The following is a 144,179-nucleotide window of genomic DNA, read 5'->3' as shown; positions in this document are numbered from 1 at the left end:
TATCGATTTCCTTGTACCGTTCGGAAAAATTAATTGCTATTATTGAAATTTCTCTTTTTTGCAAATGGCATCACTGCTTCTTTGCGACTTTAAAATACCCGTTATATGAAATTGCGTTATTGGTAATTTTCAATAATTTATGAATACCTTTGAAAGATGGGTCGTGCGCAGCATTGATCAGTTGAGGAGCAGGGGGTTATAATAAAGCTTCGAAAACAAGAAAAATCGTACAAATTTATGGCTAAGTCACTTGGACGATGCAAGAATTTTTTTTCCGATTTTCTTAAGCCGAAAAACCCACAGAAGGACGTGGTGGCAAAAAGCAAAGCCATTTTCACTATTATTAGAATTTAATTGCGACTCTTGCCAAGCGAGATCTTTTTCAGTCAACAGCTGGAATCAATAACGTTGTATCAGCTTGAACTGTACGGCGTCAATTGTACACCATGACCCTTCCAGGCAGAATGGCTCATAAAGCACCTCTGTTGAAACAAGCAAATTTAAAGAAGAGGAAACGCGGAAAAAAGTTTCATTCAAGAGCACAAGTCATGGTATTGACCAGAGAAAATTATATAGTTTGGAGTGACGAAACAAAAATAAGTTTATTCAGAAATGCTACTGGGTAAAATGTCAGACGTCCTAAAAGACATAAGTTCTCATTGCGGTTCACAAAAAACAAACAGTCAAACACGGTGGCGGCAACATAATTATTTGGGGATGCTTCTCTTGATATGGAGTAGGACCTATTCACCTCATAACCAATAAAATGAACTAATTTATTTATCGTTCCCACGACATATCCGTCCATAAATTGTCACTTCAGCAGTATTCCTCGTATGAATAGGGAATGTTTATGCTGATTCAACAACAACAACTAATTTATTTAAAAAAAAAGACATTTGCCGTTTGAAGTCGGCTTAAAAGTGTAGGTCGCTCCATTTGTGAACCAACATCAAAACGCACACCACAAATAGGAGAAGTTCGGCCAAACATTTCACAAATAATGCGCGTCAATTATTTATTCATTTTAATTTATTTATAAGGACATACTTCAAGAAGTGATGCTACCATTTGCTGAGGGGAATATGCCACTTGCCACTTTTGTGGCTTTTTATGCAAGATAATGACTTAAAACACTCCTCAATGTTAATAAGTGAATGGTTTTTATAAAATAATGTTAAAATTATGGATTGACCAAGACAATCACCCGACCTAAACGCAATTGAAAACCTTTGGGGGGAATTAAAAAAAAGATACTCGAAAAGGAAACATTGCCAAATTAGAAGGATTTATGGATAACTATGGAATTCCAGTCCACACTTATCAATTCTATGTCAAATCGAATACAAAAAGTCATTGATTATTGATTAAATTTCTATAATTTAAACAGCATTTTTAATAAAATCACGAAGTTCTTCTTGTATCCTATATATTTCTATTTCTGACATACTTTAATGCTCATGTGAATAGTTCCTTTGTTCCTATTTTCACTATTTATATTTCGTATATTAAGGGGTTAGGGGTAGTCAGAACTTTTATAAAATTTAACTTTTTTTTGCATTTTCTTAAAAATATTGTGTGAAAATTTGAAGTGAATCCGAATACTTTTCGAGTTATTCAACAATTAACAAAGGGTGCTCGGGCAAAAACAAACAAAAACTTTAAATACGCTTTTCTCAAAACTATTTTTTTTTTTGATCTGGTGATCACTGTAACTTAAAAACCGCTTCGTAGATTTTAATAAAATTCATACTGCTTTTGAAAAACATAAAAAACTGATGCCTGATCGAAAGATTTTTTTCTTTCCAAAAATTACGATTTTTTTTAAACAACTAATTGTCGATTTTTTTTCGAAAATCGGAAAAACGTTTCTTGAGGCCGCCATATTGTTAATTTTGAAAACAAATTCACAAGATTATCTATTAATAAAATTAATTTCTCTTGCCCGATTGATTTTAGATGTACTTCCAAGGACTTGTGATGATCACCGCAAGGGACTTCTGGAAAAACGGGCTCTACACAAACAGCGATAACTTTTTCAATTACTAATTTTTTTTTTTTGAAATTTTGTATTAATGCTATGTTTTTATTTTTGTAAAATAAATCAATTGACTAGCAAACAAAATGATTGAAAATCATCATTTTTTCAATCATCTGACTACCCCTAACCCCTTAATCTATAAAAAAAAACTACATACAATTGAATATCTGATTAATTTAAAAAACTTGCATTTTCCATATTAGCTTGAGGTGGGATGCGCTAGGCAGAGCTAGTTCGGTTCATTTAATGATTGATATCAGTTTCTATGGCAACGTGGCTGCTACAAATCTTGTTCCGGTCACTGCTCGCTCGGTCAGTTTCATGCTAGACTCTAGGCATTTTATTACCAGGTATAGAAAACATTTAAGATTATTTTACTCTCGATGCAGCATGAAGTAAAAACTGGTGTTGACCATACGTACGTGGGTTGTCCTAAAACAGGCAACGTATTGTTAGCAGGCATCACAAACAAACAAATGCATAGAGCTCGAAGAGGAATTTAATCGAACCCACTTTAAAAGTCATTCGTAGTAGCGAATTAAAAGTTCATTTTGCAGGGCTGAGATGCTGGGGGTGGGGGTGTTGTCTGAGTGACACAGTCCAGACCCAATTAGCTCAAAATATACCATTTTGATACACCCCTTTTAGAACCATTACTTTTTATTAGCGAAACCTTTTTGATTTGGTTATGAATCTGCGCCTATGTCCTCTTTTCTTTTTGCAATTTCTTTCAAGTTAACTACCGAGAATTCCCCCAGCATTCTATGACGTAGAGCACCCAAATTTGGGCAAAATCTTCTTGATTGCAACTTCTACTTCTATCATTATACGACCACGCCATCTTCCTAGCCTGATGTCTGTTCTTGGCTTTCTTAACAGCTCGTCAGTTTGTCAGGGCTATCTCATTTCCTTCTATGTTCCTATGGCCAAGTACCCAGGGCTATATTTCAACAAATACTTTTGAAGCCCGTTATTTGGCATGCACTACAGATGACTCCATTTACTTGCCACTAATGAAATTCAAACAAATAGACCATAAATGTATAAGATTTTATTGGAACTTTTTCTGTTTATTTTTCACGCTCACCTCAAAATCAAGCGCATTTGCATATATACGCAGTGCAATATAAAGTGATTATTACATTAAATGTTCTAATAATAATAAAATAAAAGCTAAGAAAAGTAAGTACCTTCAACAACATAGTACTGACTTTGGCCGGTACTGCTGAAAGTGGTTCGTGTACCAAAAAAAATCACTTACTCTCATAAGCTAAATATTTCACATTAGCTGATGCTCCGGATCCTTTTTCAATGGACTCCCAATCCAAGTTGTGGGTTAAAATGGAAATAAAGTATCTTCAAATCGAGCACGCTCCAATCTGAAGCGCACAACAATAATTATGAAATGGTTGTATCTTCATGGCGTCCTTATATGGCAATCCTTGTATATTAGAAAATCTATAAAAAACAAGTGCACAAAATACTATAAATATTTAAAATATCATTTCATAATGCAAATATTTAAAAGCCTCCAGCCAACGTGTGTTGATGTATACAATTGTATGGGTAACATTTTGAATATTTTCTAGTTGAAACTCAATTTGAAAAGAAACAATGGTTAATGAAAGGAATATAACGATTCTTAATTAAAGTCAACCATATTTACCAGAATAGTCCAAGTCATTAAAGTATGATTCTGTCCATTCAAATGCGGAATGTTGTGTTGCGAGAAAACAAAGTTCTGAGTTATGAACGCTTCCTCGAGATATTGCCTTTAAATCCGGAGGTATAAAATGAAGCTATTTAATGTCCGGAAAATTACAAAGATGTTGGCCGAACGTTACGCTACTGTGATAAGACATCCAAAACGTATTGTGGTGTATCCACGTTTGGGGGGAAAATTTAAAGTAAGTTAATGTTCTAGTCCAGAATTTCTACTGCCCTTGAAAGAGCGCTTTAGAAGTTAGAAATTTAAATCCAGCAGTAGTATTTTACACATTCATTGCTTATGGGGATTTGAACGTCCCTGTCATCCGAAAAAATCTAGTTCCTCCCTCGTGGTTTCATCTTTTTTCCTTTCCTACTAATCCAAATGCTTCTGTCACACCCAGTCTATGTTTGATGTATTATTAAACAAATTAAAAAGTTTTCGTTATCAACCGAGTCCAACTTCGTATGGCTGCTCCAGCTGAATTGTGACAAATTTCCTGTGTTACAAACTACAATCTGGTATTTTACGAGTATCCCTGCCAGCCTAGTAAGTATTTGTATATCACGCATTGTCCTATCCATTTCAAGTAACATTCACTTTCGTCCGTATTTGTAGTAGATAACCTTTAAAAATCCTTTCTTAATATTTCCTGAAATCCATTTTTGTATCCAAAAATCCATATAATCCTGAATTCATCCATATGCTTAATACTCCCAAATTCCAATCCATTCCATCCAGTCCATTAAACGTGAATAGAGCGGAGAGAAAAAAATGTTATTTATTAGTACGATATATGTTTTATTTTCTTGTATAAAACTTAAGCGAAATTTACTTTTGTGGCGTTAGTGTATGTAAAATTAGAGGCATTTGCACCTGCTTTAAGTTTATTTCAAATTAAAGTAGATGCAAATGAAGATATCGTTAAACTGCAAAGAACTTTCCCAAATATTGGAATTGTTTAATTCTTTATAAAAATTTTTCTGTAAACCCAAAGCTTAAAAATAGTAAAGAATATCCCTAAATATTAAATATAGAATGTTTTGGATCAAGTCATGCTTGCCTTAAAATACGTTAAAATCCACAGTAAATTATATTTGGGCATGAAAAACTCTTATTGCCTTTTTCGGTGATGTACTCTACTCTACTTCATATGGGATTATCTTTGTTGCATAGTTTAAAAATTTGAACGGGAGCGAGATCTTGACCTGGAATATGAACGTCGAACAGGGGAATATGTAGGAGAACCACGACGACGTCCACGTGGTGAAAAGGAACGCGATCTAAAGAAATTACGAAAAATTGTTATTTATGAAACTTCAAAAAGTATAGGCTGATACATACCTCTCAGCGCGGTTTTCGCGGCCGCCACGATCGCCTTCTCCGGAATCTTCGCGCACTCGTATATATGAAACTTCTCCCTGAAAATAATCAATAATGATTTGTATAGCATCATTAAGTTATAAATACTTTACACACCTAATTAACTACATATACCAGCATAATACAATAAAATTGTTTCATTTCAATATCATACCTCATGTGACCTGAAGCGCGAGTCATCCAATTTCTTAATGGCATATTTCATATCCTCATTCCGCAAAAATTCAACAACGCCTGTACCGTCTTTGTACGCGTCAGCAAAGCACACATCACCAGCTTCTCGCATGTGATCCTTCAAATCTTGCCATGAGCCCGAAGATGGTAGTCCAGTAACTAAAACCCGGTATTGTGAGCGTTTAGTAGGTGGCCCACGTCCACCACCTCCGCCGCCACCGCGACCCCCATCATTACGGCTGCGGTCGTTTCGATTACCACGGAAGCTGCCTGGTCCACCTCCGCGTGGAAATTCCACCCGTAGTCTATAGCCATCATAGTCATATCCATCACGAGCCTTCACGGCATCTTCAGCATCGCGAGCATCCTCGAACTCCACAAATGCAAATGGCGGACCTCGCCTATTTTTCAAGTCGACAAATGAAACTTTACCAAATTTGTGAAACAAATCCTGAATATCCTTTGTGCGAATATCTGGTGGTAAATTTCCCACGTAAATGCGGCTTTCATTGCGAGACATTGGAAATTTGATTTTAAACTCGTTTTTAAATTACGAATGTGATAATTACTCGAAAATTGTATATTTTTCTTTAAACACGCGATAAAATCTCACTATGCTCAGAATGCTTTAAAGTAATGGCGGACTTTTTCTTTAATATGGTAACCGATACGAAACGGATAGCATTTGGGGAATAGAACGGGGTGTTGCTGATTACCATTTCTTAGCTTATGTATACCATGCGTTCACACGTAGCGAATTATGAGGCATTAATCCTTCAATATGGTATACAGACACTTATTTACAACGCTATCTTGAAAATTATGCTATTTATCACATTGTTCCCAGATTGTTTTGTTGCTGGCATTAAAATTTTGACAAACCATACATATAAGCAAATTACAAAGGCAGGGCTCAAGCATTTATGATGTAGAGAATACAAAACTTGAGTATAAAAGTTTTTGCACAAAGGTTTTGTGTGCATAATTATTTTCTTGTAAATAAACTAATGAATATTTTGATTTCGATGTTCATAAAAAAAGTAACGCATGTGAAATTGTGAAATCACGAAAGGTAATAAAGCCGCTAAATGCATTTTTTCGTTACTATCCTTTTGCTTTGCCTTTTTCATTTATATTGCTTCTGTGCTGACGTCATGGGCTCTTACATTCTATCATTATTGTTGAACGTTGCAGTAAATATAAGAAATATCTCTCAAGAGTAAGCAGATTGCCACATATTACTATTTCCACCCGATTTTTCAAATTCCTACAGAAGTTAACAAGATATTAGATATTCATTTTTCGTTGCCGATATTTTATGTGTGAGCGGTAAAGTTTCGCAAACCAACTGGCAATGATAATGAGCGAGTGAGATGCCAAGACAAAACACGAATTCGCCTTGAAGGCGGCAGCAGATAGCTAGACAGAGCACGCCGCTAGATGAGTTAGACGAAGACAACAGGTGATTACATCGCACAGATTGTGTTTAGTGAAATGCTACAACAACAACAGCAGAACTCCAGAAGATACGAGATGTCAGATCTGGAAATACGATAGTCATTAAGAAGATGTGTATGCGCATATGGTATAGAATTGTAATTTGAACTTGTAAGTGAATAAACGAGAAGTAATAGAGTAATTCAATCTCAAGGTGTACATGTAAAGTTATGTGTGAGGAGTTATTGTAATAATACGTTCACATATAAGTAGATAATCTACTTTTTCGTGCTTAACTACCAATCCGTAATTAAAAAGGGAGATTTGCCATACACAATTTTTCTCCCAAAATCTGAGATTATAGAATAATTTTATATAATGACCATACTTTTCCGAAGTATTCCACCAAAATAATATGACGAAAAACCTTTCACAAGTATTGACAGCAATTTTGCAGGTAATCTGCCATATGTGAACGGGAAGATTAATTTTGTGGACTTATTGGTAATTAATGCATTTATTTCAACTTTAACGTAAGAATATTTATAGAAATACTATCATGCTGCGAATTTAACATACGAAAATATATTTATATAAACACATTTTTTAAATCAATTCTACATATATGTCCTTAGAGATATTATTCCGATTGTAACTTTTATACTTTATAGTCGAAATGAACATCTATTACTTTTATTTAAGGATTTGTTATATCTTTCATGTTACCCTGTATTGTTTCAAAAATTAATATTGCAAACCGAAATTTTTTGTGTTACCAACTACATTCAATCATAGAAAAACATCCTCCATTATTGCAAAGTTGATTTTATAAGTGTGCAGTACGTATTTTACGTCTTATATCGCAGGTCAAAAACAATAGTTACATAGTCAATCAAAACTGCATTCCGTTTAATTTTTGCATTAAAATGTCGCGTAGTGAAAGTCGCATTTACGTTGGAAATTTACCACCAGATATTCGTACGAAAGATATCCAAGATCTATTTCACAAATTCGGTAAAGTGTCATTTGTCGACTTGAAAAATAGGCGTGGCCCCCCATTTGCATTTGTTGAGTTCGAGGATGCCCGCGATGCTGAGGACGCAGTCAAGGCCCGTGATGGCTATGATTATGATGGTTATAGGTTACGTGTAGAGTTTCCTCGCGGTGGAGGTCCAGGTAGTTTTCGAGGTAATCGAAATGATCGCAGCCGCAATGGTGGCGGTCGTGGTGGCGGCGGTGGTGGTGGTGGCGGCGGACGTGGTCCACCCACCAAACGCTCACAATACCGTGTTTTGGTTACCGGACTACCATCTTCGGGCTCATGGCAAGATTTGAAGGATCACATGCGAGAAGCTGGTGATGTGTGCTTTGCAGACTCATATAAAGATGGTACAGGTGTTGTTGAATTTTTACGTCATGAAGACATGAGATATGCCATTAAGAAATTGGACGACTCGCGTTTTAGATCCCATGAGGTAAGTATGCATATAATATATTATATTATTAGAGAACAACCGATCATCGGTTTTTAAGGCCGAAGCCAAACGGAATATTTTAATCGGTTGAAGTAAAAAACAATTATGATTTAAAAAACATCCAATAAAATACAGAAGAGGTACATAATCAATCGTATTACTTTCAACTCAGCATAGAATTGTTTATAAAAATTACAAAAACAAATTGCATGTAGTAATTGTTTCACACCGAAGGCCCTAGTAGCCAGTGTGCTAATTAAGTTACGGTTATATTGTATATATCCCCTATAAATAATAATAATATTTACAGTTCGATAACTTTATATTGTAATGCGAAACAGTAGTTTAGCGAGTAAAGAGAGCAGTTTAACGGCAGTTTTCAGCTTGCCAGCAGCTCTGTCTACATAAAGTTGGTTTGCAGCACTGCATTACGCTCATCGGAGGTGCAGAGAGATATTTCAATACTATTAAAGAAAATTGAATTTGATACCAGTATTCAAACAAAAACTGTTACAGAAACTAAAAGAAAACTTAGATAAATGATCGGCCAATGTTTTGTTCTTTTTTGACCGAAACTGAAACTAACTTTTGCGGTCTAACCCACACTTCGGTAGTTCTCTATATATTATAATTGTCTGAAAATAATCTTGAGAAACTGAAAAAGGCATTAAGAATTTGGGTAATAAACCAAATTTATTTTGTAAAAATAATTAACTCTTTATTTTTAGGGTGAGGTTTCTTACATACGTGTTCGTGAAGACGCTGGGGATGGTGAACGTGGCGGTCGCGAATTTCGCGATAGGTATGTGAAATTTTTCAAGAATACTCGTATGAATGTTCACTTAAGGTAAATTATGGTTTCTTCCAGATCACGCTCGTATTCACCACGTCCACGCCGCCGAGGCACTCCTACATATTCACCACTGCGGCGCTCATATTCCAGGTCAAGATCTCGTTCACGTTCAAACTTTTAAATTAAAAACTAATTTTTGAAATCATACAAACCCAACACGACAAAATAAAATGCAATGAAGTATCTGATCGGCAATTCAATGGATATATTATTGCAATCATGATTTCATTCATTCTGTGTGTGAAGTTGTATAACCTTTTCAATAACTTACTTTCAACTGGATTTTCCTAAAGATCACAGTACGATCAAGTCATCTATTGTTTTTAATTTTTATTTCATTCGAAAAAGTTAAAAAAATTAGTTCTTTTAAATTAACATTTTTAAGACATGTACTTTCAATAATACTCGAAGAAAATACGTATTATGATTTCATTTTTTAAAAAGTTGTCCAAACAAAAAAAAAAAAAATTACATAAGTTAAATTTCATGCACACAATACTAAAAAATATACTTCAACGCTTTGGTTAGAAATCTCTAAACAAAATAAAATATGGCATTTGAATTACATTACAATATAATAACAATAATATATATTTCTTTTTTCCGCTCTATTCACGTTTAATGGAATGGATGGAATGGAATGATGGATTATTGGGAGTAACTATAATAAGGATTTGGATAAAAGGATATTAAGGATTTGGACTGTTTTATGAGGACGGTTGTCATTCAAGGCGAGGGTTCTGAAATTTTGGAAATTGAAGGAAAAATCAAGGATGTGATGTGATTATGATTACTACGAGTACAGCAGACTCGGAGAGGTTTTCGCGCATTTTGCTTCCCCACCTAACGCACAACAATCGCGGGATTTCTTTCCTTCTTTCAAGTTAATTTATCATGAATGTTAGAAGCTGCTGCTATATTCCTTTGTTCTCTACTCTGGAAAGTGGGAAACCACTTTGTGTAGCAGCTTTCTCCGTTACGAATTTTTCTATTTAAAATTCTTTTGCTACGCCCAAATTTGCGTTATTCACTGGAGATGGATCATAAATTCGATACCACATATTGTATAGGAAATGATACGGGACTACGTGGGAGGAATAACAATCAAATTGAAATCCTCCCGGAATTATAGCATACTTTTCATTACCACCTACGCGTCGGATTATTTCGAGAATATTCAATCTGCGCCTCCTCAATGTAAGTTTGCATTTTATGTGCTCCAGATGTGGATTCACATTATCTGGGAGTTGATACGGAAACATTTTGGCATTCGAAAGTTTGGAGTTCATTAGAAAAACGTCAAACTAGGAAGATTTAGAATATCATTTTCAAAGCCCCCCATTTACAAGATAGCCGAACGTCTTTCTTTCATTTGGATTGACGTTTTATTTGGATTTCGCTAATATCTTCATCATCAATGTGCTCATCATTTTCAATAGCACAAATGAATTGGAAAGGAAAGTAAAGCCGGTATATAATACACCACTGGATGATCCAACTCACTTTTTGTTTAGCCATCAGGCTTCATATAACTTCCAACTCACAATATGAAAATAAAGGCACATAGAACTTTGGATTTGACTGGTAAATATAAGGACCAACTACTTAACAGATGTTTTCTTTCAGTGTTTACCATTCATACTAATACTTATTACTTAAATAAATACATTAAAATCTCTACACACCCCTCACGCTGACCGAATTATTCTAACCCTTCAATCTGAAAGCGTTTCCTTTAATATCGTTTTTGTAAATTGATTCTATAAAATATTAAGCATTAAGCTCTTTATTCCTATAGATAGTTTTATTTCTACATATCCAGTATTTACTTTTAATAATCAAATGTAGTATTTTGTATATTTTTTATTTTAAAACATCGAATTTGTGTAATGGAACGTATATTTTAAATTAATTAATTCGAGAAATTAAACATTCATGCACAATAAAGTACGCTTTTTACTGTTTCATAGACAATGGTTGGTATTAAAAGGCAAAAGACAAATGCATAGAAAAACATGCCAACGAGAACGTGAGCTCCTCGGCTAGTCGAAAAGGTTTCGCCTAAAAAGAAGCAAAAAATAAAAAATTATGAGAAATAGCTGTAAGTTTTCAGAGAAGTGTTGCACCTTTATCTGCCATTTAAGCGTTTTACCAAACTCATCGACCTTAAGCGTGGCTGACTACAAGTGACTGATTTCAGCAAGTTTATTGCAGGAATAGGCGCTGGGTGGAATCGCAAATTAAATATGTACGAGGGTCGGCTTTTAAGTGTGTAACCTTTAGTACTTTGTGATAGGCAACAACTCATTGCTGATAAGACTACTTGCAGCACTTGACAACAGCAAGATTCTCATCAAGTCAAAAAGCTTTATATTCACAATGCGCAAAATTAACCTCAATCAAACGAAACTACACCCAAATCTTACTCTAAATATTTTCTCGAAAACCATATTCACCAAAAGAAGTAATAATGAAATCTATATTATAATTCAATCAATAGGTACAAAATATTATAAAACTTAAAATTTAAATTAGGAAAAAAAATTAAGGCTGGACCAAAAATGCTATCAAAAACAGATATGTCCAGCCCATCCGTCGGGTTTTATTCAAATTATTATCTTTTGCGACTTTGGACGTGAATTTAACGTATTTCTATTATAGCTAACGACTTGAGCTTTCAGGTAGCTGCCAAAAATTTTATTTTTTATCGATTTGGGAATATAACCTTTTAAAAAGGATCCTCGAACAGGACGAAAAAAAGGCCAAACCCGGGTACCCAACCGAAGGTTTTAAAAAAGTTGTTCAATGGAGATCTAAGTACCATAGGTACCAATCGCATGATTTATTTTGGTTGTTGCGGCTTACAGTGTACAGCATAAGAGCAAACTATTAACTAAATGAATTTCCCAATACACAAATTATCAAATCAACATTCTTATTAGTCACCCTCGTACCTAAATATCTATATAAAGGGTGGTTAAATTTCAAGAGCCGATGTTAAATGTGAACCACACCTAGACGTCAACGACACCGCTGGACTTCTTTCTTTGGGGTTATTTGAAAAAAAAAAGGTGTACGTCGATAGGCCAGCACCAATTTAAGAGCTAAAGGATGAGATAATTCGGCACATTAATGGCATAGAACCTTAATTATACCTCAGCGTCATTGAAAATTTCGACCATCGGATGGAGGTGTGTCGCCGAGGCCGCGGCGGCCATTTGCCCGATATTTCGTCCCATACGTACACATGCCCCACAAAGTCTGCGTTCACCCGAATAGCCTTCTTAAATTTATTAAAAACAAAATAGAATATTATGATTAAATTGAAATCTTTACAATTTGTAGTGAATAAACATACCCAGCTTTTAAGGGCAAAAAAAAACAAGATTCGTCACTTAACTTTTTAGATAACGGGAAAATAATTTCAGCAGCATGTAAATGTGGCACCAAAAAGTCTGCGTTCAGCCTGTTTATTTTAATGATACCGTTAATTTTATAGTAAGATATTTTTCCTTGTTTATATTAATTTTTGATTGCGCATTACTTCGACTGAATGTGAACAAAGCTTGGTTGAACATTTTATTTATAACAAAAGATAATTAAGGAACATGGAAGGAAAGGGAAAAGAAATAAGCGTTCCTGAGAGGAAAATAATTATAAAAATGTGGAAAGACGGAAAAAGTTTCCGAAATATTGGAAAATCTATTGGGAGATCGTATTCCTCTATTCAGCGAGTTGTAACAAATTTTCGGCAAACTGGAATTTTTACATCTAAGCCCAGGTCAGGGCGTCCGAAAAAATTATCGACCCGGGAAGAGCGTTCTATAATCAACTTGGCAATTGTTAACCCCCGGATTACATCCTCAAAATTAGTTGAAAACATAAATCAAACATTTAAAAAAAGTATTTGCGCTTAAACTGCCAGAAAAGTTCTACGTCAAGCTGGATACCATGGTAGAGTCGCCCGAAGAAAGCCTTTGTGAACAGAAGTAAATGCATTCAGTTTGCTACATAAATAAGCCTCCCGAGTTCTGGAAAAAAGTAATATTTTCAGACGAAAGTAAATTTTGTATATTCGGAATAAAAGGCCGTCAAATTGGCGAAAACCTGGAACTGCTCTTGAAATGCAAAATCTTGTTATGGTTTGGCAAATGGGGTGGGTCAGCTAGAATTTATTGATTCGACGATGGATAAAAGGGGATACTTGAATATACTAAAACGGAATTTAAAGCAAAGTGCAGAAAATCTCGGCTTATCAAGAACATTTTGGTTTCAACAAGATAACGACCCGAAGCACACAGTCGAGATAGTTAAGCTTTGGCTCTTGTACAACGCCCCAAAACAGCTTAAAACACCGCCACAGTCCCCAGATCTTAACCCCACCAAGCATCTGTGGGATCTATTGGAAAAAAGATTTCGTCAGCAAGTGATTACTAGTAAAGAGGTTTTGCGGAGTGTCATGCAGGCAGAATGGAGGAAGATAACAGCAGAGGAAACAGAGAAACTAGTAAGTTCACTGCCAAATAGGCTGAGAGAAGTCCTGAAGCAACGTGGATATCCAACTAAATATTAGATTTAATTTTTGCATATAGCATATCATGTTTTTGTATTCGACTTTAAGACTGAATGCAGACTTTATGGTCACTTTATTTACTTGTTACAGCCATTATTCACCGTTATCTAAAAACTTATGTGAGGAATCTTGAAATTTATTTTTGTTTTTGAAACTTAAACATATAAATTTATAAAAATTATAAAATCAGGTTGTGTGTTTCATTCACTAAAAAGTTATTGTAGGGTGAACGCAGACTTTGTGGGGCATGTGTAATTGAGCCATACCAATATTATTATAATAAAGAGAAATGACAATAATTTCCTAAAAAAATTGTATTTTATTCAAAATCAACACCGGCCCTTAAAACTTAACCACCCTTCATATAAATACGCATGCAAGTGCGATAAAATTGTGCTGTATACAACGAAATTGGAGAATTTTATGGCCCTTATAATTTAATGCATTTATTACCACATAAATTATTGACGTTCACCTTTAAGTTGGCATAAAATCGATATAAATTTTGTATTTGATGATGAAAACGAATTGTACAGTAACATGCGTATATTTGAAAGTTTCGTATTGTTTTAGCAACAGAAAAAGTCCACCATACATATTTAGAGAATGAAGCTAAAGTTTCAACGTTTGTCTGAATATAAATCCGGGTGGTTCTGGTAACGCAGACATATTCATTATTTTTCAAAGTAAATTTTCACAATTTGGAAGTGCGTTTCTGGTGTTAAACCATTCATGATGACTTGCCAAAGCTTACTGCATAGAATTCTGAAGCTACTATCACATATGCCTACATATGTTACATACTTTTTTTGGAAACCGGCATGCAAGAAAATCATTTGTTCACTTTAGAACTGTTCCTTAAGTATATAGATAGAATTTTGTTTATGTACTCAGAAAATCGGCTGCCACATCATCTGTCCAAAATTGTTTTAAAAGAAAGAAGTCTTATGGATTAGAGATTTAAAGAGCTTGTTTAGTAAAACCGATGTCATTTGGGGAATAGATAACATACAATCAGGAAGCTGAATAGAAGATGCAACATTGCTTTTAACAAACCATAACAAGGCAAGGGTGAATGTGCACATACAAAAAGCCTTAACTCCTAGTAGGATATATCAGGAATTAGATTGGTTGCTGTTGTTGTTTTAACAGTAATAGAAGCAAGCCCCGTCAGTGTAGGGTATAACACCGGTCTTCTTCGTCTGGCTCATCTAAAGGTAGGTTTTAGAGGGCATGTAAAGAGGTGGTTAGTGTCGTGAGGAGTATCTTCACATGCCGGACATATGTTTGGTATGTCGGTGTCAATTCTGGATAAGTAGGAGTTTAACCTGCTACAGTATCCAGAACGTAATTGTGCCAGTGTTACGCGTGTCTAACGGGGAAGCTGGAGCTCTTCATCTGCCCGATTACGGCATTCACAGGGCGGGAGCTTAAAAAGATGGAGACGGTCTCCCGGTGAATGTCGTTTATTGACTGTCTAAATACTGTCTGGTCCAGTAGATTTCTGTCAGTTTTGTTGTGGATCTCGTCGGCATAGTCTAAAAGGTGTCTCCTGCCGTGCCTAGGAGACGGCTCTGGTTCAAGCAGGTGTCTGCAAGGGTGAAACCTGCGGTAGCACCCCAGCAGGAACTGCTTGCTGAGCAGCTTATTGTGTTCCATTACAGGGAGCATTTTTGCCTCATTGTGAAGGTGTTGAATAGGGGACATCAGAAGGCAACCGGTCGCTGTCCAAATGGCCGTATTTTGGCATGTCTGTAGCTTTATCCACTGCGTGTCACTAGTTCCAGGCGAACAGCCAGGCGGAGCATAGTTTAGGACCGGCCGACCAATCGCCTTAAATGTCGATAGCAACAGTCCTTGTCTTTGCCCCAAGTGCTACCGGCAAGCGATTTGAGGACCTTGTTGCGATTTTGGACCTTAGTGGCAATTGCGGTTGTATGGGCTGAGAAGGAAAGCAATTTGTCAAAGGTCACACCAAAAATTTTGGGATTGTTTACCGTCGGAATTGGTGTGTCATCGGCTTTTACCTTGAGGGACAGTTTGACCACCTTTGTCCAGGTGGTAAAGAGGGTCGCCGTGGATTTAGCGGGGGAAAGTTGGAGATTCCTCGCAGCGAAAAAGCGAGAAAGGTCGGTGAGGTAGCTGTTCACTTGGGAGCACAGACCATCAATGTCATTGCCCGACGCCATTATCGTGCAGTCGTCAGCGTATGAGATCAGGGAGACTCTCTCTGGTGGTGGGGGGAGCTTCGAGATGTAGAAGTTAAACAGCGAGGGTGAAAAGAACTCACCGTGCGGTACGCTTTGCTTAATCTTCCTCTGCTTTGATATTTGGTCTGGAAAAATCACTGACGACCGCCCAGGTAGTTTGGGACCACCTCTTCAGCTCTGGCGGGAGTTTCGACTGATAAATATCATCTAGTAGCGTGGAATGGCTGACTGTATCGAAAGCTTTCTTCAGGTCCAACGCTGGTTAAGCCCGCGGTTTATCTGGGTGTTTATGGCGGTGAGTGCAGTGGTGGTGCTATGCACTCGTCAGAAACCGTGCTGATGTGGGGCTGGAGCCAGGTGTTTAGTGAAGAGTGGGAGTAGGATGGCTTCAAGTGTCTTCACTACTGGGGAAAGGAGAGTTATCGGACGATAAGATTCCCCTTGGTTGGCGGGTGCTCAGGTTTCAGTAGTGGGGCCACTCTCTCTGCGTTCCACTTGTCAGGGATGATGAGAGTGGCCAAGGACAAACTGAAAACCTTTGTGAGAAATCCTACTCCCAATGGTCCCAGGTGCTTCAACATCAGCGCGTTCAGTCCGTCAGGGCCAATGACTTTTGAGGATTTTGATTTGTTGATGGCCCCCTGAACCTCATCATAGGAGAAAGTAAGTGGCGCACTGTCGTTCGCTGGTTTATGCAGCCTTCTGGAGGCAGGACGCTTGGCCCTGGCGACCGGAGGATACAGTACAAAAAGTCGGCTAAAATAGCTCGCGCATCGCTTCGGGTACGACGAAGTACAACCGTTGAAGGTGATAGCCACCTTGTCGTTGTGCTTCGTCGGGTTCGACAGGGAGCTAACGTTGGACCAGAGCTTACTCACACCAGTGGTGAGGCTGCAGGTCTTCAGGTGCTCAATCCATTTAGTCCGCTTATGTTGATCTACCAGTTGCCGGATCTCCAAATTGAGATCCCTTATGCGGGGATCGACCTGGCATAGGTGGTCACGCTCGTTTGCCAAGCTGGCTGCTTTGGCAAGGAAATTAAGAAATTGAGCCTTCCAGCTGGGATGAAGCGAGCCGCAGCAGCTGTGAGCACCTTGCGGATGGGAAGAGCGGCGAAGGTGTCTTCCGTGATTTGCACGAAGCCGGCCCAATTAGTTTTTGTTAAAGTTAAAATAGAGCCGGTGATTCGCGGAAACGAAGTCGGCAGGTCTCTCAATCGAGACGATAATGGGCAAGTGGTCTGATACAAGCGATAGCATAGGTCGCCACGTTATGCTATTTATCAGACCCGCGTTAGTTATTGTTATGTCAGGCGAGCTGCTGCAATTACCCACTACCCTGGTGGGGGCGTCGTCGTTTACAGTGCTGAATGTCGAATCGTCTATCTGATCTGCCAATAGCTGTCCCCTACGATCATTTGACAGGCTTGAATGCCCAAGATCGTGATGCGCATTGAAGTCATCTACAACCAATCGGGTTTCGCCTCTGATGAGCACACCTATATCAGTGTGATATCCTGCCGGGTAGCAGGTGACAGGGGATATGTATACCTACATTATAAATTTCGAGCTCGGCATCACCTGTCCGGACAGCTATACCTTGACATTCTAAGGTGCCGTCCCTGCGGTCGATGCCTTCATCAATAAGACGATACTGCACTTTGTGGTAGACTATAAACGCTAGGCCACCACCATTGTCTCGCTCGTGATCGTGTCTGTGTACGTTATAGCCATCCCTGGTGATCAGAGAGGACCTGGCGTGCAGCTTGGTTTTCTGCACCACAGCTACTGGGATACTGTGTTGGCTCATAAAGTAAACTACCTCGTCGACCTTACGCGGGAGTCCGTTGCAGTTATATTGAAGAAGCTTAAAGCTTATTGGTAAGGTAGTAGTAACTCGGGGGTGAGGGAAGCGTGGGGTTGCCTACGTTGGACCTGCTGAGCATTCCGCTGTAGTTATTGCGGCCTGATGGTGCAGAGCTCTGCAGCAGCGGGCAACGTAGTCAGCTGTCCACTCCCAGGTGGTGCGCAGGCCGGAACATCTCCGAAAAGGGAACCAGCCATGGCATGAATTGCACTTAACCGATGCCAGGTTCCGAGGTATTCCGGTTTGGCATACGGAGCAGACTGTGCGGGGGACCAAGAGCTGCTGGTTTGTCCCCGCACTGGGGTTGGAGCAGGAGGGAAGGGGGGCTAAGTCGGGGGAGTTTTGTTGCTCCGATAGTCTCCTTATCGTGGAGGTATGGGCTCTGGCGGCGGTTGGTGGTGCCGGCCTATTAGAGGGAGTAGTAGCCGTTAGGCAGCAGACGCCTGCTGACGGGAGCAACACGACGCCACATACCGTGTGGACCACTCCCTATGAGTCTTAAGGCCCACTGCACTTATTGCACCTAACCGAGGTGGAGTTCGGGTGGAGCCGTTTATGGCATGCGCAGCAATAGAATACCTCTGGCCCAGGGTTTTATTCAATACCAGCCCTGAGGAGAAGTAGTTGGAGCAAAGTTGTTGCGAGGAGTTGCTCCTGTGACGTAAGGGGTGGTTAAAAAATATGATATAGATACAAGCATGTGAATTATGAGGGCTAGAAGTGACATGGTAATTTTAAATAACAACAGATTTGGCAGGTATGGGCAACCTAAATAAAACTTGTTCAATGTGTAATTGGGATAAACTTTTCCGTTTTATTAAATATGCCTCTAGATACAGAGATTACTTAATAAAAGAGTTTAAGTGGTTTTAAAAACCGTAAACCGAATAATTGCTTGGCACGAAAAATAAATAGACAGACGGCTCATGCCGTTGCCGTTAAATTATTGTAAATATTTTTTTTCTTAATATTACAATAAGTAAATTTCAAATTTTGTATATTTTACTTTGATTTGCAATAAATACTACTACTACTACTATATATATACAATTGGCGCGTACACCCTTTTTGGGTGTTTGGCCGAGCTCCTCCTCCTATTTGTGTTGTGCGTCTTGATGGTGTTCCACAAATGGAGAGACGTACAGTTTCAAGCCGACTTCGAACGGCAGATATTTTTTATGAGGAGCTTTTTCATGGCAGAAATACACTCGGAGGTTTGACATTGCCTGCCAAGGGGGGACCGCTATTAGAAAAAACTTTTTCTTAATTTTTGGTACTTCACCGAGATTCGAACCTACGTTCTCTCCGTGAATTCCGAATAGTAGTCGCGCCCCAACCCATTCGGCTACGGCGGCCGCGTCTACTACTACTGCACAGAAATGTCAACACAGCTTGCTATTCAATTTGTCAATAGACCAGAAAAGGTCAGGAGGATTGCTCAACCTCTCAAGAGAGAGCATCTCGAAGGTCGTAGCCTGTGTCACCGCTCATTGGTAGGCACTCTTCTAGGCTAATAGTGTTTTCTCATGAATACTGAAGAAGTTGTAGAAACGAGGGAGACGAAGAAACAGTAGAACACTTCCTCTATAATAGTTCAGCCTTAGCTAGGAGTAGGGCAAAGTAATTAGGAAAATACTATTTTGACTCTCTGATGGAACTATCCAGTGTTGGCATAAAACCTAAATTACGCCTCATAAGAGCGTCTAAATGGTTGCATGATAAATAAATACGGAGGTTCCCGTGTTACACAGTGGTACCACAATGGACCTACATAGTCTAATTGAGTTGGCTATTTTTAAAACCGACTGCTGCTATAACCTTACATAACTTTGTCATTCGAATGGCATATCTGTCGGGATCATGGTCATACTGATTTTCATGACAATCGGTTGAGCGGGGCAGAAGTTGCTACTCTGCAGTGCCACCTGGTGGCGAGTGGCATCAATAAGCATATTCTACAAACCTTCTCCGTGGAAAAATACATATATATACACATTTTTTTAATAATCGGTCCAGTAATCCGGCAATCAAACATTCATTTTTATATATAAGAAGAAGAAGAGAAGAAAATGCATTTTTTTTTTTAATTCTCACTACTCCCAACCCCTTAATAGAAAGTCGAAAAAGTCCTTATAAAGTCTGTGATGGGATGAGCGTCGAACGAAAGATGAATAAAAGAACGAAAACTTTAATCGCGTTTCTTTCGCGCTGTGAAATATAACTCAGAAAGTAATCAGATTTTAACTTAAAACTTTACAGGGATATTTTTTAGCTTATAGGCTTTGCATATACCTCACATTTCTTATTAATTATACTATAAATATTGTTTTAAAAACTGTAATTTTTTTCTTTTTCACTTGAAATTTCCATTTTTCATTAAAAATATTTTAATGAAACGTTTTTTTTTTGGTTGATTTCAGTCGATTACAGAGGCTGTACATTCCACGGGGCAAATTAAAGAATCCACGTTTGGACAGCTGTAGCGCCGCCATTTTTTGTTTTTTTTTAAGATTTTTGTATGCTCACTTAAGCACGAACATTAATATGTAATTTATTTTAAAATAATATAATACAATAAATACTCTGTCTTTCGCAAAAAATATTCAAAAACTCGTTGTCTGGAGGAGCGGCCCCTTAATTTAATATGAGGGAGCTCCACTGCAAAATTCTTCAATATTTGTGGTTTCTCCCGCCAACAATTTAATCAGCTCTTCGTAATACTTATAAATTGTTACTGGTTTTGCGTTCGCGCACTTTTTCTCTTTGAGAACGAGTTCCAGGAAATTAAGTTACTGGATAATTTTTACATGAACAAACCTATTGATATGAGATATGTATTTTGACCTTCATCTTTTGGCTATACTGAGCCAGAGTTGTTGTTGTTGTTGCGGTAGCAGCATAAACATTCCCCATACACTTACGAGGAGTGCTGCTAGCATGACAGTCCTTTGTTTCCGTGTCCGTGTCGTTCCCGTAACGTAGAACCAACTGCCGTGGATCTTTTCCCCTTCTTCTCGAGATGTCGCATTCGAGGAGCAAATGGCTTCGCAATCTTTAAGAGTCGTAACTTCATTAACACTCTGTGGCAACAGTTTTTTCATATAAAGTTCCCAAATTCATCGCCCCAAAATATAAACAATTTGTAGAGATGTACGTATGTATATTGAAAAATATTTTTATTATGAAACTTATTTCAATGAACCGATTACGACATAGCTTTAGGGTACTCAGACATAAAAGATCCATCTTAAGGAAAGTATATTATTGCGGTAGGTAAAAATATTTGACACCACATGTTTCTGATAGTTTCCGAAATAATAATGGTATACTTTAAAGTGATGTATTTTTTTTTTTTTTTGGTACTTAATCTTTATACGTAAACTTACAGAAATTAATATTTTGGAAATATAATAAGTTATATGTTATTGGTACATAATTGCTTAATGTTTCTCATACTTTTACAAACTATTTTGGTTTGATCTTTTACATGATATTTATGCCATTGCATATTTGCATAATAGTTTTAAGCGCACAGGATTATTATTAATCGCTCGTTTCCTTAGCTTAATTATTCACAAATGTCAATAAAAATATGCGCGTACTCTTATATAATTAAATATAATATACAAAAATTTGTATACGCCGTTTACAATTTTTATAAAATTTCAAATTTTCGCCGTTCGCCTAACTGTACAAAGGTGTGCAAAATTGCTGCGTTAAGGAAATATGGTATACAAAAAATCTTTCTCTCTTTGACTTAAATGTATATATCACTAATATAATATATATTTACATTTTTATTACATTTCACTTTTTCCTTATATATATAGTGCCCACTTCAGTGGCATATGACATAGTACTATTTGGACTTAGAGCTAGAGTAGGTGCTATTATACAAGTAGGTTATTAAATTTGGTTCGATCTCCAATTTTTGCTTCAATATCGAACTCATCACAAACTCTGTCGAAACAATGGGACACTTCGGATTGCCCTGGCGCGTCAAATCCACACATAAATGCATATCATTGGGGCAAGTAACAATTATATATGACTCCGGTGCTTGTGTATGTGCCTCAGCGATGACTTGCGCGGTACGCCGTTTTCCCTCCACTTTGCCGCCAGACGACTCAATCATACGCACGATTTCGGCACGAGAGGGGAAAACATCGGGTGTCACAAAGAAATGTTTGCCAGCAAAGAGACTATTACGTACGCTCGAACGCAGCACCGTGTCCAGGTGGAACTTTAGATTTTCGTCGACAGGTATGTATTGTATCTTGTAGGGTTCAGGCAGTAGGAAACGACCTGCTTTGGCGCTCTCCACCAACCAACTCGATTTGAGTACATAATCCACATGGCAAACGGCTTGAATCAGCTTGCATGTACGACTTTCGCGTGTCATGACCAAAAAAGTGGCATCCTCTGGATTTTCGACAACAATACCGCCAAGAGTGCTGCAAAAAATTTAATAAAGCTTTGTTAGTTATTACGAATAAACAGTAAAAATATTATAAATATATTTGAAAATCGGCAACAGAAATGGTAAATTGCTGGAATGCTTGAATATTCGTCGGGCATTTTACCTCGCGCTAACCTTCCGCTTTTAATAGTCAATAGTTTAGGAAAACAAAGTCGCATTATTTCATAATTTTTTGCACTTACATCACAGCTTTTTTCAGTGATTCCGGATCGGCTACCTGTGAAAATATAACCTTCGGCGGTTTGTCATTGTGTGGATATTCAACACAGACAATGTTCTCCGGAATTTCTTCCTGGTAGGGTGAGATCTTTTGTCGTTTGGTTTTTTGTTCGAAAAACGGATCAGCCAGTGAACGTTTAACGCGCTCATGTGCTTCTTGTGTAAGGTTAATAGGCGCCTTCCAAGCAGCTGTTGAGAAATATAATTGAAATTAAAAAAATACAGTAACTAGATTGGAAATAAATATTTAAATAACTATGTAATCACTTCACGCACCCATTAAATGTGGCACCAGAGGGTAGTCGATCCTAAAGGGTGCCGCCAGCGAGTATTGCTGATATTTTTGAATTTCATACTGTGACATGCCGCTCAGATTGCCAATACAAATGTCGGCCAACCAAATGGCATTAACAATCGGTATATTCCATTCTTTGGCCGCAATGTATTTATCGCCTTCTGGCTTCTTGCAAATCAATACGGTATTGTGCTTTGACAAGTACGATGTGTATATGGCGCCACACTCCTCTACCATCTGTTTAATGCGGAAGCTTTCCTCGCCCTCGAATCCATACGTTGAAATAATATGCCTTTCCAGCGGTTTTTGGTAACCGAATTGGCTGGGAAATGGTAGATGCAGTGCCTGCCATGGTGGCTGTAGTTGCTTTTTAAAGCAGATATCGCTTAACCAGTAAGCGGTTATGCAACGCTTTGAGTCCCGCAATGCCTGCATTACCACGCCATGACGTTGCGTACGACAGAGTACGTGTGTAACTCGTTGACAGTAGACGCGTTCAATATCGCCGCCGAATTGACGTATGGTCTCCATCCAAATGGGCAGCTCATCAGAGTCCGTTTCGTCGTATTCAACTATGTAGAAGGTACACCCTACGAGGAAGAGATCAGGCGGCAATTTTAGGTTGGGATTGTGTCCGTAGAATTGTGGGCGCGGCGGTAGCGGCATATTGGGGCGGCCTTGTATGAAGCCAGTCGGTGTCATAACTCCTTGAGCCGACTGCGGCGGTTGGGTTTGGGGGGCCTGAGCTGTCACAATTTGCTGCTGCACACCGGCCGCAATATTCATCTGTTGGTGCTGCTGAGGACCGGCAACAACGATTTGTTGTTGGCCGGTGCTCGCAGTAACAACATGACCACCCGATGATAGCTGCGTTTGCAATACAGCATTCGATCGACGTAATTGCAACTGTTGCTGCTGTTGTTGCTGAAGCATTATGAGTTCTTGTGGTGTGCGTGGTGGTGCAGTACCAACAACGCCCTGCAACAGCTGTGTACCCGGCGGTACTTGTGGCGGTGCGCCGGGCTGCTGCAACGCTGCATTATGTTGTTGTGTCATTAAGCGCAACCGGCCCGCAGCAGTGTCCTGCTGTTCCAGCACAACACCACCTGGGCCGATTTGTTGTTGCTGCTGTTGCGGCTGTTGTTGCTGCTGCAGTATAACGCCCGACTGAGGTGTGCTGCCAGCGACTACCACCTGATGCTGTATTATTTGCTGAGGATGTTGTTGTTGTTGCTGTTGTAACGACTGATCCGTTGATGGCGTACCGCTCGCTGTTACCACCATTGCCTGTTGCTGTTGTATCTGGATTGCTCCGCCATTGTTGTTGCCTAAGCGACTGTTCAACATGTTGGCCAGTGCCGTTTTTGTTTTCATATTCATCTGTTGCTGTTGAGTCTGCTGCAAAACCTGCTGTTGCTGTTGCTGAGGGTTTGCAATCTGCTGCTGCTGCTGTGTCTCAGCAGAGCCCACAACCATGGTTCTTGGTGTTAGTGTGCTCATTATGTTGCTGCCGTGAGTTGGTGTACCAGGTGTTGTCGGCTGCTGTTCGGTGCTCATAGCAGACGAGCTAGCGGTAACCATTTGCAGTCCGGGCTGCTGCTGTGGTGATGGTTTTTGTGGCGTCAATTGCTGCTGCTGCAACTGTACTTGCTGAACGCGCAGTTGACGCTGCAGAAGTAGTTGCTGATTGGGATCATTTGGATTGAATTGTGTGGCAGTTGTTGTCGGCCCCTGCTGCTGTGTCTGTTGGCCACCTGCAACAACTGGTTGCTGATGCTGCGTGATCGGGCTTAAGCCAGGTGCAGCACCAGCACGCACAACAACTTGTCGCGCACCTTGTTGTTGCAGCCATTGGATTTGTTGTTGCTGCGTTAGGCCCGCAGGCATTTGACTTTGAACAATAATATGTGGAGTGCCGGGTGTAGGTGCGCCCCCAGGTCGTTGCACCGTCGAGCCTAACGCAGTAGCGACGACATTTGGAGCGCCTGGACGCGGCTGATAAGGAACTTGCTGTCTTATCATCAGACGTTTTTGGTTTTGTTGCTGCAACTTGGCTATATATTCCATTTTTTTCACCGGATCTAACGTCATAAGGTGTGCATGCGTCTTATCATCGACTTGTATGACTTGGCGCTGGGGTTGGCCTTGAAGTGCGGCCGTGCCAGCAGCCATACCTGGCTGTTGCCATTGTCCGGGGCGTATGGCGCGAATGAATTGTTGTGGCGCTTGCAAGCTTCCAAGTGAAGAATTCGCTGCAATAACTTGTGTGCCACTCACTACCACCGGAGTGCCGGGCTGCGGTGGTTGTTGTTGCAATGCCGCTGGGCTCTGTTGCGGTGACCAGTGTGGTGGTTGTTGTTGTTGTGGTGAGCTCTGCTGGATAATCAATTGCTGTTGCTGCGCTTGTTGCTGATGCTGAGGCGATTGACCCGCTGTAATTATTTGTTGTTGTTGTTGCGGCAATTGCTGCTGCTGAATAACAACGGTTTGTTGTAGAGGTTGTTGCTGTAATATGATTTGTTGCTGTTGCTGCTGTTGGGGCTGTTGTCCATCAACTGAATGCTGCTGCTGCAGTGTCGGCTTTTGTTGCTGTAATATTATTTGATTCGATATATTTCCGCCTGGTGGTATTGTCATCATTTGCTGCTGTTGAGCCTGATGTGGGTGTTGCTGTTGTTGTGTTGGTTGTGACGGCACAGCTTGCTGTTGTATTATAATTTGTTGTTGTTGCGTTGATTGTTGCAGTTGCTGTTGCCCGACAATTATTGAATTTTGTGGCGGCTTACGTTGCTGTAGTTGCAGCTGTTGTTGTTGTTGTATATATTGTAAGCGTTGGGGGTTATTGATGACTTGTTGGTTTATAACAATTTGTTGTGGTTGTTGCGGCATGTTACCCTGTTGTTGCTGCTGTTGCAGTTGAATACGTTGTTGCTGCTGTTGCTGTTGTGGGTTCAGAATAACTTGAGTTTGTGTTATCATTTGCGGTGACTGTTGTGCATGTTGCATTTGTTGTTGTGGTTGCTGCAACATCCCGTTAGTTCCGTCCGTTAACTCAAGCGATTGTTGACGCTGCGTATACATTGGAGGCGGTTGCTGCGGATGCTTAAGCACTTGCGTCGGGCTTTGCGGTATTTGCTGCAACTGTTGCTGTTGAGGAGACTGTTGCATTTGAAGTTGTTGTTGCTGCTGCTGTTGTTGTGGCGATTGCTGCATAGGATGTTGTATTATTTGTTGGACGATTTGGGGCTGCGCTTGCTGTTGTGGCTGCTGCTGGTGTTGTTGCTGAGGAGTTACATTTGTCTGATTAACTATTACAAGATTCTGATTTTGTTGATTCTGTTGTAATATCTGCTGCTGTTGTTGCACGCTCAGCTGCTGAAATTGCTGTTGGCTTATAATTATTTTCGATTTATTCGAAACCGTTATTTGCGTCGGCCCTCCACCAATGCCAATTTGTTGTTGTTGTTGTTGCTGCTGCTGCTGTTGAACTGCTTGTTGCGGAATTTGAATTTGTTGACTAATTATTTGGGGCTGTTGGTGTTGTTGCTGCTGCGGCTGTTGTATGCTAGGACTAACGATTTGCTGTTGATAATTATTTGAAATACTTTGCACTTGCTGCTGTTGAATAATCTGCTGTGGCTGTGGTTGTTGCTGTTGCTGTTGTGGATGAAGTGTCTGTTGGATGATACAGACTTGGCCGCCTGACATGTTCATTTGTTGCGGCTGACTGAACTGCATTGTCGCAGATTGTTGTTGAGGTTGCTGATGCAGTTGTGGCTGCTGCTGCTGGGGAGTCCCACCGATCACCATACCGGCTGGTTTTTGCTGCTGCTGCTGCACAATCAATTGCTGCTGCTGCTGTATTGTCATTAACTGTTGTTGCTTCTGCTGAGTTTGTTGCTGCTGCTGTTGTTGTTGTTGTTGTTGTTGCTGCTGCTGCTGCTGTATACTCATCATATGACTTTGTATTAACTGTTGTCCCTGCACCGTCGACGTGTTAATGACATGCCGTTGAGCAATGATTTGTTGTTGTTGATTGGTCGGGTTGATAACAATTTGTTGCTGGACTTGAGGTTGTTGCAAAGAAGTTTGTCTACTTACTTGAGACTGCTGTTGCTGCTGTTGTTGTTGCTGCAATGCCTGTTGTTGCTGCAACGCCTGCTGCTGCTGTTGTTGTTGCAAAGCTTGTTGCTGCTGCTTCAAATGCTGTTGCCGCATTATAAGTGATTCGTGATTTGGGCTTGGCGCTGAACGGCTGAGCACCTGGGCAACCTGTACGGGGTCAGTGGGGTCAATTGGTTTCATCTGTTGCAACATCTGTTGTTTGCTCTGCGTCGGTGTTGTGGCCTGCTGCATTTGGGGCGACTGTGGTGCCGAACTGTGTTGTGGGCTCTGTTGTTGCTGCTGCAGCGAGACACGGTGTGGTTGTTGGAAGGGTTGCAAAGTTTGTTGTTGCTGCTGCGGTGACATCAATGGTTGATGCTGTGGCGATCCAATAGCGCCACCTAAACCTCCTTGTTGTTGTTGGCGTTGCTGTTGCTGGCGATTTTGTAGTTGTTGGCGCAATTGTTGCTGTTGGGCCAACTGTTGCTGTTGTTGCTGGGGTTGTGGTGAATGTGGTGGAGGTGTCATTTGCAATGCGGGAGACTGGCGTGGCGATTGTGGTGGCATCATGCTTCCACCTCCAGGACCGTGTTGCTGTTGTTGCTGCTGCAACGATGGGGATGGCGTTTGCGGATTCTGATGCATACGTGGTGACTGCTGCATTTGATGCTGCTGCTGTTGTTGTTGTTGCTGCTGCTGCTGCAGTTGCTGTTGAAGTTTTTGTTGTTGTTGTACCAATTGTTGTTGCTGATGCTGTATTTGGCGCTGCAAAGCTTGCTGTTGTGGCGTTAAACTTTGTCCATTTTGTATATGCTGCTGAAGTTGCAGTTGTTGCTGCTGCAGAATATTTTGTTGATGTAATATGTGCTGATGTAACATTTGCGGTGACATTTGCACAGTTTGCTGCTGATGGGGATGTTGCTGTTGTGTATGTGGCTGCGTTTGTGGTGACATCGCGATCGTGGCCACATGCTGTGGGGACTGATTTTGTGCTTGTGGTGTTGTAGAAGGCGTACGAGCAGATGGTGTCTGTCGTCCGCTGGTTGTTTGTGGAGTACGTGGTTGAGTTATATTTCCACCACCAACATTAGTTGTAGGAGTGGGGGTACGAGGATCTGGTAGAGGCGATGGGCCACTAGATGTTGGCGTTGATGGGGCAGTTCGAGGTTGAGGTGGAAGGTTTGGGTGTGTTGGCGGTTGTGGCTGGGGTGTACGTGGGGTTTGCGGCAGTTGTTGATGTTGTATGATTTGAATGTGATGTTGTGGACTCTTGAGGTTACGTTGCTGTTGCAAAATATTGGCTGCGGGCGTTTTCACTTGTTGTTGCTGCTGCATTTGAATTTGTTGGACATTTGGTACAATTTTTTGCTGTACAATAATTTGTTGCGGTGGAAGTGAAGATTGCAATGCTTGCCCAATTTGCTGTTGATGTGCTCCACCGACTATTACCTGCTGCTGAATTTGTTGTTGCTGCTGCTGAATGTTACGTGGTCGAACAAATACAATTTGCTGTTGGGGTTGCGTTGGAGGCTGCTGATGTTGTTGCGTCTGTGTTGTTAGCTGCTGATTTTGTTGTGGTTGTGAAGGTAGTATCCCGACACTGCTTGTCACTACTTCGGAAGTCTGATTGTTGTCGCCACATACCTGATTTGTTGTGGGTTGTGTAGTAATATTACACTGGTCAGTTACATTTGCGCTTGGTGTAGTGGGTGTAGGAAGCGCAGATGGTAATGGTGGTAATGATGCTTGCAATTGAGATTTGATGTTTGCAATGCTCTGGGCGGCATCAGCATCATCGACCCCAGCTCGAAGATTGTTATCGATGCTGCTTACAATACCGCCCATATCATCATCATCAAACCCTAAAATTGTGGATAGGGTTTGTTCTACCGAGTCTACAACATTGCAAGAAACGGCGTTTGAACTTGGAGCTGCGGTTGGTACTGAAACCGAATTTAAGGATTGTGCTCCAATACTTGTTGAAGGCGTTTGACTGATTGTTGTGGAAATGCTGCTTAATTTTGGTACAGCCTTTGGCCTTTCGACGGGCTTAAGCAAACGTGGATGGTAACCTTCGCAGTTTAAAAGTTTTCCTTGTTTCAAACAATCGATAATCCAGTCAGGGCTGACCATGGTCACCGAGCTCCTTGCGGCACGATTATAAGTACTACCACCTACACTACCGCATACAAAGTGCGTTATATTCGGCTCAAATGTGGTAGTAACTTGAGATCCATGAAATGTGAGTATTGCATATAAACGTTTGAAATCTGCATTGGATAAATTTGTAATAGCGAATTTCAGCGACTTAAAAAGTCGTTGAGCGCTGGGGTCGAATGCTTTTGTAGATGCCAAACGTCCCAGCTTGGCGCTATGTGTTATCCATTGATCTGTTACTGGTATGACATTGTAGAGATCTAAACTCATTGCCAGCTGTTCTTCCGTATAATTGGGAGCACACACCAAATGTGTGACAACATCCGAAATGAAGAGTTTCGATTGTGCTCCACCATTTTTAAGTAATTTTTCAACCTGAAATATAATTCTCTCGTTAACTTTCATATACACATTACGTGAAATTTAATTAATTATTAGCGCCATAAAGTTTTATAACTTCTTATCTTTTTGTGCACCCTGTGTCAAGTTGGCGCTCCAAAAACGAAACGTACACCTCAATGTTCATCAGACAACAATGCGGTTATATAGCTTCACATACGTTTTCTTACCTCTTCGTCCAAATTTCCATCCACGAAATAACGTATATTCGCAAATAAATTTTCACTTAATTTCAAATTTTCCATGTCTTCATACGCATTTCATAAGTTATCACTTTTGCCCTTCTTTTGTTTTCTACTTTACCCTACGTCGTGCACCGCTGTCGAATTCCAAATGCGACCAGCTCATTCACAATTTCACCGATACATACTCCTCAACAAGGAACTCTTCTTTCGTGCTTTTTACAACAAACTTGTAAAGTTAAAGCTAAACTTATGTCTGAATGCAACAAAATAGAAAAATTGATTCGAGTTAATTTTAATTTTTCACCATGAAAACACACGTAAATGAAAAAAAAGAACGCCACTTGACCGACTGGAGAGAAAAACTACGAGATTTCACATGAAGTTAGATGGCGTTCAAATCATTTACTGACGAGGTTGCCAGAAAATGTTTATCTCTTTATTCATTTAAAGAAAAAAATTATTATTATTATTAATTGTTGTACGTCAAGTGGAAAGAACTGAAAACAATATTAGCGCCTGTAAAAAATCTACGATGTACAGATTGAAAGGTGGCAGCCGCGATGTATAGAATCCAACCTGTCAAAACTGTCTTATTGAGGTGTTATAATGGGTCCTTTGTGGTCGATGCGACAACGCATTTGACTGACGTGACGTATAAAACATACCGTGGTGCCATAATGAAAGTATTAGCGCATATAAATAAAAAATCAAAAAGGTTTTTGTTGGCTTCTTCGCTGAAAAATGTTCTAAAAAATGGATTCTTATTGAAGCTAATAGAATTTGTGGTATAGTCCGGGAGCTAGGGGTCGATTTTGGACTTGTTATTTAGCTTTCATGAATAACGAAAGTGAACGTCAGCTGGCGCACCCGTGGTGGGTGTGATTGTGGGAGGGTACGAAACGTGTCGAAAAAAAATTTCTACCAACTCAATTTTATACCGGCTGCAATTTTTTTCATTTATTGTTGACGAACTTGTAAAATAAATTAAAAAGTGAAACTACTTTATGCCGATTGAAATTTTTTACATAATTTTGGACACATATGAAAATATAATAAAGATGGTCAGCTGCGTTTATAGCGGTGGGAAGACCGTCAGCCGAAGCAAGAATGTATCATTGCGTTCAGCTGACGTTTTTTCCCCTCTACGGCGCAGCTGACTATTTTTTTTATTCCACTAAATGTCAACAATACACAAAAAAAATTTCAGCCGGTTGTTAAAAATTATTTTTCCACACGTTTCGCAGCATTCCACGCACGTACCCACCGCTACTGGAGCAGGTGACAGTTGGTTTCGTCATCCATTGGAAGGCGTCTGCCTTCAGTATTAAAACCAGTCGGCATGAAGCGATGAGGTCAAAATGACCCCTGACTCCCGGACTAGTAGTCGTAGACGGTCATTTCTCAGGACAACTTGGTTAGGCCTAGCCTTTTCTCTGCTCTTTCAAGCCTTTATCAAAGATATGGGTGCATTTGAATTCACAGTAAATTCCATTTATGAATTTAATTTAATATAATAAAAAATTGTTCTTTATACAGTTGTCATTTTCGCCGCATTTTCCGTATGACAAAAATATTTAGAAAGTTGCCATTTTTGTGCATTCCAGCATGGAGTACGGCACGTACATATGTGGCGCCTTCTACTCAAATACACATAATCTAATATTTTGTTGTTAGTTACAATCGTTGCTGCGACGGACGGAATTGACTCATAGTGACGAGCCTATTACCGCATTTTTTGTCGAATAAATTTTATAAAAGACCTGCCTCGAAGTAAGTTGATGACATTGCATTATAAAATCATTTTTTTATCAGTCTCTTTTGTATTTGATTAGTCTCCGGTTACGTTAACTGTCCCTCTCTGTTGGATGAAATTAATTTTAATGTGCCTTGTAAAGTTCTGTGGCTTTTTTTATCTGCTTCACGTTGTATGTTAGCTTTAATGCCCCTATCAACAGAACACTCTCCGAGTCGAATAAGCTCTTTGTTTCAGTGGTCTCTCGGTTGCTAAATTTAGGTTTCAGTTAAAATCAGTTGAGGAATGGGTCAAGTATGGAGTTTCTTGAATACACATTAAACAGGCAGCAGTAGTAGGGCTACAATTTCCATTTTTCTTTATATATTTATTTTTTAAATTATCAAATTTGATTTAAATTACTTTAAACTGCAGCTCTTTGCTTGTTGATTTTGATATTCTATTGATCAAACACAATAACAAAATACATTGCAATATGTTTTTTTTCTTTGACAGCTGTAACATGGATACGAATGAACATAATCCTGTTTTTTATTATATTTCTGGCAACATTTCCATTGATTTTCGAATTTCCCCTTTTCGAAATGTCAAATTCATGATGAACGAGGCAACAACAAAAGTTTTCTAAAAAGTTTGGCGTCTTTAGTCAAATAGCAAAAAGTTGCTGTCTTTTTTTATATACACTTATAAAAATAAAAATAATGAATTGATAACTAAAATTATAAAATAAATATGAAGTGTTTTATTATTATATGAAAATTGAGTAAATTATCCAAATGCATTCATTAAGTTTTATGTAGGCAACTATGTGTTGTCAATTGAAAGTAAACTCTTATTTGTGTATATAAATTGTGTTATATTATTTAACTGCTTGCAAATATTAAATCTCTAACTGAAATATGAAGTTTAAAAATATGCACTGCTCTAACAGCACACAAATTGTACTATAGAGGAAAAACGCAATTAACCACCATTGCAGACAATTGTTTTTTAAAAAACAACGAGTGGCAAAAGATGGCAAATTATCGTAGCGTAAGCTTCCATGATTTGTGTCGTGTCTGCACGGCACATGCAGAACAACGTATCTATATATTTTCCGCCGATGGGAAGAGCAGAAATCTCTGCTCTAAAATCGCCGATTGTCTGTCATTGCTGGTGAGTGGTACAAAAATAAGAACTGAAGTGAAACAAGTTTAAATATAATTTTTCAGGTGGACGAGAAAGACCGCCTTCCAAAGGTTGTTTGTACAACATGCATTGACCAGCTGGAGGAGATATATAAATTTCGAAATACTTGCAAGAACTCACAAAATATGCTAAACGATTGCTTAAAGCAGGCTACCCAGCACAATGGTGGTAAAGTTTACATTAAAGATGCTATAGCCGTAAAAAGTGGCAAGAGTCTCAGTGTTATAGACAACGTTAATGTAGCAAATGCTCGCCGAAATGGTCACAATCAATCCGTATTGGATAAAAAAATACCACAATTTCCTGTGGCGACTTGTCAGGCGTTGCCTCAGCAAAATAGTTCTAACAAAGCCACAATTTCGAATAACAGTAATGATATACTCAACACAATTATGCAGTCGATTGGCATACAGGTAAGGTTAATTAATTTTTGTAAACATTTCTTTGTTTAAAACTGAATTTTACCGTTTTTAGCAAGTTGTGGATTCTAGTCAAGCTGAAAAGCCCCTAATGCAGGAGTACACTATAACTATGGATAGCAAGGGGGCATTGAAAGCTGAACAATTACAGTACAAATCCGAAAATTTACCAGTTTCCCAAAGTTTGCTGAATGTTCAGACTCAGCAACAAAAACAAGGCTCTTCCGTTGATTCAGACCACAAGTAAGTAGAGTATTACAGAGTGTGTTCACTTTCATATATTAAGAGACACTACTATCCATCTACTCTCATCAAGCAATAATTGTGGCTCAAACGGGAACTTCCAAAATATCGTTTGCTTCTAATGTCAAAAATTAAGTATTTTCTTTCTAATTACTTGTAGGACACTTGCTGAATTTCTTAAATTGAAACCGAACATTAAAGTTACTCCCATTGGCAAGAATAACGCAAAGAAAATAGAAGAACTACAACCACACCAGCAAGATCAACAATTACAGGTGCTGCAGCAGTCACAACAGCTGCAATTCCAACCGTCACAAATCCAGCAGATCATACAGCAACAAGAGCAGCATGTTCAGGTGCAACAGCAGAACCAACTCGTAACTCAGCCCGCAACTTCTGCTGCTACCATACAGTTGCAGCAATTGCAGCAACAGCTGCAACAATTTCAATTCCAGCAGCAGCTACAGCAACAACTACAACAAATAACATCCCAATTACAGCCACATCAGACAATCACATTTAGTGCGCCATCTACTCCTGGCGATGAAAACTGTCCAAGCAAAAATAAAAAGCCTAAACTGAATTTTGTACTCACGTCACCCACTTCACAGACACTCACTGCGTCATTGCCGCAACTAGCCATGACAGCTAGTGGACAGCAACCACAAATTCAACTACAATTACAAACACCGCCAGCTCAGCCTCAGGCGGCTGCAGCTACGCTTTTATCAAATTTGGCGCCACTTTTACAGCAACAGCAACAACCGCAACCAGCTAACAACTCGGCCAATATTCTGCAAACTCCAACAGCAGCAACCACGCTTATGTCATCGCCGAATAAATGCTATCTACCCATTACAATTAAAGATGAAAACTCGGATCAGCAAATTGTGGCACATATAGATGCTAAAAATTTTATGCTGCCTACAACCTATCAATTGCAAATGAAGCTACAACCCCAAATCGCAACTGTGGATGGGCAGCCTATCATGCAATTGACGCCCACTTCTATACCTGCAACTCTACAGTTAGCCACATCGGGGCTAAATAATCAAGCATTCCAAGCGATAGCGGGTAGTAATGTGCTGCAATCGCTGCCGGCGGCAATGCAGTCACAACAACAGCAACAGGTACAACAAGCTACGTTGCTGCAACAAACGGCAATGAAACCAATGGCACAGGTTACTTCGCAACAAATAATTCGTACTGGAGCAAATAATTCCTGCACCAATGACGCAGCAACTTCCACAAATGATCAAACAGAAGACTTTGTCCCGAATAATTTGGATAGCGGCACACAGTTGTCCAAACAGTTGGATCAAAAGATAATAAAGCAACAAAAATACAGGTTAACGCAGCAGGTTGGTACTGGGGCAATTGAAATAACGCCAACAACGAATTTTACCCAGCAAATTATGCAGCAAGTGCAACAGCAGCACCAAAGACAACAACTGCACCAGCAGGAACAACAAAAACAACAGCAACAAATGCAGCAGAAACAACGTCAGCAACAGCTTCAACAACAAGCGCAGCAAAAACAACGTCAGCTGCAGCAGCAGCAGCAACAACAGGACCAACAGCTGGTACAACAAAAGCCACTCCAGGAAGTGGCAACATCATTAGCGGCACAACAGCACGGTGGCATAACGGTTCATCGGATAACAAACAAATCAACAATGAAGCCACAGCAACAACAGCAACAGCAACCGCCCATCCTGCAACAACAGCAACAACAACAACAACAATCAGTATCAAATGCATTGATGCAAACGAAGATACCGATGTTACAGAAAAAGGATGTGACCATCAGTCGCATAAGTAGTACAGCGCAGACACAAGAGCAACAACAGCAGCAGCAACAAGCACTACTAAAACTTTTGCCCACAACCACACTGGACGTGAAACCGAAAAAAGCTGCTGTCACGGCGATAGAAATACAGCAACAACTATCACAGTTGCAGGCACCTCAACAGGAGTCGCAATCACAAAATGCTACATCCTCTCAGAATATGACGCGAAAACCAGGCAAGCCATTGCCAACTACACCGCAGCAGCAACAACAACAACCTGAGCTCTTGAACACGTCTTGCGATATACCCACAATAACTGCGGCTTCTCAGCAACAACAACCCGTCATAAACACTATCGAAACAGATGATGCGAAATCGAAGCCTGATAACGTCGTTGCCTATGGCATTGGCCCAAACGGTCTTGAATGTAGTCAATGTGGTCGTGTCTTTAAGAAAAAAGAGCATCTAACCCAACACATAAAATTACATGCCGGTCTGCGACCCTTCAAGTGCAAGGAAGAGCAATGCGGCAAAGCATTCAGCCGAAAGGAGCATCTCATGCGCCATGAAATTTCACATTCGGGTCGAAAGCTATTCAGCTGCGATATTTGTCATAAACCATTTTCGCGCAAAGATAATCTCAATAAGCATAAAAAGTAAGGAAATTCGTAGAGTCGACGGCGTTATGTATTATGTATTATATATTTAAATATTAAACATTTATTTAATTTCTTCCCCCGCAGAATTCATACGCAGAATTCAAATGTCTATAACTGTGAGATATGCAACAAGCAATTCGTGGTGAGAGCGTATTATGAAGAGCATAAGCAATTGCATGAGGGTTCAGAGTCTGCGGGTATTGCTGATACAAATTTAAAAGTAAATTTAATTAATTATTAATTTATTAAATTTAATTTACAATTTTTTTGTAATTAAAACTAAAATTCATCTCTTAAAATAGGATGAAAAAACAACGAATACACAAAATACCACCAATGCATCTACTGATTTAGGAAATACACAAGAAGTTAGTGGGTTACAACAAGAAGCACAATTGGAACAGCAGCAACAGCAACCTCAACAGCAGCCATTATCACAGTCCACAATGGCCGTTATGCCGCCGTCTTTAATGTCAACAAATCAACCTCAAATACAAATTGTACAACATCAAGGGGGCAATCCACAATTTCAGCAGTCGCAACCACAGCAACAACATATAATGCAATTACAGCTGCCAACAGTTGTAAGTACACAAGATTTGGCGGGTAACACTATAACGATAACACAATCACATGATCCCACGCTGAAAGCGACAATCGGAGGACATGATGCGACGGTATTAAATCTTCCTTCAACTCTGGCCAATCTCATGCAGCTGAGTCACGCACAGTTTGTGAACCCGGCTACGGGTCAAATAATGGGTCATATAAAAATTGAGAAATGATTACAATTACAAGACTTTTAAACGATTATCCCACACACACACACACAAATACACCCATACACATACTTCATAATTTAGATGTATAGCTACATATAATTTAAATGAATTTTACTCTACTTACATCACATTCAAAATGATCGAACATAGTTACATAAGCGCATAAACAGTGTTTAAATGCGTACAAGCAATCGATTTAAGTTTAAGTAGATTTATTTAACCGAATTGTTGAAAACTTTTGTGGAATATTTACGTTAGCTAGTATTTATTTACTTTGCCCTTTTCATTTAATTTTCAATGAGATTGAATATAGATTTTTGAAATATTACGCAAAGTATTCTCATGCTTAATTTTTGTGTAGTTTCCACTAGTCATAGAAATACTATATTTTTATTTTCACATTAGATTGCAATGATCTCTCTTTCTTTGCAGAAAGATTTTCTAGTTTGAAATGCAGATACATTGTGAACACAAAAATACATATTTACCAGTAATGGGCGTTTGTATCTCAAAATTATTTAAATAGCGTCTTGTATATACCAACATATTCAAATCAAAATGCCATAAAAGATATTTAGAATGTAAGCACACTCATTTAATTAAATGAATTTTGTAAACACATAATATTTATGAATAAAAAATGCGTATATGTTTGTACATATATACAAATTTGAAAAAGTGATAATTTCAAGTTGATTTCATTTCAATATAAACATGTGTAGGGTTATAAGGCAGCAAAATGGTTACCCTTGCACCGTTAATGTACTAAAAATGTCTCCATTGCGGCAAAAACACACAAATGTGATAATACTTGATAGGAACAAAAGATGTTTGCGAACGTTCGTAAGAAAAAGAACCGGTGTAGGTTGTAGCCACGAGTGCGCTCGATATACCGTTAGACAAAGTGGTAGACCAACGGTCTCTGTTCCCACGACGTTTTACATAACCCGGATTTACAAGGTGAAGTCCAAAATAAACAAGACTGAGCTAAAATATAAACAACAGGAGCTTCGTTCTGATAACTTCGAATTTATTTATCGAAAATAGTCCCCTTTGGCTTCGATACACTGATTTGCGCGATCTAAAAGCTTTTCAAAATAGTGTTTCAGATCATTCACGGGAATGTCGGTACTAGTCTTTTGGATGGCCTCTACGGACGCAAAACGTTTTCCTTTCATAGCGATTTTCAGAATAGGTAGAAATCACAGGGAGCCATATCAAGCGAATGCGGTGAGTGATTGATGGTTAAAATGCGATTTCTAGTCAAAAATCAGCTTCCTTCTTCGCGGTATTCAGGGAGAATTCGACGAATGCGATGAAACAAACGCTTCAAAACGCTAAGATAGAAAATTGCTTTGGCGGTTTGGCCCATTGGCACGAATTTCTTGTGGACAATTCCCTTGGAATCGTAAAAACAAATGAGCATCGACTTGATTTTTGACTTCTCCAAACGCGATTTTTTGGGTGGTGGCTCGTTTGGGGTCTTCCATTCGGCACTTTGACGCTTAGTTTCAGGTTCGTGTTGGAAACACCACGTTTCATCACCAGTTACAATGTTGTAAAGGAAGTTCTCGTCGTTTCTCGAGTCTTTATTTAGGTCTTTCAAATGGTGAATTCTGAGCAATTTTTGGTCCTTAGTTAACTTGTGCGGAATGAAATGAGAACAGACCTTTCGTAAGCCCGAATGATCAGTTAAAATGCGATAAATCGATGTTTTGGAGATATTTAACTCCGATTCCACGAATTTCAACGATGATTTTGGTTCAATTTTGATAAATTTACGAACAATTTCGATGGAGTTTTCGGTGATTACTGATTTTGGGCGGCCCGTATGTTCATTGTCATTTATGTCCTCACAACCATCTCTGAAACGTGTAAACCACTCATGAACTCTGGCACGATTTTTCATCAATTCAAACAAAATTTGATAATAGCTCTTTGTTCGAAACTCATTTTTGTACCGATGACACAAACATTCTGACACTTTATACGCAATAACTTCGCTTCCACTGAACCGGATGTCACCAAGCTTTCATTAGAAGTCAGCTAGGGATGTAACTTTCAACGCATTAACTCATTAAAAAGAAGGCGGCCTTGTATATCCGGCCAAGGACTGTCGCTTCAGCAGCATTACCCGTATATGTATGGATATATGGTGCTACAACAACAACAACGTATGGTCTGCAGGTGATTGTTTTTCAGAGATTCATACATACACACACGGATAAAATTATTCACACAACAACTAATTTTGGATTCAAGAAGCTGTATTTTGAGAAAAAAGAATGTAATTAAAAATGCTATTCTGAGAAAAATACACAAATTTATTGTTTATTTTAAACTAACATAAACTTAACGAAACCTTGCTCCATAAATAAAATATTAACGAAAATCATACGATTCCTCATATTTTCAAGGGACAAAATTATTCACACAAAGTATGAATTTTAAATTTTAACTGATTTCATTTTTCTAACAAAGGAACCTATGCTTTCGAATAAGCCCCGCTACGAATACGGTCATTCGAAATTCAGCTTATTTGGTCATTTCAAGTCTTGCGTTATTAATACATCATGGGTCGGAAACAAGCAGACATAACTGAAGCTGAATGAAAGATAATTTTGCATCTGCATAATGCGGATAAATCACGTGAAGAAATCGGTCAAATGGTGAATCGAAGTCGTTTTACTATTAATAGCATAATAAAACGTTTTAAAGGAGAAACAAATCTTAAGAGTCGACCTCATTCTGGTAGACCTCGCAAATTGATCCTCAGTGGAGAACGTCTTATAATAAGAAAAATAAAAAATAACCCAAAAATTACATCAACGCAGGTGATAGCAGAAGTTCTTGAAGAGATTAATAAAGAAGTGCATCCGAAAACAGTTCTCAGGGAAATGTGCCGCGTATAGCTCGCGAATGGCTCAAGGAAACCACTCATCAGCAAAGTCAATAAAAATAAAAGGAATATAAAAATAAGCCATTTGATTTCTGGAGCAACGCCATTTTTAGCGACGAGAGTGAGTTCAACATTTTTCAATCGGACGGAAGATTCGAGTCTGGAGAAAATCCAATATCGAATTCGATAAAAGCAATACAGTAAGTACAGTGAACTTGGTGGTGGGATTGTAATGGTGTGGGGATGCATGTCAACGGCAGGCGTGGGTAATCTTGTATTTACATATTGATTGTATTATGGATAAATCACTTTGCCTTAATATTTTAAAAGAAAACTTTCATGAAAGTGAGCAAAAACTTTGTGCTGGAAATAACTTTTATTTTCAACAAGATAATGATCCCAAACATACTGTCCACGATGTGCATAGGATCGTACATCATGCGCCTCACATTCTTCCAACACCACCACAGTCTCCAGACTTGAATCCCATCGCACATTTGTGGGTTGAACTCGGTAGGCATGCCGTTAAAATTAACATAACTAGCTAAACCCAACTAAAGGTACTCCAACAGAATGGCGAAATTTGAGTCCAAATGAGACTAAAAACTAGTTAACTTTAGGCCAAATAAACTTGAATAAATGAAGTCATCAGGCAAAACAAGGATGTCTACTAAATATTAAAATTTCATTGAACTTGAACTGAATCAAAAGATGAAAAATTCTGTGTTTTTTTTTATTTTTCATTCATGGAGTAAAGTTTTGTTAAGTTTATGTCAGTTTTAAACAAACAATAAATTTGTGTATTTTTCCTAGAATAACATTTTTAATTACATTAATTTTTTTTTAAGATACAGCTTATCGAATGAAAAATTAGTGGTTGTGTGAATATTATTATTATTATTTTTTTATTTAAAATTGGAAAAGTAATTAATTACAATCACAATGATTTTAAAGCATTAGCGGCTAGGCCATCAGCTTTATGTATCATAAGTATTTATGTAATTATATTAATATTCGTGAATCATTTATATCATATTTCAAAGTACAAATTAATTTTGCAAATATAATGTATACAACTTTTAATGTTTTCTGCGTTTACTTCGGACAGGAGTTCTTCTATTGTGTGGCTTGATGTTGATTGCCTTATGGAATGCAATGCTTCACAATTTGTAATGATGTGTTTGATAGAAAGTATCTTTTCGTTGCAGAATTGACAAACGTGGTTTTGTTGATTGTTGTTTAGAAAGAGGTTACTGTGGGTCAGGCGTGTATGTCCAAGCCGAAAACGGGTATATATAGTATAATCGTGTTTCGCCTTGTGGTTGTTGCTGGGAAGATTGGAGGGATGAAGCTTGGATTAATGCATTTATAATAATGGTTTATGTTTTGCCATCGTTGTGACATTTGTTATTGATTTGCTTTGTTGGTTGCGTTTTTTAGGTCGACCTTGTTAAAGCTGTATGTTGTGTGTTATGGCGATTTGGTGGCACGTTTTGCTGCTGTGTCTGCTAGGGTGTTTCCCCGTATTCCAATATGGCTAGGGATCCAAAACAACTTTATTTTTTCGGGGTTTGATATTAGCGTATCTCTGATTTGAGATACCAATATGTCGTTGTTGTTTATGTTTTTTATTGAAGTCAAAGTTGAAAGGGAGTCACTGCAGATAAGCCATTTTCCTGCTATTTTACTGGCGTTATAGATGGCAGTTGCTTCGGCTGTGAAAACGGATGCATAATATGGTAATAAGGCGGTAGATAGTGTTGCATTTTGGTTAAGGGGGGAAGCTGGTCTAGAATTTTGAAAAAATCGAAAAATTTTTTTTTTGTCTTAAAAGGTGCTTTAGGGTCTTAGAAATAATATACCAAATGAGGGATGCCAGCAAAAATGTCTAAATGCCCAAATTTTTCATTCGACGGCAGTGCCTCGCAGGTATGCCCCGAACGCTACTTACAACTTTAAACGCGTTTTTCTCGAAATCACTTTTTTTAAACTGGCCGAAGACATAACTCGAACAAATCTTTACCGATTCTTACGAAATTTTGACAATACATTCGAAATACCTTTCTCCGGAGACGTATGTAGGATTTTTTATTTATATTACATAGTTTTTTTTTTAATCAACAATTTTATGTCGTTCTTTATAGTGAAAATTGTAACTTTTTGTTCAAACGTGCACCATTTGGCGAAAAAACAAAATATCGAAAAAATCCTACGTACGTCTTTTTCTGTTGTTATATAGAAACTAAAAAAATTTTATTTTTTGATCCAGGACAAAAATTAAGGAGTTTACGTCTTCGGCAATGGACCCACTAGAAAAAAAGGCGCCTTAGGAGAACTGCTGGACAGCGGCCATTTTGAAATTAATTCAGACGAAAAATTTTGTATTTGTACCATGAAAGCTATATTATTAAACCTATTTCACAGATTTTCGATTGATTCCTTTGTTGAGTCAAAATAAATTCATAAAATATGCCCATTTTTTGCGCTCTAGACCAGCTTCCCCCCTTAACAACGCTGAAGGCGAGTACATCTTCATATTTGGAACCGTCAATATAAAGTGTGGACCAATTATGGTAATTGTTGCGAATGCGTTGAAAGTTTTTCAAAAATAATAAAGATTGCCCAATCAATTTAAATTTTCGTTGTTTTATTTCCATTTAAAATCCGATACCACTAAATTGTTCATCCTTTATAATGAAAATGAACGATATGCTTACATTTTTTTGTAACAATCAAAGTTTTCGTACAACTATTTTCACGAATTTTTGTACACAAATAAACAAAAATTAACAACGCTTACCCTCACTTTTTCTAGAGGGTGGAAAATAACACACATTCACCTGGTGTGAGTACAACAGTTTAAGAATGAATATGCTGAGAAAAGATATAGAAAATCTGATGGCTCTAGCGCAGGGCGTAGTAAATGCGGCATTATTGTAACAAAAGAAAACTCTATAACTCCCTTGAAAATGTTTGCTTCGTTTTGTCTGGGTCTTAAAAATCGATGTTCGGTTTTTCTCCACTATCTACTGTTAATTAACGGGACTAAAGGTGCTGGCCCAACGCAAGTTGACTTTACTTGCTGTACTTCTTTTGCTTGGCTTTGAAAACTTGTATGGCCAATTTGACGCTTTGAACGCTGTCATAACAATCAGATGATTCGCAAAAGGAAAAGGAAACAGATAGTTAACATATATTTAATACTACATAAAACATTTTTGAATAATGATGTTAACTGGAAGATAAGCCATCAATTACGACAACCACGAAAGTTTTGAGTGCGCGAATTATATTTAGATCGACAAATGAAAGACAGGACTGTTCAATTCCTAATGTCAAAAGCGTTGCAAATAGAACATTGAGCTTTACCGTACTTTAAGCGCTTCAAGCAATGCCAGCCTGCATTGGGCCAGCACCTGTTGTAGACATAGTAAGCATGCACCAAACACTTTGTACAGATTTTAAATTTTGTACAATGACCAAACGCCAATGGCCGCCAGCTGTTAAGTGTGAAGTCTTCTCTTTCGAATGTAGTAGCTCACACTGCTTTAAAAAAACCCTTTTTACATCTTCAGCATCGGTATTTAATAGCCACACCTCGTAAACTACTAAACCCTATTCCACTCTGCCAATTAGCTACTCAGTAAAAAGCCAGCTGCCGTTCGGAGGCGGCATAAAACTTTAGGTCCCTGATTTGTGGGAAAGAATTTTCAAGGCACTCTCCATAAATAAGAGGAGGAGCCCAGTCATACGCCCAATAAATGGTATAAGCCTCAATTATACCTATACAGACATACATAAATGTATATATACATTTATATATTATAGTCCAATTTCGAAAGGTGTTAATTATGAACTAATATTTACACCTCAAGCGTCTCTAAGCGTACTTGCTTTTTACTACAATTCCTAAAGTGTAAAGCAAATTTTCAAAATTTCAAATACCTCTAATATATTCAACAAACACGTTAAAATTCCATTTGGCCAGCAATGTGTGTAATTCGGAAATAGTAGAAATCCCCTCTATAAATCATATTTTGCATTATTTTTAGTTAAATTGTTTTCTTTATAAGAATTTGGTTTGTTTGGTCGTTACATTAACAATTTTCAATTGGCCGTGAATATTTACCATATGTATATTATATCACAAGGGCATGTTTAGAATAGAATACACCTGAATTAATAAAAATGTTGTGACTCATTGCCGTTGGTACTAGCATTTCGATGCTTACCTATACTGATACATGTACATGTATATACAATTATATTTTGGTATGTACACGCGGATTTTCCAAACATTTCGTATGCAGAACCAAACGCTCTTTTATTATTTGAATGATGAAGAAATTCCAGTCGATAATTAAACGCTTTCAACTTTAATTTGAATTATTCTATTTGTATCTTAATTTTTGTTATAATTCTGTTGTGAGGTAGTTGACTATGACTGATCGTTCGATTTGCTATTACTTCATTATAGGTCTCTTTGTCATTAAAATTTATTTTATACTTTTTAGTTCGATTGGCAATAAAAGCGTGTTTTTTAGTTTTTTTAAACTATTTTTTATTTTCTACTTTTTAGTTCGATTAACAAAAAAGCGTGTTTTTTAGTTTTTTTTTTAACTATTTTTTATTATGAATGAAAATTATTGTTATCATTGCAGTCAGTGAATTAATGATTCGATATATTCGTGTTATATTTAATTCCTTTCTTATCGACTGTGAGTCTAAAGCTATGCAGTTATCGGCCGTGATAAAGAAGTAATCGGGATGAAGAAGTTATTTCGTGGAGGGAGCCTGAGAAACGGCTACCCCACTCCATTGGCCAGTTTTTTTCGATTTTCGTGGTGTGGTGCACTATGAATTCCTTCCACCTGGCCAAACTGTTAATAAGGAATATTATTTGAGCGTTATGGGCCAACAACTCTTGGTTTTTGCATTACGATAATGCACCGTCTCACAATGCGCTCGTTCTTCGTGACCATTTCGCCAAAAATTCCACGCATATCGTTCCGCAACCACCGTATTCGCCTGATTTGGCTCGGTGTGACTTCTGGCTATTCCCAAAACTCAAGAGACCACTCCGGGAAACGCGTTTCGAGTCGATTGAGGAGATAAAAGAATCGAAGAAGGTGCTGATGGCTATACCAGAAATGGACTATTTGGCATGTTTCGGGGATTGGAAAAATCGTTGGCATAAGTGTATTTCATCGAGAGGGGATTGTTTTGAAGGGGATGAAAAAGATTTTTCATTTTACAAAAAAAATTCACCTTACTCTCTAAGGATAATGGAAAACTTTTATCAAATTATTGCATTGTCATCGGTCCTTGATAGGTGTGCAAAATTCCAAGTCGATCAGATTTTTAGAAGCCAGTGAAAATTAAGCTCAAAGATTCCGTTACATACATACATACATACAACCCGACCTAATAAAAGTGTGTTAAAAAGAGTTTTTTCAATAACTCACATACATATCTTTGAGCATATCTACGAAGACGAACGAACCTCAGGATTTAAACTACTAAGGAGATCGACGGTGTTGCTCATCAAGGTGCGAAGTTCAGCTTCCCATTTTTCTTTTAAAACCGCCAACTGAACATTATCTTCGGGATCATCATTGTTTATCGCAACATTTAAAATACTGTTCCAGCACTTAGCTAATGTTTCTTCACCAACACGAAACCAAGCCGCATCCAAATCCATTAATTTTTTTCAACGACTCGAGCAAATCACACTTTGTCGCTGCTATTGAAGCTAGAAGGCTGTTTCTGTAATGCAACTTGGTGATTTTTATTGCATTCTGACCCATCGGTTTGTTGGCATAAACATTGCCGAAATTTGCCCATTCTCCGTTGTAAGTTGAGCTTCCTTTGGGTGAGAAAGAGCGTTGTCAATTAGGAGGAGAGCTTTAATTGGTAAAGATTTCTCCTTTAAAAACGATGTAACCTTAAAAAACAACCAGTTAACCTTAAAAATCGGACAAAACTTAAAAGGAATATTCACCTGTGGAACAAATGACTCATGAAACCATTGCTTGAAAATAGCCGACGTCATCCTGGCGGATTTCGAGCTCTTATAGTCGGTGGGACACTGAAAGTTTTTAAAGCAGCGTGGATTCTTCGCCTTTCCAATTGCCAAAAGCTTAAGCTTGTGGGATCCAGTGGCGTTTGAAAAGCATAAAAACGTGATTCGCTGCTTCTCGGACTTTACCTCTGGGGCTCTTTTCTCCTAACTTGACGCGTACGTTTTCTCTGGCAAAAGTCTCCAGAATAACCCCGACTCATCAGCATTATATAACTGATCGTTGCTCAACTCCAATTCGGCCATTTTAGCTTTAAGTTTTTCTTTAAACGGATCCACTAGCTGAGGTTGCGAAGACAGTTTTTCGCCTGATATTTTAAGAAGACGAATACCTCTTCTAGAATGCTTGTGCCATCCATCACTAGCGAAGAAGTTGGCTTCATTTTCTTTAAATTTTGCATGCAGTGTTTTTGCCTTTTCAACATTAGAGCACTTACTGGCCAGTTTTTATCTCGCATTCGGATAAACCAACGATAAAGAGCTCTCTCCATTGTGGGCAACTCTGAAGAACGCAGTGTTTTTCTTTTTCCAGGTACACAATAAGTGTTGTTTACGCATTTTAAAATAACTGACCTTTTCGCTTTAATGTTACAAATAGTTGATTTAGCAACACTATATTTCTTTGCTAAAATCGTGACAGATGAGCCTTTTTTAATAAGCCGAGAGTTTTAGCCTTTTGTTTTAATGTCAAGCACACGGGTTTTTTAGAACTCATTTCACTCATCACACCAGAAAACATAAGACGAAACATTCTTTGCAAAACCAAAACCGCGACTGAAATATTTTACTCCTTACATGCAATAACGAATAAAATGCCTATTTTATAATTAGGGGATTGCCCAATTTCAGAATTATTTGAGATCAATGTAACTACATTTTTGGGTTTGTTCACGCTTTAGAGTAGTCAATGCCAAAAATGTCTGTTCACGTTTTGGGGTGTTCACGCTTCAGAGCGTTCACGTTATCGAGCGTGCGCTGTACCACTATTTGTTTTTTTTTTAACTACCAACATTTCTAATTCATTTGTCTTCATTCATTTGAAGAGTGCTGCTTTATAAAAAGAAAATCTGTTATATCAGGCATTCATGGAATTTCGCAAGCACCAGCTTCGTTGGTGATTTATCGATCGCATTCGGTTGGTTGCAATAAATTCAGTAGAAACGTGTAAACATCATTAAATTTATTACAAACAATTAAAGATTTTAAACAGGCAATTTTCGTATTCAACAAACACACGCACTTATACATTAATGTATATTTGTTACAATTAAGCTTACATGTGTACATTTACTTATATATTCCCAAGTAATACATATCTCATAACCGCAGAGCGCGCCGTTCTTAAACGACATCTAAAGTACAGACTTTTCGTAAACATATTGTACATACTTGGATACTTACATAAAAAATGCAAAAAAAGCAAGACTAAAAAAAATCTGAAAATTTAAGGAAGAATAAAAGTTCTTGGTACAAATGCCACCCTGTTTGTTTGAGTTTTGCGCGTGCCATTTTGGAACTACGTCCGCTCAACGCGCTGTGATTTAGAATGCCGAACCCTTTGCCAATATTTTTATTTTATTTTTTTATTTTGAAGTCATTATTTTACAAGTGAATTTTATTTCTTACTAAAATAAAAAAGTAAGTGTGCCTGACTGAGTGATATCTTTGTGATATTTTCTCGAAACAAAAATTAATCATGTGAAATTACTGAAAATAAGTAAATTGCAATACGATAAAAATATTATATTAAGATTTTGTAGTTACCGAGAAAAGACGCTAAGTTTTCTTGCTTTTTTTAAGGCGAGCAACCAGGATTTTTTCTGGGTGAGTTTTGTATAAAATCTTCTACATATATAAGATGAGTAAATATTAATAGGTTTTATTGCAAAACTTTATTTATAAAAAGAGAAAAAATCAAGAAAATAGACATATAAGGAAATAATAAAAAATTGTTCAATGTTCTAAAATAAAGAATAATAAAAAAGTTTTTTAATAAAAAATTTAATCCAAATCACAATGGAACAAATGAAGACATTTATGTAAATATAAAAAATGGTTTTTCAAAAGTGACACCTTGATGCCAGCAATGACTAATTCCTTTGACATTTTGCCGTTCCAAGTAGACAGATGTATGTATCTATAATACAATTTTACTCATGGATACGACACGATAGAGCAACGCGTTAAAATTATTGAAATTTATTACGAAAATGGCCGATCTTTAAGAATAACATATCGCAAAATTCGTGTTTTTGTTTGTGGAAATAACCGTTCGAATTAGTCGACGATTCAAAGGGTGGTGACAAAATGTCAAGAAATGTTTCTGTCGCAGATAGGAAAAGGAGTGGCAGGCCAAAACTGAACGTTATTTTGGTGTTATCAATTGGAAAGCTTAAGACTAACTTTTGATAAATAGAATAGAGGGTGTTCAAAAAATATTTCTTAAGCAGGCATTACGTTCCCTAAGATTTAGGCTCCTGATCCATCTTTAATTCTCAGCTAAAGCTAAGGAATCTAGAATCTCCGGAAAAGTCCTTTCACTTTCATTTATTTTCAGTGTTGTTAATTGCATCTTTTACTGTCTTGTTCTACTTAAGCGGATGTTTACCCTTTTGATGGGGAAAATTTAATGCTAAATTTGCGAGTAATGCACCCATTTCTCGCGCACTTAGAGTATATAATTTACGAGCTTTAACCCGCGGCCCCGCTCGCGTAGGAGTAGTTTTAAGGGATTTAGGATATGTATATAAAAGAATTACAAACAACAATTTCATAGAAAATAATTTTTTATTAATAACCACAATATTACAATGCCCGGCATCCGCTGCTATGCCTCGTTGAATAAAATCAAAACAACCAATCAGAAAAATATCAAGCAAAATTATTTGTATTAATTTTCTATCTCAAAACGTTTTGGAACTTTGCTTTTGGGTCATAGTTGAACCGCTTATGCGGATTATGAAGTCTAGAGTGTGCTATAAATTCTGGGAAATAGGAAAAACTAAGATTTTTTAGATTAGATTTAAGCAAATATGCGATTATCAGTGACGAATGAGAGTGGAGGCGCGGCCTGCCTGTAACCTTCATTGGGTGAAAATATGAATGTATAAAAATTTTTACGTCATTTGGTGTTGTCGGTTCGTAGTGATGCGCGGACAACGTACAGACATTCACCTTTATACAAGGTGGCGCAAAAGTAACCTTGCGATGTTTTTTGGCTGTAATTAAAAAAAAAAAAATGAAAAACTTTGATTCTTCTTGTGGATTATTTTTATTTGGTCTTTTAATTTTTTTTACATCAAGTCGAGAATATGATGTCATGTATTTGGCCGCCGCCACAGTTGATTGCCATTTGAGCCCTTTTTATGGCATTTTCCATCACTTTGGCCAAAACTTCCGGCGATAGGTCCTCACATTCTTGACGGATATTGTCTTAAAGAGCTGCAAGAGTCTGAGGCTTGTTGACATAAACCCACGACTTCAAAAAGCCCCACAAAAAGAAGTCTGGAGCGGTCAAATCAGGCGATATTGCTGGCCAGTGCAAATCGCCAAAACGGGAGATTTGGCGCCCGGGAAATGCATCCTTCAGCATATCGGTTGTGGCACGTGCAGTGTGTGTCGTTGCACCGTCCTGTTGGAACCACATGCTTTCCAATGCCAATTCATCAAGTTGCGGCAAAAAGAACTCGTTGATCATTGCTCTGTAGCGCTCACCATTCACAGTAACCGTTGGGCCCGCGACGTCTTCGAAGAAAAAAGGTCCGATGACTCCTCCAGCGAAAACAGCACAACATACAGTGACTTTGAGCGGGTGTAATGGCTCTTCATGGGTTATACGCGGATTTTCAGTGCCCCAGAAGCGTAAATTTTGCTTATTTACTTACCCGTTAAGATGGAAATGGGCCTCATAACTCATGATTATTTTTGATGAAAAATCATGGCTTGATGGCTTGAGCGTATGTTAGACGCGATTGGTGGTCAGCAGCTAACAGCTGATGCACCGTCTAGACTTTGTACGGAAACATCTTCAAATCTTGTACCAAAATTCGCTGTAAAGACCGTCGACTGATACCCATTTGCGTGGCACGTCGTCTGTTCGATGTCGACGGCGCTTCTATGACATCCTCGTGCCAGTCTCTTCGAAGCGAGCGGCTAAACGTCGCAGTGTTTCACCAGTAGGCGTTGGACGGCGAGGAAATCTGCGAGGAAATTCACGTTGTGCCAAAGTCACCGACCGATTATTGGTCAAATAAATAGTCAGCAATATTCCGCGTTTTGGAGCAGTGTAGCGTAACATTGTTTATTAACGTGTATTTCGCATGTGTTTACTACACAAATGTCAAAACAGAACTGACATTAGGGGCCAATCGCAAAATTTATAGCATTTTCTGATAGGAGGATTACTTTAGCGCCACCTGTTAGTATAGATTATCCAATTCCAGCTTGCTTGATTTCGCTTTGTCTAAATCTAATTTTGTAATAATTTTAAATTTAGTTGCTCAATACGTATTTATATTAATTGTTAATATTTTATTTGCCAAATTGGTTTTGTTTTTAATTAAATTTTTGTCTAGTCTGTAAGGCAATTTGTACTGTGGATTATTAAATAAATAAATATTGCTGCTGTAGCGCAAAGTGTTGCTTAACAATCTTCAATATCGATATCTCGACGCTCTCAACGTTCATGAATCGACTGTAGACTAGCTAATGGTGGTAATCTAAATGATCTCATAATTGTTAAGAGCTGTATTTTGAATAAAAATAGTGAAACTTGAAAGAGTCTAAATTTTTACATATTTTATTTTAAAACAACCTCTGGGCACGTCTTTTGAAAGACCCTTTACAATTGGCGCTTACACCCTTTTATTGATGATTTCTGAAATAGTTTGGTGTTTCATGCTCAGTATTTCGAGCCTAAGCAACAACCTAGTTGGTGAGTTGAGTAAATTTTTCCAAAATTCTTTGCACAGTGGGTGTTAGGTCTCTATAAATATAAAGATGTGCTTTCCCATTCAGTCGCTTTTAACGTTGTATTTCTATGTTAAAATATGTTTTTAGTCGACGAAGTAATGAAAATGGTCTTTCATTCTAGGTGCTAGAATAGTTAATACATATATATTGTATGTATGTATGTAAGTTATAAAGTATATTTATATTCAGCAGTGTATCTTTAAGGCATAGTTCAATGGCTGTTTCGGCCTTTCCTCTAGCTTCATTTAAGGTTTTACTCTCTCTGAGTTTCCTCAAAATCTCCTTCTGAAAAGTATAATTTTTTTTAATTTAGAGTGAAAATGTGAATTAAAGCCAAAGAGTAAATCTTTATGTTTTAAAAATCTATTTTTTACATTGCGTCTGTGACTCCTCTACATATGTAGATATGTTGGTGGTACTTTCGCGGTTTATGTTTTTCTTCGTTGTCACTAAATGTATGCATTTTTTGGTTGCCCCAACTTTTGATTTATTGGCTTACAATTTGAGGCTACTTCATCATAAAATCTAATCAGACCTGAAAATGTTATTGAATAATAAGTAATAAAATGGTAATTTATACTCTTAGAATTTGCACCGCATCTTTTTCCAACTAGAAAAATAACTTTTATTGATGGGCAAAAGCTGTCGCAAAAAACCTGCACATCATTTTGAGCACCTATCATAAATCCTTGAGCAATGGTCGTCATTTCGCTCATGCACTCTACCAATTCTTCGTACAGTTTGCGATTTGTGTTGATTTCCTGCCTAACAATTTTGTAAATATGTGTTAGTAAACCTTTTTATCCCTGCACAATTTGAATTACATATTTTTAGTTATTGAAGCGTTTATTTATTTATTTGTGTTTATTACGATCAGTTTAATAACATTTATTAATATTTATACTTAAAAGATAGATACTATAGAGTACTCAGTGGTACAACCATTTCTAAATTCTTTTTATTTAGCAAATGTGATCTATTGTTGACTTCCTCTTCAATCTGTTAAAGAAAATGGGATTGGTGGTAATTTCTGTAATTAATGGGTTTGGGTGCGATTGAAGTCTTATGTTGTGAGATGAGGCATGCTTTTTGATTTCTTCAGCTAGCGTTTATTATTCTAGGATTCGAACGTAGGACGGATTTTCCAAGAAATGCCCATATACATGGTCCACAGTTTAAGAATGATAAATTACGCTTCCCAAATATCTGCCGCGTACATCCTTACAGATGCCAAAACTTGTGTTAAAATTTTCTATGACATTTAGGCATAATTGGGGCTATATCTCGAAAATTTTGTGCGGAATGTTATCTTTTAAAGCTTCAACTTTATTTTGTTTAATTACATGAACTGCATCTTTGAGATGTCACACAGTAAATAATTCAAAGGCGTTAAATCGGGTGATCTTGATTATCGATTATCGTGAAATTATTTCCAGGAATTTTGTTTCATTGATTACTCCGTTGGCTGTGTGGCATGGCGCACCATTTTGTTGAAACCTCAGCTGATGAAAAAACAGAAAAAAAAATGTTTAACATATCGCGACATCGCAATCCGTTTACGAATTTCCAGTTGCATTTTAGTACTTTAGTACAACTTCTTCATAGGTGCATTGGTGTTTTTATGTCTTGAGCTGAGCTAGTGGACTCGGCTGTTTTTTGTTCCGTGCTCACTTTTGGGACTATAAAGACCCAAAAGTATCCTAAATTTTGCGCAATACTGTCTTCAAAGATCCAACTTTTCGTTGTGTGTTTTAACTACAATTATACAATTTTCGAATTCGAACTAATTTTTGTATATTGTAGATTTTTTTCGTAACTTCTGCCAAAACAAACGCCAGCGAACTATGACAGCTGACAGTAGTGTCTATTTATAAAATTATAAGTCATTGCTTCGTCGGAGTTACCTATATAAATATTATTTTATATAAATTCTTTCTAAAAGTTATATAAAACATCGTTCCAGCACATGAACAATTTTTCTGTGATTTTACTAAACTTTTAATAAATGTAGCAGAAGTGTTTAATTCAAGTTTTTTCCCCAAGTTGGTCAGACCGCTTTTAGGCCAGATATTTATTATAATATAAAATTCCGTTTAAAGCTATGTCGATTATGAACGACGCTTAAAAGTTCTATATACTTACCAAAATACGTATTTATTTCATAGTTGCGCGTCGGATTAAAAGTTTTCAGAATTGGAGATATTCTCTAATATCAAGTTTCTTAAATCCGATGGAAATCCCATTTTGGTGTTATCGTTCTGGGCACATTTTTACGGTCAAAAGTGGCTGTTGTGTGGGAATTAAAGAGAGCAAACCTACATCCCGAAGTCTCCAATAAACGAATAGGATTATTACCTAACATTTGTGTACTATGGCGTACATCAAAGGAGAAAGGAAAGGGAGTACAAAGGAGATTTTCTGCGACTTTCATGATGTTTATATTTATTATATAGGAAAAAAATATATACTTATGGTCAAAATAATATATACACCAAATTTTTATAGTTATGACTACCTTCCCTTTTTTAACTGTCATTAATTTTTTATAATATTTATATATGTAATTTATATTTATATATAATTTTTATGTATAAAAATATAATTTATTCTACAACAAATATTATATAATACAAGGTGGTGCAAAATTAATCATTCAATTTTGTTTTTCAATAACTTTTTAATATATAATAAAGAAAAATGAATTTGAGTGATGGATATCTTGATTTCGTCTTTTTGTCTGTTTGTATACTACAGCGGTCTAGTTCACAAGTGTCACATATGATTGATGTACGACACCAAAATTGCAAAAAATATAAACAAACCGATAGGATGATTAATTTTGCACCAGCTTGCATAAACCGAAGCTTAAAACTTTCTTAAAAAATTTAATAGGAATTAAAAAAAAATTAGGTACGCAATTTCTATCCCATTCAATTTTATAAATAGTATAATGAAGTCCAAGTTCGAAGTGACTGAACATTGTCGTTGATTTTTGATATAAAGCAAATTTCGCACATTCGTTATGTGGAGAAAATGTGCAACGCCGTTGGAAAAATTTAAAATCAACGACAATTTTACTCTTGCACTTTATTATATTACAATTTAAAAACTACGTACCTAAAGTTTTTCTAAATTTTTGGTTAAAGAACTTTTATGAATCTTGTACAAAACTTTTAACTTTGATTTACCGCTATGTTTTGTAAAATGAACTAAGAACTACCCCTAATTCTCTTTTTACACGATTTTTTTTTACCCGAAAATAAAAAAAAAATATTTTTTACTCGAATTAATTTTTTTAATTTTTCATGAGTCTTTCTTAAATCTAAAAGAGCGAATAGATGAGATTTTTCGACGCATATACGAAGCGTTTAAATTGGTCTCAGGCAAAATCTCTGAGACTCGGTAGATTTTAATAATTTATTTTTTATAATATAATATTTAATGAATTAGAATGTGTAGGTAGGCACGACATAAATTCTTAAGTAAATTCTAAGATTTTTTTTTAAATAGTACTCACCTAATTCTCTTTTTACACGAATTTTTTGGGAACGTATCGAACCAGTACAATTGGCGAATTGCCACAAAAATATTTAGTTATAAGAAGTCTATGCTTTTTTAAGGGTATAAGCTTTTCAATAAAGATAAATATATAATATTTGAAATAACTTGTTTAGCTAATTCCCTTAAATTATACAACCTGTGTTTTGGATATTAAACGTTTTCGGGCTGCTTGATTAAAAACTGCAAGTTTTATGATAGGCAAGTAAAATTTATTTTTAGCTCAATTTTTTTCTTCACAATTTTTTTTTCGTAAAATAGTTATAACATAATACATACATATGTATAAAAAAGAGGCCAGGGAATAATTTTGATACACAAAAAATTATTTTGAGACTACTATAAATAGTACAATAAATGAGTTATGAAGTAAATAAATATTTTATGAAAAGTTATTAACAAAATTATTGAATTAAATGCGTTTTAATATTAATGCGCACTTTCGTCATCTGGATTATTTGACCCCAAACATTTGTGAGCAGGTATAAAAAATTAATATATAGGACTTAACTTACATTTTGTAATCGAAATTTAGATTTTCGCATAATTAATTTTTTTTTTCAAGTAGAATTATTAAATTTAAGCTTATACAGCGATTACAAGTACACATAAAAGGCAATATATAAAGAATATGACTGTTAGATTAACTTATGATTTTTTAATGATTATCAGAAACTCTTAGAAATTAGCGTTCGAGTACCCCAAAATTTGATTACCGGCGAGAGGAAATGGTAGTGCAAAGTGACATTCATGCAAGGCAAGCTGATTGTTTGCTATTGATTGAATTTTATTACTTTCTTGTAAATACGTTTGCGTTTATCTTTCTGGTATTTTATAGTACATTTCACAATTTTAATCGTGCCAGCTGTTCATGAAACTTGTCAGTGTCTGCACATTTTCCTTTCGTATAGTATTGAGAATACTAAATTAGTCTCTTTAAATAAAATTGATGGTAATACTCCGAGAAATTTTTGTTCGATTACACAGGTCGACAAAAAGCTTTTTTTCTGACTTGCTGTTTTAATTCATAAACATTTTAATTCATTCAACAAAAAGCTTTTTTTCTGACTTGCCGTTTTAATTCATAAACTCTGGTTTTGAAAACACTAAATTTTCCAGGTTTAGCTTTTGTCTATTTTACGTCCATAAGGGATTTAATACGAGAGAAGCCCTATAAACATAAGAAAATCATATTTTCAATATTCACTTTTGAAAATGGATTTTTTATTATTTTATATTTTCGAGCTTTTATTAATATTTTTTTAATTAAAGAGTGTGCTCGAGCTATAATAATTGCGACAGTGCTACTTTTTATGAGAACGCATCACAAAATTTCTGCAACATTGCCAACGTCACGCGGGCTGCCAGTAAAATGTTGCCAATCCGATGGTCACTACCAGCCATTGTACAGAAATACAAGTAAACCACACTTTTCGTCTTCTTACTTTTTTTTAGAGGCACCCTAGGTGTGGGTTTGACAGGCAAGCAAGTGTGGGATACTTGTGTGGGGTGGGTGTGAGTGCTTTGCCTTTTTCCTTGAGCGTATGGGAGGGGCTGCTATGCCAAATTAGAATTTTTATGGTAACATTCAAAACATTAGAATATATTGTAGAAAAATAAAATAAAATAATATCTTTGACTTGCAAAATTTACAATAACAAATAATTTTAATATATTTCTTTGCTATAATAATGCTTTTTATTGAAAAATATCTAAATTTTTTAAATTTAATATAGGTTTTTATTTAATAAATACTACTTTGAAATTCAATATTTTTTATTTATTGCTTTCCCCGCAAAATTAATTTTAAATAAAACGAGTTGCCAATAATGACATATTTTGAAACAATATAACAAGCGAAATAACTTCTGCAATATTGCGGCCAAGGCGAATCTATTAAAGATGGTATCGGTAAATCAGCTGATTGGTTTTTTTCTTTTGCCGTGTCCATGTGGCTGTCAGCCCAGATACATAGAAACAAGGCGAATTCATTCATTGTTTTCTACTTTGCCAATAATTTTCTTTGACAATCAAACGTACAAAACATTGTTGTTGGTCTAGTGCTACCATCTTTGATGAATGCACCTTGATTGCGGCAGCTAATCAGCTGACTATTAGCAATAGGCCATCAAAAGAGTAACAGAGTCACAATATTGCTGTAACTATTATAAAATTAAAGACGTAAAAGAAACCAAAATTTGAGATTCAGAAACCAGACCAAAAAATCGGGTCGACCGGTGTTATTATTACTGGAGTGATACTCGAACTTAGCTAGTAATAGACCGAACAATAATGGACTCTTAATTAAAAACTATTTATATCAAAAATACATTCCCATATTTTTTTATATATTTTTTGACATTTTTCTTCTTGTTATCAAAGGCAATTGTGTAAAATTTTAAATAATATACATTTTTATATTACCTGGGTATACACAATAAAATTTTGAGCTGTAATTGTTATATCTATAAGCTTAGTTTTATAACGGTTAAGACATTTATTTAAAAATGTTAATTATTTATTTTTATTGTTTTTCTAATTGTAGCACAAATTTTAACGTTTACAAGGTATCGTAGGTGGTCTAACAAAGTAGCGACTGATTTATTGTATTTTATTTCTTATTATTTTAGTTATAATTTTTTTTTACTTACTTACACTTGATCTTTGGTACATTAAACGTTATTCAATAATGAAATAGTTAGTTCAGTGAAGCGCAAAAAATAAAAAATTAAATACTTTTTGCTTATGCTTAGCGCTAACTTGAAAACAACTTAAACAGTAGCTTAGATTGTAGCGAGGCTTAAGGCGGGCGGGCATGCAAAAGTTAATTTATTCTCTCTCGAGTGGCAGGCATGCATTTGTATGTATGCATTTATGTGTAGCATGCAGCGCTGGGCTTTCAGTGCACCCGAGAACAGCGTCATTATGGCAGGAAATTAAACGTGTGAGTGGCCGGTGCTTGAGTACACAAACGATACATACAAGTACACGTATGTATGTGTGTGTGTGCGTTTTATGCAAATAACGCATGCTTAGAAACACAAACAAATTTCAATTCGATTTAACAAGGTAAGGGCAGGTGGGTGGGCGGCGTATTTATTCGACTTGCGACGGAAGATTTTGCTGTGCCGGGTATTGGTGCCGTACAACTTGTGAGCTGCGCCTAAGATTAAGGTAAATAAGTACCATTGTTTAATACTTTTCGGTTCATTATCACTATGTGATTTTGTTTTATCAAAATTAAAATTACTAAACTACATACAAAATTATTTAGCTACCAATGGAAAGTCGCAAATAAATAAGTTAAATGTGTGAAATATTAGAAAAACAAATTTAAAGCATAAATCATTTTAAAGTAATACTTGTTGGTGTGCATAAGTTCAAGCATAAACAAATTTTGAAATCATGCAAACCAATTGAAAACTACTCTTACTAACTTTTTCCGAACCGGTAGCCGATCGATTGTCCCATTGCAAGTGCTTTTTTGTCAAGCAACAATTCTTTGGATATGGCAACATTTTGATGCGAACTTTTGTGCTTTTTTTGAATCCCTTGTTAATGCGTTTAATTATAAGAGAATGATAGATGTGTAATTTTTTCCACATCGCCCCACACCTGTATCGATTCAATGTATTGAAAATCGCTTTCGGGTTGAAATTGTGTGATATAATTTCGGCCGTCTTCGCACACCAAGTACACATAGATGCCATCGTCTTGGAATGCGAATTCTAGGGCAAATTCCGGCCCTAAAAGAGAATACGAATTGGAATTTACAAATGCGTCAGTAGTGTTCATAACAGAGTTAGTGTTGAGAAAGCCCTTGCTTAAGATATCATTAGTATTTGCTTTATTAGCATGAGTTAAGTGAGTTTTAAACCGACCATCTAAGGTGTCGAATTGCGTTTCTTTGTCCTTCATCCATTCGTCATTTTCCTTGCAGGCCTCGTTTAGTACATTGTTAGCCAGATCCCATTTGAATTGGTAAGCGATGGATTGTGGATTCTCATTGACTTCATTTGCGAAATTTATGGAAAACCTAAAAATTGACCGAAAAAAAGTAATCCATTAAGCGGTAAATTTTTACATTGTTCTAAAATATACTGGCTACAAAAATCAATTAAACGTCAGTTGGATTTCAAATATATAGTTTAAATAAAAATATTTAATAGTGCTTCTTTTTCTCGAAAAAAATTTCACCTCATTATTTGTCGGTAGGTAAGTGAAAAGGCTGAATTATCACTCCACTGAAGTAACCCAAAGCGACGTTTTGATACCACTATGAGGTCACCCAACGGGCAAATATCTACAGCCAACCAGAGCTGTTGATGTAATGGAGAAGGTTGATGGGATCTAGGTTAGAGCGCTGCCTCCGGCTGTCGAAGAAAGTAGGACCCCGTGTTATGGACCCACTCTAGCAGCCAGAATTTTTTTTTTTTGGAACAAACTAGCAAGTACAGCACTCAGCCAACATTAAGTCCATGTACTGCACTCGGGTTCCCTTTTTTATTTTATCTTTAAATCTACCCGATCTCCGAGAAATCTGAGTAGATCATGTGGTGCTAAGGAACCAAGGTGGCCGCTTCTTAACATATCAGGATCTCAAGTCTGATTCGAGCGAAGGCCGGGCAAATGCACAAAAAGTGGTTCGCCAATCGTCTTCCTCTCCAGATGCTGGGCATAGTACACTCTCTGAGATGCCTACCTTTTCCATGTGCTTCACCCACAGAAAGTGTCCCGTCATCAGCCCAACCCCCTGCTGCCTGCTTAATGACAGGAGGATCTGCGACAGTCGGTCGGACATGACAGGTAACATCAGTTTTGCCTGTCTCAACCTGCCAAGCTCTCTTGTGGGTTGAAGCAACCCGTTTGCTAACCTTGGCTAGGAAAAGAGATAGAGGTCTCATTACCTGCTATACCCACGTGTCCTGGGACCCATGTTAGCATCAGGATGTTATGTCTACCGACATAGTTCAGCCTGGAGTTGGAGGACTGTCTAAGGCCTTGAGCGCTGCTTTGCTGTCCATCTGTTTTCCATAACAAATTTCATTGCTTCTTGAATAGCATACACCTCCTATTGAAACACAGATGCATACATTCCAAGAGCAAAGAGTAGTTTAGTCCTGCTGGATTAAACGTAGACATGAGAGCCGGAACCGTGCTCGGTTCTGGAGCCATCCGTGAAAATGCGAAAGCAGTGTTTGCCGGGCTCATTTTCAGATTTTGACTACAGAGAAAATGCTCAACAGTCTTCTTTTCTGAAAGGTCTCCGCAGCTTCTGCAATGGGGATTAAATAGTAAACCTAGCTTTCCTGTGGGTATACCGATCGTCCAATCACTGGTAAACACTGCTACGAGTTTGGAAATTGAATAGCAAGGAGTTCTCAGTACTTTCTGAGTACTGTGTCTATGGTACTGAGGACAAAGGGGTTTCGAGCTCCATCTGTTCTCCGCTTTTCTCAGAAATAAATTCTGCAACAGCCAAGGGGATGCCGATGATCGGGTAGGAGACCTCTGAAAGCAATTCAGTTGACACCTTCCTGGCAAGTTTAATTTCTCTTTATGTTCCTATGTCCTGGAACCTAAATAAGAAAGGTGTCACCTACAAACCCATCAGATTAGATCTTACAAGAGTGGACCAGTTTGGATCTGCACCATGGCGTCGTCAGTGCCTAGATCGCAGTTTTACCATCGGAAAAATTATTAATAACTCCTTCGCTCGCGCGCTCATCATTATTTGCCGACATTACAATATGATTGCCATATGCCAAGTGAAAATGTTTCGTATTTCATATAAGAGTAGAACAAAAAAAAAAATTCAACACTTTTACAAATTATTTATTTAATATAATTGAATATATAAGTTGGTGCAAAATTAATCATCCTTTTTTTTAAATAACTTGTTTTTTTTTTATTATCTAAAAAAAAATTATTTTTAGTGATGGAAAAAGTGTTTACTTTACGCCCAATTGGAGCAAGAAACAGGGGCGACCAACAAAGAGATGTGTTGATGACGTCGTAGCAGATTTGAAAGTGATGAACGTCACAGACTGTGAAGAAGTAGATGGAAATCCTTACGTATGTATGTTTGTATATCGTACTGTAGTTGTCTAGTTCCCAAGTGTCAAATATGACCGACGTACGACGCCATTTAAAAAGTTATAAACCTTCCAATAGAGTGATTAATTTTGCGCCACATTATATATATTGTATGTTAATGGAATATAAAGAAATTGAACAATTTACTGCGATTTTTTTGTAATAATCAGAGTCTTCGTACACCTATCTGGACGAACTTCAGTACATATACAGATAAACAAAAAAATAAGCTGAAAGCGTTTTCTTTTTGTAGAGGGTAAAAAACGACAAAAATTCGTTTGCGTTGATTCAGTAAAAAATCATGTATTTAAAAAAATCTTTCATGCATATTTAGTTATTCAAAACAAAAATTATTTTAGCTCTATTCTTATTGGAGCTCCGCCAATTTCAAAAGTTCCTACTTTGCAGTTAAAACTAGAGTTTATAAGCCAAGGTGCGACTTTTAACAGACCAGACAGTGGGTCTCCTTGTGACGCAGAATGAGCCAAATATTTATATACATATGTATGCATACATGTATATACATATGTAAGTATACTATATTTGTTTGCTCATTCATAAAACCTTTTGTTAACATTGAAATTGGCAACCAAAGTCCTAAGCCCCAAAATACCGTCTTACACATTCATTCACAGACATGTCAACATATTTTCTACATTTATTGTTGTAGTAATAAAATATGGACGCTACAGCATCACGAGCACGTGGTAGTCAAACTACTTAAGTAGAAACTCATACTGAATGGCTGCGAGGCTTGTACATACATATGCACAAGTGTATTGCGTGTAGGTGAGAAGTTAAATATGCGTGTATGTGCTTAAGTGCTTAGTTCGTGCTGATTTTAAATGAACAACGGCATTTGTTGACTAATCAATATGAAAGTTAAGGTTAAACTATTCGTTATTTATTGCATTTCAAGCAAAACGAGAGGAGAAATGTCGCTTCCACACACATCTCGGATCCGGATTTACAAATATCCGGCCAAATACTGTCACTCCAGCAACTATCTCAAAAAATGTGTGGTGAGTGTTTTATGCTGTTACAACAACAATAGAGAATGTATGTCAATGGATATTAAAGCGCTTGCCAATGGGCGCATACGTTTGTATGGATATATGTAGGTGTAGTTGATCTGCTCGTGTGGTATGGAATGTTGTTAACAGTAAGAAAAAAAATATCAGAATGATCCATTTATTGCAAATTATTTAAAGAAGCATTAACAATTAATGAGTTATCGAACTCAAATAAATATACATACATACATATATATCACTCATTTGCTGCAAGAGTGTCATTAGCCATTCATGGCGGTATCTATTCAAAGTATCTAATCAGATGAAAATGTGTACTTATTTTTACTTAGGGAAGCATATTAAATTGAAAACCTTGTATTTTTCTCTCTCTCGAATGAGTTATTTAAGCATTTTTTAGGCATGCAATTTATTTTTGCTAAATTTTCGTATTTTTTCATATGCAAAATTTTTTTGATCAATTTGTGATCAGACCCATCTTTTGCTTAGGAAATAAATACAGTCTGTCTAATAGAAGCGTGACCGGCAAAATACCAACTTATACAATATACATTTATACTCTTTATTGGGTGTTTGCCGAGCTCCTCCTCCAATTTATGGCATGCATCTTGATATTCATCCACAAATGGAGGGACCTGCAGTTCTAAGCCAACTCCGAACGGCAAATGGTTTTTAAGAGGAGCTTTTTCATGTCAGAAATATACTCGGAGGTTTATCATTGCCTGCCGAGGGGCGACCGCTATTAGAAAAAAACTTTTTCTATCATTTTGCGGTTTCATGCACGGAGATTCGAACCCATGCACTCTCGAATGGTAGTTTTGCCCCAACCCATGCGGCTACTACCTTCAGTGTTTGATATTTTCCACTTAAACTTAAACTTGTCAAGCAGCTGATTGTTATTTTGCTGACTACTGATCAAATTGTTAAGCTTACCACGGGCGCTTCGTTACTTGCTAGGCACTTTCCTCGTGTTTACAAAAACAAAATCCATATACGTAAAATTGTGAAGTAACAAAAGAACAAGCTCGGTGTGATGACCCCTATTGTTAATTGCCATATCCTAACCTATACTTTTTTTATTAAAGTTTTTTTCTTTAAAATAAATGGAAACGCCATTTAAAAATATTATTGTATTAAAGCTAATTTACTTTTACGCAGATGTATAGATTGTATATTTTTTTTACAATTAATATATTTTAGCAGTATGTTTTTAATCTCACAATCTCATATTTTTGTAATATATTTTTAATCTCTTAAACACCTTCCACTTGATACCTATATCGAAGTTATCATATATTCAAGTAAAATTTGTGATAAGTTGCTATTTTGGGTTTTTTTCCATGACTACCATGATAAATTTCCTCATAATGTTTAAGTGCGTGGACCGAAGTTAAAAATTATAACACCCAAATGTAGTCACTATACCAGCCTTTCGATTCATAGTCTTTTTTACAAATTATCATTAAGAATTAATAGCAATATTTAACGTTAAAAATACTTCTTTTTTGCATACGCTTGAAAAAATGTCCTATTACAGACGCTTAGTTTACTTAAATACAAACACAGAAAAGTAACAATATTCACTTAGAAACACTCTTTATTAATTCAAGATTTCAATTAAAGCTATTTTTACTCAATAATACTACGAATTTCATTAAAATTCTATTATTACAAATGTTCTTCTAAACGTTTGTAATACCGTGCAAAATAAATGTACGGGACGAACTGTCAAAGGAACGATAGTGAGAAAAGAATAAAGCGAAACCGAAAAAGCCCAGACAACCAACGATGAGGTTCGATAGAACTTTATGGTTTTTAAAATAGTTCAATTAACCTTTGGCTTCAAATAAAATTGTTTTTGGAATAGGCTTATGTCTATATTTTAATAAATTTATGATAAGTTGCTATTTTTAGAATTCAGGTGGCAACGGTATAGGTTTTCTTAAAAATATATGCCTTGGTACCCATGCTGTAATGCTTAGATCAATTTATTTTTGAGTACAAACAGATCAGCCTACTAATATGAGTACTGCACACAAACGAATTTTATTGAATTTTAGTACAACAGCAGAAACTAATTACTCAATCTGGAAAGCAACCAAAACGCTTCTAAACAAAACAATTCACCAATCGCCTATAAGGAAGGAAAACTGAAACTGGGGAAGAACGAATGAAGAAAAGATGGCAACACTAGCAGACAATTACGCAGAAATATTTTCAATCTCTACAATTCCCAATACCTTCCCGTTTGCATCAGAGCGAACTCATACTCAAGATTATGAATTAAGACCGGTGACTACACGAGAAATTAAAAAAATAATAAAGACTGATATACAACCAAAAAAATTACCTGGATTTGACCAAATCACAGGACTAATATTAAAACAACTACCATATCGCGCAGTAACCCACATACGCAACATATTTAATGCTATGTTTAGGTTTAAATATTTTCCGAAGGTTTGGAAAATAGCGGAAATAATTGCTATTCCCAAACCTAGCAAGGATCCAGCAATAGCTTCATCATATAGACTAATTAGCCTACTTCCTATTATGAGTAAAATATTCGAAAAGCTGCTCATTGTGAGAATAAGACCAATTATTGACCAACACAAAGTGATCCCGGACCATCAATTTGGTTTCAGACAAAAATACTCGACAATACAATAAATATACTGAGTATCACATAAAATATTAAGTGAGCTAGACGCAAAGAAATTCTGTGTTGGCATTTATTTGGACATAGAAAAAGCATTTGACAAGGTTTGGCACAAAGGACTGATCACTAAGTTAAAACTAGTACTTCCTAACAATATATGAAAACTACTGGAAACTTACATAACATATAGACATTTCTACGTTAAGTTTAACGACAATACCTCATCAATCCGAAAAATTACAGCGGAAATTCCACAGAGTAGCGTTCTCGGACCACTGCTTTACAATTTATACACTGCTGACATACCAGTGCCCACTAACGTAAATGCAATGTTGGCTACATTCGCAGATGGCACAGTATTACTTTACGGACATAGAACCTTAGCGAAAGCTACGAAGAAGATGCAACAAGTATTGAACAAAACCAAAGAATGGTTCGACTCGTGGAATATTAAAATAATATACTATATACACAACAAAAAGGAGCTTCATACCAAGAAACGTCGCCATGAATGGAGCTCCCATTCCCACATCCTTATCTGCGAAATACCTAGGTATACATTTGGACAGCACCACTACTTTCTAAGCATCACATTAAAAACAAGAAGGACCAAATCAAAAATAGACAACTCTACTGGCTGCTAAACAAAAACTCAACTTTGTCCTTGTACAATAAAGTTTTAATCTACAAACCAATTATAAAACCTATCTGGACTTACGGAATACAACTATGGGGAACAGCCAAAAAATCGAACACTAATATTATACAAAGACAGCAATCTAAAATTCTAAGAATAATAACTGGTGCGCCCCGATATATCTCAAATTACGACTTACACAGACAACTGGACATTACCACAATCAAAGAAGAAATAACAAAGAAGAAAGTACCAGGCAACGATAGAAACACACTACAATAACGAAGTAAATGTACCTCCTACACAAGAACTCATGCGAGCTCCAACGCAAACGACTGATCGACCTTATATAAATCACAATCTTAGAGATATCACGTAGCTGTTAAAAGAAACTGATCCAGTATCTACCTATGTATATTGTATTTTTAAAACGAATTTTATTGATAGTTGTATAAATAATATTAAATAACCAATAAATGCTCTTATAAAAAGTATTATTGTTAATTAAATGACAAATACGTTACTTTGGGGAAAAACAAAAAAAAACAAAAAAAGTTAAGTATAACAAAACATAAGTTTGAAGTCACTTAAAAATTCTCTTGACTTTTGACAATTTTTGTTTTGGCTGTCGGGCTTACGCGTTTTTGCCTTATAACGAATATAAAACTGGGTACTCGAAATTGTTCTAAAAATACTGAATAACAAGTTTGAAAATTTGTCGATTTTTTATTTAATTTTGCACAAAGTTTGAAATTTCGATTAATATTTAAATTTTGTGACAGAAGGATCTATATTTTCATATTAAAAATCAAAATGCATATTTTCTTATATAATTCTCATTATGCAAAACCTATAAATTTTAAAATAATATTTAGTTTATGCATTTATTAAGTACTTGAAGTGATTGGATTATGAGTGAATTTGCAATTTTTATATAAAAAAAAATGCCAAACTTCATAATAATTAGGCACGATTGGATTCATTTGCTAAGCGCCTCAAATTTATAAATGAGAAACTTTCGTGCCGCATTTTTATGCAATTCTGAGAAACTGCTCACAATCAAATCATTTTAGCCAGACATGGCTGTAATTTTTATTATTTTTTTTCTAACTAAACAACCCCTTTAAAGCACACTTATTTTTCTACGAAATTTCCAATATAAATGAAGGAGGAAATAATTGTACACATTTTCAAATTGAATGGCAACTGCAGCTTTCTTTATTCATCGTTTCATCGTTTCTTTATTCTCATTATGAAGCTATTAAGAAACTTGATGAATCTACCAAAATATTCGCTTTTTTATTTTTAATACTATTTATTTACTTTCGTTTCAACAGAAAGAAATATAAAAAATTAGCAAAGTGGAACAAAATCAAAGCACACCACGGGTAGAAAGCTTAAATGGTGTTTTACGCCCATGACATCATTCCCAAATTAAATCACCAAACACTCGAGCCGCCAATGATGTGATGATTATCAAATATGTTCCAACTCATTTTTACAATAAATTAAATCACAGCAGTAGCATCAGATTTTTTGAATCACGTAGGGCCAAAGTCTAGCTTGAAATCTTCGCGAGCTCGTTATAAATCTTTCATCGGCGGCACATGATTTGATGAGGAAAAGAAGCTTATGGGGCGTATGTACTCGTATGTGTAATAGCTTTAACAAATGACAAAGTATTTTGCCGATGGTCACTCATAATTTTTGGGCATTCCTCATAACAATGAAATACGTAATTTTTAACGTCTTCGCGCACGAATTTTTTAGTTTTTTTTGGACAGAATTCAAAGAATTTTTCTGAGAAAATTACTTACTAATGTGTGAGTTTTTAAATACAAACATTCTTAGAGTTGTTTCTGTTTTATTTATGTACAGACATATGCAATATGTACCAATTCTTGTAGGTACAAATGTGTGTGTGCACAGCAAGCAAATGGATTACTTATTTTTGTACTTTCTACACCTATTTTTATGACTTTGGAAGAGGAAATATGGCAGAAATAAAGGGTTTGAAGAGTTTTCAAAAAGACAAATTGCTGTTATAAGTGACTCTTTGCGTAACAGTATTAAAGTTCTGCTGATTTGATAGAAGTGATTTGCTGTTATTTTTTGCTGTTTCATTAACCCCAACTTCTAAGCCGGCGTACAGGTCGGTCTACACAAAGTACACCAACAATTTTGTTGTTTTTTGAATTCTAATAATTTTCCAGGCGTTGAAAAAAATAAAATTTTAGTCTTTGCTTTTGAAATTAGTGAAATAGTGTTCAAAGGAGTTAAAAAAATACCGACAAGTACTCAAACATTTTGAACATTGACCGCCTAAGAGCATCGAAAAATAGTTTCAATTAACTTAGAGATGTAATTCGGATGTGTAAAATTAAGTATTATAATGAAGTATAAATTTTGATTGATGGAAATTTCGACTCCCGTGCTCGAATATAATAAATAGCTGAAAAAATATTTTTTTTATTTTTTAAATTTTTACGCCCCAAACATTACAGACCGCATAGAGAGAGAAACCTGGTTTAATGAGTCTGAAATATGTTTTGCCGTCGTCTGAATATATTTTTGCTAATACCAATTACCCTCTGGAATGCCCTCTGTCATCAAACACCTTTACTTATTTAACCGCCCCTCGTATATTAGTCTGGAAATATCAAATAAAACTAATTAACTACATATTCGTGCTCAACACCTGAAAACTGTCTTTGACTGATTTTATTGTTAAGATCAGAGGAAAAATTACTGAATTACTAAAAATAAAATTCTTATTTCAGAAGATTTATTTACTCGTTTTTTCTATAAAAAGAAAATGAAAATGCGTGCAGCCAATTTTTTTATTATTATAATAAATTATTTTATTATTATAATAAATTATTTTATTCTCTTAATTGGCGCTATAACCGCTTACGCGATTTTGGCCGAGTTTAGCAAAGCGCGCCAGTCGTTTCTTTCTCGTGCTAACCGGCGCCAGTTGGACACACCAAGTGAAGCCAAGTCCTTCTCCACCTGATCTTTCCAACGCAGAGGAGGCCGCCCTCTTCCTCTGCTACCACCAGCTGGTACCGCATCGAATACTTTCAAAGCCGGAGCGTTTGTATCCATTCGGACGACATGACCCAGCCAACGTAGCCGCTGGATCTTTATTCGCTGCGCTATGTCTATGTCGTCGTAAAGCTCATACAGCTCCTCGTTCCATCGTCTGCGGTATTCGCCATTGCCAACGTGCAAAGGTCCAAAAATCTTACGGAGAATCTTTCTCTCCAACACCCCAAGCGTCGCTTCATCGGATGTTGTCATTGTCCACGCTTCTGCGCCATACGTTAGGACGGGCATGATGAGAGTCTTGTAGAGTGTTAGTTTTGTTCGTCGAGAGAGGACTTTACTGCTCAGTTGCCTACTTAGTCCAAAGTAGCACTTGTTGGCAAGAGAGATTCTACGTTGGATTTCAAGGCTGACATTGTTATCGGTGTTAATGCTGGTTCCTAAATAGACGAAGTCTTTTACAACCTCGAAATTATAACTGTCTACAGTGACGTGAGTGCCGATACGCGAGTGCGCCGACTGTTTGTTTGAAGACAGGAGGTACTTCGTTTTGTCCTCGTTCACCACCAGACCCATTCGCTTTGCCTCTTTATCCAGTTTGGAGAAGGCAGAACTAACAGCGCGGTTGTTAAGGCCGATGATGTCAATATCATCGGCATACGCCAACAATTGTACGCTCTTATAAAATATTGTGCCTGAGCGATTAAGTTTTGCGGCTCGTACGATGCTCTCCAACATCAGGTTAAAGAAGTCACACGACAGCGAGTCACCCTGTCTGAAACCTCGTTTGGTATCAAACGGCTCGGAGAGGTCCTTCCCAATTCTGACGGCGCTGCTGGTGTTGAGCAACGTCATCTTACATAGCCGTATTAGTTTTGCGGGGATACCAAATTCAGACATCGCGGCATACAGGTAACTCCTTTCCGTACTGTCGAATGCAGCTTTGAAGTCGACGAAAAGATGGTGTGTGTCGATTCTCCTTTCATGGGTCTTTTCCAAGATTTGGCGTATTGAGAATATTTGGTCGATGGTAGACTTTCCAGGTCTGAAGCCACACTGATAAGGTCCAATCAGTTGGTTGACGGTGGGCTTCAGCCTTTCACACAATGCGCTCGCTAGAACCTTATAGGCGATATTTAGAAGACTAATCCCGCGGTAATTGGCACAAATGGCAGGATCGCCCTTCTTATGGATTGGGCAGAGCACACTTAAATTCCAATCGGCAGGCATGCTTTCATCCGACCATATTTTGCATAGAAGCTGATGCATGCACCTTACCAGCTCCTCGCCGCCATCCGTCGGCAGTCCGTCGGCGCCCGCGGCTTTGTTGTTCTTTAGCCGCGTTATCGCTATTCTCACCTCGTCATGATCGGGTAGCGGAACGACAATTCCGTCGTCAACGATTGTGGTATCGGGATCTTCACTTTCTCGGTGACATGCGCAGCTGTCACTGTTTAATAAGTTCGAGAAGTGTTCCCTCCATAATTTAAGATTGCTGTGTACGTCAGTCACCAGTTCGCCGTCTTTGTTCTTACAGGAAAACGCCCCGGTCTTAAAACCTTCTGTAAGCCGTCGAACTTTCTGGTAGAATTTTCGGGCGTTGTTCCTGTTGGCCAGTATCTCAAGCTCTTCGCACTCACGTATTTCGGCCTCTCGTTTCTTCTTTCGGATAATACGTCTCTCTTCCTTTTTCAGCTCTCTGTAGCGATCCCACATGGCTCGCGTTGCGCCCGATCGCAGCGTGGCTCTATAGGCGGCATCCTTTTATTATTATAATAAATTATAAACTAACGAACAATTTGGATTTAATTTTGTATAATACAACTAAATTTAAAAATACTCTGCACTAGACTTACAGGGAAATGGGCTACTGCGTGAGTTGGTGCGGTTTTTTTTTTCGTTTCAGCCTTTCTTTTCATTTACCGGGGTCAATTAGGGCTGAGGCTTCGCTATTTACATGGTGGCGTAGTCTTTCCATATGAGACTTAGCGTTTATGTTGATTCAAGTGGTAACTGATTCGATGCCAAGGTCACGTTCGATATCGGTGTTGTGGACGTACCAAGGTGCATTAACAGCGAATCGTAGTATCTTATTTTGGAATCTTTGTATGGATTTTATGTTGGTTGAGCTTGACCATTCCCATAGCTGGATCCCATAGGTCCAAATTGGTTTAAGCACCTGCTTATATAAAAGAATTTTATTGTATAGGGATAAGGCTAATTGGTTGCCCATAAGCCAGTACATATTTTTAAATCTGATATCTAACTCTTCTTTTTTCTTTTTAACGTGAGCATTCCATCTAAGCTTGGTATAGTCGTATGTGGTGGCAGATATTTGATTTTCTTCTGTGTGAAGTCTAAATTAATCGATTTTGTTTCGCTTCGTTTAGTTTTAGTGAAAAATTGTGTAACATAGTGTGCGAGGAGCACAAATCAATTTAGAGGTAATGTTGAAATTGTTTTCATAAGAAATATTTTACAGTCAGCAAACGCTTATCAGACTTCTTATCAATAAAATTTTTGTTTATCATGAATAGACTCGCTTAACAACCGTATAAAAATGAGTAATTATACACTTTTCTACTTATACTCGTACATAACTACTTAAAGTGAAAAGTTTTAGAAGAAAGATAATTGCAATTCACCGCTTTTCCTAACAATGTCGTAAAATATGTGTTTTTTTCAGAATTGAATCATTTCTAACTATATTTTAATTTTAGATAAGAGTTTTATCGTTTTTCTCCATAATAGTCTATTACGTCAAAAAAACCCTCCACAGCACTTTGCAGTAAATTTGAGATTAAATATTTACAGATCGATATTATTTGAGTTGTACTTTTAATCTCCCTTCACAAAAGTCTACAAAATGATAGCACAAATACAAACAAAACGAGATAAATAGTTTTAGTTTTAATTTTGAGATACCTACATAAGGTCCCTATAAAAATAAATTAAATAATTTTTTCCTTTGTAATTTTTACGAAAAAGTGTATTTCTATAGTAATTTTCAAAGCGCTAGCGGCACTGGTAAATATAAAAAAACAAAATTACAAGCAGGTGTCCAATTTTTTTCGTCATCATCAAAATATATTTTTTTAGCTATTCTAATGCACTACTACATATGCGAGAATGGCATTGTACTGGAACCCGCAAGGGAGCAGAGGTTGCGGCCGACCAAAAAACACTTGGAGAAGGTCGATGCTGCGCGAACTAGCAGATGCAGACATCTTATGGGACGGTGCGAAAACAACAGCACAGAACCCTGTACGATGGAAGAGTCTTGACAAGGCCCTATTCTCCCGAGAGGAGTGAACAAGGAAAAAAATACTATGATACATGTGCATGATATGATTGTAGATGAAGGTAGTTCCGATCACGGCTTATTAAACAAAGTAAAATCAAAATCGAGCACGAAATCAACTTTAGATCTGTATCTCCCTGAACTCTTCTTGATCAGTATTGCCGTTATAATACTTCAGTTGCCGAAACAGATTAAATTTGCCCACCCTAATGTATATATATTTATTTCATATTTATAAAAATAATAATTCATTCAATCGAACTCAAAACTTTTCTCTGCTTCTGAATTTGGTCCACATATTAACAACTTAAGCCGTTGTGTTTAATTCACTAAACCACAACAAATTCGTTTACATACTTACAAACATAGCTGATGTAGTTTATCGTACACAAAGTAGGGTTAATGTAAACAAATATATGAATTGTTTAGCATTTAATTGTCAAATAAACGTAGGTCAGATATTGATTTCACTTTCTTTGATACTCTTTAGTTCAAATACTTGTTTTGATAGAAAAATTGTGTGTGAAAATATAAGAAAATTTAGTTTTATTGTGTGGAAGAATACAAGAAAATACAAAAAACGTTAAAGAGGCAAAATAAAGTCCAGTTCCAATATTTTTAACAACTATCTCTTGGGTTTTACAAGATTTGGAATTTTCTTTTATATAAATCACATATTCGGAAGTCTTTTCTAAATTTTTGTCAAACATCCACGCGTTTTTTTAGTTATTTAAAACTTTCACTTTATTATTATTTGTGAAAAATATTAAAATTGAATGGGCTACAAAACTTCATTCCCAGAACCTTACTAAAAATTATGATTGAAAAGTCGAAAATATTCATGATTATATTTTGGACCCAAATTCAATGTGCTATAAAACTGCTTCAGTACCATTCGGAAGTGCGCAGGTTCGAATTTCCGAGCATGAAAAACTAAATGATAGAAAAAGTTTTTTTCTAACAGCGGTCGCCCCGCGGCAGGCAACGGCGAACTTCCGAGTTCCATGAAAAATCTCTTCATAAAAAAACATCGACCGTTCGGAATCAGCTTAAAACTGGGACCATTTGTGGAACAACATTAAGATACACGCCGCAATTAGGAGGAAGAGCTCGGCCAAAAACTCAGAAAAAAAAGTGTAAGCGCCAATTATATACAAATAATCTGGTATCCTACCTAGAAATTTTCTAGACATTCTGGTTAAAAAGTTGAAAGTTTTGATGATAATTTTTTAGACTAATATTTAGTGGGCTATAAATGGACATTTCCAAAAGTTTACTAAAAATCCTGGTTAAAAAGTTGGAAATTTGGAAGATAATTTTTGAAATTTATTCATTTTTTCATGAACTTAGTATAAAGTTTGGAACCTTAATTTATAAGATTTTTGTTATAATTAAATATATTTTTTTAAAAAGTTAACGAAAAAAGTTAGCGTGAAAAATATTGCGAATATTGTAAAATTTGGAGTGCCTTTATTATGTGAGCACAAGTGTACCTTTTTCATAAAAATCTCAATCAACTTTTTAAACTTTTCTGGTTGAACCTAAATTACAATTCTTTTACTCCAAAATTTTTAATTACGAAAATAAAAAAAGTAAAAGCAAGGAAGTACACATTTTAAAGATGTATTCCAATTTATTGCTTAAATTTCGTATAAAAGTAATGTAGGCAAAAATATCTGTGTATATAAATATTTGAAAACGCCAATAAGTAACAATAATAACAATAACAAAAATTAATAACAAAAATTAATTGTTTTAAAATAAAATAACAAAAATAATGAGTGAATAAAGGCATTTTAAAGTCACCTGATTAAATTAGTAGTAAACAGGTATATGCAAATACTTTACATATATAAAGTATTTTGTATACACACAGACAAACATATGCATGCATGTGCATTAAAATATTTTAACCCCGCCACCAGTCCAAAAATCAGCTCATTTGTTCACTTTCGTGCCGTACTTAGGTAGTATATTTTAGTATTATCGCACTTCAGAATCTTGATATGATTTTCCGAGAAAATATTTCATGCATTCCATTCTGAGTTTGCGGCAGCCAAAGTAAAATGTAGCGTGCATTAGCGTTTGCGGCATTTGATTTTGGTAATGATTGCAAGCTTAGTTAAACGCCGTTGCATGTGCAATAATACAATTTAGTTGTAAAGCACGAAAAAGAAAATTACCATTATTTTTACACTGAGTAAGCAAGTACACCACTATTTAGTACACATAACGGTTGCTTGTAACAAAATCAAGATAAATATAAAGATATGTTTTCACTTATATCAAATGCTTGTTTTTTTCGATGATTCGAATAAATTAAAAGTTAAAAAAACCAGCTCTAAATATTTTTCAGAGTATAGAAAAGGTTAATAACCTCAGTAGATAATCAAGACAAGTTGCTCAATGTTGGTACTTACTATATAAGTGGTGTGCTTAGTAAATATAATTTTTTAAGGAATATTTTTAAAAATGAGCAGGCGTATAATGAAAAAGGCGTAGTCTTTTTAAATACTGTTGGATATCTCAAGAAGTCTTCATTACAAGCTCAAACAAATTTAGAAAACCCTTTAAAGAGTGCTCGTGTATGAACCCGCGTCTGGTAAAAGGCGGTTAACGATCAAAATCAACTTTTCGATATAAACGGATTTAAAGTATCTCAAATTAATATTTGAGATGGAAAAAAAGAGTTGAAATTGAAGTTTGAAAAGGTCGAGCCAAGGATCACCAGGAGGTTTGGTGGCTCCTAAAACACTCAGGTTAAAAAGCCCATTGTATTTAAAGCTCTGGAAAGAGCTGATACCGACCATCAACCGAACGTCTTTTCTTCCAAGTTTGAGTAGAAATTTTGACAGTTTTCTGTTCGGACTTGTCACAAAACACTTTGCAGTTCTGCAGCGTTCTAGACCGGACCATCGCTCTTTATGTAGATTTCCTACATAATCGCTGATCCAGTTCATGATTCCTGCGGAACTGATTCCGATTATTGGCTCTGGCCCTTGTGGGGGAACCGCTAATCCACGGTTGGCCAATTCATCGGCAATTTCGTTTCCTTGAACACCGGAGTGTCCTGGAACCCATATAAGTGCAAACCTGCGACAGAATAAGCTTCACATTCTTGAACAATCTTTGAGGTTTGCTTCGCGTTCTCCAGGGTCTTCAGTGCAGGCTGACTGTCACTGAAAACTCAAATCTGTTTCCCGCTCCATCTCATTCTTGGACCCATCGGTAAAGAAATATTCGTCAAACCTTCCTGTATGCATTCTGGATTACTCCATTGCTCACGCAATGAAAATCTGACTTCAAATTTCCTTCCAAATGAAACTGTGGGTATCAGATCGTCTTTAGGTGCCAAAAACAGTGGATACTCCTCAGATAGCATCTTAAAGATTTCTGTGTCCCAAAGTTCCGTCTTCGTGCCACAAACCATATTTATGGACTACACATTGCTTTTATTGCTTCCTGTTGTATCTTAAGATCGAGGGGGAGCAAATCAAGCATAGCATTTAGGGCATCACCAGAGGTTGTACTCATGGCACCCGTGATGCATAAACATACACTTCTTTGCAGCCTGTATAGTTCCCGGATTGTGGACTTAACCATGCTCCTTCGCCACCAGACCACTGAGGCGTAAGTGATGATTGGTCTGATAAGTGCTGTGTATACCCATAGGACCACAGCAGGTTTCAGATCCCAGGTTTTACCAAAGGCTCTGCGGCATTGCTGAAAAATCCTCAATGCGCGAGAGTCAGCTTCTTATCCAAGATTACTCCTAGATATTTAACTTCATCGGAAAGACCAAGTGTCACACCTTTCAGTGTTGGAAGACTGAGTCCATCCAATTTCCGTTTTCTCGTAAACAAGAAAAAAAAGAGTTACAGTCTGTGTCATGTTTTTTTTTCTTGTAAGTTCAAGATATATTTTGTGCCAGTGCTAACTCAGGTTAGTGTCGCTCGAAACTTCCCCGTAAACGCAAGCAAACAAAAATGAATGAGAAGTACGCGCAGCGTTGTGAGGCGGTATTTTTATGGACGCATTCGAAAGGGCCGAAATTATCTTACACGGCTACATAAGTGATTAAAAAATCAACCTTCTTAATTTTTCAAAAGTCATCCAAGTAAACATTTAAATAAGCACTTTAAAGCGATAAAAACGAAATTTCTGTTGGTCTAATAAGATAATTATTTTACTATATGATTTATATTGCCTTGTTGATTATGTGTTTCACTTATTTTATAACCTCATTTGTATATGAGTGAAATGGTTAATTTCTTAATGGTTTATTAATTGGTACATTCAATATATTTTCGAATGCCATTAAAATCAAAATTGTGACTTCATACCTTGGCTGGATAGAGAAGGAGAAATTGCATTCTTTTAAATTATTTATTTTTTATTTATTTAATGAGTTTTAAAAAGATTTTTTTTTTATTTACAAAGTGAAGCCCAAAATAAACAAGACTGGCGTCTTAAAAATGTTTTTGATGGCGCCATCTTTTTAATGAGTTAGTGCGTTCGAAGTTACATCCCTAGCTGACTTCCAGTGAAAGCTTGGTGACATCCGGTTCAGTGGAAGCGAAGTTATTGCGTTTAAAGTATGTCAGTATGTTTGTGTCATCGATACAAAAATGAGTGTCGAATAAAGGTCTAATATCAAATTTTGTTTTAAAATCCGCAAAACGTTTACCGAAACATTTGAATTGATGAAAAAAGTTTATGTGATTGTCTATCTCGTGCCAGAGTTCATGAGTGGTTTCCACGTTTCAGAGATGGTTGTGACATCGATTTATCGCATTTTAACTGATCATTTGAAAGGTCTGTGTACGTTTCATTCCGCACAAGTCAACTGAGGACCAAAAATTCCTGAGAATTCAACATTCGAAAGACCAAAGAGGCGAGAGAAGACGAGAACTTCCTTTACAACATTGTAACTGGTGATGAAACGAGGTGTTTCCAACATGAACCTGAAACTAAGCGTCAAAGCGCCGAATGGAAGGCCACATACGAGCCACCAAAATCAAGTCGATGCTCATATGCTTTTACGATCCCAAGGCAATTTTCCAGAAGGAGTTTGTGCCAACGGGCCAACCCATCAATGCAATTTTCTATCTTGGCGTTTTGAAGCGTTTGTTGCATCGCATTCGTCGAATTCTCGCTGAATACCTCGAGGGAGGAAGCTGGCGCTTATTGCTTGATAATGCACCATCTCATCGATCCACTCTTGTGACTGATTTTCTGACTAGAAATCGCATTTTAACCATCAATCACTCACCGTATTCGCCTGATATGGCTCCCTGTGACTTCTACCTATTCGGAAAATTGCATTTGGCCATGAGGGGAAAACGTTTTGTGTTCGTAGAGGCAATCCAAAAGGCTTGTACCGACATCCTGAAGGACATTTCGGTCATTCTAAAAGCTTTTAGATCACGCAAAACAGTGTATTGAGGCCAGAGGGGACTATTTTGAATAAATAAACTCGAAGTTATCAGAACAAAGCTCCTGTTGTTTCTATTTTAGCTCAGTCTTGTTTATTTTGGACTTCACCTTGTATGTATATATACGTAAAAGTGCATTATTTTCAATTAGTTATTTTTTTATTGAAAAGAGTAATAATTATAAATAAACATTCCACTCGTAAGGGCGAAAAAAGAACAAGCACTGGCTGCTAAGGCCTTCGTCTACAATATTTTAAATTAATTTGTTAATTTGAAATTTTTGAACAACAATTTGCTTTTACAAAATCTTTATGTATTAACTTTATATTATATTTGTGTGTAAGGACACTAGAAACAAACTTTTGACAAGTATTTAAAAAATTTAACCCAATATCTATCAACTTTCTGCCATAAAATAAAAATAAACAAAACAAAAATAAAAAATGATCCATTAAGAATCGCTTTAGTTTTTCTTGTAATATAAATTGGAATAGAGAAATCAGCCGTGGGAGTAGCGATTTTTTAACTCCTCGATAATTCAGTTCACATTCAAAGTCACTTTTAATAGAAAACATAACAACTCGAATAAGTCCCCAGACCGCAGCCTATTCAAGTGCTTCTAAATTAAATTCATTTATTTATTTGACCTAATAAATGCATTGGCATTCTACTTACTCTTTTGCGTCGTCAGATATTTTTCCACTGATTTGAACTTTATCACCCGGCTGTGTAGGCTGCGGCAGAATAGCAATGAATTTAGTTGAAGACATATCGATTTTGGTTTATTTTCTCTCCTGGTATATGAAATTGTTGTCTGCTTTATTTTCTCTGCTTTCTCTTTAAACTGAATTATTTTGAATAGGCGCTTGTTAATTATTATTCTTGCAATTTATCAACTGAATATCACGATAATTTGCACCTTTTCGCACTTTTTTCACAATTGACAATTCATTCATAAAATTAACAAATATTTTACTTTGTTGTGGCTCTTGGCGTTGCTAAGTACAATAATAACGATAATTAATGTTTGCCGTTTTGGCACACTTCACAAAATTGTAATATTTTTTACGCGCTCTGCTATCTGAGTTGAGAATTCCGGAGCACGAGCGCTGTCAGTAGAAATTGACTAACTATTCTCTTTGAGTTGCGAACAAACACTGGAAAACTTCGATACGGAAACCGGCTTTTAAAACACTGAAAAGTTTTCGTTTTGGCTAACGCTAAAAATAATAATCATTACGTCACAGTGGAGCAATTCGTTAAGTGACTGCGTTCGGTTTTACGGCGTCACTATGGTTGCCCGCCTCAGCGCTCACGTCTCGCGTTTCTCGTATCCGTCTTCGTCGCGTTTTTCCCAGAGCTCACACAATATTTCCGCCTAACAGCAGAATTTTACTTCGTTACCATTGCCGTGACATTAAACCCGACCGACACGTTCGAACTTCGTTAGGTACTGAAGAGTCAAATTTGGCTGCTGAATGCGCCAAGCGACGAGCCCCAATGTATGCGGTTTATTGAGAATTGTCTTTGATATTCTTTACACACACGTTTGCTCTCGAAGCTGTCAAAAACACACATAGATGGTTAAATAGAGCGAAGCCACTTTGCGCCAGCTGAGCCCCAATAACCTAAAATAGAGGGTAAAAGAGCGTAGAAATATTTTTTATAGTGCGCTCTTATTTTATAACAAATTAATTAACTGCTTAAAAATTAGATTTGCAACAAGTTTAATGCCTGACCTATGCTAAGAAACTTATCGCATACTAATGCCGCAAGTAGTATATGCATGTATGTACTTATACATTTTCCATCGATGAATATTTCAGTCATGAGTTGTATAATAATTTCTCGTGTTAATGTTTATCATGAAATTCTTTTGTAATTAAAAATGTTCAAGTATAGAACAAATAACTAAAAATATTGAACGTCCAGTCAATGGCTCTTTGTCATAGTTTAAAAAAAAACCTTAAGGCGAAAGCAAGATATTCGTGTTTTTTGCAGGAAGACTGAGAAGATCTTTAAAATTTAATTCAACTGTGTAAAGTTGTATTTATTTTATTATAAAATATAATTTACACGGAATGGGTAAAGTTGTTGTTATCTTATTATAGAATGTAATTTAATCAAACGGAATGTCTTGTATTTTTAACGCCGATTACCAAACGGAATGTGTTCTTTCCAAAAGCGCGCAGGCTTTTTATAGGCAAAATCAATCCTATTGAAAAATTAAAATTTAGAGTTTGAAAAAGACATCTAGTAGTCATTACAATTGCATTGCCATATAAGAAAACTTTAAATTAAATCTTAACAAGTTGAAGGTATTGTCATATAAAAATAAATACATTAATAAATTATAAAATATAAGTATGCTACAGTCTCCCCCTTTGGCGTGAGGAACTCGTCCCGAGAACAAACCAACATTTGCTGGTTACCGCTTTTCTTTGGTCGGCCACGCTTCTTCAAAGACTGGAGAGGATTAGGAGGTTCATCTTTGTTAGTGCCCTTATATAATGTGAGAGAGGACGCATGATATGTACCTAACGGCATGTTTAGGTTTTCCCGGGATGCAATCCCGTACGAGGTTGCACCAATCTTCCGTACAATAACGTAAGGACCATCTCTTTTGGGCACGAATTTCGCTGTTATGCCCCGTGCTGCTTGACTCAGAGTGTGCGTTGTCGGTACCAATATCGAAACTAGTTTGCGGACGTCTGTGTTTATTAGCGCAAGTTTCGTTTTCGTCTTGAAGACACTGCTCAATTTCTTTTGCTGACTTTAAATTCTCAGTTATGTTTCGAAGATAAGGCGAAATTACTGGAATCAAATTTTCGCTCTCTCCTATTGCCTGAATATCATGCTGCACATCGTCGAGAGCTCGCATTTCTCGTCCAAAAGTGAGATACCCTAGAGTAAAACTCGTACTTTGGCCTTTGGTGCTGTTCATTGCAAATCTAATGAAATAATTTCGTTCTACTTCGGATGAAAGTCGGCTCTTGTATTCGATGGGATGCTTATTATTCCCCTCCCCCTGGAGTCAAGCTACATCTAACGCATGTGCACTGGCGTCAATTTTGTGCTCTGCATATGGAGTCGGTTCGTCGATTTTCCCCAACGCTTCTGCGTGATTATGAAGTACGCTGCCGAGCTGTCTTTTCTGCTCTTGATTCAAATCCTTACCATCAGTTGATTTTAATATTTTGAAGTCTATGGAATAAAGCCTCGTAAAATCGTTGTCATCATAGTTTGCGATATTGTAAATTAGACCATTAAATAGTGATGGCTGCAACTTTATGTCTGGAGTTACAGCATAGGCTGACAAAGCATCTTTAAATATTGCTTGTATTGAGTGTGGTGAATAGTTATTATTTGGAATTGCTGGACCATAAGACTTGAACTCGGATATGTAAATTTTCGGTCTAACTATTACTCGCTCAGGCTCTTCTTCTGCCCTTCGTTTCGGTCGTGTGCTCGACACTTTTATAGTCTCTATCAGATTCAACTTAAGAGGCAATGGAGGCGCAAAAGCAAAATGCTTCATGGCATCGCTCTCGAAATACCAATACTTCTGGCCCATATTAAGAACTATACCAGCCTGTTCAAGAAAGTCCGTGCCAATCAAATTCCGATTACTGGTAGCATTAGGTAACACCATGAACTCAATATTGAGACATCGACCTCCAATAATTATTTTGCACACAGTGGACAAGCATTCTTGCGTAGAAGTACTACCCTCAGCTAACGTGAATTCACATTTCGGTATTTACAACCTTTAAAGTCCAGGATAGACTTTAGATTAGCGCTCGCTACGCTAGTACGTGCACCACAATCAAAAAATTCTTGACCTGGTACACCGAAACGTTATACGTTGACCATAGGTATGTCTCTTCCAATACCATTCGCAGTTATTGGATTAAAATTCACGAAACCTTCCCCGAGTTGATTTTTGTTCCGACATGTTGCACAATTTGCGCGATTAACGCCTGGGGTATTACAACCATAGCAAGCAAATTTAGGCTTAACAGTTACTGTCTGTGCAATTGCCACTGACTGAGCTTCCGCAGCATCGGCCTTTTGTTTTTTGAAACAGTTTACCGGAGTGACCTTTCTTTCGACACAAATTGCAACGCAATGCCACTTCACTGTTAACACTCTTTGCAGTTTGATCGGAGTTTCCACTCCTACGTTCACTTAGAAAAGTTCGGCTTCTTGAGCCTCGCTGAGCAAATCTTCATAAGATGATATCTTCCGTCGGCTTACTCTTTCCCATATTTGTGCGTGCACCATACCAAACAGCATATCTAGTTGTTCTGCTTCGGCAGGAACGACATCTAGCTGCGAAAATAACGCTCGCTTTTTCCGAACAAAGGTTTTCGTCGGGTCACTCTTCTGTTGCTTTAAATCAAAGACTTCGGCATAAATTCGCCAGGCCGGTTTTGAAGGTGAAAAACCTTCGCGCAGTCTACGTGTAACGTCTGCAAAATCAACGACTTGCTCCTTAACGCCACGCCACCATTCTGCGGCATCACCCCCAAGTATCATTGGCATTCCTTTAACCGCGTCCATATCCGCAATTTTCTCCACCGCTTTGAAAGTTGAAATTGCCGCAATGAACTCTGCCACTTTTGCTGGACTACGCTCACCATTGTAACGCGCACTGTGCGGTCATTGCTGGTGTGAACCAAACTTATCAACCGCTCGAATTGCTCCGTTGTGAAGGATACAGCCATGCCGCTTTGCAGTCTTGAGCTTCTTATTGAAAAATTGGGCAAATTGGGCACTTTGTTGGCCGCCAGTTGTAAAGTTGTATTTATTCTATTATAAAATATAGTTTATACGGAATGGGTAAAGTTGTTTTTATCTTATTATAGAATGTAATTTAATCAAACGGAATGTCTTGTATTTTAACAAACGGAATGTATTGTATTTTTAACGCCGATTACCAAACGGAATGTGTCCTTTCCAAAAGCGCGCAGGCTTTTTATAGGCAAAATCAATCCTATTGAAAAATTAAAATTTAGAGTTTGAAAAATACATCTAGTAGTCATTACAATTTTAGGGCATTGCCATATAAGAAAACTTTAAATTAAATCTTAACAAGTTGAAGGTACTGCCATATAAAAATAAATACATTAATAATTTATAAAATATAAGTATGCTACAACTGTTAATAACAATTTTGATTAGCGAGAAACTTTGTCAGTAAATTTAATCAGATGTAGTACCTTTTGTTCAGAATTGCATTTGAAATGTTTTCACACTAGATAATTATAACAACTGTTAGAAACTATTACCATTCGGGTTTTTTGCACAAAAAACTAACCTGAAAGAAAACAGTTGGTTGTAATTTACACAAATAAAATAAGGAGCATTTTATCATAAGACACCCCTAATTTTTCAAAGTATTTTAATTTATAGATTTCAGAGGAAAATAAAAATTTCACACATCGATTAAAGTAACAAAAGTTATCTGTTTCGTTACAGAATTTAGAACTCTTTTAATACATAAAGAAAAAATTTAGCAAAAACACAAAATAACCTTTTTTCCATCGATTCTGCTAACTTTTAAAGTAAATTTACATCTAGAGAAGCTCATTCTGCCTTAATTGCGACCTTAATCTCGTTGGTCTTGTCAAATTGGCGATTGTTGGCGTAAACTCTTTTGACTAATATACCCCAAATGTTTTCTATTGGGTTTAGATCCAGAGAACGCGCCGGAAATGGGGCAACATTAAAAATATTCCAAATATCTTACGGTGTCCCCGTTGGTGTCTAGGTGTTTTTCTGCAAACTGAAGACGCGCCAGCTTGTGCCGTGATAATTTTAAATGATGCGCTAAACTGTTGTTTTTGAAACCTTCTGCCTGTTTTTTTTTGCAATTAATGTGATTGACAAGCCTGAACCCTTGTAGGCCACAATTTTTCCATGCTCCTCTTGTGATAATATTGAATCCCTCGGCATTTTAGGTGAAATGACGCCAAATAAAAGCTACTCCGGAAAGTAAAAGCGAGTTAATGGTAGTTCAAAAATTGTATACTAAAGGTGTCTTATGATTATGAAACGCACCTTATAACCTCTAAAAATGTTGAGCTTGAAAAAAATTACTGTAACAAAATATTAAAGAACTAAATAATGAGTGGCTCTCTAAACATATAAATTACCATGCCCGATTCGCGCGTCATGGTTGGAAATTTGAACCCGACCGTTCTTGCGCATCTTGGACTTTATTATCACTTATAGCCTAGAAATAAAAGTAACCAATATTTTGCGTTAATGCGCTTAGGGAGCCAGTCATAATTTTTGTTAAAATCATTTAGTTAATTTTATTAGGAAAAACTCAATCCCATTTTTCTACATTTTATTAGGAATATTTTACACTTTTGAATACACAATACACAAATATCGGGTATTCATGAATCTTGCAAATTCAGAAATGCTCTGGTTATTGGTAAAGCTTACCAAAACTTGGCATATGTCGACTGGCTCATCAGTTCTTTCACAAGCGAAGTGTACCTACCCGGTCGATACTGGATAGATATCAGTAATTAGTTAGAAATGTTCAATCGGTTGGATTCTGTGCGGTGATGAGTCTCACTTCTGGTTCAATGAAAATGTCAATTAAAAAAACTTTCGCTTGCACCCCGAAAAGCGGACTGTTTTGTGCAATGTGAGGGACATAATCGAATATTACTTCAAAACCGAAGCTAACACTGTTTTTGTTGTTGTTGTAGCGGTTCATCAAGACCTGCCAGTCATCGTCTATCTCATCTAACGGAAGGCGCTGGACACATGCTGTTTCGACGAGTTTCGTTTCGTTCGTTTCAAGTCTAAAACATAATTTCTCTTTATGTAGGTATGTAAATAGGTGTTTAATATCGCGCGGGGTACCTTCACATGCCGGACTTTTGTTGAGTAAGTTAAGGTGGACTCTGAATGGTCCTGCCCATTAACCTACTACAAATCCTCAACATAATTGTGCTAAAGTGATGCAGGCCTCAGTAGGCATCTAAAGCTCTTCGGCTGTGATGGATGGTGATTGGGCTCCGACGACGGCATTCGGAGGTCGGAAGTTTACGAAGTTAATAGAGCAGTGCGGAAATGGCGACCGTTATAGAGTAGGCAAATGTTTCTTTGGTTCCAAAAGTTAACTCATTTTAATTTAAGGTGCACCCGAATAAACCAGCAGTTACAGCAAAAGCTTGGAAACTAATATCGAGCAAACCATTAAATTGTCTGAAAAAATAGTAAAAAATTTGAGTTCCAACAAATAACCTTCTGGAGATGAGCTTGAATTTGTTTTAAGAAAACGGCTATTTATAGAATCCAACCTTTTGTTCAAACTTTTCGGCGTGAGCTGGACCGGTAAATTGATTCAAATTTTATTTATTATATCTTTGCTTATTTTTGGCTTGGGCGAATGTTGGGGATTGTCTTAAACTGGTGCAATACAAATTGCTTCACTTACACAATTTTTTCCACTACATCTACAGTTTTTGGAATAAAGTATCGCAAGCCACACAAATAGTTTCTTTGCGTAGCACAATTATAAGCGAGTAAAGCTGTTGGAAACGGATAACCGCAATAATAATTCTAGAATTAATTTAATTAAAATTAAAAAACAAAATTCTCATTGAAACGACTACTGCCAATATTTCCGTTACATACGCTCTATTGTGAAAATTTGCAGCAACTGTGCCTGGCGCCCTCTATTGCAATTAGGGCAAGACCGAAATAATTTAACTCGCCAGCAGAGTGTACTAATTGGAATAAGTATTTAACGTACGAGGACATGAAATTAACACTTTGATTATTTGTTCAATGTACCCCTTTGAACCATTTTTCAATTGAAATGGAAAAATTGAATTTATTGATTGAAAAAACATAGCGCATTGTTCTATCGTGTAAAATTCTACATATGTCTATTTGACAAATTTGAAAGATGACATAAAAAAAGCTCTTGTCTAGAAATTATTCACTACTGACACTAGGCGTCACGTTTGAAAGGCCCTTTATTAGCGTGCAGAGAGTGCGACATCTGCTGAGATTTATTCTGAGCTTTTGTCCGAAATTTGTACGGGGTGATTTTGACATTTCACATATATTCTGTTTCGTTAGTTTTTTGCGGATCTGGCAACATTACTTCCTCTCTTAAACTATGAAATATTTAACATTAGAATGCTTTTACAATAGTTCTTTGCCAGTTTTAAAATAGTTCGTTATGATATTATGATGGATCTTATATATATTTTGCTTGAAGTTTTATTTATGAATTGTCTCAGCACAGGGCGCCATCTACCGATTGTATTTGGAGATTTTGTCCGAAATTATCATGGCCGCCAATTTGACATTTGTGGAAAATCTTGTGGATCTGGTAATACCGTCAACGCTAACCTTCCTTTTTACATTAATTTCTGTGCGGCGTACACGTGTTTTTCAAAATGGCACCCAGCGCAAATGCTAAAAAATCTGCCAAAACGGGCAAAAAGAACCATAAGCACCCGGTAAATAAATTACTCAGCGGGGGAATTCTGCGCTACTCCAAGAGCCAGGTAAAAATTATGGAAATATGTGGAAATGAAAGCACCTGAAAATGAACCTTTTCGGCAGCGTGGTGACAATATTGCCTTTGCCATTGGCAAGTGCGTCTTGTTTTTTAACACTTCTAATCAGAATTTGGAAGTTACATTTATTTGGAATTGGATATCGCGCATTCCATTCAGTTGTTATTTGTGTAAAATATTTCATTGTGATATGTGATTGTTTATAAAGTGTCGAAAGTGGTGCCCTTGGTGCTTTGTTATCCACATAACAAATAATTCATTTTACTTTTAATTTTATGGTATAGAACTGAAATAAGCCACATTTCTTATATTTTTTCATTTACAGATGTACAAGCGTCGTGCTCTGTACCGTTTGAAGAATGTGAAGCAACCCATTGTTCCAAAAGTCAAGATACCCATCAAGAAAGTGAAGAAGATCAATGGCCCCAAGAACGGCGGTGAACGTACTGTGTATTTGAAGAAACCCAAAGCCAACTACCCAACCAAACGTTTTGTCAAGAAGCGTCCTGCTAAATCTTACTTCAGCAACCACCAGCGCAACATTCGTCGCAATCTCGTCCCTGGACGTGTGCTAATTTTGTTGGCTGGTCGTCACCAAGGTAAACGTGTTGTACTGTTGAAGGTATTGAACTCTGGACTGTTGCTTGTTACCGGTCCATTTGCATTGAACTCCTGCCCATTGCGTCGCATTTCGCAACGTTTCGTCATTGGTACATCCTCAAAGGTGGATTTGGGCGATCTCAAAGTGCCAGAGCACTTAGACGATGCCTACTTCCGTCGTTTGAAAATCAAGAAGGATAAAAAATCCGGTGAGGGTGATATTTTCGCTGTCAAGAAGGAACGTTTCGTCCCCAATGAACAGCGCAAGAAGGACCAGAAGGAAGTTGATGCTGCAGTGCTTAAGGCTATCAAAGCGCATCCAGAAGGCAAATTCTTCAAGAAATATCTTCAAAATATGTTTGCTTTGCACTCATCGCAGTACCCCCATCGTTTGCGATTCTAAACTTTGCATTGACGTCAAAAATGTGAATGTAAACGTACATTCAGGTTGTCTAGGATTTTCTTATTTTTAATTTTTATGTCAACACAAAGTAAAAGAAAAAAATATACAATTTAAAAAAATTGGAATACAGTCTAATGATTAGTATGGAATTTGAGGGGCTTGCTGAGGCATTTTAGGAAACAGCTTAATTATTTGGAACGCAAAATTACCTGCTGGAAATATAAATAATGATAATACGGTGAATTTTAGGTAAGTTTAAATTATAATAATTTCAGTTCGTTCAAGTTTATTTATATTTCTTACATTTTGATTAACTTACTTAACATATAATAAATTAATTAAATTCTGTAAAATTTGATGATTTATTAAAGTTAAATGACGAATGCTGCTTCACAAGATTCTAAATACCTTTCCGAACAAAAACTTAACCTGCTTAGTATGAATTAGAGTTGCTTGTATCTGAATGATGTTGTTGTGCAGCATAAACATTCCCCATACATACACGGGAAATACTGCTGAGGTGACAGTCCCTGGCCGGATATAAAACTGATTCGTTTCGGTTACGTAGAACCGACGTTCGCGGGAACGATAGTTCTTCGTTTTTACGGTTCGTCTTACGAACGCTCTGCCACAAAAGATCAAAAACCTTGGAAGTACAGGGCACTTTAAAAATTAACTCCTACATTATTTCACCCACTAAGTAGCTAAAATGCACGTACACATACATCCATATATTTTCTTCTAGTGGGTCGTGTTCTCTTACTTCCCCTTTTTACAGCCTACTACTTCCCTTTGTAAAATAACTTATGGCTGTGTGCTTGATTATTATAAATAAATGAATAACTTGGTTAGCAATTCGACTGAACTTACCGAATAATGTAGCTTGTATGCTTCTACAGGAATTATGACCTCATCATTTGATGAAAAACGCTTGCCATGCATAAATTTGTTTTGGTCTGCAAACAGATGGAAGACGCAGAATCTGGTGAAGAAGGTGGCTGTTCCAATAATTCGAACTTTAATTCATGGATTTTAGGCATTGTAAAAATGCTCTTGAGCCTCGGTGCATTGTCGTGATGAAAATAATTTTTTTTTAATTGAAAACTGGACCTTTTTTCACGATTTTTGTCCTTCAGCTGGTCTAAAAGGTTACAATAATATTCAGATATTATTGTTTTGCCAGTTTGCATGTAAACCACCAGTAAATTCCTTTCGCATTCCAATCACTTGGCCGATTTCTAGACACGAACTCGTTTCGGAACCGAAGAACCAGGTTCACACCACTCTTTAACCTCTTGTTTTGATGTAGAATCATGGTAATAGACGCAAGTCCCCTTCATAGTGATAAATCGACGCGTATAATCCACTTTATATATTCAAAAACGCTCTAAATGTTGCTGCGAAAGTCGCATACGAATGCGTTTTTCTTTCATTGTTAGTGAATGTGGCACCTATTGTGCACACAGCTTTCTGAAACCCAATACTTCAGTCAAAATATTGTTTACACTGACTAATGAAATGCCTAGGGCTTCTACTAAATCTCTTTCGGTTCCTCGACGATTTTTCAATACAATTTCTTGTATTTTTTACATAATAATTTTCTAACTTTATAAGCCAAACAATAACTTGAATATTTTGCATGTTTTGTTTGACCTATAAAAAAAGGACCAGACCAAACTTTTATAAAGGAAAGAATTTCTCTTCTAACCACTAGCAGAACATATATCCCTAGAAGCATATCATAAAACACAATTGTATTTGCACAACGAATGGTTGTTGGAGATTCTTCATCACTTTATTTTTCACAGAAGAGATTACAATGCCGATTAAATAACAGGTAAGTATCTTTTTATAAATAGCAGCAATTAAAAAATATATCTACTTACAAAAATGAGTAAAACGATCAAATATAAATATTATAAAATATACTAAAATCAAAATTAATTTATGCAATGATTACTTAAGCTATTAGTCACTGTTAGTAAAATGGATTTTAGGTTAAATACACAATTTATAGAAATCACAATGTAAATTGTGTTTTACATAGGCATAATTAAGCACTAAATCAGCTTAGCGTCTTTATAGGGATTATATTGCACATTTGAAATTAATTTATTCCAAGCCCATTGAATATTTAAACTTGCGCCTTCCTTGTATGTACCACATAGTCTCGTGATAAGATCTTGGTAGTATCTGGTGTACAGTCTCATTTGATTTATATGTACTATAGAAGACGTTTGTAGTGACTTGACCACTGCCGCCACCACTTGTGTCCAATACATCAATAACTGTCATTATTTGCAGATAATTCAATTCGGTATACACCACATAGGAGGTTAGTTTTATAAACGAAGTAACCGGGACAGGCTTCTCGAAGCTAATGTCGCAAATATGCATCAATTTGGGACGTGTGCCGCAATACAGGAAAGCAGCTGTCCAGCTGCTTTCCAAACCTAAACGCATTAAAAATCCACCGAACACTGTATTGTGTGCATTGCGATGCTCCGGAAAGCATGGTATCGTTGTAACTGTACTCCATTCAGACATCCAACGCGCATTCGACGGTAACAAACGTTTATTCAGCTCCATAGTATTGGTATGTGTGGTACGCTTATAGATGTCATACATTAAGGATTGCTCAAAATCGTTTGGTTCTACTTTAAATATCGATTGTGCTTGTATCATTTGGCGTCGCTTTTTGCGCTCCTCACCACCGGAAAGTATCTGTTTCTCCTCCTCCGTGGCTGGTGCAATTGGATTAACCGGAGCCGGCCCGGTATTGGTAGCATTGCGTGCACCCATGAGAAATAGCGCACGAGTTATTTTCTTATAAACGTCATGATGCTTTTGCTCTAGCCACACAACGATTTCCATGGAACTCCGTCCTACCCAAGACATATGCCCAGAAATACGTATATCTTGCTTGACATCGGTTATTAGGTCGCTGAACGTCACTTTATCAACCAGTATTGTGACAAAAGTGTATGGCAAGTTGACATTGGCGGGAAGGGTGGGCACTTTAATATGCTGATGAGCAACCCAAACTACAAAGAGGAATTATTATAACTTTAAATCAGACAGTGGCATGCAATAAACAACAAATTGACTATTGTAATTAAATATAAAAGATAAATATAGGGTTAAGTTATAACGCGTATTGAAAAAAAAATATATTAAAAAAAAAATAATGGAAGAACGCGTAATCAAAAAAAAAAAAAAACAAAAAAAGAATAAACAAATATATAAATATCGGAAGACCTCGTATTCCAAATAAAAAATATTTGAAAAACACATATTCAAACAAAAAACCCGTCTTGTTGTGTCACTCTTTCATACATATTCATTCATAAACATTATGATGAATACAGAAGTAAACTTTACACAACATAAAATAAGGACTGGCTGTAATTTCTGCATATTTTGTATATACTCGTAACACTCATCTACAAAATGATCGATGTGAAACCACATGCGAAAATTGTTCTTCGTCTTATTAGAATTTATACTATCGAAATCTGTCAATCTAGAACAATAGGTCTGCCCATGAAGCAAATAATTTGAAATAATTTTTACAAATTATCAAGTTTCGGTGTTCATGTATCCAAAAAACTTGCAATGTAGGGGAAAGTGAGAGAGCAAATTACATTTTGAGGGTAAGTTGCTAGTTTTACTGGATACATTTTAACTTGTAAGAATTTGCAAGTAATCGCAAAGTAAAAATACACACAAATTAAAATTTGCGAATTGAGTCAAAATTCGAAATTTAAAAATAAAAATCGGGATTAAAATGAAGTATGTAAGTAACTATATTTAAGATAAAATTTACAAAGTTTGTTTGAAGTCAGGTATTAAATAGGAATCGGTCAATGACGTAGAGGTATGTAATTCTGAACGATAGCCTCCAGTCACCGTTGCTGCACTTTTCGAAATACAAATCGAAAGCATTGAAAGTTTTTTTTTTTAAACGAGGTAGCTCTAAAGATTTTTTTTTTAATTTTTGTAATTTTTTCCGCCAAACATTCATTCATTTGAAAAATTTGCAAATTGTTACTGGTTCTGCGTTCATGTGCTTTTTTTAATATTTTTCTCTTTGAGGAAATTAAGTTACTGGATAATGCACGAACAGACCTAATATTGCGCATGCCTGACATTGACAAGGACATGGTAAAAAATTTGCCTATCTACAATCTTACTTAAAATATGGTTGGGTAAATAAATTCACTTGTCGAAAAAGTAAAGTATCACCTTATTAAAAAGGTGATAGTAAATGAAAATAAATAATTTTTTAGTGAAAAATACATGTGAATATGTTACATGTGTGTTACTTATGTTTCGAACCAAAATTATTTATTTTTAACAAACATGTTTTTTTTGTCATAATAGAAGTACTGGGGACAAGGGTACGCAAATGGAGATATGTATATTGGGCAAATAACGACCATTGCGACAAAAAATAGTCTTATAAATAAAAATATTAGAATCAATGGACTGATTTCAGTAGATTTTAAAGAAAATCTAAAAAAAAAAACATTTCTGTTCTATGTTTTTAAATAGTTAATGGCTTGTTAGAAAGACAGTATTTTTTCTTTCAAGTCCACCACCCAAGAAAACCCTCTGGATCCAACCTGTCGAAAACAGCAAGTTTCCTATGCCTACCGTTAAATGAGCTAGACGAAGACGACCGGTAATCTATATTGCACTGACAGGGTTAAGTAAGCTGCTATAACAATAACAACCCATCGGAATCGTTCCCACGATCCGGCCAAGGATAGTCACTTCAGCAGCATTCTCCGTATATGTATGAGGAATTTTTATGCTGCTACAACAACAACCCATCAGAGTGACCCTATTCTACGATAATAATGCTATGATACATTTATACCGTAATAAAAGAAATGCCGACAGAATTAGTATCGTAGGCCTATGTAGCTAGTGTGATCTATTAATTTAAAAAAAATTCATATTGCTCCAATAAATAACAATAATCGACAGAATTTCAAAACATGTATATAGCTTAGACGTCGAAATCGTTTATAACGGCTAAACAAATAATAGCTTATGTGCAATTTATTTAATAGTGGTTTTGCACTTTTACCGCCGTTATATAAAACTATCTACTGAAAACTCATTTGCCAATTGCCATAAGACATGTGCAAGTACCTGCAAAAGCATCCATATCTTCCATTAGACGACCCATTCGTACGTTACCCAAATGTGAGACGTAATTGTCTTGTAGTTCCAAATCAGTACTAAGTGGGAGCAGCGCCGACGTGTAGGAATCCTGCATTGCACGTGCGGGTAAGTCCTCCGCTTTCGGGGTATACTTTAGTAAATGTTCCCGACTTTTTGGTATGGGACAGTAGCCCCTCTCCAGCCCCAAACGCTGCATGATTTCAGTTAGCACTGTAATAGTGATTCATAAGCACATTCATACATATGTACATATATAAATGAAAGTCCACTGGTCGTATAAATATTAAAATCATTTTAGTTTCACCTTCATTCATCGTATATATGGGTGGGGGTGCATCCTGCCCCTTTAAGGCCGTTGCGAAATTCGCGGAACTATAAAAATTTAATGATTGTCTGATGTTACTGTCCTTGAAATTATTATCTATACATATTCATTTGTATGACTTACAGCAAGGCTGGTCTCGCAGACAGTTGTTGACGTAACAAGACATGCGTGCCTTTTTGCAGTACTCTTATCATTTTTATTTTGCTATAACTTAAAAGTCTAATAAGAATATCGCCTTAATATACATGAAGTACCTACGCTTCACTTAGTAATGTCTGACTGGATTTTGTTTACGATTCACCTTATCTTCGAAAGAAGGGCTGCCAAGAGCTAAAGCATAACATTCAAAAATAAGCCAATAAAATTCCATGACATCACAGCAGAGAATTACAGACATGCATTTATATGCACTTAATTTTAAGGAGTATTTTATTGCAATATAAAAAAAAAAATTTTCTGACACAAACTAAAGATATGTCCATATTGTCCCTCCGATTCTATTGTAAATATTTGTTTGTTAGTAGTCAGGTAGAATGTTGAACACAGTATCACATTTCATCTACGAAATTCGCAAAAATGGTAGCATATAACTTCACATCTGTTCATTTCATTTCACGTGTATTCTTACGTTCTTCCAGTCGGTCGTTGTTCATGCGGCAACGAAACAACAAGGATGTTAATTTTTTCACCAATGCTATCTCAGTTTTTGAAGACGTTAGTTGAAGTCAGCTGTCATATCCATTATTACGTCAGCAAATCAGCTAATTCCTTCAAACGTGCTGACAGCCAATTAACGATTTGATGTTGGCCACACCTTTGCGTTCTGTACTTCTTTGTACAATACAACCCAAGGTGGATTTATTATAGGTGACAGCATTCACCCAGCTGAATTTTTCGCCGCAGATATGGCTTACGTCAAAATGATATGCTTTGTTTGTATGTATTGGTATGTTTACATTCGTATTGTATTGTATTTTGACTTGATGCTTGTACCAAAGGCAACAACAAATACATGTAGGGTTTTACTTATATGTGGTTGCTGTCACCTATAATAAATTCGCCTTGATACAACCGTGTTTCCGTCAATTGATTACAGTTTCGGGTGAAAGTTAAGCTGTGTAGACATGGTCATAATTGTATTCAAACCTGACATGGCATGATATCATTTTGTTCGTGTATAGTTTTGTGCTTTCCAAATTTCATGCTTGAGTAAAAGTGTGAAGAAAATTTAAAATTTAAATATTATTTGAGTGACCGGATATGTATGAAATCGTTGAATTTGGTTTGAGTAATAAGTACTAAAATTTTATTTGCGCAAGCTGTTAATTTGCAACTGATTTCAGCATGACCCTGTAAGCAACGTATTTTCTTCCTATTGTTGTGCGATTGTTGTCCCTGTCAGTGCGATTTTGATACCGGTCTTCTTCGTCTAGCTCATCTAACGGTAGGCCCAGAAAACGTGCTGTTTCAAAAGGTTTAGTCCAGAGGGAGGGGGTGTTAGGTGAGTAGATTTGATGGGGCTAGTGAAAGGTGGTTAGTGTCGTACGGTGTGCCTTCCATGCCGGACATATATTGGGTATGTCGGTGTCGATTCTTGATAAGTAAAAGTTCAACCTGCTACAATATCCAGAACGCAATTGTGCCAAAGTTACTCGAGTCTCCAATGACGGCATTAAGATATTGGTGCATTATGTGCTGCAACTCACTTTAAAAACTATCATTTCCCTTGATTTTAATTATTAGTTTCGTAACTTAGCTTTCTTGAAATTAATTGGGTATTTTATTGCTTCTGTTCTCATTCTTATAATGCCTTAATTTTATCTTTATGTGGTATATTTTTATCAATGAAATAAATTTTGTTTGTTTACAACGAATAAAAATATACATATATTCTCTAAAAAACCAGCACGCAACGTTTGATTTTTAGTCATAATTGCCTACTTTTACAGACAGAAACATTTTTTTTTTCGAGTATATTTGTCTTCGCTGGAAAATAACTGAGCAGACAGAAAAAGTTTTTCGAAACAAAATTAAACAGTTAAATGGTTAATGCTTTGTATTTTTTTCTTTGTTAAATGATCTTGTGGGCAATGACCCACAGTTGTGATATTGAACTCTTTTTTCAAGTTTTGTTCTTATTAAACAAATTACTTATTGACACACGACTAGTAAAATAATTTATGGAAGGTTAGGTTAGGTATTGCTGGCTGATCTGTAAAAATATCTCCCTTAGACCTCTAGGGCTCATTGTGTTTCCAGTGCTACGTATTTGAAGTCGAACTATTCATTTTATGTAACTCTTAACGTATGTCTTCGCGAGTTTTAACAAGCCCTTCTGCTTTCTGTCAGCAATATTCTTCAAGGATGGAAAATATGTTGATTCTAGCACATTTGTAGGTGTTCCAAAGTATCCCTAGCATTCGCTTCGTTGCAGTGTTACACGCAAAGCTTTGGCTGCGTAATGTGGGGTGAGACCGTGACACGTCAGTACTCCAACCAATATTTTGTAGTCTTTTCTAGAGTGTGATGAAATAAATAAACTAAAAATAAAGTTTGTAGTTTTCGTATTCCAGGTCCTTAGCATAATTTTGGCAGATTTGTACGAGATTGAGTGTTCCCATATTGATTACGTATCCAGAGATAGTTCCTCATTTAGTTCCGTTTTCAGAAAGGAGTATATTTATGACGTACTTAATCTCGGCAAGCGAACACCTGCCTTAGTGAGCTCATCGGTTCTCTCATTTCCTTCTATCTTTTTTTGTCCTGCTATCCAGTAAATAGTTACCCGCCCATTTCTGCCGAGTTCATTTATTTTGGATCTGCATTGTTGAACGCATTCCGAGTTAGTCCTAGGAGCCATACTTGCTTTAGTAGCCGCGTGGCTATCAATGGAAATGTTTGTTCGAGTATCAAGACTGGCTAATTCCGGAGCCAATTTAACTGCTTTTGTTGTGGCATAGATTTCAGCTTGAAATATAGGTACTACGAAGCAAATAGAGAAGCAAATATAAACAAAAAAACGTTAATTGAGAGCGGTGAAAGAATTGTGTTTGCCATATCTTCGATTTTATTATAATTCTTATGTATCACGCCTTCGAACCGCAGCTGATTTTATAATAAGCCTTTCCTAATACTTATCATCAAAAAACTTGGCCACATAAGTAGTTTTTCTGAAGCGATTTTATTTATTTAATACTAAGCCAAAAATGTACATTTGTAGTTATTATCACAATTAATACATACATTAAAATTCGATATAATTTTGTTATTTCTTCAATTAACAACTGCTACTTATCCTTAAGTAAATGATACTAATCATGTTTTTAATAAATGATATATGTTTTATTAATTATTCACAATAAGAAATGCACACTGATACGATTATTTATTTACTTGTTAAAGGATTTTCTAATGCAAAGTGCTTCAAAATTTTGCAAATTATTTATCCAAGAAATAGTTGTGAAATAAAATAAAGTCAAGTGAATTGTATTATTAAAACTTCAGATACGCTATTTAAATATTTCATATCGAACTCTTCGTTTAATAGCTAATGCGTTTTAAATAACCTTAATCTGTATATTATTTTTAATTCTAACATATTTTTTTATAAGTACACACTCGTTTTAAGTAACATTTATTTGAATAAAATTTTCTACTTACGTGTATTAACATTACAACAATTGTCTATTATTCGTTTTCATTTATACATACCTATTCCTGTTTTATATTAAATTTTGAGTAAGTTATAGATTTTTTTAGTTTTTAATTCCATAGATTAGTGTTAAAAGCATAAAGCACATTTCACATCTCATGCACAATTGAGCATACATACATACATATATATGTGTATATGTGAACATGTACAAGCATGTTTGCCATAGCAGCCTGTGTGTGATTAGAGATATTCATAAAATATGATCCAGTAAATACCGTTAAGACTGGCGAATAGCGCGGGAAAGAGCACCCTTGATGTGCGATCAATGTAAATGGCTCTCTTCAGGCGTTCTTGCTGTGGCGTAAGTTTTGGTTTGGGTAGCTCGGGTTCTGGCGGCGGTGGCGGTGGTGGTGGTGCAATGGTTGGTGTTAGTATGATGCGTGATTCTTGTCGTGGAATCCAAGGGCCATCGGCGTCTAGAGGAGGGCGTACGACACGACGTGTGTGCACTACCTGCAGGTAGGAAAGGAGAGAAGGGCAAGCAAATAAACTTTAAATTTAGAATTAATTTGAACCAATAACTTAATTAGGTTACAAGATCAATTTTATGTGATGGGTGTAACAAATTTTCCTAGCCTATCTCTCTTTTTGGTAGAACAGATTTCAGATTGCTTCAATTCCTAATAGTTTATATGTACATATGTATGTATATTAGTTTGGAGAAAAGGAAATCTCTTAATTGCTCGGTAGATGGCTATATATCAAACAATCCAAAGTAAATGCTCGTTGTCAAGGAGACATAATACACTAAAAAATTCTTTTACTGTTTTTTGTTTTTTCCATTCAGAAAGTGAGTTACAGGGTGTTAACAATGAAAATGGAAAGAGAAAATTAGAGACATTTGTCAGGTTTTCTTTGATTAGGGCGAAACTGCAAGCCAGACCGCTGAAATTGTGAATGGTGTTTATGGTGCCGATACTGTAAGAGCTAAGTAACAGCCTGCAATTTAGGTTTCGATTCCGTTCAGGTATTTTTGATGTTAAAGAAAATGTCGATAATGTTGATAAAATTAGCAGTCGTGGCATCGCCCTGGAGCTGAAGGTCGACCATAAACAATTTAAACCATTTGGGCAAAATAAAAATAATGAATTCTTTTTCCCAAACTAATATTTGTTTTTTTGCTTGAAATTCATTACTTGTTGGCAGCAAAAATTATAATTAATCGTTAGGTATTAATCGGCGGTATTCACGCACGGCCCGGACGTTGGATGAATGGTATGTGACGAGCTCCAATGAGTCCAGGCTACCGAATCAATGCAATGTATTTCTAGTGAAGGCAGCTGCTTTTAAAAAATCAATTTATTGACTGCTATTGGGGTGTATTCCAATAGCCAAACGGCAATTAGGGCCTTAGACTCGCTTATGGTGCACTCGAAACTAGTTGGGGAAGGTCAGATTTTCTTTTCGACCTCATCCGAATACTTTAAAATTAAGCTTTATGGCTAACTGGCAGAATAGCTGCTAGGCTGATGACTGACTGACCAGCTACCTATCAGCGGACCAGTGAGGTAGTTTGGAGTTCCCTTGACTACCTATGGAATTCGCGCCAACTCAGCGAGCGCTGGGAAAGTGCACAAATTTGCACTTTTGGTCATGCGTTAATTGAAGGTGTTCGAGGGAGTTTATAAGGTTAAAAAAAAAACAGCTGTCGAATATTGTGTATGCCTTAACTGGAAATTATTGTCTGTTAGTCATCCATGCGTTGAATATTGGCATTACTTCGAGTTTCTTTAATTTTAGGAATCTTGGCTATTACTGTCTTGTTACGCCTGTGGAAATATCAGTTTTATAGTAGATATCACCCGCCTGTTGAACTCATCACAATTGGCGCATTAAACTTGGCCAAAATCGCGTAAACGGTTACCGCACCAATCAATGCGCTACTCCCCCCCGACCCATCAAATATACCACATTAGCTCCGATATTAGTGAAAGATACCATATTTTTGCGGCCGTCGTAGTCGAATGGGTAAGTGAGTGACTACCATGCGGAAGTGCACAGGTTCGAAACCTCGGGCATGAAAGAGCAATGATAGAAAAAGTTTATTTTATGGAAGTCGCAGACAATGGCAAACCTCCGAGTGTACTTCTTCATAAAAAACCATATGCCGTTCGAGGGCGTGGTAAAACCACAGATCACTCCATTTGTGGAAAACATCAAGACGCACCCCTCAAATAGGAGGAGGAGTTCAGCCAAACACCCAACAATTGGTGCAAGCTCAAATTATAGCATCTGATAATAAGTAGTAGTTACTAATCATCCAATTTAACAGCGAAGCTATTTTAACAAATTTGACTCGAAAAAACTATGAATATAAAAAATAGCTCCTGTTCGATATGGACTCACCCTTTTATTTTTGGTCATCTCATCGAATATCTTTTCAATTTTCTCAATCTTTTCGTCTGGCACCACTTTGGCTGGTGTGGTTGCTGGCGCGGGTATTGGTGCGGTTGTAGGTGGCTTTTCTGGTTCTTTTTTCGCACCTTCCGGCACCGGCTTCGGCGGATAAGCTATGGGTTTCGGTATTGGCGTGTCACTTAATACAATATTTATTAAGCAATATTCCATTAAAGCCATGAAAACAAACACCGTGCAAACGGACATGAATGCGTCGACCGCCTTTAGATAGGAAACTGGCGGCAGAGATGATTGTGACTTCGCATGTTGCGTGGACAATGTCAGTAGCGAAGTGACGCCGAGTGTAACACGCGCTGGCGCTGCCTCCGGTTTGATCCAAAATGAGACCCAAGACATTATGACAATCATACAAGTCGGTATGTATGTATTGAAAACATAGTATACTAAACGGCGTTTGAGCGTGAAAACTACTTCGAGGCAGGTGAAATTGCCGGTCGAGTAGACTTGAGTGCAATCTGGAAATATTTGTTAAATTTAAATAACATTATTGTATTGAAGTATTTTGATGGTGATGGTAAATATGATGCTCACCCGCAGTTTCGTTACGTATCAGTGCCACCTGCGGTAGTTCAATATTTTCATCAACCACTAACGGGGTCGTTGGATCCCACTGAAAGATCATATCATCTGTGGTGTGTGATACTATTTGAAAATCGAGTGATGAGTAAATGATTTATGTAATGAAATTTATTTTATTAATGTATGCATATTTTTCTTTTCTTTTCAGCAACTTACAACTCTCCATCTGCATCTTGCATTCTTGCGTGTCATGCGGATAAATGGCAAAATTCATGGTGCACGACAATTTCAATGTCAATTTCACCATATAAAGTATGGTTTTATCCTTGTACAACCACATATAATGATTAGGAATTGTCATTGTTTGGAAAGTAACTGATTTGGCATTCTTGAAGAAAGAGTCGGGGCGCCACATATTCTTCAACCAATCTACCTCGAGCAATCTATACTCCTGTGTCATATTCTCTGGAAGTCGTAATCGGTGATCTTTCCATGTTTGCGCGAAAAAAACGTCCGCGACATATGTCATTGAGTTCTCGTCGATCGAATCGAGACCCATTACAGTGACGTGAAAGTAAACTATTGTTGGTTGTCCGTCCTTTTTGGGTGGACGCATTTTGTCATAGCGTTTTATATCCTCGGGTAATATATCTGTTATCGCTAAACTTTGCCTGGTTGGCGAGAGAAAAATTAATGTAGGTAAGTTGAAACATTTAAGCAGAGGGCAATCATAGTAGAAACTTACTGGTATTCGCCCGTTGTGAATTTCTCTAAACATATTGAAAATATTACCAACAGGAAGATTTGGTATTCCATTACTGTAAGAAAGGAAAACAGTCGATTTAAGTATGAGCAATTAAAAAAATGTATATGAAAATAACAAAATAGTGTGAAGAGACATAAAATTCATTCTTGGGTTACTAGTAGACCTTGGGGGCTCGAGATTGAAATGTCAGTAAAAACAAAAAAAAAATCGATGTTTTTTTCGATGCAGCGAATTAAAATATCGAAATTGTTTTTATTTACCTTTACATACATTCTGTCAAAAAAGTACCGGGAATTGTTCAAAAAAACGAAAGATAATTGCTTAATCATCAAAATTTATCCATTCCATTCCATTCCATTCGAAGCAATACACATATGTATACCAACCATTAGTTCAATCATCAAACCACCTTTGAAACGCATTTGAAGAGATCTTCTTCAGCTCCTACCGTGGAGTGGCAATTTGGGAAAGAGAAATGTCACAGGAGGCTAAATCCGGTGAATACGGTAGTTTTTCGATGATATTTGTTGAGTTTTTGGTTAAAAAAGTTTTCACAATATGAGCCTTGTGAGGTCGCGCGTTATAATGGGGTAAGATCCATAAGTTTTCTTTCCACAAATTGGGCCGTTTCCTACTCACATTCTCTCTCAAACGTGGCATAAATTCTAAATAATATTCTTTACTAGCTTTAACCCGCGGCCCCGCTCGCGTAGGAGTAGTTTTAAGGGATTCAGGATATGTAGGTATATAAAAGAATTACAAACAATAATTTCATAGAAAATAATTTTTTATTAATAACCATAATATTATTTACAATACCCGGCATCCGTTGCTATGCCTCGTTGAATAAAATCAAAACAACCAATCAAAAAAATACCAAACAAAATTATTTTTATTAATTTTCTTTCTCAAACTGTTTTTGAACTTTGCATTTGGGTCATAGTTGAATCGCTTATGCGGATTATGAAGTCTAGAGTGTCCTATAAATAGTGGGAAATAGGAAAAACTAAGATTTTTTAGATTAAATTTAAGCAAATATGCGATTATCAGTGGCGAATGAGAGTGGTGGCCGGGCCTGGGGGCTGTGGGAAGGGGGTTCCATCAGAAAAACATGCCTATAACCTTCATTGGGTGAAAATATGAATGTATACAAATTTTTACGTCATTTGGTGTTGTCGTTTCGTAGTGATGCGCGGACAACGTACAGACATTCACCTTTATATATATTCTTTATTTAGCGTAGAACCATTTGGAACGAATTCAGAGTGCGCAACACCATGATAATCAAAGAAAACGAGTAGCATAACTTTCACTTTTGACTGACTTTGACGTGTTTTTTTTTCGGTTTCGGCTCATGTGAATAGCGGCATTCAGCCGCTAGTTGACTGGTTTGCATATCAAACTCATATACCCATCATCCGTTATGATGCGCTGGAGAAACGTTGGGTCCGAATTCACTTGCTCAAGCATGTCTTCAGCCAACTTCTTCCGATGAATTTTTTTAAAGAAATTCCACTCTCTTGGAACGGGTCGAGCAGCCACGCGTCATGCCCAATTGATGGTGTAAAATGTTGCGAATTGATTGTTGAGACACGCTAAGGTAATGAGCTACCTCTCTTAAACTTAAGGGGTAACACCACTGTACACGCGTAAAATAAACACGATTTTTAAAGAATTTTTTTGTATAGAAGGAAAGGGAAAACAATCACTCTGATTTGGGAAGTTATTACTTATATACTAAAATACAAAACTACAAAGTTTGATCGAAAAATTTTACAAAATGGCGGCATTGGAGACATTTGAGTAATGTGGTTTCTCTTGAAGGAGCTCCGCGGCACGCAGCACAGAGGGTTCAAATTTTAATCTGGAACAAAGAAACATTTTTTTTTTAATCTAGATAAGAATAGCTAGAGAAACACGTAGGGGATTTAAAAAATATTTATTTTTGTGGAATTAGCAAGCGTTTGAAGGAAAAAACTCTATTTTGGACGAAAAAAGCGGCACTTAAATAATTATAACAATCGTTTAACTTAATCTATCGAAAATCCCCTACGCTCTTCTCTTAAGAAGGTTATTATACAGACGTAGTGAAAAACCTGATTAAAAATATTTAAAATTGTTTGAGTTATGCTGCGTGCCAATTTCAGAAAACGTGTTTTGAGAAAAACGCGTTTAAAATTTGGAAATTTGGAGAAGTCGTTAGGTAGCAGTCACTAACGCTTGGTTAAAAGTTTAAAATATTTATGAAATAAACTTCGGTAACGTATAAAACTTTTTGTTCTGTATTTTAAAAGGTTCAAAGAATTTTTTTAGCTTATAAAAAAAATCAATTTTTTGAAATTTCTACAGTGGTGTTACCCCTTAAATGATAGTTTTCCAGCAGCATTTCCTTGACTTTGTCGACGTTTTAATCCGTTGAAGACGTTGATGGGCGACCAGATCAGGGCAAATCTTCCACGACTTCTCGGCCCTCTGCAAAAATCGTATACCACTCGTAGACCCGTGTTTTTGATAAAGCACACTCGCCATAGGCTTTCTGCAATATTTTAAATGATTCGGCACACGAAATCCCATTCAAAACACAAAATTTAAGACAAACTCTTTGGCAAATGCCAAAAACAAGCTAATTAACTGGTCACGCTCAAACTCCGCGGCACTATAGAGGACAGTTGTACAAACATTTCAGTAAAAAAAAAATGTAGACATATCTATAACGCACGCTTTTTAAATGAAGAATTCCCGATATTCTTTGGCAAAATGTATGTTATTATAGTATACCAAAACTCAAATGCTACAAAAGTGTATACCCAAAACTTGTCCAAAAATTCTGACCAAAATTTTTGAAGCTTGAATTTATTTTAAATAATATTTATTTATTTACTTTTTTATGTAGTACAAAGTAAGTCTTTACTTTAACTTACAATATATAAATTTTCACATGATAAAATTTTAACCACAATTAAATTAAACGTAAATTACATTAAAATTGTAATATAGGGTTTTCCAATAACAGGTATTATTCGGTGCTATCGAGAGATGATTAACGATTTTTCATGACCGGAATCGGATGGTATTGTACTGAACAACGTTTATTTTCAACAAGACGGCGCTACGTGCCACACAAGCAACGAAACCATTGATCTTTTACGGGAAATGATTTAGTCGCATTTAAGTATAAATAATTTTTTTCTAGCACAAACAGAGATAGCAGACAGATCATAGTTCATTTTGAAACATAAATCCTCTGCGAGACCAATGAGGCTAGAGAAGTACGAGTACAATTATATGTCATCTACACACGCGTGAATATTCACACACTGACACACAGAAAAAGCATCACTAATAAAGGGATTAAATAAAGCGAACGGAAGGCGGATCCATGTCTAACACCGACGATTGATTTACTTGATTTGATGTTTTGCGTTCTATCCTCGAGATAGCTGGCTATAAGCTTCACCGAACAAGTTTTGAAACCAGGAGAGTATTTTAGCTTCATATAAAGCAGATTATGGTCCACTAAATGAAACGCCTTAGAGAAATCGAATAAGCAATTAAGTGTTAAGTCGCCATTGTTAAAATTAATTATCTAGGTTAGGTAAGATTAATTATCTTTGGGCTTGCCTACCGATTAGGCAATGCCTCGTTATAACTGAAATCAGTGTGTTAAGACTGTGCTTATCTCTTCTTAGTAGAAGTTCCGTGCGTTTAGCACTGAGAGTCGGCCAAAGTTGTCGGGTGATTTTGCAAGTGGCTCCATTACGCCATCTTTAATTCGCTACTCGTACAATTTCTTCGCGGTTAAGTAGTTTACATGTTTGTAAGGGTATCTCTATGTCATTGTCTATATACTCATCAGTTAATTTGGTACCGATTTTCGCTAGTTCCCCGGTTCTGCAGTTCCCTTCAATGTCACAATGGCTAGGGACCCATGTTATCATTAAATGAAGTGACTCAGCCATCTCGTTAAGAGACAAGCTTGGAGGTTGTCGACTGTTTTGTGAGGAATTTTATCGCCACCTGGCTATCAGTGAAAATGTAGATATCATCTCCAGGTATCGCATCACACAGTACCAGTGTCACGGCTTTCATTATTGTTTCAGTTCAGCCTGAAAGACACTACAGTAGTCGGGATGCCGAAAACTGAAGGAGATCCCCAAATGCTCGGAATACACACCTCCGCCCACCCTGCCCTCGAGCTTTGAGCCATCTGTGTATACATGGATGGATTTGCCCTGGCTTACCTCGTCCCGTTCCCACTCTTCCCTCGAGGGTAAGAGGGTCGTGAACTTTGTAATGACAAGTACAGGCGGGACTTTACAGTCCACCTGACCGGGAAGCCCCAACGTGCCATTCATAATTATACCTACATGATACAACAACGCGTTAAAGTTATTAAGGAGGAAATAATCGTCCGAATGGGTCGACAATTCAAAGGTTGGTTCAAAACTGGTTCTGTTGAGGATAGAAAAAGTACGTCCTGACAGACCAAAAAACGGGACGCTCTGTTGCCAATATTGCTGCTGTCGCGCAAAGTGTTGCTGAACAACCTTCAACATCGATATCTCGACGTTCTCAACAATTAGGCATTCATGAATCGAATGGTTGGCGGATTTTACCTGTAGACCTGGTGCTCATGGTGGACATTTAAATGATGTCATTTTTCACATACAATTGTTAAGAGTCCTATTTTGAATAAAAATAGTGAAACCTGAAAAATCTAAATTTTGCATGCTTTTTTAATACAATATCTAGGCGTATCTTTTGAAAGACCCTTTATTATCTTCTTTCAAAAAAGTTGAACACTTTCTCTTCCACTGCTCTGCTCTCGCTAGAACGCGGCCTTGTTGTCTAATATTATATTTCATCGTTTGTTAAAGACGCGAAGTGGATTCAGCTCATTGGTAGTGGGGGCCCTTCTAAACAATTTCGGAGAGTGGCAACCACCGTAGCCCAACTTATCTTAACGTAATCTAACTAGAAACTCAATAAGAGGGAAGGCAACATTTCGGAAAAGCTGTCTGTCTGCTTAAAGCAACTGTTAATTGGTTAAATGAAAATCCATTGGAAATTTAGGAAGGTCTCAAACAGCCATTTACAAAATTGTACCACAAAGCTTATGAATATTGTACTATAACAGCCAGTCCAGTAACTTCCGAGTGACTTTTTTCGAAAGCTTCACAAGTTTTAATCAGCAGCGCTTAAGACAAATTTAGCTCATGATAAAAGATATCCAAAAATAAATTCAAATTTTGTGGAAATATTTAAAACATGTATTGGGCGGTCATCGTAGTCGAATGGGTTGGCACGTGACTACCATTCAGAATTCAGAGAGAACGTAGGTTCGAATCCCGGTGAAACACCAAAAAGAAGATAGAGTTTTTTCTAATAGCAGTCGCCCCTCGGCAGACAATAGCAAACCTCCGAGTGTATTTTTGCTATGAAAAAGCTTCTCATAAAAAATATCTACCGTTCGGAGTCGGTTTGAAACTGTAGGTCCCTCCATTTGTGGAACAACAGCAAGACGCACGCCAGAAATAGGAGGAGGAGCCCGGCGAAACGTCCAAAAACGGTGTACATTCCAATTAAATACATATATTGAGCCTTCGATTATGTTTTATTTTCCTGTGGTATAGATACAAACACAACATATTTCGTTGATTTTTTATCATATCATTTTTTCTGTTAACGAATGCTCGAAATTAATTAAAGGGTTCAACATTTCAGTTGGGTATCCTAAAACAAATTTTTGTGCATTTTAAGTACCTATTTAATTGTTTTCGTTTTTTCTCTATACAGGATATACATACTAATGAACTTAATCAACTGAATTTTCAATACATTTTTGTTACAAAATCTTGTTTATTTTAGAATATATAGTGAAAAGAAAAAATCGTGCCGTATCCCCCGGGCCTATCCTATACTTTCAGGAGTATACAAAGGAAACAACAATAGCATCCAATTCCTCTGACTAAGTTCATAACCTCCGCTTAAACTGTACTCGAGTGAATATATAATCAAAGTTAGCCTTCAAATATTTATAATGTCACAAGCTCTAAGATACTTTGAGCCAAGTTCAGACTAATTTGTAAATAATATTTATGCAAAATAAAATGTATGTTGTTAAAAAATCTCACAACACTTAACTTTTTCATCGAAACGAAATTTGAATATCACAAATTCATTTGGCCTTCGACTAAGGTGTTACTGGCATTTTATTATTTGTGTTTTCGCACTGTCAAGGTGAAGTGTAAAATTAATAGGGGAAAAAAAAACAAATCAAAACCGTAGCCTTAAAGTATATCGGGCCAATACAACAATACTTAAACCGGCGCCAATAATTTCACAATCCCATCAACCAGTGTCACTGGCAATGACAATCGAAATGGCAACGGAAACAACAATATCCTCCAAGCCGGAAGAATACGCGAACAATACGGAATTACCTTGGCTGCTGAGTCGTTCAATGGATTGTTCTTTCATATTTCTAGAAATAGCATCAAAAGCAACGACGCTGCACACGCATACTTAGGTGCATATACAGGGTGATTCTAGGGTACTTAGCCTTTTTGAGTTATTTTGACAATGATGGCTTTTTCTGCAACAAATTTTGACCAAACGTAATAATAAATTTTAAAAAATATAGTAAACTTATTTATGTTAGTAAACTAAATTGCGGTATCTGGGAATTGAAAAACTTGTACATGATTGCCGAGAAGACAATGCATCCGCAGAGTGGGGCTGGCTTGTGCTGCTGGAAGCTCCATTCCGATTATTGGTTTGGGATATAAATTTAAGATTACCTATTGAAATTGTGATTGCCAGACCGGAGCAATTCGTGAAATGGAACCGAAAATTGTCCACAAATGTGTTAATTGAAAAGCAAACAAAAAATATTTTTATTAAAAAAAAAAAATAATAAAAAAAATAGTAAAATTAATATTTTATTTACTTAATAAAAAAATAGCAAAATTATATTTAATAAAATGAAAATATACCTCTATTTGAACCACCCGGTACAGATTGCATTCCTCCTATAAATGCATAAGCATGAAATATATGAAATATTATTGACAATAAGAAAGAATACGCAAAAAAAAAAAGGAAAATAGCATCACAAGTCAACCGCGCGTGTTTCCTCTATCGCTTCAGGCTGGTAGGCTGCAAGGTTTGAGGTTTGCACTAGACCTTCTTGCGCAGATGCGGCGGTCACAATAGCGACTTAATTCACAATTAAAACCACTCGACTGAAGTGGCCGCCACAAGTGCCTGTGTGCGCTTTTATGGCATATTGCCACATATTAGACGAGCGAATGAGGGGAACGAGGGGTGGCATCGTAGCATCGTTGTCTCGGAGGTCGGCTTGAGTATGTGTTGGGGTCGTTGTCTAACGTCAACGATGCTAGCAACACCGATTAGGTATTTAAGAAAAAAAAACGCAAAAACAATTGAAGGGAGAATCGACATTCAAAAACATAAACGAAAGGCAAGGGCATCGCAAACGAAAAATTATTGGAAAAGTAAGTTCGTAAGCGAACCGTAGGCGTATGCGTAACATTTAAGTGATTTATATCATACAAGCATGTACGTATGCATATGTATGTGAATGCACATACATATTGGCATTAAAATCAGTACGAAGGGGCGTATACAGAGCAAGTTACCTGAATAATGCATAGCGCCATAAAAAGTTCAGCTACGATCACTAAAATTTGTGTAAGAATTTTGTAGTGCATTTAAGGTGAAAATTCTTTACTTATTTTTTATTGTTATTTAAAACTAAAAGAATGCGTATATCGATTTAATCGATAAATAGATTCATGTATTTAGTTTCTCAGTTCAAATTTATTTTAAGTTTTATTTTTTTTTAATGTATTAAAAAACGCATGACATACATATTATATATTGGTTTAGGGAAAAGGAAATCCATTAATCATGGCTGAACTGATCGATATCTCGGCTAAATGATGAATGGTGAGCATGGGACCGATAATGCCAACAGCCAAACAGTCAATTACGTGCAATCTTGGTTTCGTCGATTCCGTTCATAAATGTTGATGGTATCGAAAATGTCGATAAAATCACAGAAATAATCGAGGTTGACCATTTGCGCAAAATAAAAAAAAATACCAGTCTAACGGTTAGACGCTATAGAAGTGAAACCTTCCGTAAAACAAACAGAGAGAATGAGACAAAAGCAGCATTAGGAGCGGGATAATTATAGGTTCATTATAATATTGCTATAAAGTTCATATTTTATTTTCTTCATTTTATTATTATTCATCCTCAATGTTTTCAATTTCAACAAAAGATATGAGTGGCTTATGATAGCTAAAATATGATACAAATGCTTTGGTTTCGATGTTGTCAACATATCTTTGAAATACCGCTTCAATTGTTGTTTTTGATCGTGTTGTCGATTCAGTGCGATTGTTACACATTTTTAAATTGAATGTTGTATTGAGAAAGTCAATTAAAGGAACCGCTGTGACCAATGCAAAATTTACGTTAAAATCGCCACTTAAAATCATTGGAACTTTATCGTAATCTTTTCTAAGTATCCGCGATACTTCTGGTGTATACTTTATTAAATTTTCGTGAATGAATTCCGTGATGCTATTTATTGATTGATTCGGTGAAATATAAATTGCCACAATTAAAACTGTTTTTCCATTGCTCAATCTGGTTTCGCATGCACATATTTCTCCCACTTTAGAGAGCTGAACAGACAGTGATTCTAGTTGCTGTGCATTCAGATCTATCTATGGAGTTACAATACGAGCACCGCCATTTTGATTGTGGTATATTGCAATACCGCCTGCAATTGCGGTAAATATTTAAAAATGAAAATATTTACGAATATAAAAATACGGACGCAATACAGCACACACGGTTGCTATTATGAGCGTCGTAACGCGTATATTACACAGACGTACTAACATACACACAAACATTCGTAGGACGCTTGGTCTAAGCAAGTATTAGGTAGTATAGTATTAGTATACATAATGCCTTCTCGCTCACCGTGGCTCCATAATACACAGGCGCGCACACATACACACATACTAGCATACATACAAACATACATACGTATGACGCTTGAACTAAGCACCAAAGCAAGTAATAGGCAGTGTAGTATACATACTACAATACTCACTATACTAGCTCAGCAGTACGCAGCCACACACATATACGTATATCAACATATAACGTTTCGTAGTGTCGCTTTTTCGTTTCATCGAGTCTCAAATCACTCCTAACGATTCTAAAGAAGTTTTCACTTCAATAATGAATTTCTTTTTCCCCAAACTTACATTTAAGGTGAGATTATTTGGGATGAGATTATTATAAACAGGGTCTTTCAAAAGACGCATCAAGATTTTGTTAAAAAAAAAAAAAAATTTAATTTAGATTTTTTCAGGTTTCACTATTTTTATTCAAAATAGGACTCTTAACAATTATATGTGAAAAATGACATCATTTAAATGTCCACCATGAGCACCAGGTCTACAGGTAAAATTCGCCAAACAGTCGTTTCATGAATGCCTAATTGTTGAGAACGCTGAGATGTTGAAGGTTGTTCAGCAACACTTTGCGCCACAGCAGCAATATTCTCAACAGAACGTCCTATTTTTGGTCTACCAGTCCTTTTTCTATCCTCGACATAACCTGTTTCTTGCAATTTGAGTTGTTGACCCATTCGGATGATTACTTCTACAAAAAAAATCACGAATTTTGCGATATGTTGTTTTAAAGATCGACCATTTTCATAATAAGTGTCAATAGTTTTAACGCGTTGTTCTATCGTGTAAAATTGTGCATCTGCCACTTAACAAATGTCAATGAGGACATAAAAAGAAGTACCGTTTAGAAACTATTTGCTTCTGACATCTAGGCGCCACTTTGGCAAAACCCTTTAGATGAATTAAAAAAAAAAAGTCTTTGAGTACAGATTTAAAGTGGCATAAGTCTAGATCTAAATAAAGTGCGAAAAAGCTCAAGTCCAATAAATCTCTATTGACAATAATGCAAAGAAAAACTAACTAACTAACTAACTAATCGAAATCGATTTATGTATATAAATCAAATTTCTCTTCACAAACGTCCAAATAATGATACCCCAATGATATCAATGATTTAGTAAAACAAAAAAATAAATAAGTTTTTTTATAGTGACCCTGGAATACTCCAAAAATAAAAAAAAAAACAAAAAATGATGGATTTTCGATATCTACAATAGTAAGTAAGTAATAGAGATTATTGGGTGAACAGTCAATGTCCGCTTGATTTAAGGCTGAAATCCGCTCCAGCCGCACCTAACATAGTAAACCGACGCTAAGCTTTAGAATGTTTTTCCACGAAGTTCTGATATTTAATTTCTCTTCTCCCACCCATATCTGAGAAACATTCGCTACCCGCGCCCTTTAGAGGTTACAGCTTTCCCCCGAAGTCTTCCCAAGGAATGAGAGTATATTAGTAAAAGCACCCAAAATATACACAGGCAGTGGGTACACCTCGAGAATCTTGAAAAGGTCGATGACATGGTCAGTGGATGGTCAGTGACAGATTAGTTAATCTGGAAACAAATCTTAATCAGTTAGTACAGAATAGTCATAGCAGAGCAGCAGGCCTAGAAGTAAATGCCAGAAAAACGAAAGTAATGTGCAGTGGCTACTGCTCCACGCCATCACCAACTCTTTTTAGGCCATGAAAGCATACAGAGCTTTATATATTTGGGAAGTGTTATGTCAGCCAAAAGCGGTGCTGCCGAAGACGTAGATAAAAGGAATAACAAAGCAAACTCCGTTTTTGGCATGCTGGGGAACGTCTACATCGGCGAGCCAGATCTCATGCAAAACAAAGCAGCGTATCTTTGTGTCCAATGTTAAATCAGTGCCATTTTATGGATGCGAAACATGGAAATGCTCCTCTCGCATCTTCGATTCGATTTATTAACAAATGTTTGCGGAGAACATTTGTTATAAAATGGCTGGAAAAAGTAAGGAAGGAAGATGTATGGCGCCATAGCCAACAACGAACTGTAACGATCTAGGTTGGTAGGCGTAAGTGGCGTTGGCACAATCCCGTGAACGATATTGTAAGGCAGGCGCTAAGATGGAATCTCCAGGGTTATAGACGAATTGGCGCTCGAGCAAACACTTGGTGCAGAACCATCAATAGTTAACTTGTCGCCGCAAATTACATCTGGAATGACATTTGCCGTGCAGCCTTACCTAAGTGAGCTGCTCCACGAGGAGATCCGGACAACAGTAAGTACGAAGTAACCTGAATTTATTTTTACGAACGTTATCTAACAAAATTAGCAATCAAAATTGTTTGGTTACGCAGCCATCGCGAACAGCGAAAGAAGCGCAAGCAGCGCAGTCAACGTTTGAACTCAGCGGCACCGCTCTCACCTGCATGCATGCATGTTGCTTACATGCATATTGTAACTTGCTCTGCGAGGCAAGGAGAAACAAAAACACAATTTAATGTACATCTATATGTAACATTTATTGTTATTGTACTTTACTTAAATGATTACACAAAGTTTATATTTGAAATTTAATTTCTTCCTCAATATATTAATTGTGCTTTGAGTTTTATTTTTATTTCTTAAGAATATTAATTGATTGCCTATGCATCAGCATTGTAGCATTAAATGATCTAGTCAGCCTCTGCATCAGAATTATGCCAGTTAATGAATTAGTTCATAATGGAGGAAAACAAAGAAAATTGTTGACTCAAATACCATTTACTTGTACATTTGTCTGGTGCACATTTCGCGCATCTTTATTGTTTGAAGAATTCCTATTTATAGGAATAGAAAAATATTTGTTTTGCATAAACCTCTAATTGTTCATTTTGCAACTGGTATAATTCTCGTACTAGTAAGTCTTTGCCGATCAAATACCAATTCCTGGACTGGATTGTTTTTGGTGTAGGTTGTCTTTTCACTGCAAGGCTAATACGAATCCAAATCCAAATCCAAATACAAATATAAATGAGGTATTAAAGAAACTTAAAATTAATAAGATTACATCGGCAATATGTTTCACATAAAGCCTCGTGAGTGCCAAGGCACATACGGCTTTCATCGTACAGCTCGCTAAAAGAACTATATTTATTTTTAATTTTCTTTATTTTTATTTTATAAAAAATATAGTTAAAAAATCATATAAATCAAAGTTTCAAAATTTAATTTCAAGTTCATAAAAATTCAATAATTTTTCACCAAAATTTTTAAAATTTTTTCAGAATTTTTAGAAAAAATTTGAGTATGCAGTTTTATAGCTTCTTAAATTTTAGTGTAAGTTTGATGTTGCTGGAAAATCCTTTTGCATTTTTGTTAATTTTTTTTTTTGCGTTGCTGCGCATCTTCTCCATATAAAAAATGCTCAGAGAAAAAAATTATAGAGAGTTTGTAGTAACTTCAAGCTTGCACTTTATTATCCTAAAATTTAATTATTCTTATAATTTTTTTTAAACTCTGATTAAACAATTTGAAATTTTGATGAATATTTTTCAAGTTCTTATAAAATTTGTACAAAGTTTGAAACTTTAATTTAGATGCTAAGTGGTTGTAGAATGAACTATAATACAATATATTATTATAAAAAATTTATGAAAATTAAAAAAAGTAGCCAAACTTGGTCAAAGTGTTGTGGTAGTATAGTTTTTCCGCGGGCTTTATTTTGCTTTCGGTCTAAGTTAGGTTGGGCCTTAAAATGGACAAAAGCCACTTCCAACTTCGTTATTACGCTAGTTTTCCAAGTGGTCAAAAGCGATATTAAAATAATAAATAAATACGATTTGATTAAATTTGACTTTTAGAAAGGAAATGCTCTTAAAAAACTTGATTAAAACAAATTAAAATGGCCGTGATGAAATTTCAGCTAAATCAGCCGACCAATTAAAAAATATGAATTTCTATTTCAAAAGTAAATTCTCACACTTCATTGACAAACTTTCAAGCGATGAAACTTTTCAAATCGTAAACTTATTTTAAAAAAGAAAAATAATAATCTAAATAAAATCAACGTAAACTATGGGAGGCAGGCCTTAGACAGCCCCCCAACCACATCAGTAGTTGAGTCCTGTAAATCGAGGCTGAACTATGTCGGTAGACATAATAGCGTGATGCTAATATGGGTCCTGGGACACGTGGGTTTCGTGGTAACGAGATATCTGACTCCTTAGCTAGGGCGGGCTCTGAGGCCAACTTCTTTGCCCAGATCCCGTTCTGCCACTCCCTTCTGCAGCCATCAAAGTCACGGTTAGCAAATGGGCTACTACAACCCACGGGCGAGCTTGGCAGGCTGAGAGAGGGTGCAGATGGACTAAACTGATGTAACCTGTCACAAATCTTTCTGTCATTAAGCAGAGGGCACTGCAGACATCTGGTTGGACTGATCACGAGCCGTGTGGCGAAGCACATGAAGAGGAGGATGAGACGACGGACCACTTCCTGTGCGTCTGCCCCGCCTTCGCTCAAATCAGGCTTAAGCTCTTTAGCACTGATGTGTTAAGAAGCGACCACCTTGGGTCGGGTAGACTTAAAGAAAATTAAAAGGGAATCCGAGTGCAGTACAATGGATTTAATTGTGTCTGAGTGCTGTACTTGCTAGTTGTCGCGACAAAAAAAAAATGGGTGGCATCCGCTTCATGTTTATCTTTTGGTAGATCATTGCCTAAAATCTCACTAATCAGGAATTCAAAAATAATGCAATCGAAAAGCCGGGAAAGCTTTTTACTTCCTTTTTGCCTCTTTGATTGTGCAACGAATACCTCGAGCTATTATTAGTAAAAAGCAAAGTTGTAGTAAAAAGCAAAGGTGCATATGTTGTTATTATCAAAAGGCAGGCAAAAACAGACAATAACCACATTTTTTTTATTTAAGGGTCGTCTTGAAAAATCCATAAAAGCTAAGAATATGAAATTCGAATAATTATTATCGTTATATAAATATCTTAACTCAATCAAAATATTTGTCTCAAATATTCTATGACCAGTGCATGGCGATCAAAAGTTGCATCCCGGGCATTCACGAAGTTTTGTATTAAAGATGGCTCACGATTTTCATAAAATCATTTACTTTACATAAAAAATTATACGTTAATATTTGATCTGAATTTTCTACCGAAAAAGTGTGTTTTTTATATAAACGAATAGCTCAAATCGCTCTCAACCACCTTCCTACACATACCTATGAGTTTATTTATTTATTTATATCAATAGTACAGAGTAAAACTAAGGTCTGTTAATAGCCCTGTAGGGAGGTGACTTATTAAATGTCACATTAAGTTTATGGCAGGATGTAGAGTTAAGTTTGCTGTATACCACCTCAGAGTAGGTAATAAGAGGCATAATTAGCTGGAGAACTAATTTGCGCCTCGTTTTCTCTGGCGTGGATGTTGCAGAGACTCTCAGCTTACGCAATGTAGCATAAATATTTCCCACAGCCGTATTTATATGGTCAGTAAAGGTAAGTTTTGTGTTAAGAATAAACCCCAAATTTTTTTACCGTATCCGCAAAGGTAATGGTGTCTATCCACAATTTAAGGATATTGTCAACATACACCTCACTATTACATATAGGTAAGACATATGACTTTGACGCGTTCAAATATAAATAGTTATCATTAGCCCAAACAGAAATAGCAGACAAATCACTGTTTATTTGAAAACATAAATATTCAACGAGATCAATACGACTGGACAAGTACAATTGTATTTCACCAGCATACGCATGGACATTCGTATACTGACAAACGGTAAAAATATCATTGACAAAAAGATTAAATAGAAGTGGATCAAGGATAGACCCTTGCGGGTACATATCTAGGCTGAGATGTTAATTTTCTCGTCTTAACCTTCTGCGTTCTGCCATCAAGGTAGCTGACCATGAGCTTCACAGCACTGTCTTTGAAGCCGAAATAGTGTTTAAGCCTCAAACATAACAATTTGTGATCCATTGAGTCAAATGCTTTAGAAAAATTAAGTAAACAAAGTAGAGTCAAGTCTCCGTTGTGAATTCTAATACCGTCCAGTATTTTAACCACTGCTGTCGAGCAACTGTGACTTGGTTTGAAGCCAGGTTGTAATGAAGAGAGTTGACGTTTGTCCTGTACAAATGATGAAATTTGCGTGGCCATCAAGCTGTATTTTTGAGATCACGTTCATATCGTGAAGAAATGCTCACAAGTCAAACAAACTTTATATATGCAAAACGCATTTTTTGTTAAGGCAAATGAATTAAGAAAGAAATCTGACTTTTTTGTACAATATAATTATAAAAGTTTCCAGTACACGTTCACACTTTTATGTACATATGAATGTTTAAGGGAAACAGTAAAAAAATTATAATTTATAGAGTTGGGTGCTCCGATTGTCAGTATACAAACATAGATAGACATTCTAAGCCTATTGGCGCATAATCATAGTCCCGCGATAACCCCCGTTTAGTTAAACTAAGAATTATATTTAGAGCTGGGTGTTTTTTTGGACTGCCATATTCAATTTAGTACTTTGTTTTAGTAAGAACCAGTTTTAACATAAATCTATTACGTTGGAATACCATCTGACAAATGTATGTATGATCATCTGTTTAGATGTAAATATTTTACTTTGCCTGGTAACTTCTAAAATTAAAAATGGCATAAGTATAAAAAATAAGTAAATATAAAAGAAAGCGAAAAAGAAAATGATCTGGGAATCGTTAAAAAAAGAAGGATGCTTAGGATGCAGTTCATAGAAATACGTCGACTTCTGCATACCAGCGAGATGTACTAAAAATGAAATAGCAATGGAAACGGATGAAACTACGTACACAAAAAGGCAATTGCGGTACAAATTGACATATAGGTACAAAAATTGAAAACCGTCTATGGCAACAGGAATTCTTGATGAGAGATTTCCATTCCGGACAAAAGTGACTTTCAAGTCTGTTCTTATCGGGACTGTAAGACCTTTATTATTTTGCGGCGCTTCAATGCTTAATATTCCTATAAAAAAACGGTGGCTTTGTGGAGTCTGTACCGCAACTAAAACGCATTTTTGGATTACATTTCTCCTTATACGATTTAGAATATCACTTATTATATACAAATCTGTTTCACTATCTTGGAAATGCAAATTTTTTGTTTTTTTTTTTGTTTCGGAAATTAGGTGCATCCTAAACTTTTCAATTTAATTTGCTTGAAACCAATTTTAGTACCATATGGTGCTGGGTTTAAGGGGTTACATACGTCCAGAATTTTCAAAAAATCGATTTTTTTTCCAAATTATTATTCTTTCTGTGGAAGTCGATTCTAAAATTCTGCATGTAACTGCCCGACTTTGATACGCACAGGTAGCTGTCCTTCGTTTGAGACAACTGGCCGTTAAATTTCTAAAGTATGTATAGGGACGTCTATGAAACATTATGAGAGTATGTGTGAGGTCGATATGCAAAGGCTTATGAAACCAAAGGTGAGTTGTTTTTGATCATTCGAGGCCAACAGATGTTTAAATGTGCGCGACCTCGAGCGAAATGCACTCGTTTTTCTCGAAACTACTATTTCTGGCGCGGTCTGCATTATAACCCATACAGTTTTTAATATTTTTTGATGCGGTTTTTTCTTTTTTTGAATATGCGAAGGTGTTTTCTCTATAGTCTGTCGAGCCGGATTTTTGATATTTTTATTAAAAAAAATTTTAAACATAATTAAAGTGTGACATTTATGACGTAAACCGCATACTTTGTTTAAATGCCGTAAATTGCTAAATTTTTCGAAATTCCAAAATCCGGCTCGACAACCATTACTACGACTTTCATTTACAAGATTTTTTTCACCTTTTACACATCCATGCAGACCGCGGAGCAACTTTTTTTCATGGTACTTTGGGTCACGAGATTTTTTATATACTAATTTTTGTAAAGAAAAATTAAAATACTTTTTTTTAGAAAGTTCAAGTACTAATAAACAATGCATAAAGGTTTGTTTACATTTATTTCTATTGTTACCCCTTTTAAAAACAGTTTTTCTTTTAGCGAATTTTTGGCGCTGCTGGACGTATGTAACCCCTTAAATTTAAACCTGGTTCTATGCTAAAAATCTGGTAATAATCCCACTACATATGATTAAAATAGCTGTAGTTTTTCCTGCGCCTCAGCTTAACAAATTTAGACTCTGCTTTATTTTGCCTATTCTAATACGTCATTCGGTTTTATCTCGAAATAAGTGAAAATATTGCCCAATAAGCGCAGTCAGAGCATTTCATACAAAGGTTGGTCATAAACAGCAAAAAGTGATCCAGCAGCTTCAAATTTGGTATGTAAGTTTCACTGATTGGGATTAGTAAAAGATGTTAATATGAACAAAATCCTAATAAAAAAAGAGTATTCGTACTTACAATATTTTATATAATCTGAACCTTTGTGCCTTATCGTACCCTGTAGGCAGTTATGGAACTCACTTGTACGCAATTCTTTAATATTATTTAGTTCGGGGAAAGAAAAAACCATTATTTTCTCGGTAGATGGCTGTAGTGAGATCGGGTAAAGTATCGAAAAAACAATTTAAAGTTGACATTTCACACTAAAAAATTCTTTTGCTGCTTTTTGTTTGTTCCATTCAGTTGTGAATTACAGGGTGTTACAAGGGAAATCAACAAAGAAAAAAATCGGTACATTTTACAGTTTTTTTTTTATAAAGGTGAAAATGCAAGTTTGGCCGCTGAAATTGTGAATGGTTTTTATGGTGCCGATACTGTAACAGCTAATTACGTGCAATTTTGGTTTCGTCTTTTCCGAAATTTCTAGACAAACTCATTGTGCAAGTTTCAAGTGCCTGAAAATTCTGGTTGACTTTTACAAGGTGGCGCAAAATTAATGACCCCAGAAAAAATTAATAAAAGAATAAATAATTGACGCGTACACTTGTGTTAGGTGTTTGGCCGATCTCCTCCTTCTATTTTGGGGCGAGTATCTTAATGTTGTTCCACAAATGGGGGGACCTACAGCTTGAACCGACTCCGAGCGGCAAATGGTTTTTTATGAGAAGCTTTTTCTTGGCAGAAATACACTTGGAGGTTTGCCATTGTCTGTAGATGAGCGATTTCCATTAGAAAAAACTTTTTCTAGCATTTTTTGCTGTTTCATGCACGGAGGAAGGTTTATAATTTTTGCAAATGGCTTCGTACGTCAATCATATTCGAACTAGACAGCTGCAGCATACAAATAGCCTAGCAATGGAGCGCATAAAGGTCAATATAAAGATTTTCATTACTCGAAATCCTTTATTTTATTTAGTAAAAGAAAGTTATTCAAAAAAGAAATATACGGAAGAAAACGCTCAACGAGAAAAAAATGAAATGAAAATCCAAGTGACCCAGAAGTTATTACAAATTTAGATTACAAAGTTGAAAATATTGATGATACAATTTTGGTATAAAATTTAGTGGGGTATAAGACTGCATATCTAGAAATTTTCTGAAGATTCTGACAAAAAGTTGAAAGTTTTGATGACCGTTTTTGAATAAAAAAATTATTATAAATACCAAAAAAGAAAAAAATAGTTGAAACTTGCTAATTCTTCACACTCACTTATTTTGCGAGTACGTGTACACACATACAGAGCTACTGAAAAATTTCTTCGACTTACCGAACTCAATATTTTATTAATATAATATTATGATTACAATTTGTGAAGATTTCTGCCAATTTTCAAATACACTTCCACATGAAATTGTTTTATTTCCTCATAATTTCTTTATTTATTCTTAGAATCTCCTGGAAACGCCTTCAAATTTTCACAGCCGTGCTTACGTAACACATTACACGAACTCTACAGCTTTAAAATAATTAAATTGCATTTTCGCATGTCTTTTACACATTTTGACTTTTCACATAATTATTAGATTTTTTGAAAGCAACTTTCTTTTTAATTGATTTAGTATTAATCATTGCATGCCTGTTTTTTTTTAAGAAAATTCATTTTTAGTAGTTCCTGGTTTGCTTTGAACTATCTTTCACTTCTTTAATTTGTACGTCTAAATTCGTTGAACATCCGCCGCTGACTGTCGGTTATAACGTTGAGATTTGAATTTAAACATAGCAAATGGAGGCGCAACGTCATTGCATCAGAGCTCAAGCATTCGAGCGCTCACAGATGAGTTGAAAGTAGCTGGTAGATACTCATTGGCAACTGCATGCGTTGGTGTGGTGTGGTGTGGTGGTGGTGGTGGTCGGCAATTGACTGATGAGACACTAAAGCTGGAGTAGTTGTTGATTGTTGGTGTTGTTGTCATTCAACATTGATGAGATGGAAAATTCTTTTAATCTCTAAAATTTCCTTACACTTTCTTTCCGCTGTTTTGTGGGTGTGTGTGCGTATGTGTGCTGGCTGTTTAAGCGTTGCCGAAAGCGAAAGTCAGGCGCTCAGTAGCGAATTTACTTATAAAATGTATTTGCGTGCTTTGACGAGAAAGGATTCGGCGCAGTAGAATAACTAGACTGCAGATTGCGATGGCCAATGCATGAGAATATTATTTTAGTTGGACGCATATTTTTTGGCAAGCAAAAACAAAACAAAAATAAAAAATATTTGCAATAGCTATTTAGGATCACATTTAGATGGGTGTAAATTAAAAAGTAAAAATTAAAACAAAAAATTGGCAACAACGTGTTCGATTTGCGAAATGCTTCAATGGGCAGCTATTTATAATTTCCTATTAATTATTTTAAAATGTATCTATATACGCACATATGTATATGGTATGTATGCGTGAGTGTATGTCTATGTCTGTATGTACTCAGCTATGCGCACTTATGTATGCTACATGTGATTTGCTGCTGCGTTGCATCCACTTAACATAAATTCCTTGAGTACTTTGACATTGCCTAATCCTGTCGTCATTATTCTGTATAGTACCACTTAAGCAGGCTGCTGCTGCCATACTAATGCTTTGTTGTTATTGCTGCTACTACTGCTAACTACTGCTGTAACTGCAGCTATTCTTACAGTAGTTCTTTTGCCTAGATTTGTTGTTGTTCTTGTTTGACGCTTTCAATGTTAAAAATGATTCGCTTCGGCATAAATTATCGATTGATCCTTAAAGTGATTGTTGAGCGCTTAAGCGTTTTTATTGTAAATGCACACTCATACACATATACACTCATGCATGCCTGTGTGTATGAATACGGGCGAATTTGGCGCAAAGTCATCATTGTTGTTCGTTTAAAATTAGCAAACAAAAAACAGCTGTAAGCGCCAAAATAGCTGAGTGACGTACATACATACACATGCACGCAGACACGTGCATATGTATGTATGTATGTATGTATAAAAAGTTTACTACGTCTAAGTGCATGTGCACTCAATGTAGCATCGTACAGAAAATGTCAAAGATGTTCTTCACGTTCTGCTTTTGAGATAAAATATAGAAATATTAAACTAATAAATAAAATGGGGCTGCAAATTTATACATAGTGACTTATGCCATAATAACGAAAAAAAATTTAAATGAAAAATTTATTTGTAAATTATAGCACTTGAGAAGCTTGGACTTCCGTATAAACTCTATTGCAGAAGCTGTGGGGATCCTGTACAGTAAGAGATTGTTGATCACTTTCTCTGTAAATGTCCGGCTCTGGCGGCTAGGCGCTTGAGATTCCTTAGCGTGCCCTTTGGGGATGGCTTGAGGGAATTCTCCAGCCTAGATTCCTTTTCTCTCCTGCACTACATCAAGAGCACTTGATGGCTATAGATGGTTTTCTCTTCCCTAAATTTTTTCGCAGGTAGTGGTCCACATTATGGTATCAAAACGGTACGTACATACGTGCTACTTCAAGTGTGCCTGTGGTACTCTAGTCATCTAACCTACCTACCTACCTATAGCATTTGGGACCAGTGATCGGTCTACATTTTTCTCACTTAAAGAAGTCTGGGTATAATTCTTAATAAAAAATAAATTAATAAAAAATTGGCGCTTTACACCATTATTGGGTGTTGAGCTGAGCTATCCGAGCTTTGTGGCCTGTGTCTTGGTGTCTACAAATGGAGAGACCTACAGATTTAAGCCAATTCCGGACGGCAGATATGTATATACTCGGAGGCTTGCCTGCCGAGGGGCGAGATCTATTAGAAAACCTGTTTCTCTTATTTGATGTTCATGCACGGCGATTCGAACCTTCGCTCTCCCGAATAGTAGTCACGCACCAAGCCATTCGGCTGCATCTATATTTTATTTGATATCTTAAATAGGTCCGGAGATATAAAGTTGGTTGTAAAAAGTACAATTCTGCAACAAATTGAAATAAAATTCAATACAGGGTTGCTAGATAGTAATGATGGGTTTTTCAAGTGTTAACAAAGTGTCAACAGTGGCATCTAGCTGTCAAAATATTCAGTTAGTTTTGCCATTTCATCATGCATTGCTTCACGATTACCGAACGTGTGGCAATTTTAAGAAGTACAAGTGGGCGCGAAATCAATCATCCAATTTTATTTTTCAATAAACTTTTTACAAAATAAAAAAACAATATTTTGAGTGAATTGAGATCTTTATGCTGACTTTTACGCGCTCCAGCTGTCTAGTTCAGAAATATCAAATATGATTTACTTTCCTCGCCGTTTGCAAAAATTATAAATCTTCCGTAAATCCGGCTTAGTGTGAATACACAAATACGTAAATATGTTGCAAATCATCTTCTTGGACGAGGCTCATTTTTGTCATTCCATTTTTGTCAAATTGTCATTCTTGGAACGAACACCAAGCATCAATGCAGCTACAAAGATTAACTGTTTGATGAAGAAAGGAAATACCGTTACCATGAAAAGTTATCGGTGCAAGGCCAGTCTATTAAAGGTGGTAGAATTAGAACAATCGCAAAATAAAGCAGAGTAGTAGTGGACGGCTATTCGTCATTCGTTGGCATCCTAATGTTCAAGTCGAAAGAAACAAAAATAAAAAAAATCTAACTACTGATATCACCTTGAATAGATTCGCCTTAACCAACTTTCTGGCCGAGTTTGACAACAACGATATATCTGAGCTGTGCTCCAAATAAAGTAGCGTTACGTGACATACGAGTACAAGCGAGATAATACTCGAAGAGAAATTTGGCGACTGAGTCATCTCATGGCGAGCAGTCAATTACTACTTCATTTCATTTTCATAGGAAGTAATGAAAATATTCAAAATTATTGAGCTGTCCGCGGCTTTACAGCAAATACCGTAGCTGCTAGTAAGTAAGAGAAAGTTTGAAAGACGAACGCTAAGGTTATTTTAGGTATACCTACATGCATATGTGCGAGTATGCAAATAATAAGGAAGAATACAGGTATAATCAGCAATTTATTTACCTAATAGATGAAATGAATACCGGGTGCATATGGTAATTGAGGACATGTATATATGTAGCTATAACTTCCCGAAACCACTATTTTAATTTTTGCTCTTTTTCAGATAAGACAATGAGGACTATTTAACTCAAGAAATGAAGAGACATTAAGTTATCGTCGCTATATGTGCAAATCACACCGATTCAGAAATCACTCATTGTCTCAAGTGTGCCCGTTTATTCATTCATAACGTTCGCCGTGAATTGGAAGCGACAGGCGGCGATGCAGAATCTGTTGCAAAACGCAAAAAAATACGAGGAACGTTCTGATACTGTCCGATCTGCAGAATTTATTCAACAAGTGCAAGCGATCATTGACGAGGACCCTTCAAAATTAATGAGGGCCCAAGCGAGGAGTTTAATGTTTCTTATTTGTCGAGTTGTCCATGAAGATTTCCGGTATAAATCCTAAGATATGCGCAGAATACAGTTTATGTCGGGTCAAAACCTCTTCTAAACAAAATTAAACACCCTTAAGCGCCTGAGATGTTATGGTTTCTTTTCCAACGAAAAAAATTATGGCCAATACCAAAAGATTAGCCGCTGAAAGGACAGGTGGCTTTGTTGCTACAGAGGTTCCTGATGTCATGCACACGAAGTTTCCAGCTACTATTATGGGATTAGATGTTGTGGGCAACAAAAGACATGTCATACCACCACACTTCTTTCTTCTTTAATCAAGAATTTCGAGTGAATTTTGATGTACCTATATATCGAAGTTCGAGAAATAGTAGTGAAACCATAGAAACCACATCTTTCAGCAAGACTCTGCTCCTTCCCCCAAAGCGATGGCGGCACAAGGTTTTGGATGGCTGAAAATTTCCATAACCAAATAACATCGAACTTATGGCCTAATTCTTCAGACCTTAATTTCCTGGACTACTATGTATGGAGCGTAGTTGAGCGTGTAACCAATAGGCTTTCTCATAATACCATTTATTTTCTGAAGGTTGCAATTAATACCGTTACGTCAATATGAATAAGGAGAATTTGATTCGGGCATGCAATCGTTTCCGGACCCGGATCGAGGAGGTTATTGCAGCTAATGAGAATTTTATTAAATAATTATATAAACATATAATAATCAAATGTTGTGTAAAAAATGTGTGAAGGTTTTTCGCAATTATTCGTATTAAAATTTTTTGCATTAAATTTTTTTTGTATTAAAAAACGTATTAAATTTTTTTCAAAATAAAAGCTCATCGGTTTTACCCTCAAATCGCTCTCAAATATCGTACGCACCCTGTAAATAAATTTCTAGGAACACTCACAAATAGCTATGATCAAAATGTAGCAAACGAATGCACGAAAGATGGAGTAAATGCGCAACACCCTCGGGGGGAAAATTATAATTAGCGAGAATATTTGGCGACTTTGTTATACTAAATTTTCATAACCTATAAAACGGCGGACCCAATTTTATTTTTAAATTCTGATTAAAAAGTTTCAAGTTTTGATGAAAATTGATTGAATTTTTCCAAACCTTGTGTAAAGTTTTACACTTTGTTTTACTTGTGATTTGTTGCAGAATGAACTGTTTTTTTATAAACAACTAATGGCGATTAAAAAATAAAACAAAATTAGTCGAAAATGTTTAAAATATTGTGTGTCTATTATTTGGGTGCTGATATTTGTGATTTATATAACTTAATTTTTTCATACCAAAATTTTATAAATACATAGACCCATTTCGATGAACTAAAACTTCATTGATTTTTTTCGCATATTTTTGCTTGCTTTTATTTACTTCACTGCCTTTTTGTTTCTTTTGCTTTATTATCTCATTATTTTTGTTTTTGCTAGTCTAAGTGCACTGATTGGTATCAGGAGTGTAAAAGGATTTGCCAAGCAATTGGCTCGTTATTGCTGAAATTCGAAGAGTGCTCGTTAAGTATCTGCAGTGTAACGAAAAAAAGAAAATTTTAGTTTAAAGGATAGAACAAAAATAAGAGACTTTCACAAATCTCTTATGCTTGAGATTTTTAGAAATCGCAAAAGGACTGTTACTGTTTGGTGCATTGTTTTTAGAAAAAGAAGGAGTGATTATTAGGGTGAGATGGTGAATGTTTTTATAAAAAAAATGTTTAATTTTCATTTTTTTACATTTAGTAATATCTAAGAATTTAACTCATAATTTACAGTAACAGAGAATTAAAAGAAATTATTTGTGTTTTTAGATGAATTTTCTATTTCCGAAGTGCAAATAAAATATATGTAACCTAGGAACATAACTTCCTTAGTATGAGTACAAATTCAATAATTGAATGCATTTAAGCATACCATGAAAAAAACGATTAAAATTAAAAATTTGGGAAAGGTTTTTATGGTAATCAAATTTTTAAAGTGAGGGAAGTGAACATAACACCAATAATTATACCTTTCACTGGATTAGTGCCTAAACATCTAATCAAAAATTTGAAGAAGTATGATATGATAAGTATTAAGCAATAGTAATCGCGTGGGCGTAGAACTTGGACTACGCTCTATCAGAGCACAATCTCTTGAAAAATTTATCCGGGCTGTGTAATCTCTGGCAATAGCTGAGATGTATTAAAACTAAATAAAATAAAATAAGAAAGGGTTCAAAAGTAGTATTTTCGTTAAAGACAATATTTCGGATGTGATTCTAATAAGTAGCAAAAAGTGGCATAAATTCCTTATAGAGTATTTTCTAAGAAACATAATGACTCCAAAGTCGCGCACCTATTCGAACCAACATACCAGATCTTCGCAAATATTCTAAAAACACGAATTTCATTTAATTAATTTTTTTTATTTAATTTTGGTGCCGGACATTGACAAAGCAGGTGTTTGACCTCTTTTCAATCTTGCAATTTCTGGGTGGGGGACTCTCAGTCTTGTCCGCTTGTATTTCGATAATGCAAGCGGCCTATTTATAATTCTTTAGCAGTGGATAATAATTTTCTGCTCAGTCTGATGGGCTTCATCGTCTCATATTCAATTGCGGTCACATGAAGGTGTCAAGGTATTTCCATCATCTAAACGCCAATGGCAAATTTCAAATTTCGAATTTGACATTCTGGAGAACTCAAAAAAGGACAAAAAAAAAATAGTTGGCGCATAGTCTTCGTTTAGTTGTTTGGCCGAGCTCCTCCTCCTATATGAGGTGTGCGTCTTGATGTTGTTCTACAAATGGAGGGACTTACAGTTTTAAGCCGACTCCGAACGGCCAATGGTTTTATGAGAAGCTTTTTCATGGCAGAAATACACTCGGAGGTTTGTCATTGTCGGCGGAGCGGCGACCGCTATTAGAAAAAACTTTTTCTACGCATTCCAGAATAGTAATCTCGCGCCAACCTATTTGGCAACGGCGTGCGATAGAACTGGAGAACTCAAACAATGGCAAAATACACACCATTGTTGTTTTTGTTCTCTTGCTGCTGCCTTGTAAATGTGTCTTGCTATAAACTAAGTTTCTCTGAAATTTACAACCACCCTAATACTTGTTTAAGCAACACTTTCTCAGACGACATGCAATTTGTAAAATACCAAAATTTCGCCTTGAATTTCATTTATCTCTCATATGTGAGATGCCTTAGATTTGGTGGGCGGTGAATTACTTGGAATTACTTGGGCGACGGCAAACGGGTATAGCTACACCTTTTTTTACTTTGACCTTGCCAATGAAATACTTCTCATAAGTACATTTCGCAAATATTTTTTAATCGTAAATAATTTGCTTTCGATAAAGTATAATATGCAAGGGCATGTTGCATTCAGTATTCGCTATGCGCTGCTCCAACATTTACCTTGCTTAAATGGCCTTACAAAAATAAAACTTTCGCAAATATCTCTCGCGCTTGTAGCTGGATAAAAAATAAGTAAAAAGTAGCATACTTGCAGGCGTTCGAGTGCATGAGCATATTTTTGCAATACTTGCGCGAACATTGCAGACTGACACTTGCCAACTACCGTGTCGATTGCGGCAACAAGCATTAAAGCAACAACAACAACAACTAATGCTCATCATCACCATTATCGTTTGCATTATTGCCACCAACAGCTTCCTTTCAGAACCCTATGAGCAGAAGCGCGCTGCAGCTGCACCAGTCTGTCAACCCCTCAACTACTACCACTCAACTACACATTCACACATACTTGCGCACATGCTTACATACATTGAGCATGGCTTGCTTGGCTGCTGCATGCAACACAGCGCATTTACGTCAAACACTTTTGTGGCAACTTTAAGACAACAAGTGCCGCACTTAACCTCATCTTTTGAAATCAGCGCAATAAAAAAGGATGGAAAAGAAAATAAATTACATTAAAAAGGGAACAATTTTGCACCAGCCAGGCGTTGTGAAAAGAAACATTTCGAAGATAGTTTTGTATAGTCATAAGCACTCAGGCTGTTGGCGACGCGTCGTCCCCTCAAGCGAAAATATTTTCCTACCAGTCATTCTTGCCAGCCATTCGCCCATATCGCCTTCTTCGGCATCCAGCCTACTTGAGTCTCCTTAACAATTTTCCACACTAATATTTTTGAACATTGCTGCGGCCTCTATGCTTACCTCTTAAGCATTTCACTCGCGCCTACTTTTTTGAACGCGCTTTCACTTTCTATTTTTAATTCTATATACGCTTTTTGTGTATTTTCTATTTAATTTGCAAACTTTAGTTCTCACTTAAATAACTCTGAATAGCCGCAACTGGCGGTGAGTGAGTGGTGAGTGCGGAGCGTATGCAGTGTTGCAGTTTCTAGATGTTTGCACTGTTACACTTTTCAATGCTTTAACTAAAAAATATTATATTATAGTACAATAAAAATAGGCTAGGCGCAGCATAAACACCTCTCGCCGTACCTCCGAATGCAGCTGAAAAATATGTACGTACTCGTAAGTCGGAGGTGTAACGGTTGTCCGATGGGGACAACAAACAGCCTGTCTCCTTGACGCGGAATATTTTTCAAGTGCGAGATTATCACGTCGTGCAATGCTGATAATTTAATAATTGAAAGAGGAAAAAATAGAAAATCTTTCAACGTTGAAAGTGTTGACGCCGTTGTCGTTCAATTGAATGAGGTTTGAGAATGTGTTCTTGTATGTGTTTGTACGTGTTGGCATAGTAAATATTCTATGTGTATATATGTATGTATATGCGTTTGTGCATATGTATTTGCATGGATATGAGAAGTGTACGTGTGGAAATGAGTGTACTTGTTGGCTGGGTTGTTGATGTCAATAGTTAGCTTTCCACTTAAAAAGAATTTTACATATTACCTAAGTAGAAAGATAAGATGGCGCTAGGAGAAAGTTCTAGGTGATTTGATGAAAGCGCAACTAACAGCTATAGCAGCAAAATATATGCAGCAACATATCCATAAATGCAATATACATATGTACAAATATGTTTAAAGGTGTTTAATCAAGGCTATTCAACATTTCTCAATCACCAATTCTTACGCTTTAGTGAGCACAAAATTATTTTCGGATTGGACTTGTGTTATTATAAAAGTATAGGTTCTTTCTTCTTCTTCCTGGTTTGCGTTTCAGTGCTGGATATTCGCGTTTACATGCAAAGGTTGTATTGATCTTAGCCATACGGTTATCAGTTCATATTATTAATGATGAATTTAATGAAAATTTGTGTTTGTTTCTTGCTGCCTCTGTCAGTTTGCCAATTGGCGTTGGCCTTCCTTTATGACAGATTTTGTTTCGCTTATTGCGCAGAATGGGTTGGTGTGTGACTACCATGCGGAAACATTAAATGATAGAAAAGTTTTTTCTAAAATCGTTCGCCCCCCCGGCAGGCAATGGCAAACCTTCGAAAGTACTTAGTCTTGACACAAGTTCTGTGACAAATTTTACAATGCATACTGCGAAAACGTATTCGCAGAAAAAAGTTACGTTATTTCTGCGTTTATTCAAATGCATTGTCTACATATAAATTGTACTCAGTTTCGTGGCAAATTTCGCTGGTTAACAATGGAGTGGCGAGCTAAGGAAACTCGCATTACAAAATTGTGGTAAAAGTCCAATGAGAGTTACGAACTACTGAAGAAACATAGTATTTCGAGAATGCTTCTTTACCGCAGGATCCCAAACATCTGAAGTGACATACAGAAAAAGAAGTGGTCGTCCTTGCGAGGTTCAAACCAGTGCAGCCATAAAAGACGTTCGAGAAAGAATTCCCAGAAGTCCCCTTGTTAAGCAGAAAGTCATTTCCAGGGAAATGAATATATCGACCAGATCCATATCGAGATTAATTAGAGATGATCTCCACATGAAAGCCTTCCGTCGCTCAACTGGAAATCTTTTGACAACGCGCTTGAAGAAAATTATACTCGACTTACATTAAAGCTTAGAAGGAGGAATATACATAGAAGGGAAAAATATTAGACTTCTAATGTATGCGGATGATATCATTTTGTTAGCGGATCACCCAGGCAAACTACAAGAGATGATTAATAACCTTGAAAGATATTGCAGCCTGTGGAATCCTGAAGTAACCCGCTCAAAGTCTCAAATAATGGTGTTCAGAAAGGGTATATAGTAAGGAGGAGAAGTGGTATTATAGTAAGGAAGATATACTTACTTAGGAGTGGAAATAACACCTCAGATGAACTTAAAAAAACCTGTTGAAAACAGAACAGCTGCAGCAAAAAATGGTATTAATACTTCGTAGACTTGTCTTTTAAAAAAGAAAGAAATTTCAATTGAAGCTATGGCAAATGGAAACTTTTTCTTGCAGTTTGCCATTCAATACAATCATACGCAGCGCAGGGGTGGTTTGAAGAAGTTGATATATTGCAAAATATTTTGTAAAGCGAATTCTGAAGCTACCATCACACATGCCTGCATACATACTGTTTTTGGAAACCGGCATGGAAGAAAATCATTTTTTCACTTTAGAACTGTTCCCTAAGAATTTTGTTTAGAAAATCGGCTGCCACATTATCTGTCAACAATTGTTTTAAAAGAAAGAAGTCTTCTGAATTAGAGATTTTAAGAACTTGTTTAGTAAAAGCGATGTCATTTGGCGAATAGATAACATACAATCAGAAAGCTGAATAGAAGATGCAGCATTGCTTTTAATAAACCAAAACAAGGCAAGGATGAATGTGCACATAGAAAAAGCCTTAAGGGGTAACACCACTGTAGAAATTTCAAAAAATTGATTTTTTTTTTATAAGCTTAAAAAATTCTTTGAACCTTTTAAAATACAGAACAAAAAGTTTTATACGTTACCGAAGTTTATTTCATAAATATTTTAAGCTTTTAACCAAGCGTTAGTGACTGTTACCTAACAACTTCTCCAAATTTCCAAACTTTAAACGCGTTTTTCTCAAAACACGTTTTCTGAAATTGGCACGCAGCATAACTCAAACAATTTTAAATATTTTTAATCAGTTTTTTCACTACGTCTGTATAATAACCTTCTTAAGAGAAGAGCGTAGGGGATTTTTGATAGATTAATTTAAACGATTGTTATAATTATTTAAGTTCGGTTTTTTTAGTCCAAAATAGAGTTTTTTCCTTCAAATGCTTGCTAATTCCACAAAAATAAATATTTTTTAAATCCCCTACGTGTTTCTCTAGCTATTCTTATCTAGATTAAGAAATTCTTTGTTCCAGATTAAAATTTGCACCCTCTGTGCTGCGTGCCGCGGAGCTCCTTCAAGAGAAACCACATTACAAAAATATCTCCAATGCCGCCATTTTGTAAAATTTTTCGATAAAACTTTGTAGTTTCGTATTTTAGTATATAAGTAATAACTTCCCAAATCAGAGTGATTGTTTTCCCTTTCCTTCTATACAAAAAAATTCTTTAAAAATCGTGTTTATTTTACGCGTGTACAGTGGTGTTACCCCTTAAGTACTAGTAGGATATGAAAGGTCTGGTTTATTTAAAAAAATATGATATAGAATCAAGCATGTGGATTATGAGGGCTAGAAGTGACATGGTAATTTTAAATAAGAACAGATTTGACACAGAAAATAAAACTTGCTCAATGTGTAATTTAGGTGAGCTTGAAAACATAGCACATTTCCTGGCGCGCTGCCCAATATTAAGAGAATATAGAAAAGTCTGTTTCGGAAAATTTACCTTAAATGATTCACAACTAATAGAGATTTTCAATGGGGAAAATGATAATTCAGATCAACTTTTTCGTTTCATTAAATATGCCTCCAGATACAGAGATTACTTAATAAAAGAGTTTAACTGGTTTTAAAAACCGTAAACCGAATAGTTGTTTTGCACGAAAAATAAATCGACATACGGCTCATGCCATTGTCGTTAAATTATTGTAAATATTTTTTTTTTTAATATTACAATAAGTAAATTTAAAATTTTGTATATTTTACTTTTATTTGCAATAAATACTACTACTACTACTCCACAGATTCAAGAAAATGTTCACTGTTGAAGAAGTTTTTAATAAACGAAACGACATCCTCTATCCTAAAACTTCTAAAGATGCAACAAATGCTGTTCCAAGAGTTCAACGTGTCTGCCATCCAGTCTCGGTAATAGTTTGGTGGGGAGTGTCTTGTAAAGGCATCTACATCTCTTCATTTCTACGAAAAGGGGGCTAAGACCGGAGAAAAAACTGTACCAGGAGGTAGTAGTAGTAGTATTCGCTTCAATGGAGAGCGTTGGATCTTACAGCAAGATTCCGTTCCAGCCCATAAACTAAAAAACACCCAGCAGTGGCTAGAAAACAATATTCCTGGGTTCATAGTCGCAGAAGCTTGGACGTCTGGGAGTTCAGATCTGAGTCTATTAGACTACAGTTTGTGGATTAGAAAGCATGGCCTGCCGATGACCTCACAGAAATTTGGAGAGTATCAAACAGTCATTGGCTCGATCAGCGACGTCAATATCCATGGAAACCGTGCGTGATGTAAAAGCTGAATGGCTTAAGCCGTTTCGAATGAAAATTTTTACAAGATTAAATAAAAACAACTTCATTAAAAAAATTATTATAATTTCATATATAATATAGGTATAACGGACTTAAGACCAAAGGAGCGCCATTTCGTTTAAAGCTAATTTTATTATTTAATATTATTTAGTATTATTAAAAATATGTTATTTAAAATTAAATCAAAGTTGAAATACCATAAATTGCGAAAAGGAGTTCTGCTCGAAAATACTGTTGACAGCGTAGGCGGTGTTGGGCTGATGAGGGATATTTTCTTGAAGCGCGGCCGAAGGCGGCCTACGCCGAAGAGATTCTACGCAAAAATAGTGTCGCCTACACTGGGAATTCTGCGTGAAAACACCGTACATAACACTGCTGGAATACATTTACGAAAATTTTCTAAAACCCCATTAATTGTTCGTTGGATTAACCATAACAGCCATTGCAACGTTGAACTATTTTAGACTCTTTTAATGAAAATTTCTTTTAATAAAAAAATAATATAAATAATAGAAAATAATATTCATAAATAAATATATATACATTTTAAATAAATTTGAAGTTTTTCACATGTTTTCACTAAATTTAGTGCCTTCATTTACTGAAAACAAGCGAAAACGTATGTAAAAATTCGGAAATTTGGCCGTTTTTCTAAAGAGCCTCGAGGGACTGATAAGGAGCGTAGGTGGTTGGTGGTTACATTTTTGAAAATCACAGTTCATGTCGTGTCTAAAAATCGGGGTGAGAGGTGTCATACCCTCTCCTCTTCGCAAACCGTTCCTTTAACGATCGGACATATATGAAAGTTTACTTGATCTGTTCACTCTTTGAAGTTGCCAAGCAAAGTACTAAGTGATTACTTGGCCGCACTTCTGTTGGATCAGCTAACTTCCATCCGCCTTGAACTTTTCTACGTTACCACGTTACAATTAAGAGCAGGTGCCTCTGCTCATATGTATATTGAAAGCCCAATTGATTGAAACGAATTGTGGCGCTTGCTGTCTTATCTGTTTCTTGCTGTCTTCATAGTGCTAATTTTTTCAGTAATCGCCTTGCAAGCCGCGATGCATATTTGCTTTCAACTAAGTAACTTTCAAATGATTTTCGAACTTGCCAATTCAGCTGTTCTGCCTCTTCGAGTGCTTCATGATGGGCAGCTTCAGGCATTTTGCAGGTGCGGCGAAATGGCAAGTAATCGAGTATTGTCAGAGAACGTACATTCATTCAATTTCCGTTCTCTGGTATTGGTGGCTAAGTTATAGCTCTTTGAGTATTGGTGTTACTAATAAAGTGGAAGTTTGAAGTGTTGATTTGAATATCTTTTTTTGTTTTTTTTTTGCTAATGGTGTTGGGTTTTATCAGCGCAAATCCTATTGAAGGGGGTAGCATTCGAGCAACCACAAATTTTTTTTAAATTAAAACTGTCGAGGAAAAGAGAATAGAAGAAAGGGAAGAATAACAAATAGATAACATTAGTTTGTCACGCATTCACAACACAACAACAACTTTCCGTCATCCCGTTTTATTGATATTTCTAAATTAAAGGCGAGTTGAAGAACAAGCAATCAACTACTCTACTGCAATTTTCTGCCTTATACAAACAATTTTGAATGTTTGTTATATGAAGAAAAAATTTCATTAAACAGTTTGAAGTTTTGGCAATTTTTTGTTGAATTTTTTTTTAATTTGTACCAGTCATGATGCTTGGGTTCATATAATAATTCAATTATTAAAGGTTTGCTCACATGTGTCATTAGAGTTTTGACACTCCCTTACAAAAGGTTGTATTTAAGAAGGATGAAGAAAGTGGAAAAAATTAAGTTTATTTTGATGAAGATGGCATTTAGCAAAAGAGTAGCTTTTTTACTTAACCCTTGTGTTGCCACCCAAAAAAATCTACATACTCTGCCACCGGGGTACCTCGACGACAATTTTTTTGGTATAAGTCCTCTATATCCCGAAATCGTTGTATACATTCGATAAATATTTATTTATTTATGCTGTAAGAACATATCTCTAACTGAATACATCAATAATATTATGTATAGCACCATTCGTACTCCTATATCGGGTATAAAATGCAGGCAGCTGCACCCTAAATTTCTCGTTTTTGTAAAGGCCAGGTGGATTGAACTTGAAAGGTAAGCGAAAAGGTCGGTCTTCCTAATCTTTTATACCTGAGGTATGTTCGAGAACACTTTTGAAACCAATATGGTTAAACATTTTGAAAAGCAGTATAATTCAGTTTTCATCGTCGAAGAAGCAAGACGTAGCGGTGCGCAGTCATTACTAAGATAGTTTGGATACTTCAGCGTACGTGAGCACGCGTGTGTTGATACAATGGATCAAATGTGCATGGGGTACTCTTGCATATGACGGTTAGCTTTCTTATACAATATGTTGGATTTTGCTTGTGTTTCTGCTTACGCCATTTATTATGAAAATAATAATATGATTTCCAACACAAGCAATCGACGCAGAATCTTTTTGCGCCAGCTTTCAGAAGAGTTAGCTAGCCGGTGATTCAAGAGCGAGCTTCCAACCAGCAGGCTATGCGAAACCACACAACGAGGCTTGCAGTCGAGAGTTACTTCGAAAAACCAGTAGCGGTGGTAGTACCTGCTGACAACCAACGTCGAGACGTCACTGTCAGAAATGTTGTAGTTGGGTCATGCAACATTTGCAACGAGCAGCCTATTCGTAAGCGAAGAAAGACAAGGAAGTGCTGTGTCGAGTGCGAAAAGCCAGTTTGTGATGAGCACTCAGTAAAGATCGATAAATGTTTCCATTGCGATCAGTAATTTTGAATTACGCTAAAGATTAATCATTAAGATTTAATTCTTTATATGTATTTCTCTATTTATTACTTTTATTCTTTACTTTTATTAATTTTTCACGTATTACTTACTGTGCAAATGATTTTTTCGTAATAATCACATTGCAAATTGTAATAATTATTATTATATACAGTATATTTATTCAACAAACAATTTAAAATTAATATTGTATAATTTATAATTAATTACTAATAATACTTATTTACTATTTATTTGTATACTTAAAGATATTTTCATGACATAATACATGAATCTCGTGTTTTCTGTATAGGGGTACCCGGGTACCTTTTTCAAATGCAATCATTTTTAAGTCAATAAAAATTTTCAACATATGTTTAATGCATATTTCGATACAAAATAAGTCAAATCATGGGGATCCATGAGGAGGAAAAAAGTTATTCAACGAAATGTACGCCGATGGGCACCCGGGTACCCGGGTGGCAACACAAGGGTTAAGGGTTACGAATTTTCAAAAAATTGATTTTTTTTTATATTTCTTTTCTTAATGTACATAGGTACATGTATTTAAGAATACAGACAGAAAATATAATATCGTTTCGGTGAATATTTTCGCAGTTACACGCAAATTTGAACAGGCGTTTTAGAGTACCAACATTACTCGAAAACGGCTAAACTGATTAGTCTCAAATTTTAACACGAGCTTCTTAAATATATTTTTTAGTAATTAATCAAAGGTTTCTTCTCACCGATAGATATTTTTTTATAAACAATTTAAAGCCAAAATTTTGGTCAAAAATCGATTTTTGTTTTTGTGAAACCGCCATTTTGTCAAAAAAATTTATTTTGTTTATTCTTTCGACCAATTACTAGATTTAACAATACTTTAACGAAATCTGTTTGGATTTAGTTCAGAGATATAGTGGTCACCGCAAAACGTCTGTTTTGAGAGGAGCTCCCGGAGATCAGCAGTAGCTCCTTTCCAAATAAATATTTTTACTAATACTAAGTCTTAAAATGCAGTTAAAAGATAACATAATTAGATCAATAAATTTAAAAGTTTTCTTAGAAGAAATGTTGGAAAATTCGCTTTTTTCGGCCTTTTAACTGTAGTAACTGTATAACCAATTAAATAAAGAAAAAATGGCGAATGGTTTAGAAAATACATTTAAATTAACATTTGAACGTAAATAACACATTTTATTTTATTATTTTAACATATTTATTATAATATGTAAACAAATATATGGTATAAATAGAAGTTATTAGCGGAAATCGCCAAGTGCGTATTAAAAAATGGTTGAACTAAATCCAAGAATTATATTTATTCTGTGAATTAATTTTTGAACTTTTAACCGATCGCGAAGTGCCGAGATTTTGACAATGTGAAGCTAATATTACAAGTTACCCAATCAAGAAATGAACTATTTCATTTTAATTGACTAAAAACAAACATACTTGCACCTTAAGTATGTCCAAGCTTTCCCCACATAAGGTTTGAGTTCCAAGTCACGGTTATTTTTACATTACTAACTACTTGGCAAACTACCTGTGCTTATTTAAATTAATAATTTTTATATTTAGAAGACTTTTTTAATATTCTTTAATTTGAATTTATTTGTATACATTTTTAAGGGGTTGGGGGTAGTCAGAGCCCCGAAAAAATGATGATTTTCAATCATTATTTTTGCTAGTCAATTGGTTTATTTTACAAACACAAAAACATAGCATTAATACATCCTGTTTCGACTTGACTTAAGCGTAATTTCAAAAAAAAAATTAATGATTCTAAAAGTTATCGCTGTTTGTGTGGAGCACATTTCTCCAGGAGTCCCTTGCGCTGATCATCACAAGACCTGGGAGATTCATCTAAAATCAATCGGACAAGAGAAATTAGTTTTAATAATAGAGAATCTTCTGCCCGATTCAAAATTAACAATATGGCGGCCTCAGAAAATATTTTGCAGATTTCCTAGAAAAAACCCGACAATTAATTGTTAAAAAAAAGTCGAAATAAAAAACAAAAAATGCTTCGATCAGCCACGAGTTTTTTATGTTTTTCAAAAGCAGTATACATTTTTATTAAGCGGTTTTTAAGTTACAGTGATCACCAGTTCAAAAAATATAGTTTTGAGAAAAACGCATTTAAAGTTTTGCTATCGATTTATGTAGAGTTATACGAATTACGGCGACCGCCGTAGCCGAATGGATTGGTGCGTGACTACCATTCGGAATTCACAGAGAGAACGTAGGTTCGAATCTCGGTGAAACACCAAATTAAGAAATACATTTTTCTAATAGCGGTCGCCCCTCGGCAAGCAATGGCAAACCTCCGAGTGTATTTCATAAAAATATCTGCCGTTCGGAGTCGGCTTGAAACTGTAGGTACCTCCATTTGTTGTTGTTTCACACCACAAAAAGAAGGAGGAGCTCGGCCAAACACCAAAAAAGGGTGTACGCGCCAATATACGAATTATTTAATTACTTACACAGTGCCATCTATTCCTGGGCAATATAATAGCATGCTTCCAAAGTATCGATTTGCTGTTGCCTACGTAGCATTCTACCTTTTCGAGTGTTATACTTGTATTTAGTTAGCGCGCTTATCTGTCACTTTCATACGTGCAGCAACCATTTTTTCAGCATACGAATGGTTCGGAGCGCCCGAGCGCCCTTTGTTAATTGTTGAATAAGAAAATAGTATTTGTCGGATTCACTTAAACATTTTCACACAATATTTTTAAGATATCATACTTTAAGAAAATACAACAAAAAAATCAATTTTTTTGAAAATTCGGACTACTCCTAACCCCTATATTAATTCATAATTCATTCACGAGCTTTGAGCACTCAGTCACCCATGGGAAGGTAATCTCTTCTGCCAAACTCACCTTTCTTATAATGAAGCCTGCAATATTTTTCATCGCGTCCTGTTGGAGACTATCCAACTCTTTTCCCTATTTTAGCTGTTTGTTAAATGCTAGCTCGTGGAAAACATGAATTCCTTCAAAATTACCTCATCATCAGAAAGAAAGGTTTTTAAATTCTGCATTGACTTGTAAGGTAGGCAAAGCCACTTCGTTTTATCAGCTTGCACTTTACTATGAGCAGCAAAATTTGTGGTGTTGCGGACCGTAATTAATTATTCATATTCTTGATAATATAACTTAAGTATTTTTAATGTGACTTTACCTAGTGAATACTTCCGCAACCTATATTTGAAATGCATCGGGCTCAGACTGCCATGTCACAATGGTCCTGGACATATCGATGCAAGCATATCCTGATTGAGTTATTGCTCATAAGCATATCATTTGAAAACAAAATTTACTATTTCTCACTTTTACTCAGAATTTCTAGGGTTAGCACCTCTATGATTTATCAATAGGGAACATAAATCGGCACACTGCTCCCTACTGCTTACCGAGCAAACTTTTTATTACTGAATCATGGGTTCATATGGCTTTAGCAGTAGAATAGAAAAGAATAGTAGAATAGAATACGTAGTTCATTCATAAAAAAGTATTAAAATGATATAAAAACAAACAAATTTTCAAACCTTGCCAATAACTCTCTGTGCTATAGTTATGAAATTATATTCTATACTGTCCTTCACTGTTCTAATACCCCACTGCTGCTGCTGGTGTATGAATGCTGCTTTGTGTGCGAACAAAACTTAACCCAGATTTGCATTACGGAAGTTATGAATGAATAAACATGTGGAGAAAAGAGTAATCTAAAGAAAATTTCAATATAAGCACACAAACTCCTGCAGGATCTTCTATGAGATTGTAAGTATGTATACATACATATTTAGGAGCACAAGGTGTAACGAAGGCAACAACACAGCGTCAATTCATTCATAACTAAAAAAGGACATTGAACTTCTGCATAAGGTGCCTACACACGTGTGTATTATACTTACATTAAGGTATGTATGTATGCATCTACATACATGTGTGTGCGCGCTTAGCTACCATTCACGTACAATATAAACGAAATCACAGCTCAAAAAGCTGTAAAACAATAACAACAATCATCGACTGTGTGGATTTGGATGTGAATGAAGAATTCGAAAGCGTATTGGCTCCTAAGTGCGTGGAGAGCGAGAGAGCCATGGTGTAATGGAGTAGGGGCGGTTTAGAGTGGAGTGGAAAGCGTTTAACGCATATGAAGTGAGCTCTGTTTATGTTTTTGTGTTGTAGCGCTAAAAGCAACAGGCTATGTGGCGTGCCGGTGGTGAATATACGCCCCACTTTACATGAATGTACTGGAGCGTTCTTGGTGCCACCCACGGACATTTGTTGACAAACAAAAGTGCAACACGTGGTGTCGACGACGACAATTTGTTGCTGCAGCTGGCTAAATTCTTTGTAATTCTTGTATGTGTGTGAGTATTTATGTGGTGATTTTTATATGTAGGCGTTCAAGACTGTGGGGCGCAGGCGTCAGCTTTACTGAAAACACCAGCACCAGCAACACGAAAATTTCTCCTGGCCAACTGTCAAAGCTGTCACAAGCGCTTTGTTTTTATACCTATAGTTATGCATGTGTGCGTGTGTGTATTGGTATTTGAGAAGTAAAATGCTTTAGGAAAATATCGATTTTTTACAAACCGTCATCCCAATTCGACATGAAACGCTGAATGGTTGTTGCGTTTAGAAAAGAAGTGGCAATGGCATAAAAATGTGTAAATAAACATAAATAAAGTGTGAAGGTATATTAAACGTAAATCAGAAACAAATAAGTGCACAAATATTTAAGACTGAACCGCTGTAATAAAGTGTCTACTTTCGGGCGTGTAGCAGCGAGTGAAATCAGATACAAGCAAAACGTGATGTTTATTTTTATGTTGCTCTAATTTATTACTTTTTTCACAACACACACAAATCGTGCATTGACGCAGTATAATAACCAGCCTGGAAAAAGCTTTAAAACAGTTTAGGAATAAATTGAAAGTGCTTGCAATATGATTAAAATGCGACCATATGTGCCATCAAATCGTATCGCCGTACGCGACTCCATCGACGAGGAGATCAGTGACGATGTGGACGATGACGTCTTCATTAAGGATGCGCGCACAGCCAAAGTAAGTATACACACACACATACACCTGCATTTATACATTGCTTGGTGTTGCTTCACCACACAGCTAAGCGAGGAGAAGGGTCTCAAACGCCCGTTAATGGCGCCGCGTCGCAAAAATGGCAAAATGCACAATTCAGTGCCGATTATGATGAAACATCGCCGTTGTTGGCGTTGTTGTGAACCTTTCTGCTATGGCCTTGCTGCACTCACTGTACTTATTGCCTTGATTAGTCTTGCCGCGCTCATTCTTACCATGTTTCCTATACCCTTGCAACGCATCAAAGTGTGGCTAAAGCGCGATCCTACAGCTCCGCTCGGTGCAAATTATGGCGATGCGGCCGGTAGCGCTGGCCAATCGCAATCATATGGCAGTAGTATGGGCACTGAGTTTGTGCCCTGCACACAGATTAGCGTGCAGCGCATTTGGACGCAAACTTTTGGCAGTATGAACAGTGAAAGTCCGGTGCGGAAGGCCGATTTAAATGGCGACGATATGGAAGATATCATTTTCGGCTTCGGTGTTGGTAAGTGGCTGGAAACCGATTTACGATATTGCAGGAATTCAAATTTTGGCGTTGGTTTTTTCAGATGACAACATTCAGTACGAAGGCTTTACATTGCCCAAATGCAAATCGCCACAAGGCGGAGATGAGGTGCCTTGTGAAGGTGGCGTTATTGCGATAGATGGCGCCACAGGTGGCTTGCTTTGGCAAACGTGGAGTGTAGCAAATGTTTTCTCACTGCTCTGCACTTTGGAAATTGATGGCGATGGCTATCCGGATTGTGTGGCTGCAGGCCGATTGGGTGTAAGTTACTTTAATTAAGAGAAAGCGTAAGCAAATTATTTTAGGATAATGTAGGAAAACCAGGGAATAGGGTAATCGATGTAATATGTAGTGGGGTCATTATTCTTCTCCTTAATTGGTGCGATAACCGTTTACGCGAGTTTGACCGGGTTTAACAAAGCGCGCCAGTCGTTCCTTTCTCGTGCTAACCGGCGCCAGTTGGACACACTAAGTGAAGCCAAGTCCTTCTCCACCTGATCTTCCCAACGCAGAGGAGGTCTTCCTCTTCCTCTGCTACCACCAACTGCTACCGCATCGAATACATTCAGAGCCGGAGCGTTTGTATCCATTCGGACGACATGACTCAGCCAGCGTAGGTCATTAGGGTCATTAGGGTGATCAAAAAAAAGTTGTTTACGCTAGCATTACTTTGAACTGGCAAGCCCACAAAATTAAAAAAAAAAAAGAAATTTTTTTTAATTTAAAAGTATTTGTCAATTTTTTATTGGTTTTGTACTACTTTTTTTTGTTGCCAAAGACAAAATTTCGGCTTCGGCATACAGAAAAACATTTTTTTTACAACCTTTATGATGACGTTTATATTAAGGGGGAAGTCTACTGTGAATTTTTCAAAAAATCGATTTTTTTTTTATTAGCTTAAAAAATACTTTGAACCCTCTTAAATAAGGTACAATATGTGTTACAGCTGGCTAAATTTTTCTTCGTTGAAATTTCGACCTTTTCCCGAAGCGCTCCAAAGCTTTAAACGCTGAAAACTGAAACTTTAAACGCATTTTTCTCGAAACTAAGTTTTTGTATACGGTGTACACGATATCTCGAGTTCTGATAAATGAATCAGCTTAAAAATTTAATTATATATTCTCTGTAATAGTGTCTCTCGTCTGACATAGGATTTTTTTGATATCGTTATTTGTTAAATTGTTATAAACAATAGTAACATCAATTTTAGGCAAAAAAAAAGAAAAAAATTTCAAGAATTTTTTTTTCAACGCCAAAATTTTTTATCGACATAATCCTACGTCAGACGAGAGTCAATACTATGTATATGATAACAATATTTTGTTTTTTTGTTTTAGATCACCGAAACGTAAGATTTCATGTACACCGTTTAGGCACCTAAGAAAAGCGGACCTGCGCTTGCAGAAGTGCCACAGCGGCCATTTTGAATATTTTGACTTAAAATTTTTTTTTCAAAAACTTAAATATATAATAAAGATAAGAGTTTAAATAGATTTTATGTACGAGCAATATTTTGTTAGAAATAAAATCCGGAAAATAAGCCTGTTTTTTCCCTTGTCACAGTAGACTTCCCCCTTAATAGACAGCTACAGGCCTCTTGCCTTCGATTTTCTAACAGTTAGATCTGTTAATCAGAGTTTCGGAGTTCAGAGAGAACGTAGGTTGGAATCACGTTGAAAGATCAAAATGAAGAACACGTTTTTTCTAATATTTCTGCCATAAAAAAATTCCTCATAAAAAATATCTGCCGTTCGGAGTAGGCTTGAAACTGTGGGTTCCTCCATTTATGGAACAACATCAAGAGGCACGCCACAAATAGGAGGAAGATCTCGGCCAAATATCCAAAAAGGGGGTGTACGCGCCAATATATAGATATTTAAAAAAGTGATAGCAGTTGACTCAAACGGACCAATACTTAGCTTTGAAAGTCGTTGACTAAGTGAGTTGTCCGATTCTAGTCTGTTACGGTTAGACATATCATACGTTCTGAATGTGACGCTCTTATTACAAATAAAGCCAATCTATACAAGTGTCACTCACATGAAACATTTTCTTGTTCTTTATTCTTGTATTCCCTACTTCACTAACTGAAATATACTACAAGGTGGCGCAAAATTAATCACCCTGTCGGAAATTTTTTAATTTTTGCACTAAATAAATTTTAGCACTTAACACATTTAGAGACTTGTGAACTAGATAGCTACAGTACACAAATAGACTAGCCATCGAGCGCTTAAAGGTCAAGATACAGATTTCCATTACATGTTAATAAAAAGTTATTCAAAAACCAAATTCATGATGATTAATTTTGCGCCACCTTGTATATAGTATCGCCCGTGGTCGAAATTCGACCAATAACAACTTCCATTGCAAATATTTGTTTACACTCGTATTCAGTTTCATCTTTATCTCTCACCCTCTCGCTCTCTATTTATTTCTATCCTGCGCTTTATCTTTATCTTTATTATTATCTTTATTCACCTCATCTTTTCCTTGTTTTTATCTTTACTCCTTCACTAATCTTAAACTAAATCTTATTTTTAAACCGCTGCTTAAAACGTTTCTTTAACTCAATCTGAATATTAAATCATACATTTAGGTGGCATTTATACATACATAGCTTTCCTAACTAGGCTTACAATTTTAATTATAAGTTTCAGTTTGTAATAATAATAATAATAATAATACATTTTTGAATATAGTTTGGCCATAAAAGAAATGTAAAAAAAAAAACGTGTTTGCTCATTTATGTATATACATTATTACAATTACCTATGGTTCCATTTATATATAAGATTCATTTTTCTTGAACGCCAAAGCCTCTACTCCCAGCTGAACTCAAATCTAAATTAAATGTTTTGTATAGTTTATCTTAGAAAACCATTAATACTTTGTTCCACAGATGATATTTGCCATCAATGGCCGCAATGGCAATAGTATTTGGGAATTTCGTGAGATCGAAGTGGAAACAAACTCACCCATTGTCATGGATCTCTACACAATTAATATTGTGCGTGATTTGGATGGCGACGAAATATCCGATATACTTGCAGCACATCTCGAAGAACGTGAAGAATCGAAAGCGGGACACATTAAAGTGATTTCAGGCAAGACGGGCAAAGTTATACGCACCATACCAACACCTTTCAAGGAGGAAGTGTTTGTGCCACTACAGATGCTCACCAAAGAGGATGGCACGGAACTGCTAATGATTATTACCGGCGGCCAAAATACGCCTGGTGGCATTTACACAATAAGATTACTTTCGCTAATGCAATTTACGAGTGAAAAAGAGTTTACACCGCTCTTCCAAAGTAAGCACTCCGGAGTGATGGTACCGGCGGTGATTACAGATATAAATGGTGATCATATTTCGGATGTTGTGGTGTCGTCATTCAATTCGACAGTGTTTGCGTTTGATGGTCGCAACTTCAGTATGCTGTGGAATTATACCTTTCCGGCGAGTGAGAGCGTCAGCGCCATTGTGCCTGGTCACTTTAATCACGACAATGTGACCGATTTTATGATCAAATACAATACAGGACCGGGATTTCCAGTTTACTACTACTCGCAGACGACTATATTGGATGGTAAAACCGGTAAACCTTTGCTAAACTCGATGATGACTGATTCGGGCGGTTCGAATAGTTTGCTGGGTGGCGTCTCGATATCGCAAACTTTTGGTGGTGACTTCTTTCTGCACTGGCAGATGCAATGTAGGGATAAATACGATGCGAAAGATGCATATGAATTCATACCAGGTAGGATTTTTGGAAAATAATTAATAAAATTGCAGTTTACATTGAAATTGAACACTTCTTAGATAGCGACATCATTTTACAGTCACGTGCGGATACATGTCGTTTGCGTTACAATAGCTCGACGGTACTGAAACTTTATGCGATAGCGCGCCACATCGAGCCACCAGGCGCAGTCATTTTTAGTACAGGTAAGCAGTAGACAAGATATGCAAATATTTACTACGCTTGAGTTCACTTTTCCTTTCCCACAAAGACGACATTGAAATACACCTCAACCGAACACAACGCTCGCAGGACGCCAAGCTGAATTCAAAATCCCCACTGAAGCATCCCAAACTGCTGAGGAAGTTGCTGGCCAATCAGGAGGAGCTGCTGAAGAAAATCGCAGCCAATGCTGATCTAGAGAAACTGGAGAAGGTAGCAAAACTCAAGAACCCACCGCACTACAAAGAGAATTCGTTGCGAAATCCAATGTTCGACCAGGACGCATTGCAGGAAATCCTACCAAATAATGAAATTCCTGCGGAAAATATATACGAATCTCCCAAGCAAAATAGTTATGCGAATTATCTCGGCGGTGGTTATGCTGCCAACAGCAACGCGCCAATGCGTGAATTGGTAACAATTAGAATGCTTTATTATCTTTTTTTGTCTAGCAATTTTTTTTTTTAGCAAAAGGACTACGAGTCCGAAGTGGGCGCACGAGTGCCTGAAGAATACGATACTCTCTACGCTGACAATGAAGTGCCTCAATTGGTACCGCAGAATGAGCATCCCATACGGTTGCGCACAAAATATCCTGGCAATCGTGATGTACGCAGCGACATTACCTCCTTCGAGGATGAGCAAAATGCTACACAGACCCTACCCACCGGTGGTGTGCCGCAGAATAGTCTGGACAAGCAGGAACCACTTAGTTTGTGGGATCTGGAAATGGAGAAGGAGGAACGTGATGCAATCAAGGAGTCGCACAAATATGATTACTCGACAACGCATGATGAGACCGTTAAAAATACTAAGCGTAGTCGCCGTAAGCGAAATGACGCTACTCAAACGCCAGCGGGTGAGCAAGCGGAGACGACTTCGGGTAGGCCATCAACCAGTGGCGAATCTGATGAATGGTTTTTAGCTTCTATCTCCTCGACGGGTGTGCTATTGAAGTCGCTAAAGAGCGCACACTCTTCAATAGATTTCGCTTTCGTGCTGAATGTGCGTGAATCGGAGACATATCCACCGTTATTTTTACCACAGGACCTCAACTGTGTCGAGGAGAAAATAAGCGCATACAAAAGTGAGAAATATCGGATTTCATTATCATTTCATGTAATTTTGTGGTACATTTAATATACTCTGGCATCTTGAATTTTTAGGCTACACCATGGACAATCTGCGTATACTGCGCAAGCAATTCCTAAAGCAATGTTTAAGCGATCGCCTGGTGAATGTTGCACCGCATGTGCCGCAGTACGAATCGCAGTTAATCGTGACACGCATCGGTATTTCGTGTACGTGTCGCGCACTGCAAGCGGGTGAAGTGTGTTCCGAGTTGGATGACATACAGATGCAGCGCTGGACTGAGTACATGGGTAATCGTGGGCATGGTTACTATGCCAATTAGATGTAGGTGTAAAATAAGGAAAGTAAATTGTGGGAAGCAAAAAGAGAAACTTTGATTTCGAAACTATTTTGACTTTGAAACTTTTTAATTGCACAACAGTATACCTTAATTTTTTACAGTTAGGTTATTTAATTGAAACAAGTCGTTCAATTTAATGCAATGTTGACGGTACATTGAAAACTCTATATTCCTCCACTGCTGATCAAACTTCGCCATAAAAATATATTTTTACTTTTAAAGTGTCAAGTATGCAATTCAAATTATTATAAAAAATAAAAGGGTTCAAAACCTTAAATTTTGAAGTTAAACAGTTATTGTGTATGTTTTTCGCTTTTACAGTGGTAAATAAGCTTATATATATAGGTACATGAATGCATAGCCTAATAAAAGCCAAAATAATTCTTATTTTAGATATAAAAAAATTACATTTATATTTTTCTTAATTCGTTTCATGTTAATAAAATAAGCACGCAATTATATTTTATTTCGCATCGCTT

The 144,179-nt window shown here is 36.6% G+C and overlaps 10 protein-coding genes across 12 annotated transcripts; 4 read left to right on the top strand and 6 right to left on the bottom strand.

Moving 5' to 3' along the window:
• Positions 1 to 3,139: 3,139 nt before the first annotated feature.
• Positions 3,140 to 5,966, bottom strand: LOC128871712 (serine/arginine-rich splicing factor 1A-like). The gene is made up of 3 exons (XM_054113688.1): positions 5,287 to 5,966; positions 5,094 to 5,170; positions 3,140 to 5,032 (listed from the first exon to the last, which is right to left on the bottom strand). The coding sequence occupies exons 1-3, from the start codon at positions 5,824 to 5,826 to the stop codon at positions 4,927 to 4,929; spliced, it is 723 nt and encodes a 240-aa protein (XP_053969663.1). The 5' UTR covers positions 5,827 to 5,966; the 3' UTR covers positions 3,140 to 4,926.
• A 1,542-nt stretch (positions 5,967 to 7,508) lies between these two features.
• On the top strand, positions 7,509 to 10,058 carry LOC128871711 (serine/arginine-rich splicing factor 1A-like). The gene is made up of 3 exons (XM_054113687.1): positions 7,509 to 8,218; positions 8,947 to 9,020; positions 9,087 to 10,058. Exons 1-3 carry the CDS (start codon positions 7,670 to 7,672, stop codon positions 9,190 to 9,192), a joined length of 729 nt encoding a protein of 242 aa, XP_053969662.1. The 5' UTR covers positions 7,509 to 7,669; the 3' UTR covers positions 9,193 to 10,058.
• A 10,813-nt stretch (positions 10,059 to 20,871) lies between these two features.
• On the bottom strand, positions 20,872 to 29,931 carry LOC128871710 (histone-lysine N-methyltransferase 2D-like). Its single transcript, XM_054113686.1, has 4 exons — positions 29,545 to 29,931; positions 22,696 to 29,350; positions 22,383 to 22,608; positions 20,872 to 22,174 (listed from the first exon to the last, which is right to left on the bottom strand). The coding sequence occupies exons 1-4, from the start codon at positions 29,617 to 29,619 to the stop codon at positions 21,580 to 21,582; spliced, it is 7,551 nt and encodes a 2,516-aa protein (XP_053969661.1). The 5' UTR covers positions 29,620 to 29,931; the 3' UTR covers positions 20,872 to 21,579.
• Positions 29,932 to 31,929: 1,998 nt separating this feature from the next.
• LOC128871709 (putative uncharacterized protein DDB_G0271606) lies at positions 31,930 to 36,966 on the top strand. Its single transcript, XM_054113684.1, has 6 exons — positions 31,930 to 32,467; positions 32,524 to 32,913; positions 32,975 to 33,162; positions 33,323 to 35,608; positions 35,696 to 35,831; positions 35,914 to 36,966. Exons 1-6 carry the CDS (start codon positions 32,327 to 32,329, stop codon positions 36,394 to 36,396), a joined length of 3,624 nt encoding a protein of 1,207 aa, XP_053969659.1. The 5' UTR covers positions 31,930 to 32,326; the 3' UTR covers positions 36,397 to 36,966.
• Positions 36,967 to 54,106: 17,140 nt separating this feature from the next.
• LOC128871708 (uncharacterized) lies at positions 54,107 to 83,755 on the bottom strand. 3 transcript variants are annotated; one of them, XR_008456058.1, is made up of 4 exons: positions 83,570 to 83,755; positions 76,783 to 77,735; positions 57,338 to 57,936; positions 54,107 to 57,063 (listed from the first exon to the last, which is right to left on the bottom strand). XR_008456058.1 is itself a non-coding variant. In XM_054113683.1 (4 exons), the coding sequence occupies exons 2-4, from the start codon at positions 76,875 to 76,877 to the stop codon at positions 57,465 to 57,467; spliced, it is 432 nt and encodes a 143-aa protein (XP_053969658.1). In that variant the 5' UTR covers positions 76,878 to 77,735; positions 83,570 to 83,755; the 3' UTR covers positions 54,107 to 57,464. The 3 variants fall into 3 exon arrangements, 2 of the variants coding, with proteins under 2 accessions (XP_053969658.1, XP_053969657.1); XM_054113683.1 differs by having other exon boundaries at positions 54,107 to 57,646; positions 57,782 to 57,936; XM_054113682.1 differs by having other exon boundaries at positions 54,107 to 57,936.
• LOC128865225 (activity-regulated cytoskeleton associated protein 1-like) lies at positions 80,296 to 80,670 on the bottom strand. Its single transcript, XM_054105391.1, has one exon. It carries the CDS (start codon positions 80,668 to 80,670, stop codon positions 80,296 to 80,298), a length of 375 nt encoding a protein of 124 aa, XP_053961366.1.
• A 739-nt stretch (positions 83,756 to 84,494) lies between the features above and the next one.
• On the top strand, positions 84,495 to 85,793 carry LOC128871706 (60S ribosomal protein L6). The gene is made up of 2 exons (XM_054113681.1): positions 84,495 to 84,653; positions 84,991 to 85,793. The coding sequence occupies exons 1-2, from the start codon at positions 84,543 to 84,545 to the stop codon at positions 85,666 to 85,668; spliced, it is 789 nt and encodes a 262-aa protein (XP_053969656.1). The 5' UTR covers positions 84,495 to 84,542; the 3' UTR covers positions 85,669 to 85,793.
• A 1,627-nt stretch (positions 85,794 to 87,420) lies between these two features.
• LOC128871705 (acyl-coenzyme A thioesterase 9, mitochondrial-like) lies at positions 87,421 to 91,516 on the bottom strand. Its single transcript, XM_054113680.1, has 5 exons — positions 91,445 to 91,516; positions 91,310 to 91,390; positions 91,166 to 91,233; positions 90,829 to 91,071; positions 87,421 to 88,712 (listed from the first exon to the last, which is right to left on the bottom strand). Exons 2-5 carry the CDS (start codon positions 91,378 to 91,380, stop codon positions 87,781 to 87,783), a joined length of 1,314 nt encoding a protein of 437 aa, XP_053969655.1. The 5' UTR covers positions 91,381 to 91,390; positions 91,445 to 91,516; the 3' UTR covers positions 87,421 to 87,780.
• A 2,937-nt stretch (positions 91,517 to 94,453) lies between these two features.
• On the bottom strand, positions 94,454 to 117,647 carry LOC128871704 (glycine receptor subunit alpha-4). Its single transcript, XM_054113679.1, has 6 exons — positions 117,246 to 117,647; positions 98,584 to 98,656; positions 98,055 to 98,509; positions 97,851 to 97,961; positions 97,248 to 97,774; positions 94,454 to 95,354 (listed from the first exon to the last, which is right to left on the bottom strand). Exons 2-6 carry the CDS (start codon positions 98,652 to 98,654, stop codon positions 95,082 to 95,084), a joined length of 1,437 nt encoding a protein of 478 aa, XP_053969654.1. The 5' UTR covers positions 98,655 to 98,656; positions 117,246 to 117,647; the 3' UTR covers positions 94,454 to 95,081.
• A 19,689-nt stretch (positions 117,648 to 137,336) lies between these two features.
• LOC128871703 (uncharacterized) lies at positions 137,337 to 143,992 on the top strand. The gene is made up of 8 exons (XM_054113678.1): positions 137,337 to 137,759; positions 137,823 to 138,282; positions 138,347 to 138,564; positions 141,206 to 142,064; positions 142,127 to 142,252; positions 142,318 to 142,682; positions 142,737 to 143,355; positions 143,435 to 143,992. The coding sequence occupies exons 1-8, from the start codon at positions 137,640 to 137,642 to the stop codon at positions 143,680 to 143,682; spliced, it is 3,015 nt and encodes a 1,004-aa protein (XP_053969653.1). The 5' UTR covers positions 137,337 to 137,639; the 3' UTR covers positions 143,683 to 143,992.
• Positions 143,993 to 144,179: the final 187 nt, after the last annotated feature.

This window comes from Anastrepha ludens, chromosome 2 (assembly GCF_028408465.1).
Source record: "Anastrepha ludens isolate Willacy chromosome 2, idAnaLude1.1, whole genome shotgun sequence".
NCBI lineage: Eukaryota > Metazoa > Arthropoda > Insecta > Diptera > Tephritidae > Anastrepha > Anastrepha ludens.
This window is presented reverse-complemented; position numbering and strand designations above follow the sequence as displayed.

Bases quoted from the DNA above. Each gene is read 5' to 3' on its own strand.
- LOC128871708 (XM_054113682.1), bottom strand. From the start codon at position 76,877: ATGTCTTCAACTAAATTCATTGCTATTCTGCCGCAGCCTACACAGCCG. The intron at 57,937-76,782 runs GTAAGTAGAATG...GTCAATTTTTAG, and splicing joins ATATCTGACGACGCAAAAGA to GTTTTCCATAAATTTCGCAA.
- LOC128871704 (XM_054113679.1), bottom strand. From the start codon at position 98,654: ATGGAATACCAAATCTTCCTGTTGGTAATATTTTCAATATGTTTAGAG. The intron at 98,510-98,583 runs GTAAGTTTCTAC...CTCGCCAACCAG, and splicing joins TTCACAACGGGCGAATACCA to GCAAAGTTTAGCGATAACAG. The intron at 97,962-98,054 runs GTAAGTTGCTGA...ATTTTCAAATAG, and splicing joins CAAGATGCAGATGGAGAGTT to TATCACACACCACAGATGAT.
- LOC128871712 (XM_054113688.1), bottom strand. From the start codon at position 5,826: ATGTCTCGCAATGAAAGCCGCATTTACGTGGGAAATTTACCACCAGAT. The intron at 5,171-5,286 runs GTATGATATTGA...GATTATTTTCAG, and splicing joins CGCGCTTCAGGTCACATGAG to GGAGAAGTTTCATATATACG. The intron at 5,033-5,093 runs GTATGTATCAGC...TAATTTCTTTAG, and splicing joins CGCGAAAACCGCGCTGAGAG to ATCGCGTTCCTTTTCACCAC.
- LOC128871703 (XM_054113678.1), top strand. From the start codon at position 137,640: ATGATTAAAATGCGACCATATGTGCCATCAAATCGTATCGCCGTACGC. The intron at 137,760-137,822 runs GTAAGTATACAC...TTCACCACACAG, and splicing joins AGGATGCGCGCACAGCCAAA to CTAAGCGAGGAGAAGGGTCT. The intron at 143,356-143,434 runs GTGAGAAATATC...TTGAATTTTTAG, and splicing joins GAAAATAAGCGCATACAAAA to GCTACACCATGGACAATCTG.
- LOC128871706 (XM_054113681.1), top strand. From the start codon at position 84,543: ATGGCACCCAGCGCAAATGCTAAAAAATCTGCCAAAACGGGCAAAAAG. The intron at 84,654-84,990 runs GTAAAAATTATG...TTTCATTTACAG, and splicing joins TGCGCTACTCCAAGAGCCAG to ATGTACAAGCGTCGTGCTCT.
- LOC128871711 (XM_054113687.1), top strand. From the start codon at position 7,670: ATGTCGCGTAGTGAAAGTCGCATTTACGTTGGAAATTTACCACCAGAT. The intron at 8,219-8,946 runs GTAAGTATGCAT...CTTTATTTTTAG, and splicing joins CGCGTTTTAGATCCCATGAG to GGTGAGGTTTCTTACATACG. The intron at 9,021-9,086 runs GTATGTGAAATT...GGTTTCTTCCAG, and splicing joins GGTCGCGAATTTCGCGATAG to ATCACGCTCGTATTCACCAC.
- LOC128865225 (XM_054105391.1), bottom strand. From the start codon at position 80,670: ATGGACGCGGTTAAAGGAATGCCAATGATACTTGGGGGTGATGCCGCA.
- LOC128871705 (XM_054113680.1), bottom strand. From the start codon at position 91,380: ATGATAAGAGTACTGCAAAAAGGCACGCATGTCTTGTTACGTCAACAA. The intron at 91,234-91,309 runs GTAAGTCATACA...AAATTTTTATAG, and splicing joins TCTGCGAGACCAGCCTTGCT to TTCCGCGAATTTCGCAACGG. The intron at 88,713-90,828 runs GTACTTGCACAT...TCCTCTTTGTAG, and splicing joins AGATATGGATGCTTTTGCAG to TTTGGGTTGCTCATCAGCAT.
- LOC128871709 (XM_054113684.1), top strand. From the start codon at position 32,327: ATGGCAAATTATCGTAGCGTAAGCTTCCATGATTTGTGTCGTGTCTGC. The intron at 33,163-33,322 runs GTAAGTAGAGTA...AATTACTTGTAG, and splicing joins TCCGTTGATTCAGACCACAA to GACACTTGCTGAATTTCTTA. The intron at 35,609-35,695 runs GTAAGGAAATTC...CTTCCCCCGCAG, and splicing joins AATCTCAATAAGCATAAAAA to AATTCATACGCAGAATTCAA.
- LOC128871710 (XM_054113686.1), bottom strand. From the start codon at position 29,619: ATGGAAAATTTGAAATTAAGTGAAAATTTATTTGCGAATATACGTTAT. The intron at 29,351-29,544 runs GTAAGAAAACGT...ATTATATTTCAG, and splicing joins ATGGAAATTTGGACGAAGAG to GTTGAAAAATTACTTAAAAA. The intron at 22,609-22,695 runs GTGCGTGAAGTG...ATTTCTCAACAG, and splicing joins TCTGGTGCCACATTTAATGG to CTGCTTGGAAGGCGCCTATT.